Source organism: Cryptomeria japonica, chromosome 5, assembly GCF_030272615.1.
Source record: "Cryptomeria japonica chromosome 5, Sugi_1.0, whole genome shotgun sequence".
Lineage (NCBI taxonomy): Eukaryota > Viridiplantae > Streptophyta > Pinopsida > Cupressales > Cupressaceae > Cryptomeria > Cryptomeria japonica.
Window position 1 is genome coordinate 90,598,810 of NC_081409.1, and position 144,179 is coordinate 90,742,988.

Consider the following 144,179-nt stretch of genomic DNA (forward strand, 5'->3'; position numbering starts at 1 on the left):
AAAATTTACATTAAGACCTTGATCAAAGAGTTGTCCAACGGATATCAAATTCTGCTTCAATTTTGGGACATGGTGAACATCTTTGAGCAGCCATGTTTTACCACCTTCTAATGGAAGAAATACATCCCCTTTGCCTGTAATTTCACAAGCTTTGTTATCTCCTAAGAAAACATTTCCAAAATGACCTTCATGGTAGTTAATGAACGCTTCAAGACATGAGGTAGCATGATGGGAGGCACCAGAATCAAGCACCCATGAATTCGGAGTAGTGTCGGTTGTTGAGAGGATTAGTACACTATCATCTTTATTGTAGACTGTATTTGCTTCGCTGTCCCGCACCCTCTCTTGTGCCCTTTTGAAGTTTCTACAATCCTTCTTCACATGACTAGCTTTGCCACAAAACCAACATTCACCATTTTTGTTTCTAGAATTTGATCTCCTTGTTGATTTCGAACGTCTATGGTAATTATTTCTTCCTTTATTATGACTTCTACCTCTATTTTTGGTGTTGACCACCGTTAAGGCTTCACCGGATGAAGGTTCATCATTCTTTCTTCTCAAATCCTTGCTGAGAAGAGTAGCTGCTACATCATTAAAAACTAACTTATTTTTACTGGATATAGATGTGCTAACTGTTGTTACAACACCATCCCAACTGCTTGGCAAAAAACATAATAAGAGAACAGCCTTTCTCTCATCATCTTGTGTCATCCCCACTGAAGTCGGTTGACTAAGGGCAAGTGCAAGCTAATGAGTCACAAATTCGTGGAAGTCTACGCTTTGGAAAATGCGCTCCTCAAAACGGGCCCCCGTTTTTTAAAAATGGGGGCCCGTCTTTGCCTCAAGCTCCCGAGCCAAAAGGTGACGAGCGCCCGAAGCTCAAAAAAATGAACCCCCGTTTTGTTTAAAAACGGAGGCCCGGTTTTAAACAAAATGAGGGCCCGTTTGTAAATTGTATTTTTACCCTTTTTTGGGCGAATTTTTTCATTTTGACCATGACAGTAAATTGAGAAGAGGAGATAAAAAATGGGCCCCCATGTTGTGGATTCCATTTCAAGCCTACACTACTATCCCAGGTACACATTCAATCATCTATTTTTATATTTCATAATTTTCTTGTATATTTATCCTGTTTTTTGTGTATTATTTAGTTTTTTTTGGTATAATTTTAGTTTTTTTTAAAGTAGCTTATAAATAAATTATTTTTTATATTTGTAAATTGTTGCTTTTGACCTGAAATATTCTTCAACAGTTAACCCTAAACCCTAATCAACAAAATTACAAAATCAAAACCAAACCTAGATAGTTAACAAAACAAAATATCAAATTAGATATCTTAGAAACATCAAAACGTAAACAAAATTGAAACAAAAACAAAAACGAAAACCAAATCGAAACAAAATAAAAAAACGAATACGAAATCGAAACAAAAACAAAAACGAAAAATGAAAACGAAATCGAAACAAAAAGAAAAATGAAAATGAAATCAAAACAAAAACAAAAACGAAATCGAAATCGAAACAAAACCAAAAACGAAAAGGAAATCGAAACAAAACCAAACATATGTACCAAAATTGTTCTTAATCCTCATTAGGCAATACAAAAGTTACCACTATTAGTATAACCTTAAAAGTAATTAATATTACTCTTCAAATTTTAGATATCAAAGTTTAGGCTTAGGTTTATACCATGTCATGGCATAAAGGTCCTATTATGTCATGTGATGGTATAAAAGGACCAATTATGGACACATTATGTCATGTCATGGCATCTATTATGCCATGACATTGCATAATGGGTCCATAGTTGGTCCTATTATATCATGTCATGGCATAATAGGACCTATTATGGCATCATAATAGGTACTATTATGCCATGACATTGCATAATAGCCCACCTATTATGCCATCATGGCATAATAGGTCCATAATAGGACCTATTAAGCCACAACATGACATGATTTTCTCAAAAATTGCCAACTTCATCATCTAATTCATATCCAACACTGAAACTATGCTAATTCAACATGTTTACTTAGTATGATAGGACCAATTATGGACCTATTATGCCACAACATTGCATAATAGGTCCATAGCTGGTCCTATTATACTATTATGGCATAATAGTCCACCTATTATGCCATCATGGCATAACAGATCCATAATAGGACCTATTATGTCATGTGATGGTATAAAAGGACCAATTATGGACACATTATGTCATGGCGTGGCATAATAGGACACATTATGCCATGATGGCATAATATGTCCTATTATGTCATGACATTGCATAATAGTCTACCTATTATGCCACCATGGCATAACAAGTCCATAATAGGACCTATTAAGCCACAACATGACATGATTTTCTCAAAAATTGCCAACTTCATCATCTAGTTCATCTCCAACACTTAAACTATGCTAATTCAACATGTTTACTTAGTATGATAGGACCAATTATGGACCTGTTATGCTATGATGGCATAATATGTTCTATTATGCCATGACATTGCATAATAGGTCCATATTTGGTCCTATTATATCATGTCATGGCATAAAAGGACCTATTATGCCATCATGGCATAACAGGTCCATAATAGGACCTATTATGTCATGTGATGGTATAAAAGGACCAATTATGGACACATTATGTCATGTCATGGCATAATATGTCCTATTATGCCATGATAGTGCATAATGGGTCAAGTGTATCATTTAACATATCCACACCTAAAGGATTTGGTCTTGCATAAAAATTAAAAAAGAGAGAAAAGTAAACATAATTTTTTTATTCATGGGTGAAAACCATTCTTATGACACCTTGGACAAGTACCTTGGCATCATGTATAATTTTTTTTTAAAAAAGTACCCTACACTTAGGAGTATACCATAATCCATTCAAATTCTCTTTATTCTCAACCATCCTTGTCATCATCCATATTATGTATCTCACATTCCTAGTTTTTTACCTTGATTTGAGTAATCTACCCAAGTAATCTTATCCTATCCTCTTGGTGCAATATGCAATACAATAGTTAGCTAAATGCAAGAAAATAATGATGCACCAACAAAGTGAATGTACACATTGAGGTGACACGTAACATAAAAGAGAAACCACTAGATATCACATAATTTAATCTTTTATGTTTACTTCATATTCTATTACCGCACTTGTAGGACATGTTTAATATTTTCTCACTTGATTTCCTTTTTTAATCCTACTTTTACTTCATATGTTTTATCTCCTATTTTTACATTATCTAGTCTTTATTAGTAACTACTAATTTCCCATAATGATTTATGTCTTATACTTTAATCTTTGTTCTATCTTATGATCTTCAAGACTATTTGCTTCACATGTATGTTCATATACTGTTTTTTTTATCTTATTAAAGCATTATCTTATGTTCATGTACATTGGCCTATTATTAAAGCATTATCTTATTAAAGCATTTTTATCTTATTAAAGCATTATCTTATGTTCATGTACATTGGCCTATTATTTTAGAGAAAATAATAGATTATCACTATTTGATCACGCATTTTTGCATCTTAGTATCATATGATTGTGCCTCACATGATGATATTGTATTGCTATTAAATTTTGCATGATCTCATGATCATATCTTGGTTTATAGATCGTAATGATCTTAAACATTTCAATATATTATTTTAAGCACTTATCATCAATCCTTATATATTCTTTTTTTTTATCGATAAAAGTTTGAGGCCAAAGAATTTTATTAATTTTAAAAATAGAGAATTACATTTACACCTCCATTCGGTGTGGGCACCGGTAGGAAAGAATGGAGAGAAGAAAACCTCTAGTCTAGCCTAGATCCCACAAGGATCAGAAAAAATTAATAATGCGATACAAAATGGAGATACAAGATCACAAAGGGAACTTGTCCACAATAATGAAGATTGCATGTAGAAATCCTCTGTGTAAAGTTGAGCAGCAAATTGCCCCTTTCTTGGGGTGATGTTGCCATTTATGAGCGACAGTTCATGCTATTCCTGAAACACAGGGTTAAGCATGCTCTACTTCATATGCTGGACAAAATTTTGAGAAAAACTCTCACCAGAATGTTAGGAAAAACAAAACTGAACAGGTCAACTTATACAATATATCATACCTACCTAGATGGTCACCCTGTTAGGATACACAACTCAAAATATTAGTCTCAAATGCGAGAGTGATTACCCATCGGAGAGAATAAAGTCAATAAATATTAACAAGGAGAATTCCATAAGTATTCCTGCAAAGAGATCGTGGGGAGCTACCATCTTAAAGAATATACACAGCTTAACAAGATTACGAAGCTAAGTTAAAGCAACCTAGAGACATTAAAGCCTGAAAGCTTCTAAAGAATAGAACAAGAGACAAAACATCAAGAATATAGGGGAACGAAAAAGGTAAAATAGAGATGAGGATAGCTAGGTAAGTGTTAGTCCTAAAAGAAGGCAATATCTACATAAATAATAATACCTATACATCCATGATCACATATATCCAGGAGCGAGATATGCCAATACGTTTATATACATATGCCCATTAATGTAAGGTATTGCCTCCTTCTAGTCTTAAAGCTTATTCTCGCAGAGCGGCGATGAACTTCAAAAAAGACTCATCGAAGACAGTAATTCCATCGACAAAAGATAACGAGGAAAGCGGAGATGGTTTTCATTGACGGGAAAAGGTCTTCGAGGAGATAGTACCATCGGTGTAACATAAAAAGGACTCACCGAAAGGAAAGTTCTCATCAAAAGAATAATGTCGATCAGACAAAAGGAAGCTACATCGATAAAAGATATTGATGAGGAAATAGGTTTCGAGGATGCTAAAAAGCATGCCTCCGATATGCATGGTTTCATCGATGTGCCTTTATCAGTGGAAGATGATAAGGGATGATAAAGAAAGGCTTCGGTGAGACAACAGATCCATTCATCGCTAGGGCATGATGATTTCGAGGGAAGAAGTGTTTCGGTGGAAAAAATAAAGGAGGTCACCGAAGCTCGAGGTTTCTTCGACATAAAAACCCAATGGATATCAGATAGGTATCAGTGAGGAAACAGCCATAGTGACCGAATACAGTATTTCGATGAAAGAAGGATTATTTGTGAAGTTAAATTATAAAAGCCCCCTGTTGTTAAAAGAAATCATCATTTTTATTAATATCCTGGTACCCCACAAGTCATCAAGCGAGTGTAATAGTAAGCTATTAAGATATCCGGGTTCAAATAATATCGATGAGACCCAACAATGTCTTCATCGATATAAAAGGGCCATTGAAGAAAGGAAGAGCCAATGAACTTCAGAAAAGACTCATCGAAGATAGAAATTCCATCAACAAAAGATATCGAGGAAAGCAGAGATGGTTTTCATCAACGGGAAAAGGTCTACGAGGAGATAATACCATTGGTGTAACATAAAAAGACTCACCGAAAGGAGTGTTCTCATCGAAAGAATAATGTCGATCGGACAAAAGGAGGCTACATCGATAAAAGATATCGATGAGGAAATAGGTTTCGAGGAGGCTAAAAGGCATGCCTCCGATACGCATGGTTTCACCGATGTGACTTTATCGATGGAAGATGATAAGGGAGGGTAAAGAGAGGCTTCGGTGAGACACTAGATCCATTCACCGATAGGGCATGATGATTGTGATGGAAGAAGTGTTTCGGTGGAAAAAATAAAGGAGGTCACTGCAGCCCGCAGTTTCTTCAACATAAAAACCCAATGGATATCAGATACGTATCGGTGAGGAAACAACCATAGTGACCGAATACAGTATTTTGATGAAAGAAGGATTATTTGTGGAGTTTAGATTATAAAATCCTCCTATTGTTAAAAGAAATTATCATTTTCATTAATACCATGGCAGCCCACAAGTCATCAAGTGGGTGTAATAGCATCCTATTTAAGATATCTAGGTTCAAATAATATCGATGAGACCCAACGATGTCTCATCGGTATAGAAGGGTCATCGAAGAAAGGAAGCTCTGAAGAACTTTAGAAAAGACTCATCGAAGACAGTAATTCCATCGACAAAAGATATCGAGGAAAGCGGAGATGGTTTTTATCGACGGGAAAAGGTCTTCGAGAAGATAGTACCATCGGTGTAACATAAAAAGGACTCACCAAAAGGAATGTTCTCATCGAAAGAATAAAGTCAATCAGACAAAAGGAAGCTACATCGATAAAAGATATCGATGAGGAAATAGGTTTTGAGGAAGCTAAAAGGCATGCCTCTGGTACTCATGGTTTCACTGATGCGACTTTATCTGTGGAAGATGATAAGGGAGGATAAAGAAAGGCTTCGGTGAGACAATAGATCCATTCACCGATAGGGCATGATGATTTCGATAGAAGAAGTGTTTCGGTGGAAAAAAATAAAGGAGGTCACCAAAGCCCGCGGTTTCTTCGACATAAAAACCCAATGGATATCAGATAGGTATCAGTGAGGAAACAACCATAGTGATCGAATACAGTATTTCGATGAAAGAAGGATACATGTGTTGAGAGTGCTTATATGTCCCAGATAATTCATGAAAGGGTCCTGGGCTGCAAGAATGTGAGATAAAACCTGCATATATATATATATATATATATATATATATATATATATATATATATATATATATATATATATATATATATATATATATATATATATATATATATATATATATATCTGTGTGTGTGTGTGTGCCGATGAGAGGCTGAATATGAGAATGAATGACTAAATCAAGGTGAGGGTCCGATAATGAAAGTTCCCAGATAAGTATATACAAAAATATTAGACGAGGGGCCTCTCCTTGGGCTAAAGGATGGAAGACTAAATGGGTATGAAGGAGAGGAATAAAATCTATGATTGAGATTTGTGTTTTAATGATTATATCCAACCATGGATTGAGCCTAACTACCTGAATTAAAGTCTCGGAGAACAGATATATGGGCATATTTAAACTGAGTGTTTGTTTGAGTATCTATACATAAATACAGGGGGCAGGAAGAGGAATAAATAAGGGGGTTAAAACAAAGTCTGGGCAAGAGAAATATAAGGGGATGAAAGGAGAAACATTCTAACAACCACCTAGGACACAAAAACAAAGGAGGGGGTTGCCTTAAGGTGGCACAGACAGGAGATTGATGCCATCAGTGCCCAAGTTGGCCAACTCATCCGCTCTTTTATTGCCCTCCCTCTAAATATGATTGACTGTGAACCTATCAAAATCTCTACATAAGTCAATAGCTTTTGAAAATAAAGTATTTAGTCTCCAATTACGTATACTACCTTTCCTTAGAGCATTGACAATTATAGCCGAATCTCCTTCAATTTCCAAGTTCTTAACTCCTAGTTTCCTACATAAATGCAGACCCTCCACAAGGGCCATAAGTTCCGCCCAATTGTTGGTGTTGATGCCAACCGGAGAGGCAAGGGTTGCTAGTTCCTTGCCTTCCCAATTATGAACAACACATCCTATCCCTGCTTGCCCTGGGTTGCCACGGGATGCCCCATCAAAGTTAAGCTTCACCCAACCATCGCCTAGGGGTTGCCACCTGGATGCATCCCTTGATCAAAGACTAGCAATAGGACTATCTTCTACAAAGGGAGGAAAGGATAATCCTTCCCAATTTTTTATCATCTTTTCATCCCAATAAGTGATAGAGGAATTCTTTAAAGTGCCTGATGACAGTCGATTGTTCATGAGTTTAGTGATAGCTAACTCTATCTTGTTAATGATTCTGGGAACCTCTAGTTTTTCATTCTTAAAGAGACGTCTATTTCTCTCCTTCCATAGTTCCCACATAGTGGAAGAAGGAAGAGTTGTCCATAAACCTTCAAAGAGACAGCCACGCCTGTGGAGAGGCAATGCCTTGAGCATTCCAAAGATAGTGTGGGGGAAGGCTGCAGACCATTCAATTTTTTTGGTGAACTAGATCCAACATTTGTGAGCAAAGGGGTAGTTAAGGAGGATATGATTGGTGTCTTCCTCATTTGCCTCGCAAAGAGGACATCTACTAGGGCCCTCATACCCCATTCTTCTAAATTTGTCCATAGTTAGGAGCTTGTTCTGAACCGCAAGCCAGGAGAAGATACCTGCCTTAGGCAAACAGTATTTATCCCAGCAAAGTTTCAAGGGAAGCTCAGTCATAGGTCTTAAAAATGATTTGGAGATGAGAGAGTACCCATCCTTGGAGTTGTATTCTCCTCTTAGGGAGCCATCCTAGATGATCTTGTCCTCATGCTGACCTAAGGCAATGTTCCTTGATTTAAGAATTCTCATAAGTTTTTGTTTATCCCTTACCGGGATATCCTCATCTTCCTTCTCGATCCACTGCCAACCAACCCCATCCTCTGAAGGGGAGATATAGTTGTTTAATAGGGGTCCTCTATGAGATTCAAGAAGGATACGAGTAGCACCAAAGTCATGGATATTATCAATAGCCTTATATCCACCGCATGAATCTGACCAAAAAAGAGCTTTATCCCCAAACCCCAGGTTCCAAGTAAGTCTGTCTGAGATAATCCTCCTGTAGTCTAACATAAAATTCCATAGGCAGGACCCTCTGGGAGGGTTGGTTTCTCTAAAGATTTGGATAAGATTCCCTCCATTAAGGTATTTGTCGTGCAACAAGTGAGCCCATTTGAGGTGGGGGGTTCTGAACATCCTCCAAACCAACTTGGCACCCAAGCCTTTGCCCTGATCACGAAGGTTTTTAATGCCAATTCCCCCTTCTTCTTTAGGTTTGCATATCTTGTCCCAGGATATGAGTGATATTTTACGACTGTCATTAGCACCTTGCCAAAAGAAAGTCCTGAGATGCTTGTTGAGCTCTGCAAGTTTAGAAGAAGAGAAATATTGATAGGAGAGCTAGTAAATGGGCATAGCTGACAAGACCGATCTAACCAAGGTTTCTCTACCTGCAGATGTGAGTCATTTTCCTTTCCAAGTGTTAATCCTAGACTTGATTTTATCCACCAAGTTGTCCCATAATTTTGAGGGTCTTCGACCCTTGTCAAGGGGAATGCCTAGGTATTTGCAAGGAAGAGTTCCTTCACTAATCTCTAGGACATTGTTGATCACTTTTCCTAAGGGGGGGTCTATATTGAACATAAAAATTGCAGACTTGGCTAGATTCACCTCTTGACCCGAGGATAGCATATAGGAATTAAGGATTCCTTTGAAGGCGCTCGCTTCTCTTACACTTCCCTGCCCAAAAAACAACATGTCGTCGACAAATTGTTGGTGGGTAAAGGGAGGGAGGCCGCTGGTAATGGGGATTCCTTGGATCCCACCTTCCTCTTTGACCTTAGAGATGGATCTACCTAGGGCTTCAGCCATGATGATGAAGAGGAAGGTGGACATAGAATCTCCTTGCCTGAGCCTTCTTGAGCTGCTAAAGAAACCTTCTGGGGAACCATTAACCAAGATCGAGAATTTGGGGGTGGATATACATTCAAAGATTAGGTTGATCTAGGATTTGGAAAATCCAAAGGCCTCCAAGCATTTGCATAGGAAGTGCCAATCAACTTTGTCGTAAGCTTTACTTATGTCTAATTTGACTAGCATACTTGGGGCCTTGTTGAGCTGGACCAAATGAATGGCCTCTTGAGCTATAATAGCCCCATCATAGATTGATCTATCTGCAACGAAGCCATTTTTTTCTTCACTAATGATAATGGGGAGAAGATTTTAGAGTCTAGCTGCTAGGGTTTTGGTCAAGAGTTTGTACAGAGTGTTGCAAAGGGCTATTGGTCTAAAGGCATTAAAGCTTTCAGGATTCTCTTTTTTGGGGATGAGAGCTAAGAAGGTATTGTTGATTTCTTTGAGAATCTTACCATAGTTCCTAATACCTTCTAAGACGTCCGTGATCTCTGTCCCCATTAAACCCCAACATTTTTGGAAAAAGCTAGTGGGGAAGCCATCCGGGCATGGGGCCTTGTCGAGATTCATCTTCATAAGGACAGATTTAACCTCCTCCTTAGAGAATTTCTTTGACAGGATTTTTTCGTGGTCATTGTTAATGAGTTTTGTAAGATTCTTGATAATATTGAGTTGACCTCTGAGGTTGGAGCCTTCAATATTGTTTAAGATTTTATCAAAAAACCTTGCTGCCTTGGAGGCAACATCATCTAGTTCAGACAGGATGGAACCCTAGAAATTCTTAATTTTAGAAATTTGATTGACCCATCGCCTCTGCTTAGTACTATTGTGGAAAAACTTAGTATTTTGGTCCCCATCACTCAACCAAGTCTCCCTCGATTTTTGTTTCCAAAAGATCTCTTCATTTGAGAGTGTCTTTTCATACTCAGAGAGTAGAGCCTTTTCTTTGAGGAAGATATGTTCATCCATCCCCTTCTCAAGAACCTAAATGTTAACATTCTTAAGATCATTTTCTATTAGGATTTTTTTATCGAAAATATTTCCAAAATTAGTCATGTTCCATTCTAAGAGCTTCCTTTTGATAAGCTTTAACTTGCTTGTGATAATAAACATCTTCGAACCATAAAAAACAGAGCTTCTCCACCAGTTCTTAATTAAGTTTAAAAAGTTATCATGTCTGAACCACATGTTCTCAAATTTGAAGGGACATTTTTTAGGGGAGTGGTCAGATAATAAGATTAGTTGGAGTGGAAAATGGTCAGATCCTGCTAAAGGGAGGGGTTCTACATTCAGGGTAAAGTTAAGCTCCGAGAGCCCTCCATGGATAAAGAACCTATCTAGTTTCTCAGCAATGTTACAGAAACCAAGCCTTCTATTGTTCCAGGTGAGGGCATTATCTGTCGTCTGGATTTCCAACTGGGAGTTCCTATTGATCCAATGATTGAAATCTACAGCCGTTGGAGGAAGTTTGTTGCTACCTCCTTTTTTGTCTGCTACCTTAGTGATAGCATTGAAATCTCCCCTAATGATGCATACATCATTTGGGAAACTTCTGAGGAAAGACTCCAGTTCCACCCACACCCTAGCCTTATCCCTATTTTGGATAGGACCGTAAACGTTAATCAATTTGAATCTTAGGTTATTTTTATAACTTACTACTTCTCCTCCCATCCAATTTTTCTTAATCTCTAAAGGTGTAAACGAGATGAATCTAGAGTCCCAAATGATGGCTAAGCCCCCTGAGGCCCCTGTTGCAGGGGAGTGCTTTAGCTGTCTAATGCCTAGTTTTTTCCCAAAAAGGGCTATCTCAGAGGAGTTCATTTTGGTTTATTGGATTAACATTATATCTGATTTAGAATCAGAGATGCAACACTTTAAGATGTGTTGTTTGTTAGGGGCATTCAGACCCCTAACATTCCAAGTTATGATTTTTATGGCTCTGTGGGGAGGAACTTCCCCTCCCCTGCATTAAAAAGAGTAGATATTTTAGACTAACCCTTGGCTTCTCCATCCTTTGATCTTAGTTCAGCAAGGGATCTCCTACCTCTTCTCTTACTATGTTTAGCACAATCAGGAGAGTCTTTGCTTCTATCAGAGCTGAGAATGCCTAGAAAATTAGGGTTATCATTTTCTAAGTTATCTAATGCTACAAAGAGTTCATCTACTTCTAAGTCGACTCTAGTAACATCCACTAGATTTTTGACAAAGAGATCCCTTTTTCTTTCCAACTCCTCATCATCACAGATTTCATCAACCAATAGGTCCATGAGGTCGTTTACTACTTCCCCTACAAAATTGGTAATGATTTTAACTTCCCTAGCCACTCGATCATTCTCAGATTCTACAATTGGATCAAAAACAACCTTTAGAGATGGAGGGCAAACCTCTACCTCCTTCAAAGCCCTCCATACTTGAGACTAGAGAGATTGGTTGACCCTATAAGGATGTCAATCCTAGATCCGGGGAAATCCTATCCAGCTCTGATGATTGCTCAGAGGCAATTAGTTCCATTAAAGGGGGAGACCCCAAGGGACTCAGCCTCTCTGGTGGAATGAGAGAGCTAGATGATGACATATTTGTTAGGCCAAGCTGCTCTTTTTGGGAGATAACCTCATTGATTTCACCATCTTCCAGATCTTGATCCCCCAGAAGAGAGTCAGCTATAGGTGAATTTATAGTTAGTAGTGAAGGAAGAGGGGAGCGAGAGGGCTTAATAGGGGAGCTATGAGGATATAGGTTCGAGGAAAGATGATTAGGGTTAATATCAATCTTATAGCCCTCTAGGGTAAAACTCCCTCCTTCCACGAATCTGAATGGAGTGTCATTAGACTTGAGCAACGATACAGGGAAAGGTTTCTCAGAGGGGATCTTCCTTGACATAGAATCTTCTAAAGGGTCATTATAAAAGGGTAATTCTAGGGTTAAACAAGATTTATCACATTTCAGAGTTATACACTCTAAAGATTTAATGTTAATATTCATATTAACGATTAAGCGCTAGTTAAAGAAGCTTAGGGCTAATTTTTGACTTCTACAAATTTACCTATTTTGTTGCCTATTATTATTAAAAATTCATTATTGCGCAATTCTATAGGGAATTTATTGAGTGAAATTGCTCTATTAACCATACAGGAATTGAATTGAGATGGGAGAAAGAGAGGTTGCCATCCCCAGCAATCAAACCCTAGACCTTTAAATTTTAATATATCCTCATTAAGTAATGAATTTCTAAGATTCTGATTACCACATTCAATAGCTAAGAAATTATCAAGAAGGATGTCAATTTTTACCTGGTTATTGAAGGAAGATGACACCCAGTTAGCAATTTGTTCTGACGGGATCCCCCAGCCTTTCCACTGAGCAAAGATCATTCTATCGCTGCAATGCATTTGATACCTAGCCTGGGTCTAATTATCAATTTTAATGGCCATCTTGTTAGGAGTAGCTAGAGAATTTGAAGGTAGATCTGACATAGGGTGCTTAATTTCCTTAGAATTATGATGGCCAGAGGTTTCCATATCCTCTGATAATTTGCTCGGGGATTTTCGCAGAGGAATGTAGCAAGCAAAGGAACTCTTTTGTTGGTTAGGTTTTACAAAACCCTCCTCCCGACAATGATTGGAAATCCTTTTGAGGTTGTTTGGTTGCCCTAATGCCCTTCGGCGGCTAACCAAATGCCAATCCTAATCCCAGCCCTTGTAAAGAGGAGGGGGAGCCCTAGCTGCATTAACCAGAGAGTATTTTGTTTTTACAAAGAAGGCCTCTTGTTTGTGGGTCAGTGAAATGACCCTACCAAGATCCTCAATCCCGGAGTTATTAGCCAAAATAGTGAATCGATTAGCAGAACCTCTGTAATTTCCCCGCGGCAGATAAGAGCACTCAAAAGAGGATGTCGATGCATTGCATCTCTTTTTTGCATGCAGAGACATATTTTTTCACATCTCTTCAAAAAAACATAAAACTTGTAAATAAAAAATCAATCCTTATATATTCTTACACTAAGGAGGATCATCTTATTTCCCACTTCTTTATTGATCTTATGTATGAAATATTTTATATTGATTTTAATAGTTGATGCATTTTACAAGAAATGAATGCATTAATTAGATTGAATATATAATAGATTTATGAAGTTTTATTGAAATTTTTTATTAAGTTTTGTGCGCAAATTTTATATTTAAAGATTCAATAGTATGTACATGTATATTTTTTTAAGTTCAATATTATATTATATTTCATGTGTATCTCATTCAATAACATAAAAATGTTACTATTTATAAATGTTTTTTTTAAACTAAAATAGATTTTTCTTTGACATAGAGTTGTATATAATTCATATATATCTTTATATATGCAGGAGCTCTTTGTTATCATGGATGTCTTTGACATAGATGAACTATTAGGTGAAAATCCCCCACCGCAACCCCCTCCTCCTCCTCCACCTCCACCTCCACCCCCTAGATTGGATGAAATTTGTTTAAGAGAACGAATTAATGAAAACCTACAAGTGATTGAACAAAATATTACTGCTATCCAAAATGAGCCAATCATGCCACCCCATCTTCTAGAGTTTGCAAAATCAATGCAAATTTTTATCGAGTCAGTTAGATCTGCTGATTCTCAATTAGATCAATTTCATAGATGATGACAAGAGTTGCATGATTTTTATGCTAATGGTTTAACTTATAGGCAAATCATTGATATGAAAATAACCAAAGCTCATTTGTGTCCATATTTTACTAACCCAAAAACAAGAGAACCAATACAACCTAACCAGAAAAGAATTTCAATTAGGTGGTGTGTGCATCTAGAAATGGTTAGACACTTTTGGGATAGATGGTGGATGGTTTTTTATTATCCACCACATCATAATTATAAGGTTCCTTTTTTATTTTTTGAAGAAATTATACTATGAGTTTGTAATGAATCAAAAACCAAATTATTTTGACATTAAGTAATTCCAGGGTGTTGGTCGTGGAATGCCACAGCATAGATTAGGGGCACAAAGTAATAATCCCCTACCAGATCCACCCATAGTTCCACTTGTTGCTCCATCCATTCCTGCAAATGTCCAAAATACATCATTCATTTCGACATTAGATGCTTGACTTCCCTCACAGGAAACCTGAGTGAGCAAACTGCTCACATTGCATCCGCTCCTAGATGGATGTCACATATGTGTTCGAGTTGTCATGAGACGTGTGTAGGTCCTAATGCTGATGCAGGATCTGCTTCAATTCCAGCTGAGCATGATGCAGTAGATGATAGTATGATGACATCATATATGGATTTTCTTTACTCGGATGATCATCTTGACCAGGTATAGATATATATACATGTCAATCTTTAAATACTTCATTAAATATAGGTATAAATTAAGTGCATGCCTTTTATTTATACAATCTAATACTTCATTAAATAAATTTTGTTTATGTAGATAAGGACTACACCTAATATTAGAGTCAATATTGCATCTACTGGAACACAACTCGACACACCTTATGGGGTACAGTATAAATTTCTATCTAGACATTGTACCATCTTTTTAAGTTAATATTTTATCATCGTATACTATATAAATTTTCATGTTGATACATTGAATGCTTCTTTCTTCAGGATTCAGGTCATGAGGGACCCTCTACATCACATCGAGAAAAGGGTCTGATTATTGTGACACCATCTATGGTATGTATCTTAGAATTCATAAATTAAATATGAACTCTTACAACATTGTAACTTAACTTGAAATTATTTAGTACACATGTATATGTTCACTAAATATTATTTCATTAAATGCGTGTATGCAGGTGGACACTACCATTAGGATAGGTTATCCTCATAATTTTGATCAGAGCCAATTTAAATGCACATCGACATCGTTTGAGGTATTAATATGTAATACTTAATTTGATCTTATTTTGACTCTTAATTTAAGATTTAATTGGACACTTTGAATTTGACCTTGTACAAGAGTTAGCTAGCACTACATTTGGTGTTGATACTGCACAAGATACTGCTAGAGGAGATACTGCTAGAGGATCTGATGAGCATATGGTAAGTTTGTAACTCAATTTATGAATTCTAACTATATTTGATAAATGATTCTTTTAATAGTTAATTTCCAGTATTTTAATATTATTTTTTCCTTGTACAGCATGAGACGGGTGGATTTGGACCACGTCCCGGGGATAAGAGGCCACGAGATGTTGTTGATGATAGCACTTAGATTTTACTATTTATTTGGCTTTGATATGTACTTTTTATGGACTTTACACATTTGTTTACACATGCACATACTTTATGTATATGGATAGTTGCATTATAATAGGATTAGATCATATATATTTTGTGCATACTTTATATATTTTGTGCACATTAGATATTATGTGGAGTTCATCATGTTACCATCCATATATATATATATATGGATTAGATATTATATGGATTATGTGGACTTGAAATTTTATTGTTTATTTGGCTCTGATATGGACTTTTTTATAGACTTTACACATTTGTTTACACATGCACATACTTTATATATATGGATAGTTGCATAATAGGATTAGATCATATATATTATGTGCATACTTAATGTGCATTGTGCCCATTAGATATTTTGTGGACTTGAAATTATGTGAAATTATATTTTGTGCACATTAGATCATATATATTTTGTGCATACTTTATATATTATGTGGACTTGAAATTATGTGAAATTATATTTTGTGCACATTACATCATATATTTTGTGCATACTTTACATATTATGTGGACTTGAAATTATGTGAAATTATATTTTGTGCATATTAGATCATATATATTTTGTGCATACTTTATATATTATGTGAACTTGAAATTATGCGAAATTATATTTTGTGCACATTAGATCATATATATTTTGTGCATACTTTATATATTATGTGGACTTGAAATTTTTATTTATGGAAGTTGTGCTTAAATAACTTTATATAGATTATGTGGACTTGAAATTTTATTTTTGAATTTTTATTTAAATAGTTCTTGTGATTAGATAAACTAAAGGTGTACATCATGAACTAAGTATCGAAACATATCTTATAATTATAACATGTTCTAAATTAAAAAGTATTAATCATCATAGATAAGCAAGATATATAATCAAATATATAATTACCATTACAATAATAATGATGATATAATCTAGAAAAGTATCAAAACAAATATATTGAATAGAAATTGATTAAAACATAATTATCTCATTCTTAAATTTGACCAATAGTCTCTCATTTATGTATATTACACAAAATGTAATCAAGAAGACATATCTCAAATAAAATAAACAGTCTATTTAAATTATAATAATAAGGATTTATATCTCTCAAAATACAACATAAAGTATGCACAAACAATAGTAGTCATTGAAGCTGGAAGTCTACTCTGAGAGACCTGGAAAAAAAAATACATATGATTAGTTTCTATAATCAGGTTGCATTGAATTTAAAATACAACATAAAGCATACATCATGACTCTTCAAAGGGATTTGCCTTAAGGGTACAAAAATTTAACTTACTTGTAATTATTCAAAATGAAACATAAAGTATGCACAAATAACTTTGTTTTCATTGATGCCTTCTACTTGTGGTAGACCTGAAACAAAATTTTACTAGATTAGATTTTATAATTATGATGCATGATTTAAAATGTTATATATAATATGCATCTCGACTTTTAAAAGGGAGGTGGATTAAGGGTTCAAATTATAACTTAATTGATATTCATTTTGTTATCCCATCTGCATCCTCTCTCTTTTGCAAAGCAACTATAATTGTCTCGTGCTCTTCCATAGAGAGAGTCCATAATTGTTTATTAGCAAGCCTGCCACAATATCTATCCAATTTTATATTAGTTGCCACTACCAAATGCGAGTAATGTATAATCTTCTTCCCTAATTCATTTTTTCTTGTTAGATATTTGCATAGCCAAGTGCCAACAACAACCACAGATCCTGTTGGATAGTCATAACCATCATCATCTACTTGAGGAGTGGTTAGCTTATGTTTTGGCTCTACACATCGAGCCAACCAATACTTTGTCTCCTCTTCATTGTCCTCTGGTGCAACAATAGCATAGATATGTCTTGTGCACAAAACAATTTTATTTTAATATTTAATGAGAAATAAAAACAAAAATATACACTGTAAGATTTCATAAATATGTACTATTTAATAAATCAAAACAAATTTCAAAAATAATTTTACCTTGTTGTATAAGATCTGAAATGCGATCATAGTCATTTGATGCAAGCATCTGATCCATTTCTTCATCAGTTCTTTCATGCAGATCATTTGCATCTATGGGTGTCAATGATCTTTGTTGCCATTCTTCAACCCATTCTTTATTCTCACAAAATTCTCAATCTTCGGAAACACAAAACTGACAAAAGCAAGCAAGTTGCCTTGTGAATATAGTCCATGTGTTTGAATTAGAACTCTTAAACGAATACCATTTAGCTAATCCAATGATGGTATTACAATCATGTCGAATAGGAATACTATCTTCCTCTATCAACCAGAAGAAGTGTCAAATTGCAAAGTTTTCAGTTGATCCTTTTGACAACTTTGAATTGCACCAATCTACAACTGCACGAGCATCTCTGAATTTCGTTGCATCCTCGAATTTCAATTGTTCTCTAGTAAGAGCTCTTTTTATACAAGCACCAGCTCCATCGTGTTCCCCCTTACCATGTCCCGCTTCAAAAAAACTCCATAAATGTTGGACATTGGTTATCTTATGAACTTTGCATAGCCAATAAAATATTCTCGCATTTTTGAATTGTCCAGTATAGTTATCTGACCATATCATATGTTGTTTCATGTCAATTTCTCTTTCCTTAAGATTATCATGAAATACCTCGAAGCAATGCTGAACAAACTCTCAAGAGTGTAATCGATTATCACTAACATAGAAATGATACTCCTTCAAAAAAAAATTGTTATCTTCTGTACTGTCATGGTCATGTCTATATATAATGTGCACAAATATGGCCACTTGCACTGAGTTGTAGTATTGTGATTGAGTTTCCTCTTGTGGTTTTAGAGTATAATTTTCTGCAAAATCCATAACTGATACTATTGTTCCAACTGGAAATGTGTTCTTGCATATGCGAAACTGTCCATCAAGCCATCAGGCATGTTGGGAATGTTTCACATATTTTGGAACAATAGGACTTTTAAACTCACTAATAAATGCATTCACACTATTATGTTATGTAATCAATTCTAAACGTTTCCTCATCTTTCTATCATTTAGAGGGTATTCTATATTTTTAAATCTCCTAACATCAACCATTTTTTGTCCAAACTTGGATGAAACATGTTCATGCAAACATTCACCTATCAAAGAATAGTTCCCATATAAATTGCAAAGGTCATAAATGCATGAACTGGAAAGAAATAATTGTTCATTAGGTGGTTTACAAAATAAACTTCCAATAAAATCTTTTATAGTTTTAGGTGGAACATAAAGACCACAATCCTGCACAAGATCATTACCATGCAACATACAACGTATATATTGAAAAACATCATAATAGTAAAGAAACTGAACATGAGTTTTACAACAACAAGATATTCTTTGTTTATTGATTTTAACATACAAGAGTTTGCATTTTTCAAATGATCTTTAACTGATTCGTAAATTCATTAACACAGATTCATCACTAATTTTTTTAAAGAATTTAGTTTGACTCATGTCAAGAAGATGTTTTGGATGAGGATCACGAATTTTTGATCCCACCCTTAACTTTAAAACATCTCTAGCATTTGATGAAACTCTAGTGTTATCATGCCAAAATTTTGCAATTAATTGTTTAGTTTCATCATTTAATTTCATGTCCAACCTTTGAAGTCTACCACTAAAACTCCAACAATGGTTTAGTGGATCAATTTCAATTGTGTCTCTTCTTTTGGCCGCTCTTGACAAGGTTCTACAATGTAAGTTCAAATAGCCACTTATATCACTTAACATTCTTTTATTAACAATCATTTTGTCAACAATAGCAGTCGTTATAACTCTACGTGCTGCATTCTTATCTTTAAATCGATTTGTTTTTCCGATAGAATCGATGGCACTAGCAACCGTAGATACAACTTGCTTATATGAATCATCTTTTCTTTTTGGTTTTGCATAAATACCTATTTTTTTCATGACTTTACGCATTTTTAACATCTTTATTAATTGTAGCATTAATTGACATTGGAATCCTAACTTTTTATTATAGAAAAATTGTTTATATAATCTGTTTGCATGTGTTCTGATTTGTCTCCAAGAAACTAACCCATTAAGATTATCTAGCACATTGCTATCAATAGTAAACAAATTACATTCATTTTCTTTTAGAGAGGGTGGTGTAATATTTTCATTTTTTATTTCTTTTCGTATTGGTTTATGAAATTTATATCCAGCTTCATTTAAATCAGCGATTTGATTGGCATCATAGTCATGGGGATTTAAAAACATACCAGGATTCGCATCCACATGAACGTTTGTATCAACAGTCATACCCGTGTTTGGTTCTACATTTCTTGCATCCATCATGATGTCTTCAATGGTCTCATCTACAACGGGCACTGAACTAGATGCTTCAGAAATGTTATTCAATTGTTGTTGTTGTGATCTTCGATCTCTTTGGTGTTTTGCCTCCTTCTCTCTTTGTGCTTGAATTTTGTCTGCTGTCATTGTCCTCTTTTTTTTCTTTTGACATTGCTTATAACCCATCTTTACAAACTCCTCTTCAAAAAATAATACATTTTTACTGAGTTCTTCAAAAAAATCTGTAAAAAAAATAAAAAGTACTGTCAAACAATGTAAAAAATCTTTGTCAGTATGGATTTCAATGATTGTGTGGTAAATTGATCCAATCTGTCTTTTTTTTTTATAGTAACGGTTATTTAGAAATGGGGGGCCGTTATTTAAACAACGGGCCCCCGTTTCCAAAACGGGGGCCCGTTATTAAATCCAACGAACAAAAAAATGGAACGGACCCCCGTTCAGTAGAATTTGAATCCACAACCCGCCATTTGGCTCAGCCCGGGATAGGCCTGGGATGGCCACACCTGAGACATGGACCTACAAATTCAAATCTCCATGAATGAAAGCACAAATATGAACTTCTGAAATAGTTTACGTGCCTCTAATCTTAGAATTTTTATATGAAATTAAAACCCATTTCAGATTATACTGTCTAGATTCTAAATATGTAAATTATTTAAAAATTTATTATTTTAACTATTTTTCATTTAATTTATACTAAATCGGACCCATAAATTTGAAATATTAACTAATTTTGTTAATTTAATAACTTTTTTATTTTAATGAATTTTGAAAAAAAAATTATGTCATCAATCTACACAAAATTATTTTATATTTAAAAATAAATTTAAAAAAATGTTAAGTTTATGTCAAATTATGTGGGTCATACACGTCAAATTTTTAAAAAGATAATTACAGCCATTAAAAAATTAATTAAAAAAAATGTTAAAAAAAAAAATAGAAAAATATGCTCATCAATCTTCAGTGTGTTACAAACCATTCCCCAAAACGGTTTGAGAAAATAATTTTAATTGTGTCAAAAAGTGTGGATCGTACACATGCATGGTATAGTCCTGAAACAGGCATTTTTAAAACATAGTTTTTAGAACTCCATTCAAAAAGTTGTTTTTTATTATGTGGGTATTAAAATAAATTATATATTTGGAAAGTACACTCAAAGGGCTATCTTTTATATTACTGACTTTTTTCAAGATTCAATCTCTAATTGTTTCAAAATTTAAGCTCAAATGAGACAAAATCAGAAAATCAGGGAAAACACTTTCACTTTTTGGCCAAAAAGTGGACTCAGCTTCTTGCACTGACACCTAATCAATGTATTAAATTCATTGATGTGGTTTGTCATAGCACAACCTTCCTTCATTTTCAGTTTGTACAAGTGCTTCATGATAAACACTTTATTTGCAGTCGATGTCATTTCATACATGGTTGTGAGTCTATCCCATACATCTTTTGTTGTTGCATCACCCGTGACATTGAAGAGAACATTGTTGGAAAAGGAGAGAAAAATTGTCGCTCTTGCCTTCTTGTCTAATTTTTCCCATTCTTCATCAGCCATCGTAGTTGGCTTCTTCGCTTTCCCTTCAAGCGCGAGTGAAAGGTTTTGCTTTATCATCAAAGACTCCATCTCCACCTTCCATAACCCGAAGCTCTGACCGGAGAACTTCTCTATCTTCACTTCTTCCATGATTCTGGAATTTCAACCACCAAAATCTTAACATCGATCTAACCTTGCTTCGATACCAATTGTTAGGATGAAGAAACGAATTTAAAAACAACAGAGAAAATAGATTTATAAACACACAACATAGACAAATGAGACACACAGATTTATCGTGGTTCGACAATTGCCTACGTCCACACTTGAAGCAGGGGAATCAATAGATTAATAACCAATCTGGTTTACACACATACATAGCTACAAGCAGCTCCAGAAAATCACTCTACAAATGAAATACAATCAGCTCTTAAAGAGCTTGCAAGGAGAAGTTGAAGAGTGAAGAGTTTTGGCAGCAAGATGAAGGAGTTTGTTGGACTTCACTTCCAACAATAATTACATACATACTTACATTTTTAGCATCCAAGCTATGTTATATCTTAAATAAGAAAAAAGTAATATCTAATGCACCTTTTTATATTGTAGACTCACAAATCTCAACGAACAATTTCAATATCTTATCAAAATTTCATAATTCAAGAGGTTGTCACTTTGTTGTTTATAAATTTAATTGCTGAATTTTTTTAGCATAAATATTTCAAATCACATTCTGTAGTCCATCATCAAGATGTTAAAAACCTTCTTGATTCTGAAATTTTTCACACAATCAAATCCAAAAACAACAGCATAACAAATATAAATATTTCCAATAGATAATCAAATATTCAAAATGCATCAACATACACATACATAAACTATCAACTACTCTCTACACTTCCAAACATCCTTAGATGTTACTAAAATGCCATGAATATATATTATATAATGCCACTATTGTCCATGCAGAGCAGAATGCTTCTACTCAATCAAAATCATATTATATAATGAAATCGTTAGTCCATGCAGAGGAGGATTCTGCTACTTAATCAGAATCAGTTTGACCTTCTGTGCAGTTTCATTTATTTTCTTTTCACTAGTCGAGATCAAATTGGTCAACCTAGCTGATCAACCTCTTTTTTTTTTTTCTTTTTTTTTTGATAAAAGTGGATAGAACCACTGAACTATATTATATTTTAAAAGTTTTTTACAGTGTCTGGTTCAAAAAGCACTGAAGGGAAAGAACCAGTAAGAAAACCCTTCAGTATTGCTTAAATAACACAAGCCTATTCTACCCAATACCAAATGCCCATTGGCATAGTACATCAAAAAACCCATCCCAATTACATAAGCCACATTAGATATAAAGGAAGCTGCCAACAGAAACATACAAAAGGAAGATTAAAGTATGATCACCGAAGGATGCATATCCATTGTTGCCAAAAAATATCAGTCTGAACCACCCTTGTCTATGAAACACAATTCTCCAAACCACTGGTTAGAATGATACCACATAGCAAAAATGAAACCATAATCAGAGACCCTGTCAAAATAAACATTGTGACCAAGCATAGCAGAACCGACACCAAAGAAAAACTACACCAAATAAGGAGGTTGATGAAGAATACAAACTATGCCCTTCTTTACTTCAAATATTCCAAAACCGAGGAAGGGATCTCATCCACACTTACCTCCCGCATATTAGCTTCACTGTCAATGGCTAAGTTAGCCAAGAAATCTGCAATCTTATTCACTTCCCTATAATAGTGGGAAATCAAAAAAATCTAATTTTTGCAAAATATGATCAAGTATATATTGTAATTGCCAACAATTCGACTTCTTTTTCATGACACTTTGAATAATAACCATAGAATCACCCTCAATTATCAAGTCCTTAATTCCCAAAGATATAGCCATATCCAAACCAAAGAACAAAGCAAAGAATTATGCACAATTGTTAGACTTGAAACCAATCGCATGACAACGAGTCTGAACAAATCTTACCTTATGATCATAAATTACCATACCTGCCCTTGCCAGGCTAGGGTTCCCACGAGAAGCACCATCAAAATTCAATTTAAAGTGCCCTTGTGGAGGAGGTTTCCAGCAAGCAAAATTTCTTTTACTTATAGCATTAGTCTTATTTAAAATAGATCCATGAGAAGGTAAGACTGATAACATTCTCCAAACTCAAGTTACCCTACCATCCCAATGAGAAAAAGAGGTAAGAGTTTCCAAATTCTTATAGATAAAAGACAAAGCAACTTCAGAGATGGAAGATTCAATCCTCAATAAAACCTCATCCAAGGAAGAACTTGTTTGTTTAAAAATCCTATTATTACGCTCTAACCAAATATTCCAAATCACAATAGATGGAGAAATAATCCAAAGACATGCATAGAAAGATGAGGCAAACAGGAGAGGTCAGGGTCTAAAGTGGGAAAGGAGATCCTCACCAATAACAAATGATAGATTAAGCTTTTCAAACAACCACTGCCAGCAAGCATAGGGAAAATCACAGTGAAGAAACAAGTGTGTAGAGGATTCTAAATTTCTATTACAAAAGACACAAGAAAATACTGTAGTAATACCCAACCTGTCCAACCTCATTCCTGTAAGGACCCTATCATGCACTGCTAACCAAGCAAAAGCACTAGCCTTTGGGAGGCAAGTCATATGCCAAAACAGTTTGTATGGCCAAGTAGATAAATCTTTAGCAACCAAGAGAGAATTATAACCATCCTTAACTATGTACTTACCAGAGATATTCCTTGTCTAGATAAGCTCATCGTCGGCATCAGAAAGAATTATTACTCTCTCCCCCAACATCTTTTCATATTTCAATTTCACATTTTGATCAATATCTAAAAACTCAATTGATTTCCATTTTGCCACCTTAAGATTCCCACTATACTCAATTTCAAAATAATCAACCACAAAGACACCCCAAAGGGAAGAAAGAGTGGAAATTAAAGGAGACCAATCCCTCGAGTTCACCAAAGGGGGATGTCCATTCCAAACTTCCTCCCAAAACCTAACCTTTCTACCATTATGAACAATCCATGAGAGATGAGGCAAAATCACTAATCTACATTTACATAGAAAATTCCAAATAGCTGAACTAGACGGTAAATTAGAAACTTGAAAAACATACTCTCTTGGTCCGTTATTTAAATATTTAGCAAACATAATTTGTGCCCAAAAGGAGAATGGTCTCTCATACAATTTCCAAACCAACTTAGCACCTAAGGCTAAATTCTAACTTTCGAGACTCCTAATGCATGTGCCCCCAAGGTTTTTAGGCAAACAAACTTTATCCCATGCTACCAGAGGGAGTTTCTTCTTATGTTCTTTATTATTACTCCAAAGGAAGGACCTAAGAGTATCTTGCAAACTAACAAGAACTGCTTTCGGAGACTGCAAAACAAACATGAGATAAATAGGAACAGCATTTAGGACAGACTTAATAAGAACAATCTTACCAACCAAAGATAACCATCTATGATTCCAGGATAGGATCCTTCTAGAGATAACTGAAATGATCTTATCCCAAAACTCAATTCTATCCTTCTTAATGAAGAAAGGTATACCAAGATAAGAACAAGGAAGATTTCCAGATGCAAATCCCAAAAAAATCTTCAATCTATCCTGAACCAATTGTGAAGCATGAAGGAAAAAAATGTTTGACTTATCAACATTGACTCTCTGACCAGAAAATGATGCATAATTCTGTATTATCCCCTTTATCACTCTTGCCTCACCTAAAGAGGCCTGACCAAATAACAAGGTATCATCTGCAAATAAGCAATGCGAAATGCTTTGTGGAACATTATGAATCCTAATTCCCTTCCAAAGCCCTCCCAACTTAGCGGCTCTAATAGCCCAATTGAACGTTTCAGCTAAAAGAATGAACAAGAAAGGAGACAGGGGATCACCCTGCCTCAAACCCCTAGAAGAGGAGGAAAAACCACAAGGGGATCCATTGATTAGAACCGAGAACCTTGCAGAAGAAATACAAGCATGAATCCATTTGACCCATGCCTTGGAAAAACCCAATTTAAGTAGAACAACACACAACGCCCCCCATTCTACTCTATCATATGCTTTCATCATATCTAATTTGAGGATCATGGCTGGGATTCTCTGAGTAGAAATAGAATGCAGAACCTCATGCGCCACTATAGCTCCCTCTGTTGTCTCCCTTCCTGGAACAAAACCACCTTGTTCTAAAGAAATGATCCTAGGTAGAATTTTAGCCAACCTTAAAGAAATAGCCTTGGTAAAAATCTTGTACAAAGTATTACATAAAGCAATAGGGTGAAAATCAGCAAATGTCTTGATAACCTCTTTTTTATGAATAATTGCAATCATTGTAGTATTAAGCTCTTTCAAAACAGACCTATTCCTTCTAGCTTCCTCAAGGGCCAATAAAACATCATTCCCCACAAAATCCCAGCATTTCTGAAAAAATAAAGGAGTAAATCCATCCGGTCCTAGAGCCTTATCAGGGTTCATTGCAAAAATAGCATTCTTAACTTCATCCAAAGAAAAAGGAGACATCAACATTTTATTATCTTCCAAAGATACCAAAGAAGGAATATTAGAAGAAATATTATTATGAAGATCTCCATGCTCCAAAGACAATAGTGACTTAAAAAACCTAACTGCCTCTAAAGCAATATCCTCATGTTCTGTTAAAAGTCTGCCATTTGGACACTCAATACAAGATATCCTATTTCTACTTCTCTTAATTTTTGTTGAAAAGTGAAAAAATTTTGTATTTCTATCACCATCTGAAAGCCAGATCTCCCTCGATTTCTGTCTCCAATAGATTTCTTTTCTGGACAAAACTTCTTCAAGCTTTGCTTTTAGCAATTTTAGTTCATCAAAAACAAGAGGCACCATACCATGTTGAATCACATGTGAATTAAGACATTCAATCATATCTTGAATCCTCTATTTTTCCTGGAAGATGTTCTTAAAATGCAATATATTCCATTCTCTAATATTAAATTTCAAAAATCTCAACTTCTTAGCAATCTGAAACATTCGGGATCCAGAGCAATAAGGAGCAGAAATCCACCATTTTTTGAGCAAAGGCAAAAAGGAAGAATCTCTAAACCACATAGGTTCAAATTTAAAAGGTGACTTAAAAGGAGCTTTATCTTCCAGAATTGATAGAGAAAATGGAAAATGATCTGACCCCGAAACTAGAAGAATAGAGGAAAAAAATTCAAACTCTGAATCAATCCAAACATCTGATAACAAAAATTGGTCTAACCTTTCCGCAATCTGAGAAAAATCTCTTCGCATATTTGTCCATGTGAAAATCTCATTCTGAAACTGACAATCAAAAAGACGCATGTCCTTAATGAACATCCCAAAGTCTTCCATAATTTTTTTATTAGGAAGAATACCTCCTTTCTTTTCTCCCAAGTCAGTGATAGCATTAAAATCCCCCCAAAAGATTTTAAAGGGACCATGCCTTAAAGGGGAGGAAATCCTCTTAAGTTCTCCCCATAATTTAGTCTTCCTTTGAATACCAGAAGGAGCATAAATATTAAAAAGCCAAAACTTAACCTTCGAAAGCTTGCTTTTAACTAAGGCCAACATCCAGTTTACAATTGAAGCAACTAGCTCAACCTCAATGTTATAGTTATTCCAAAGCAATGCCAAACCCCCTGACGCACCACAAGCTGGAGAGGAGAGGAATTCCCACTTTCTCCAAGAAGAAAAAACCAAATCAGCAGACTCCTTTGACAATTTTGTCTCTTGCAACATGAAAATATCACACTTAACTAAGTCCATCTGGGACTTAATTAAGCGCCTTTTGTTAGGGGCATTTAAGCCCCTAACATTCCAAGATATAATTCTCATTGCTCTCGAGGGGAGACCGAGGCTCCCCTCTTTCTTTTAGACGGAGAAGACTTTCCTTCTCCAAAACTACTTTGAAGATTACGCTTCACAGCCCCCGACCTAGTCACAGGAGGACTGATAATAGACCTCTTACTCCTCTTGCCCTTAGGAGTACCAGTTCCTTTCATAGTGTCACCAAGAGAAACCAAATGCTTCCCTTTCCCAACACCAGGAGAAGAGATAAAGTCTGCTGAATCCCAGCATCAATTTCCAATTGAGTCTTCTGATTCTTTGGAGGCCTACCCCTACTAGGAGAAACCATAGATGAAGCCCTAATTAGAGTAGTTTGAACAATTGGTAAACTCTTACTTGACTTAGGAGAAGCCGTGGCTGAATTATCTATGGTGCCCACTTCTGATGATGCCAAAATCTCAAAAGGGTTAGCAGATGCAGAAATAGGAAGGGTTGATTTAATTTCCCCCAAGTCATTATCAATGGAACAGATAACCCTATTCGTAATGTCCTCATCCATCTGATGCTCATGATCTTTAAAAAGATCATTTACTTGGTGAACCAGATTTTCATCTGGCACAATAACAGGAATGTCCCCCAACTGAAAATTATTTCCTAAGGTGGCATTATTATCCACATCCACATCAACATGCTGTGAAGAATTAGACACCAATTCTTTGACTTGTTGGGCAAGGATAGCATCATCAGGACACCCTAGAGAAGAAACCCCAACATTAGACTCTGAAACAACCCCATCATTCTTCGCAAAAATCTGACCAATCCCTTGACAACTTTCTAAGTATTCTTTTGACTTCACAGGACAAACAAGATTCCCATCACCATCATTTAGTGACTTATCCAAGGAATTTGAGGTAGTGAGATTTGGAAGTAGATCATCCACATTGTTGTCTCCCGAAACCACAATATTCTGGTGAGCTACTGTCTTATCCTTACTTGTAAAAAACCCTACAGACTCCAGATCATGAGACACAACATAAACCTCTTGCTTCCTAACATCCCTCATAGCCTGGTTAACCTCAAAAGTAGCGGGAGGTTTCCCAGTGGAACCATTAACTAATAGTTTATCTAGAAATAGATTATCGTTACTACCCAAGCAATACTCTGCCTTATCCAGAACATAGGATTTTGAAAAATCCATAAGCAAAGGAGCATCCAATTGCAAGGAAGTTTTACCAAAGTCTTTCTCCAACTTATTAATTGGTTGTTTCCAGATACCCTCATGAGATTTAATGATACAGGTTTGAGGGCAAACATTATTAGGGTTAGTCAAGACACAAATTTTTACCAAAACCTCCCCCTCCACAAAATCAAATCTTGATGATAAGAAAGAACCACAAGTATTACCAATTTGTTCCACAACCTCTGGGTCCATAAATTCAAACGGTAATTTGGGCAAGCCAAACCAGAAAGGAACTAATTTAAAGCTTGACCAAGCAAGGACATAAAATGGTTCCCAAGCCGAAACAAACACTAAATTTTTACCAAACCAGTAATGTGAAGATTTTAAAACTTCATCCCTAACAAAAGAAGAGTTGAAAACAATAATAAATGCATTTGCAGAGAGTAATTGAAAATAATGCATATCAAACCACTTTTTGTGCAATTTATGATGAAATTTAGATAAACTAGTTGCATCCCCCCATATTTCTCCAGAAATAGCATGTGTATGCAAACAACAAGCTTTCAAATCCACAACAGAATCAAGTAAATCAATGCATGGAACAGGAGCCCATACGTATGAAGACCCACCTCCTAAATCAGAGCCGGTTTGATTTTCACTTACCTTATCGTCTTTTCCTGATGTCAAAGATTCCCTTACCTTATCCCCCCTTTGATGTGACGAAGATAACTCAAGCGGGTTACTTTTAGATTGTTTGTCCATCATCTTTGCACCAGTGTTCAACCGAGAAGCCCTAATTGCCTCATTTACAGATGAAAACTTCACAACTTTCGCATAGGACAGTTTTCCTCCCAGCTTTGTAGATCGTTTACCCGAAAGCCCCTTTAAATGATTTGGGATAAACTTTTGCCACGGGCCCTGACCAAAATGCCTACGATCCAAAAATCGTTGATGCCCTTCACCAGATTTGTCCATACTCCGCCACTTTCCACTGCTTGGACCTCTGAAAAACCCCGAAAATACTTGGAGACCGGTTTGAAATTTCATAAGTCTGCCTTCAACCAATTCTGCGCTGCCATATCTACCCATTTGCCCTTCGTGAAGACCAGTTGTGGGACATGCAGCTGATCTTCCCAACCCACATCAGCCCACGCGCCAATAACCTTAGATTCGTCCATGCAGAACACTTTTAAAACCTAAAAGATCTGGATTGCGCAAAACCAAATTTACTGCAATGAAATCTACAATGAAATCTGCCCTTCCCGGAATCTGTAGCAGCAGGAGAATATTGATCGCAAGACAGTTCTATACAACTTCCGTAATATAATTTGACCTTCTGAATACTGTTATCAACTGTCAAATGAATTTCCTTTACGGCGCTGCTGCTTTCGCCTTTTGTGTTTGAAGCGAAAATGATACAGAGGGAAATGTATGTTCTATTTTTTCAATTGATCTGTCCGGCAATGACTATTTGATAACCCTGAATGTTTTACTTACGCAGCGTCTCTCACACTCTTCGCTCTTCCTTGTTCCTCTTTTCTGCCCGATACTCCTCTCTATTCTCTACGCAACCCTAATCTAGCTGATCAATCTCTTTGTTTCACATATTTTACTTCATTTATTTAAAAGATTATCTGAATTTTTCACACACTGTACCTATCTACAGCTTCCAGGCTATGATAAATCCAATGAAAAAATGACTCATGACATCTTCCAATAATTGATGGCATCAAAGAAAAAGAACAATTTGTTTAATCGATAGTATCATGTTGGAACAAAAAATTGTTAACCACCAACATCCTTATGGTGCTCAAGGAGTGCTGACGGGATTAGCACTGGTCATACCAAATCTATCCAAAATAATATCTCATAATCAGAGAATTTTGCAGGAGGTCGCCTCTGCCTGGTAGATCTTCTCAGTTGATTTTCAGATTGGGAATCCCCTTCCTGCAAGCTTTCCTGGGACTCGATGGTACTCCCCTGTTCATTTTGAGCCTTAAACGACAGAGAAGGATGTGCGAAGGGTTGTGTGCAATTGGCATCCTGAATCTTGTCCATCGAGGATAAAGATATGTGTTGGGAGAGAGACAGCAAGGAGGCATGATCCTCCCACTGTAGCAGAAAACGTGGAAGGCTTGCATCCTTGGTGGGACTCATTAGACCTGTTTAAAGCCTCAGCTCGTGAGTCCCCTTTATTTCCAACTCGTGGAACAGACTGATGAAAGAGAGGCCCGTGGAGATGTGAATCCACAACAGGCGCACGAGAAAGAGACAGTCGAGTCTCCAACCCGTGAAGTGTCGACATGCTATGTTCCTGTTGTATCAAACCGTGACTAGTCCTTGACACCAAGCTAAGAAGGATGTAGGGGGCGTGAAACAATTACTTCCCCTTGACTGCCAAAACGAGATGAGAAAACAACCGCTTCCACCGTATGACCAAGCGAGTCTCTTGCAGGGCGTGGTGGCATAAAAGCCACTCCCGTTGAAGGAACAGAAGAGAACCATGAAGCTGCCACGCCTTCAAGATTGCGTGGCAAGTGTGAATCATCCTGCAGAAAATTCGGAGACTCTGTAAGGTGTTGGTCATTACCAATAGGAAGCCGTGAAGACTCTAAACTACATGGAGGCTCTGTGAAGAGCCGGGAGTCTGCAGCATGAAGTCGTGAGCCCTCTGTGAAGGCCACCCTTAAATCTCACACATTAAGCTTTGACATAATGGATCAAAGAGGTCATCTAATGGAATAGCATTAAGTCAAAATAAATTGACAATGTTAGATCCAAATTCCATAACCTTTTCCAGCATCCTCCCTGCCTATGCCAAAATGGCAGCTTTGGAGCAGGGCATGGACATCCTTAATCCTTAAAAGCATAATAGGAGGAGAATTACTTTTCGTTAAATATTATTGCAAAAAACATTTTGGTAAATATGTATGCAAAATATAGAAGAGTAGAACATGTTTTGGTAGACATGTATGCAAAATATGGAACAATAGACCAAGCATATGAACTGTTTGATAGAATGCCTCAAAGAGATGTTTTCCTGGAATTCCATGGTTGAAGGAAATGCACAACAAAATAAATTATTAAAAAGGTTGTCTGAAACTATCAAGCAAATGCAATTGGCAGGTGGAAAGCCACATTTCATAGCTTTTTCTAGCATCCTCACTACCTTTTCCATGATTACAAGATATGCACAAAATTGATTTATCAAAACAGCTATTCAAACTTCCAAGGAAATGCAACTGGCAGGTGGAACAGGGTGCGGACATCCATCAAAGCATTGTTGAAGAGAGATTTTTGTCACATATTACAGATCAGTGATGGAAGATTTCTATCAAATGTTGTCTTTGTAATTACCTAAGTAGACATGCTTCCAAAAATATGGAAGGATATGCAATGTATGTGAAGCATAAAAATATTTTTTATAAAAAGATGGTAATGTAAATTATAATCATCATGTATTATTGTCCACAATATATATTTAGATATCAAGATTAGATTTCCATATTTGCTTTTAAGACATCTATGTATACATGCAGCCAACTTTGTATTCAACACTGCTATTTTCCAAATCATGTATGTTCACAAAGGGCTGCACATACTGAGCCAGGCATCTAGAAGCTTAGAACAACATTCCAATTATGTTCTTACATCCAAAATCACATTATAGCATTCAATGTCTTAAAACTGCTTGTAGTACCAAAAAAATGTGATGACACTCTCCTATATTTTATCATGTAGTACCAAATCATGTATGTTCACAAGGGGCTGCACATACTGAGCCAGGCATCTAGAAGCTTAGAACAACATTCCAATTATGTTCTTACATCCAAAATCACATTATAGCATTCAATGTCTTAAAACTGCTTATAGTACCAAAAAAATGTGATGACACTCTCTTATTTTTTATCAAGTAAACTTCGTGTGATTGCAATAGCATCTTGGACAATTTCAAACTGTGTTATCAGCCATCTCAAAATTATCTTCATCGTACAAAATTTGGTCCTTTTCGCATTCATCTTCCTTATCAAGTTCATCAAACCAATTTTGACGCTTGCGATTTCATGGCATTGGTGGAAACATAAGTGTTCTATTGGAGATACTTGGCCTTCTCCTCATATTCATGCACTCAATCAAGTCTCTTTGCCGACGAACAGTATGACCAAATCCATCTTGTACAGGGTGAAATGGATGTGCACTTGGATGGTCTAATCCAAGTTGGGATGAGATGTGTTTGCTCTTGACCTTGTTTGACAAGTCCTCTAAATGCTTATCAATGAAAGTAAATGTTGCCAAATCAGTTGCATGAGTCAAAATTCCCTGCAAGTTGTGCAACTTGTGTGTTACGTGCAATTTCATTTCCTTCATTGCATGTTCATCTCTATTGTCAATGGTCTACAAAAAAAAGAAGACATATTTCAGAAATTGTACAATCAAATTAACAAGAATTGGAATAATATAAATGTGATTATAAATTCACCTGTGCATGCATAGAATAATCCTCCAAGAGTTGACTATTTTCATTATCTATAATCCCATCAGAATAATTGATTACCTACATTGACATTGCAGCACATTCAAACCATTTAAACACATAGTTTGCAAAGAATGGTATAGCAATAAAATTAAAAAATAATGTTTGTCAAGTACCAAATGATCAGAGACATTGTTGGGGAATCCTTCTTCTATAGAATCAATTGTAGTAGCAAGATTATCAAGGTCTACATTCAAGTTGTTGGATAGATGTTGTCTTTGTCTCTCCCTCATCAAGTTCACCTTCATCACATGCTTGCGCATGTATCCTTGTATTGAAAAGTTGCACGAACACATAGATAGATCAGGTGAGGAGCTATACACCTCATATCAAAAATTAGGATTGTTTTCACTTGTCACCCATGCTATGTGATCATTAGTGTCATTGAATGTAACATGGTCATCTGGAATTTTCAAGGCCCGAACCCAATATCAAAGTTCCTATAAAAATCATGTTTCTTGCTAACTTGCACCCACCAATAATAGACATAAACATGTGTTGTTAGCTGATGTATCAACCAATCAACATGACGATTTGTCGCACGCTCGAAAGAATCGTCTCTTTAGGAGTGAATGGTAGGACTCTATGGCACCATTTGTCTCCTATCTTGCATGCTTTAGTGTATGGAAACATCTAGCCCACATACTCAATCTATTAGATCATCGTCCCTTAAAATATTCAATGAATGAGGGTTGTGTATCTTTAAAGTCTTCAATAAACATGTGAATTGCATTCCTTGCAAAATCCTCATCTACTGAATGATGCATAATAAATCCAAGTCTGTCAAACATCTCTCATCTAATTGCATTATCTTTGACCTTTGCAACCAAGTTCTTCAGCCATGCTCGTCTAACATGACAAGAGCATAGATATACATCACACTGAAACACTTCTTTGCATCATGAATAATTTTACTTAGTATTTTATTTTAGGGGATGTGTTAAAATATTTACAAAACTTAAAAGGGTTGAATGACAAATAAAAAGTACCCGATAGCTTTGATTTCAACACCTACATCATCCACCATGAATGCATTTAGTTTCCAATCAATATTCTTCATGTGAAGCCATTGGAGAAGAATGCACATCCAATATGCAATATCATGTGCACAAGACCTAGACATAATGACCCATGCCACTGGCGCCCCCATATGCTTCGAGTCGAATGCAATCATTGCATACAATTGAAACTATCATAAGACATAGGGTATGATGTATCAATACTATATATTATTTTAAGTAAAAATATTTTTAATTGAACTCTACCAACGAATACACAACATACCTTCATGGCATTCGTACCAAATGTAGAATCCATGGCCAATATGTTGTGGTGGCTGCTCTGGCAATTGAATCCCTAGTACAAATGGGACTTCTCCATCTCCATCAACAATGGCACTATACTCCTGATATGCAAACCACTTGTCAGTGTTTGCTGGAACCCATTGTTGCACTGAAAGAGAATCACTACTATGGAACATGCATCTTAATGTCTTAATTTTGCGATCAATGTTTGCAATATCATCCATTGTAAGAAAATCGTCCCTAGAAGATTGACCCTCAAATATAGGCATCTTCTCATGCACCATTTGCTTATATTTTTTATGCACTACATATGCGGGCATGCCGAGCAATAACAATGACTCCACCCATTGATGCAATTGCTTACTTATATATGGTGCAAAGAAGGACCTCATTCCCCAAAACTCATTGTTCATTTGATCATGACAAGGTATGCCTTCCTTGTTAACATGTTGAAACTAGTGGTACCATATCAACACATGGTTTGGCTTATGAACCATGATTCATGTGCTAAAATGACAAGTACAACCACATTATGTATGTTTGTGACCAGGTCTACTACCTTTCCCTGATTTGGGAACTGATGAAGGATCAAAAGGTGTTGCATCTTTTTCCTTGTAGTCCTTTGGTCCATATGTGCATCAATACTTGTGGAAATCATAAACAACTTCATATTGTTAATACTTATAGTTAAAAAATGATTATGGACACTCTTTCACTTCACAATTGCAAGTATAAAATTTTTTAGTTAGCATATTACTCTTACATGTATTCCAAATAACTATTAATCCTATTTTTTGTATCAGAACAAAGAGGGAGTTTCCTCGAATGACTTATGTGAAAGCAAGTTGGGCATGAGTCCCTTGAACTTTCTCCCTCGATAAAATCTTCTAGTCTATGAGCCTCAATCCAAGCTGAAAATAATGTTGAGCCTTTAAGGACGTACTTCTTCCATGAAAGATCTTTGTAGGAACATTTTCCACTACATGGGTGTTGAACTGCTTCGTCCATGATGCAAAACCAATCAACATCCATCTAGTAGACAATAAAAATGTTAGAATTTGGTTAGAAAATGTCCACACATGGTATAACACACTTGGTAGATATTGTAGACACATTTGATAGCCATTCAAAGCATGCTATATTTATTTATTGCAATTGCGCATATTGTCAAAATTATAAGTAAAAATCTCAAGGATATCAAATGTAGATGCATGAATAATTTAAACTTTAGTAACAACATAAAATTATTTTTCTTTCATTTGAATGAAAATTTTGACATATGAATAATAATTAGACTTTTAGTTAATTCTTTTGGTTTTGATGCAAAAAAATTATACACAATCAAAACTAGAAGCATTAACTTGCAGCTATCATGGATTGAGAAAAAAATATAGACTTGTTCAAAATAATCTTTTAAGGATTCTTAAAATAGTGTAAGCACAACTACTTGAAGGGGTGGGCACAAGAAACTAGGGGTTAGGATATGGGTTGATAGAGATCACACTTGAAACTTATTTAATTTTTGCATGTATTTTGTGAAACATACATTTGTTGAACCTAAATTAAATGACCAAATTTTAGGGTTGGTAAATTCAAATTTGTTCTAAGCTTATGTGTAGAAATTGATTGGTTAAAACTAAAACATATATGTGTTATAATGTGATCACATTATGGAAAATGTGTATATGAGCTATAACATGAGCCTTAGGATATGCACACATTATGGATAATGTGTTTGAACATAGCATGTGTATTATGATATGCACACATTACATTTTCAAGAATGGAAACATGTTTTGAAGAATTTTGAATGTTTGACGATTTGTTGGTCCCCGATTGTGCACACATACCCTTTAAATTTTTGACTTGCAATAACCCTTGTTGAAAGGTGCTATATTTTGGAGGAGTTATAATTTGAATCATTGGCTTGATTTATTAACAACTGAGGAATAATAACTATTGAATAGAAGCTAGGTGTTATAATTTGACCTTGTAAAATGAGGAATACAAAATGAATTTGGGTTGACTTTGTAATGGATTTTCTATAGTTTAAAGGCAGGGTATTGATGCGTTTGTAGAGATTTTTTGTAGGTTGGTAGCTCAAGGATAGAGTTTTGAGGATGTTGGTTGAAGATTATCTAATTGTATTATGTAATGTCAATGTTTCATAGGTTGAGGTTTATATTTTGAGTATTGTTATAAGTGTTGTAATCTATTAGAGATCAAATATGTAAATAAAAATATTGTCCAATTTTTTTCATAAATAATGATATAATCTTATGAGTTTTGCAAAAGCTAGTTTCATTATCTAATTGCAAATTGTGTAATGTCAATGTTCCATAAGACTGTTTATATTTTGAGTATTTTTGCGAGTGTTGCAATCTATTAGTGATCAATTTTGTAAGTGAAAATATTACCCAAATTTCTCTATAAAGAATGATGTAATCTTGTGATCTAGTTGTAATGAAATTGACACTTTATATTCTATGATTTGAATCTATAAATTATATTCCAAAATGAACAAATTTGAACATTATTATAAACATTTTATTTTTAATATTTTGAATCCATAAATTATAATCTTCAAAAAGATTTCATAACACATAAAAATTTAATAAATAAGAATATCTAGATTAATACAAAATCATGATATAAAGATCTCATTTCAATGCCCACATTTTATGTAGAATCTCCTTAAAAGAGTATTCAAATTTGACCTTATTAGATTATTAGAAATGCGATTAAAACTTGATAAAAGAGAAATGCCACCACTGAGTTGGCTTCCTAGCCTTGACTTCATCAACTGATATTAGATTGATTAGGGATTGGGTTGTGGGTGTATGAGAATGAGTGTGATAACATTGAAAAACATGAATTGAACTTGTAAAACAAAGCTGGTTTACAAAAATATTTTTTTGGCTGGGATCTTGTTTAAGTTAAAAGTTTGTACGTGTTGTCTTCTTCTCTTTACAGATTTTGACATGGGTATCAATTGAGAGGAAGAAAAACATGAGTCCTCCCTTAATACTCACTTGACTTTAAATGATTGCCCTTGAAATACAAACAAGGCTTAACTCAGAAAAACAGAAATAGTTTGCAGTTCAATTGTCAATTTTCATTCCATTTACTAGCTTTCCTTAGACACAAAATTAATGGCAACTTGTTCTTTAATAATCTAATTGATTATCTTGCCCATCATTTTCTATGAGCGTAAATACACAACACTAATGGATCTGCAAACATGTCAGCAAGCCAAGAACACTCTGAACTACATTTTATTGCTAAAAATGATAGATCATTACAATCCAGTTGTAGGTGGTGGTGGTGACATTGATGGTGCTCTTCAAGAGCCAATAGTGCCCCTGCTCAAATATTTAAGAGTTTCCAAGTTTTCTGAAGGGTATGCCAATCTGTGGGGAGTTTACCAAAATGTTTCAGAAGATACTTACTTGGTTACAATCAGATAGATAGGTCATCCGTTAAGGCAACATTAGTATTGCAATTCTTTCCTCTTTTGGGGGTTGGCAGCTTTAATTTGAATTGAGTTGAATGGAATGAAAGCTTTAATTTGAATTGAGTTGAATGGAATGAAATAATGGGGATTGCATGTAGTGAATTCAAATCAAAAGAGGCTTACATGTATGGCTTCTTCAATGCTATTGTTAAACTCCAGCGTGGGTATGCTGCGGGGATCATTGCTTCATTCTATGTATGTATTGTAAAATCCATACATGCAATAAGGGTTAAACTGGACTATTTAGTGTCATTAGAGATAGATTTTTAGGACCCCTTACACAAGGCATGATGGAAGAATGTGATAAAAATGTGTAGTAAATTATAAGAAGAAACAAATGACTTGGTGTCACATTGGTGTGTAGATAAAAACAAAAATATTTAAAGAGCGGGATTGGTAAATTAATGAACAATTTGAATGTCCTTTCAATTGGAAGTACATGAACAGAGTAAGAGAAGGAAGAAGGTATAGATGAGCTGGGCAAGAAAACCAGTGTATGGCAGCACTAAAGGATAAATCAGATTTCAACCATAAATAGAGGAGAATTGCATGAAATGGAGAGAATGATTTGAAATTCAAAATGTTTTGAGGGCTTGTTCTATGAACAGAGAATTAGTCTCTGGCCTCATCAACTCAATAAAAAATACCATTTTCAGCTCAGTGTTCCTCTTTTAGTGTTGCCTCCTTTATACCTGTAATTCGATCATGAGTCAATGAATTCACTGCAGCTTATATGATCACATATACTCCATCATGAACAATTTTGAGGCAATGGTAGCTTGGAAAGGTATATTAATTATAAATAAAGCAATCAACCAAATTTACAAGATGTTGTGGAACAGAGGAGAGGTGAAGTTAAAGAAATTGCCATGCTAAATTACACTTGCTTTGTTTTATTTCAGTAGTTTGATAGGTTGTTCATGCTTTTTGAACAGGCATTGCAGATTAGGAACATGAAATGGGTTTGCCAACAGAGAATAAAGATTAATTATGGACAAGAAGAAGGGCTAAAACAGAGGCAGTACAAATTATAAATTTATTTGTTTTGTGTTATGAATAATAAATTTAATGTGGACATTAAGTTTGCCTAATGAGTTCTCATAGATTACTGTTCAATTAATTATATTAACAGTGTGTATGTTTTTATAGTTGCTGGAGGATCCCACATTATCGAAATCATTATGGACCAATGAAAAAAACAACTTGCATATTAACTCCATTGAGGAAGGCTTTGTCTCAGGTATTTATCAGCAAAGAGATTGTACATAGCCCTCTGAAAAATGGCAAGCATATAGAGGAGAAATAGCGTCTACCTTTGTTTTGCTAGTTTAAAAGTGAAACCATAATGAAACAATCAATAATAATGCAACAAACAATTTATAAAATTGAAAACATGGACATTTTTTAAATTGTCAAAAGAATTACACACCTTTTACAACGAGACTCTAGCTGATATACAGAAGAATTGAACTGCAGGCACAGACAGAGGAAAGGGTTTTTATCGATGATACCCCAAATTGTTTGCAGAATTTGGATACAGCGTGGGAATGGGAGCTAATTAAAACTTTCCAAGGGTAGTTGATAGTTAAAGCTTACAAATGGTAGCTGGAAAAAAAACGGGAACAGAAACAAGGGTGGTAACGGAGAACGAAAAAGAACAAATACGAAAGAAGTATGGGGACGGAGGGAGGTGAGTTGGGTGGACCCCATGTGACGACACAATAAGCGGTCAAAGCTTAGTGTGTGGGGTTTAAGTCGTGCCCTTTGTGAAAAGCCCAACGCTAACCTGCGAGACCTCAGATTTATGTGTTGCGTTTTCAAAACCAATATTATTTTGGTTTCAATCAGAAGACAGAGAGCTTCAAATTGGAGAAGAAATTGAAATGACTGAAGAAGGTCCCACTGGATTTAGATGCTGTAGTGACTGAGATGTTGGCATTGACAAAACCAGTTAATCCAGAGAACCGGTATACTTGTTGAGATTTGTCATTGATGTCTAACATTAACCGGTGGAGTGGTACCGGTGGAGTGGTGTATCTCAGTAGCAAAGGTGATGACTTGTAAACAACATGGAAATAGCATAAGAGATAGCTAATCAAGGTTCAATTAGCTCAAGGGAAGACAGACTAAGCTAACCAGTCTCTCACTCAAGAAGATCGGTGTTGAGGTCAGATCTTCAGGTTGGTCATTCTGATGATGATGAAGTCACAGAAGGTGACTTAGGCAAGAAGGCTTGAGGTTGTATGAAAACCGGAACCTCATTAGAAAATAGGAGAAAAGGCTTGATGGAAGCTCTGTAAACTGGCATCAAAGGATGAACCGATAATGAAGAGCGTAGTGGTATACCGGTACATCGGTAAAGCAGAAGGAAGATAGGTGGACACTGTAAATCTCGAAGCAGTGATCAGTTACACAATTGTGATGGCAAAAGGTGAGTTGGTGAGCTTGTAGCAACGTCCAACTAAAGGTTGGTGAATTCAACTTCAGTTATCATGCAGTTAAGCCATGATTATTTGTGGATTTTTTGGTTCACATTTAAAAGACTAAACATGACCCAGAAGTCACTATTTTTGGGGGATGCGGTGGCAGAATTGGTTGAGTAGTTGGCAGAATTGTTGCAGGGTGTACAGAGCAAGAGCGGGAAGATTAGAATTCTAAATCTACCAAAATCTATGATTGCATTAATTAAGGAAACACCTAAAGGTGACGACAAAGAATGTATAAAGTATTTTGAGTTCATTCAAAATATTCTTGATCGTAAAATTTGCAAAGAGGAAATCTTGTGAGAGGCGATCTGAAGTGCAAAGTGAAGAGTGAGGAAGTGCTAAATGATTTAGCAGAGCAGAGTGTGTGTGAAGTAGACCGGTAGAGTGTAGAGCCGAGGGTATGAGCAGAGGACCGGTGGAGTGCAGAGCAAACACAACCGGTGGAAACAAAGTATGATTTTCATTGTGATCTGATCAAGCTATCAGTAGCTATTCTAGCAAATCAACTTCTTGTTGCTTTCTAACCATTGTAACTCAAAATCCCTTAACCAAGTGGACTTTAACAGGTCCCATTGTAAAATCCCTTACGTGGTTGTCATCTTAATTGATGATCCTAAGTCTTTAACAAGGCTATCTCTAACAGGGTAAAGGCACTAATAGGCCTTAAACAAAATCCCTTAACCGGGTGTCACTTAACAGTGTCTTTGTAATCTCCTAATAGGGATGTCTCCTCACCGAGCATACTCTAGAAGAGTGCAAATTTTGTGAGTTTCTACTCACACCGTGGTTTTCTCCCATTTGGGTTTCCACGAGATAAATCTTGGTGTTACTATGTATCTTTTCATGTATGCATGTTCTTCTGCAATAACTATTTATATTGATGAATATTAAGTTAGTGCAGTCTTGAGTTAAAAGGTTTTAATTTTGTAAAACTGGTAAAGTGTTGATTCACCCCTCTCCTCTCAGCACCGGTTGGGACTAACAATTGGTATCAGAGTTTTGGTCCTTAGATTCAGAAGAGCCTAGCAGCTTAAGGAAAGATCCAAGATGATGCGAAAGGAGGGTCCTAAGTTCTCTAAGGAGAATTACACCTTATGGTGTGGTAGAATGAAGCTCTACCTAAGAACCCTAGGAGATCAATACTGGAATCATGTAATTATAGAGTACAATGAACCTACATGGGTTCTCACTGCAGATCAGATCAAAGAAAGGCAAGACAACACTGCTACTATGGATCTAATTGCTAGCAGTCTATCTGATAATGAGTATGCTGAGGTTCAAGATCTGAAAACAGCCTATCAGATGTGAAATAAGTTGAAGATTGTCTATGGAGGAGATCCTCATGTTTAAAAGGCTAAAGTGGATAGCTTGAGAGGAAAATATGATGAGATGAGGATGCAAGAAGGAGAAAATATAGAACAATATAGTAAAAGAATAAAGGATGTAGTAAACTCCATCAGAAGTGCTGGAGGAAACCTTGAAGAAGATGACGTGGTTAGTAAAATCTTGAGAACCTTGCTACCACAATATGCCATAAGGGTTTCTACAATTCAGGAACTCAAATCCTTGGGAACAGCTAGTGTTTCACTTGACTCACTAATCGGTAAGTTGGTTGCCTTTAAACTGAGCAACTATGATAATAGTGTACCAAAGATTGATGTTGCCTTCAAAGCTTCCATGATATATGCACCAACAAGAAGAAGAAAAGAAACTGGAAACAATTCTACTACAAGAACCGGTCATTCTCATGAAAGTGACAACCTGTTATCTGAAGAATAAGAACAAGATGAGATTGAAGCTCTATTGGCAAGAAGATTACCAAGAGGAAAAGGAAAGTATAAAGGTAAACTTCCCTTGAAGTGCTTCTCTTGTAATAAGATAGGTCATATTGCATCTAGATGTCCTAACAATGATAGAGATAGGAAGGATAATTTTAGAAGCTACAAGGACAAGAGCAAGAAGGAGTGCTATCTTGCAGAAGGAGTTACCGATGAAGAATCAGAAGGATCTGATGGAGATGGAATTGCATTTGTAGTGGTAAAGGAAGATAACACAGAGGAAAGTGACATGGCACTAATCTCTAGTTCAAGCCGGTGTGGAGACTGGGTAATTGATAGTGGTCGCACTCACCATATGACCGGTGACAGAAACAAATTCCTCGGCATGGAGGACTGCAATGGAGGAACGGTGAGATTCGGAAATGATGCTCCTTGTGCAATAAAAGGTAAGGGATCTATAGCCCTAAATGATAAAACAAATTGTGAGGATGTTTATTGGGTAGAAGGGCTAAAATATAGTCTGTTAAGTGTTGCACAACTTAACAATAAGGGTTACTAGTTACAATTCAATGAAGGAATATGCAAAATAAATGACAAATCAGGAAATCTAATTGCTACCGGTAAACAATCTAGAGGTAATCTGTTTCACCTAGACACCACCGTAGGTAGTTGTCTAATGGCAAAGGTAGAAGACAGTTGGTTGTGACACAAAAGATTGTGTCACGTTAACTTTGATAGCATAGCAAAAGTCAGTAAAATGAAGTCTGTCAGAAGTATACCTGATATTATGAAACCTGAAAATACTATGTGTAAAGAATGCCAACTAGGAAAGTTAGTCGGGTCAAGTTTCAGCAGCAAAGCTTATTCATCTGAGAATGTGCTGGACTTAATTCATACAATTTTGTGTGGTCCTATGAGGACCAAGAGTTTCTATGGAGACCGGTATTTCATGTTGTTTGTAGATGACTTCTCAAGAATGATGTGGGTTGTATTCTTGAAAGAAAAATCTCAAGCCTTTCACATGTTTAAAGTCTTCAAGGGTCGAGTAGAGAGAGGAACCAGTAAGAATCTGAAATGTCTGAGATCAAATAGAGGAGGAGAGTTCACCTCTCAAGAGTTCATGAACTACTGTGAAGAACAGGGGATTATGAGACAGATGTCTGCACCCAAAACACCTCAGCAAAATGGGTTTGCTGAAAGAAGGAATAGAACTTTGATTGATTGTGCGAGGACTCTGATGATACAGAAGGATATTCCACATATCTTCTGGAGAGAAGCAGTAAGCACTACTATGTATACCTTGAACTGGATACAGCTGAAGAAAGGGGCAAATAAAACTCCCTATGAATTATGGTGTGGATATTAACCCAATGTGAGTTATTTCAAGGTATTTGGAAGCAGGTGCTATATAAAGAGAGATGAGTACTCTGGAAAGTTTGATCCCAAGAGTGATGAAGGAACCTTCTTAGGTTACTCCACAAAGAGTAAAGCATATTGGTGTTTGAACAAAAGGATCGGTAAGATTGTGGAGAGTGTCAATGTTAGAGTAGATGAATTCTCTGAGAAAAATGAACATGATAGCAAGAGTGAACCAGAGGATTATTAAGGATCTGAGTACACTGTACCAGTCAAACCTGCTGAACAAAATCTCGTTGTAGTGGCAAATGAGGAAGCATGTGAAGTAGAAACTGCACAACCAGTAGAAGAAGCTCCAAGAAATGAACCGGTATTAGCAAGGTATGTCAGAAACAATCACTATGTTGAAAATATCATTGGTGACAAAAATGCAGGAGTATTGACTAGAAGAAGAGCAAGAGAGAATGCATGTCTTCTCTCCAAAATTGAGCCCGAAACAACAAAGGAGGCTCTAAAAAATGAAGACTGGATCAAAGCCATGGAGGAGGAACTGGAGCAAATTGAGAAAAATGAAACTTGGACTCTAGTGCCCAGACCGAAAAACAAAAATGTGATAGGCACCAAATGGGTGTTTAGAAACAAAATGGATGAAACCGGTCAAATAGTAAGAAACAAAGCAAGGCTAGTCTGCAAAGGCTATGCTCAGGAAGAAGGTTTGGATTATGGAGAAACCTTTGCACTGGTGGCCAGGCTGGAAGGGGTAAGAATTTTTCTTGCCTATGCTGCTTACAAGAAATTCAAAGTTTATCAAATGGATGTCAAATCGGCATTCTTGAACGGTGTTTTAGAGGAAGAAGTATACATAGAGCAACTGAAAGGGTTTGCATCAGAAAATGGAAGAGATATGGTATGCAGGCTGAAGAAGGCTCTATATGGGTTAAAAAAACCACCAAGAGCTTGGTATGAGAGGTTGCACTCATATCTATTAAGCATAGGGTTCAAGAGAACCAGTGATAGCAGTAACCTATATCTAAAGACCAGAGAACAAAGAAAACATCCGATTGCTGAAATCTTTGTAGATGATATCATCTTTGGAGGAGATGATGAGATGAGCAGAGGTTTTGCAGAACAAATGAAGCAAGAATTTGAAATGTCCATGATCGGTGAGATAATTCTTCATTGGCTTGCAATTATCTCAACTAAAGAATGGCATATTCATTAGCCAAACCAAGTACATAAGGGAAATTTTGAATACTTTTGGAATGGAAGATTGCAAACCTGTTGGAACTCCAATGGTTACAGGTTGCAAGCTCTCCAAAAATGATGAGGCTCATGAACTGAATGAGACACTTTATCGATCCATGATCAGTAAGTTGCAATATGCAGTACACAGTAGACCGGATATAGCACAAGTTGTTGGCTTGGTTGCTGTATTTTCTGCAAATCCGAAAGAGACTCATATGGTGGCAGTGAAGAGAATATTTAGATACCTTAAGGGGACTTATGAGTATGGTCTTTGGTATCCACATAAGGGAGATTTCAGCTTAAGTGTCTTCATTGATTCAGATTGGGCAGGGAACATTGATGACAAAAAAAGCACTAGTGGAGGTGCATTCTTTCTTGGAGACAGGATTGTGTCACGAAAAAGCAAGAAAAAAAATTGCATCTCTCAATCCACAGCTGAGGCTGAGTATGTGGCTGTTGCAATCAACTGTACATAGATAGTATGGATCAAGCAATTATTGGAAGGTATCCAAGAAAAGGTGACTGAACTGATGGTGATTCACTGTGACAACACCAGTGCTATCGACATATCCAAGAATCCAGTGATGCATTCCAAGACAAAGCATATAGCTATCAAATACCACTACCTCAGGGAACAAGTTCAAGACAAGGAAGTGAGGTTGGAGTATATACCAACAAAAGAACAGGTGGTTGATAACTTCACCAAGCCACTATAGAAGGACACCTTTGAATACCTCAGAGGTAAGCTAGGGGTGATACCCCTACCTGCATTAAAGTAAGTAAAAAGGGCTCTATATCAATCTGGTATGATTTCTTTATGAAAAAACTCTAAGACTAGATTGATAAGTGTGGACTACTCTGGTTAGGGAGAGCAGTCTTGTAAGTGTACTGAAATACATCTTTAGCATTGTTGTCAAAGGGGGAGATATGTTCATAGTGTTTGAGCATTGGTAAGTAGTGATTGAGCCGAAGTTGTTGAAACACAGTATTGCCAGTGTTAGGGGGAGATATTCATTACTCAGAGCAGAAGTAATGACCGGTGCAGAAATAAAGAAAGAAATGAAGAAAGTATATGCAGGAGCAACTGATAAGACAGATTCTGAAGTGTTTCCATCAATGCCAAAGGGGGAGATTGTTGGCATTGACAAAACCGGTTAATCCAGAGAACCGGTATTCTTGCTGAGATTTGTCATTGATGTCTAACATTGACCAGTGGAGTGGTGTGTCTCAGTAGCAAAGGTGATGACTTGTAAACAAAATGGAAACAACATAAGAGATAGATAATCAAGGTTCAATCAGCTCAAGGGAAGACAAACTAAGCTAACCGGTCTGTCACTCAAGAAGATCGGTGTTGAGGTCAGATCTTCAAGTTGGTCATTTTGATGATGATGAAGTCATAGAAGGTGACTTAGGCAAGAAGGCTTGAGGTTGTATGCAAACTGAAACCTCATTAGCAAACTGGAGAAGAGGTTTGATGGAAGCTCTGTAAACTGGCATCAAAGGATGAACTAGTAATGCGCAGTGGTATATCGATACATCGATGAAGCAGAAGGAAGATAGGTGGACACCGTAAATCTCAGAGCGGTGATCGGTTACACAATTGCGATGGCAAAAGGTGAGTTGGTGATCTTGTAGCAACATCCAACTAAAGGTTGGTGAAGTCAACTTCAGTTATCATGCAGTTAAGCCATGATTATTTGCGGATTTTCTTGTTCACATTTAAAAGACTAAACGTGACCCAAAAGTCACTATTTTGGGGGGATGCGGTGGTAGAATTGGTTGAGTAGTTGGTAGAATTGTTGTAGGGCGTGCAGAGCAAGAGCAAGAAGATTTAAGTTCTAAATCTACCGAAATCTGTGATTGCATTAATTAAGGAAACACCTAAAGGTGACGACAAAGAATGTATAAAGTATTTTGAATTCATTCAAAATATTCTTGATCGTAAAATTTGCAAAGTGCAAATCCTGTGAGAGGCGATCCAAAGTGCAGAGTGAAGAGTGATGAAGTGATAAATGATTTAGCATAGTAGAGTGTGTGTGAAGTAGACCGACGGAGTGCAGAGCTGAGGGTATGAGCAAAGGACCAGTGGAATGCAAAGCAGACACAACCGGTGGAGATAGAGTATGATTTTCATTGTGATATGATCAAGCTATTAGTAGCTATTCCAGCAGATCAACTTTCTGTTGCTTTTTAACCATCGTAACTCAAAATACCTTAACTGGGTGGACTTTAACAGGTCCCATTGTAAAATCTAACAGGGTAAAGGCACTAACAAGCCTTAAACAAAATCCCTTAACCAGGTGGCACTTAACAGTGTCTTTGTAATCTCTTAACAGGGATGGCTCCTCACCGGGCATAGTCCAAAAGAGTGCAAATTTTATGAGTTTCTACTCACACCGTGGTTTCTCCCATTTGGGTTTCCATGAGATAAATCTTGGTGTTACTATGTATCTTTTCATGCATGCATGTTCTTCTGCAATAACTGTTTATATTGATGAATATTAAGTTAGTGTAGTCTTGAGTTAAAAGGTTTTAATTTTGTAAAACTGGTAAAGTGTTGATTCACCCCTCCCCTCTCAGCACCGGTTGGGACTAACATGGGAAACTCCTAGTGAGGAAGAATTCTGAAAAAAAAAAGTAGAGTTGTTGGCAAGAGACATTGTTCCGGTGAAGATTGATGAATGTAAGATGCTTAGGGATTGTCATTGATGGCAACTTAGTTTGAAAATCACATCCGGTGTACATAGATTTGGTTTACCGGAAGTCATATTGTTCATGAGGCATAAGTCTGGAAGGTGAAACATAGTAACCAATGGAATGTGCATATCTTGATTTTGATTGGATAATTTTGGTTGCGGTGATAAAGGCAGTTGATTCAAGGTTCGAGGCAGATTGTTTCGTGATCCTGATATATCCGGTATTGATTTGTGAGCAAGATCGAAGGTCCAGTATCCAATAATTCAATTAGAGCATAGCCAATTTGGTGTAACGTGTGATGCAGAATTGTTGGGTTGATTTTGGTGATCAGTTTCGTGTTTGAGGTGATTGGGCCGACTTATGGGAAGCTTATTATCTTCGTGTTTTGGTCCGCATTAAAATTTGTGAACGGATTGAGCCAACTTTGTGATACATGTTTCAGGTTGTGTGTTATGCAGTTTTTGGAAGCCAACATGGTAAATGATTCTTTGTGTTGGTGCGGAAATATAAGATCGATATGGGTGAACATTTTGGTGTGTTTGATAAGTGAAGGAAGTTTGTATGAGAAAATTTTCGAATTTTGGTGAATGTGATTGAAGATTTAGGTGCCTCGGTGTATGTTAGTATAAGAAAACAAAGCAACGAGATAGATCAGTTGCAAACGATAATCTGAGCTTAACCGGAACTACTTTTTTGCATATGTGGATGCTCTACCTCAGTTCAATCATTATTGTAATTAATTGTATTAACATGTAAGGCAGTGAGCCTTCCTCCGGGTTGTAGCCCTTTTGTATTTGACCAGTGAGCTCTAAGCAGTGTGCCTGAATGCAAGTGCATTCCCCTTAAGTAATATTATCATACTTCTGGCCATAGTATAATAATATTGTGGGTTAAAATCCCACTGTGTTTTTTCCCTTTCCGGGTTTCCACTTAAAAATATTGGTGTTATGGTTGTGTGGTTGATTCCTTTATGTTTCTGCATTTCACTTTCACTCTTATGCATCCAGTGGTTTAAGAGTCAAGTTAATAACTTTGAAAATTACAAAACATTGATCCCCCCTCTTAGTGTTCATTGATTCCAACAATTGGTATCAGAGCTTAGTTCTTCGGAAGAATCCTAACAACTTGAGGAAGATTCAGAAGATTGAATCAATGGACTCCTATTTGCGGAAGCATCTTATTATGGCACTTGAAGATCTTGATGCAGCAATGAAAGAAAAGAGTAGCCCGAGGAAAAGTTTGGAAGTAGTTGAAAATTTCATTGAAACTCTAAAAGAAAAAGTGAGTACATCTAGAGAGAAGAGAAAGGAATTGATGGACAAACTAAAGGAGGAAGAAGAACAAAGTGTTTACAATTAACCTATACAAGACAAGACAGATGGATGTGTGAAGCTTGCTAGAGATAATGTAGCTCTGAAGAATGAGATGCAATCTATTGTGATGAAGTTGATAAAGGAGATTGAAGATTGTAAGAAGAGTGAAGAAAATATGACTCAGTTATTGAAGGACAGATTTGATGAATGTTGCAGATTGAACTATGAGAATGATCAATTGAAACTTGAATTGGTGCAATGCAAGAATGATGGACAAGAACTTAAAAGATAGATCATAATTCTGAGAGATGAGCTTTCTACTGCTAATGAGTACAAAGAAAAATTCAAAGCTAGCTTAGCTCGGTTAGATGAGATGCTGGAAAGTCAGAGACATGGGAAAGACATGCGAGGACTTGGATTTAAGAAAGGAGAATCCTCCGGTTCTGGACAAAGCAATCATTAGAAGAACAAGAAACCTTTGATAAGATAGCCTAATGCCTATAAATTCAGTGGTAAATGTTTTGTTTGTGGAAAATTTGGTCGTATGGCAAGTCAATGCAGAAATAAGATGAATAATGGAATGATGAATAATGGTCCTACCTTTACCGGTCAATGTTTCATATGCAACAACTTTGGTCATAAGTCAAACATGTGCAGAACAATGATGAATAATTTCCAGAGTAAGAGATGCTATTCTTGTGGAATGTTTGGGCATATTTCTAACCAATGCAGGATGAGACCAAATTAGATGAACTTTAGGCCTGTGTAGAGAAATGTTGTTTGTCATGCATGCAACAATTTTGGTCACATTGAAAAATATTGCAGAAGCAAGAATGCTCTGATAGACAAGAATAGATCAGATGAGAAAGGTAAGGCAAAGGTTGAAGAGATCAAAGAGCAGCATAAGAAGATATGGGTTAAGAAGAGAGATTCAAATGTTCAAAATGGCTCCACACCTGATTCGGGTGTTGGAACTTCATTCAGTAACTAAGGCATTCGACCTTAGGGGGAAGCTTTTAATGTAGATCCTTAAAACCCCCTCTTGGAGATCTGTAACCGGTAGAGGATGGTTGCAGATGATGGAGATTAGTTGTGCAGTTGATATCTGGAAGATTACATTCCTATCTAATTATACAATGATGAATTCTTGAAGATGCAGGGTATCCAGAAGCTTTTAGGGTTGTGCATTTATTACAACTTAAAGTTAGGTTTTCAGTGGATAAAAAGGCATTTCTATCATTCATTCTTCACATTGCAAATGAAGAGAAAAGAGCAGAAGAGCAAGGGGAACAAGATTGTGTAGCAATAACCTAGATTGATGCAATCAATCAGAGATTCCTAGCATCCAATTGAAATTGAGAAGGTATTTATTCATGCTTGAAGTGTTTTTCATACCCTAATTTGGAAATGGCATTTGCATCTGGTGTTGCGACCCCGTTGGTAGTGGAAATTATTGAGAGAGCAAGGCCCATATACAAAAGACATCCATTCAAATTCGTTGAAGATGATATAGAAGGTTCTTTTTCCTCTATCCTGTATGATGTGCTACATAATGAAGATATAAGGGCATACATTCACTGTAACATCAAAGAGCTTGGGAATGCAGATATGTTATCTCTCTACAGTAAACACATGATGGATGGAATGGGGAATCTGAATCTCAAATTCAAGACAATGCAAGACAATGGTTTTATTCAATTTATTCATCTTCTGGTGTTCAATGAACCCGAATGGGTCCGATATATCCTGAATCGAATCCACGATGAGTTTGTATGGTTGGACAGACCTCATAAGATCATGAAGCAAGTCATTCAATCTGTAACCTGTTTGAATGCAACCGGTGGGATCCTCGGTCTAAGGAAAGTATAGAACACAACAATGACAGTCATTACCAGATCCCAATATGACAATTGGTCAATGAGAATTAGTAATATTATAGAGCATGATGTAAGATTTTCTTCGATGGTGACAAGATACAAGGTGTACCAATCTAGCAGACAGAATTCAGTATCCAGCACTGCTATATTTGCCACTTATCAAATACTTAAGGAGGACAAAAGGTATGATCTATGTGGAGTGCTTCTTAGTGAGCTAATGAGCAACCTGAAGAAGATAAAACAAGACAAGGAACAAGGAACATGTTTTCAAATTTGGTTCTTTGATTTTCTGTATAGCACTTTATTTCTTGACTGAGATCTCAGAATATGAAAGGTTCAATGGGCTTATGACAAACCGGTGGCAGTCCAAATCAAGGAAGGTTTGCAGGGTTTGGATGATATTGTAGCACATAAATCTGCTTTATGGGGTTACTTTAAATCATTCCAAGAAATGTTGCAGAGAAGAGAAAGGATTCCAAAAGATATTGTTGAAAAATATGAGAATACCATCTGCTTTATGGTTGATAAAGATCAATTTCATATGGGGGTAGTTGAGCCTAGAACTATTTAGATCATTCCCATGGGGTATGAGGTGGATGCAAATACACTTGAAACATATGCTCAACACTTGTTGATTAAACCGGTTGATGAGAAAGAAGAAAGGTTTGGTACATTCAAAGAGAAAGATCTTGGCTTGCACAAGAAATTCACTGAACCGGCAAGGAAGAGGAAAGTCAGGAAGGAAGTCGAGGAGCTTGCTAAACAAATGGGACTATCTAAAGAAGTTGTGCAGAAGGCTAGGGAGAAGAATATACTGAAGGAGGAGGACATGGAAAAGCCTAAGAAGACAAAACTGGTCTCCACTCCTCCCATGCAATCAAAGCCAAGGCAATCCCAGTCTGCACCTATCTCCGGTGTCCAAAAGCCTATCCCTCCACCCAAGCCTCAATCCAAGTCATTCGATGGAGTTGAGAAAAGGAAGAAAGAGAAGTCACAAAGAGATTATGCTACAACCACTGCTAAAGATATAGAGACTAAATCTGATGAAGCAGTGAAAGAGGTAAAGAAGACAACCACATATGCAAGAGTTGTAAGGAAGCCTCAATCCGGTGGAGCCCAGACATCTAGGAAGCTAAGAGTTGAAGCTGAGCCATCCGGTAGAGCCAGAGCGAGCAAGAAACAGAAGTCGGAATTGGATGCAACTCTGAAATCCAACAAAATTGAAGGTAATTATGAAGTTGTGCCCCCAATGACTGAGAAAGAAATAATTGATGAAATACTTAAGGATGGAAACTTGAAGAATGTGCCTGTATATTATGAGAATTTTGATGATAAAGATCAAAGAGCTATAGAAGAAGCAGTTGTTGATTACATGGATGTTTATAGTAAAGCCTTAATAGAATTATCATCCATAATACCCAAGAGCCTATATGACATTTTGGATGCAAGGAGGCATACAACAAATTTAGAGGATGAAAAAATAAGGAATATGTATTAGTGAATTTGAGTTCTGTAATTTCTCAAACTGAAGTTGTCAGATTGTTGAAGCTTGCTAAGGAAAGATTTTGAAGCAACAAGAGAGTCAATAAACTTATGCTCGGCAAAATAGATGAGGTGACCAAAGAGACAAAAACAATTTTGAGACAATTTTTGATTGATCAGAGGCATGATGTGAATTTGGTACATGATGACACCCAATCAAAAGAGCAGTCACAGGATACATCCATTCCAAATGTGTATGCAACAGTTGATGATGTTAATGCTAATGTTGATAACTCCGGTGAAGTTGTGCAGGATCCTCTGGTTATAGATGTTGTTTCAGAAAAAACAGCTGAGGAGATAGTGGATGAAGAGAAGGGAGAAGATGATACAGAGAAGGGTGAAAAGGATGCGAGTGCAGAGGTAGAAGGAAAGGAGAAAGGAGAGAAGAAGGATCATCAGGCTCCGGTGAGTGGCAAGATACACTGTTGCTGATAAAGGGAAACAAATTGCTATTGATCCAGATGATTTTGGTCAAGGACCTATTGACCTAAATTCCTTATCTCTGATTCCAGCATTAGAGTTGGCAACTCTCGCACAACCCAAAGCCAGTGAGGACTTACTTAAGTCCCATACAATAGATAAAGAGTTGATAACATTGTCAGGAGACGTGTTGGAGAAAATTTTGCCATCTTTCAAACCAGACACATCTGATCCCTCTGGTAAGCTTCTTAAGTATGTTGAGTGTTGTAGAATCTCATTTTGAGTCTTTAGAGAAGGCAGTAGATATTAAAGTTTTAAATCAGTTTAATGCTAGATGAGATTGAAGACATTTTTGAAGATGATTGAGGATGATAGAGTGACCTTAGTAACTACCATGAAGGGTATTCAAGATGCATTAGATGAAGGTGGTCGGATATACAAGTCATGTCTGATTTTGCCTAAGTTTACTATGGACATTGACAAGAAAATAAAAGAATGTGAAGTCCATCTAGCTAGCATATATCAATCATATGCACTCCAATCAATCCCGGCTAGAAATTTTGAACCACAAGTTTTAGGTATATTAGATAAGATTAAGAGTCTAAATCAAGAAAAGGACACAATTTTGGGTAGAGTGGCATAAGCGAGGAGTCTTATCACTCCCCAGGTAGATTCACTAATGAGTAGTATGCAAGATGCTAAGGATTCTCTGGATTCAAATCAACTGACGGATAGAAGAGGAGCAGAGACACTTTCTTGTCTTTTTAGTGGGATGATTAGTATTTTGGAGAGCCTGAAGAAGACATGGGATAAACACTTGTTGAGTTTAAGGACAATTTTTGCAGATAAATTCAATTTTTTGTGACCAACTGTACATATCCTTATATATAAGTTTTGGTAGATTCCTATCTTTAGCATTGTTGTCAAAGGGGGAGAGAGAAGACTAAAAAATGGTACTAATTCTCAAGGGGAGCTTGTAGAGTTTTCGAGAATTTTGGGTGAGTTTGAAATTTTAAAGTTTTGCAGCTTTGAGTGTACAATTCATTTTCACAGTGTTGCCATCAATGCCAAAGGGGGAGATTGTTGGCAAGAGACACTGTCCTGGTGAAGATTGATGCATGGAAGATGCTTAGGGGTTGTTATTGATGGCAACTCAGTTTGGATATCACATCCGGCGTACATAGATTTGGTTTACCATAAGTCATATTGTTCATGAGGCATAAGTCTAGAAGGTGGAACACAGTAACCGGTGGAATGTGCATATCTTGATTTTGATTGGATAATTTTGTTTGCGGTGATAAAGGAAGTTGATTCAAGGTTCAAGGTAGATTATTTCATGATCCCGATATCCGGTGTTGATTCATGAGCAAGATTGAAGGTCCAGTATCCGGTAATTCAGTTAGAGCATAGATAATTTGGTGTAATGTGTGATGCAGAATTGTTGGGTTGATTTTGGTGATCAGTTTCGTGTTCGAGATGATTGGGCCGACTTATGGGAAGCTTATTATCTTTGTGTTTTGGTCCGCATTAGGATTTTTGGACAAACTGAGTCGACTTTGTAATACACATTTCATGTTGAGTGTTATGCAGTTTTTGGAAGACGACATGGTAAATGACTCTTTTTGTTGGTGTAGATATATAAGATCGATATGGGTGAATATTTTGGTGTGAGTGATAAGCGAAGGAAGTCTATATGAGCGAATTTGCAAAGTTTGGTGAATGTGATTGAAGATTTAGGTGCTCCGGTGTATGTTAGTATAGGAAAATAGAGCAGAGAGGCAGATTAGTTGTAGAAGATAATATGAGCTTAACCGGAACTGCTTTTTGCATATGTAGATGCTATACCTCAGTTCATTCATTATTGTAATCAATTGTATTAACCTGTAAGGCAATGAGCCTTCCTCCGGGTTGTAGCCCTTTTGTATTTGAGCGGTTAGCTCTAGGTAGTGTGCCTGAATGCAAGTGCATTCCCCTTATGTAATATTATCATACTTTTGGCCATAGTATAATAATATTGTGGGTTCTAATCCCATTGTGGTTTTTCCCTTTCTGGGTTTCCACGTAAAAATCTTGGTGTTATGGTTGTGTGGTTGATTGCTTTATGTTTATGCATTTCACTTTCACTCTTATGCATCTGGTGGTTTAAGAATTGGGTTAATAACTTTGAAAATTGTAAAACACTGATTCAACCCCCATCTCAGTGTTCATTGATTCCAACAAGAGGAATGTACTATGTAGTTGGCTTATCTTGAATTTGGAATACTGGAAATGATTTCTCATTGAACAACACATCATGGCTACGAATAATCCTTTTGGCAATAGGATCCCACAACCGAAAACATAATCATCTTTGCCATACCCAACAAAGATACAATGCCTCGATTTAGAATCTAATTTGGTTCGCTTCTCATTGGGAACAAGAGCAGACGCTTCGCAACCAAAGACACATAGATGGTTGTAAGAAATATGCTTGCCCATCCACATCTCCTCTGGAATATCAAAATTCAATCTAGATTAAGGTGTATGATTAATCAAATACACAACAATATTACACGCCTCCACCCAAAATTCTTTACCCATACTAGCGTTCGAGAGCATACACCTAGCTCGCTACAAAATTGTTCTATTTAACCTCTTAGCTGCACCATTTTCTTGACCTGCATAAAAGGAATAATTTTTATTTTATGGATACCATTATCTACATAAAAAATATCAAATTCTAATGAATAGAATTCGCCACCATTATCTGTTTGTAAACATTTAATGCTATGCCCAAACTGATTCTCGACTAAAGCTTTAAAAACTTTAAATTTTCTAAACACCTCAGATTTCTGATTCAACATATAAATCAAAACTTTCCTAGTGCAATGATCAAGGAATGTGACAAAATAATTAGCCCCTCTAATATAAGTTACCTCAATAGGGCTGAAGACATCTAAGTGAACCAGCTCCAATGGTGTGGTCTTATTGTCACGACCGGTCTTCAAGAAGTTGACCCACTCATGTTTGTCATAAAGGCAATGTTCGCAAAACTCCAAGTCAATGAATTTCAGACTCGAAAGTTGTTGTCTTTTGAGCATGACCTCAAGATCTCTCTTGCTCATGTGACCGAGTCTTTTATGCCAAAGCTTCGTCCCATTGTCCTCAACCGTCAAGGCAGCTCCCACTTTAATGTGACTTTAAAAAACATAGAGACTACTGACTTTATTTCCCTTTGCAATCACCAAAGCTCCCTTAGTCACTTTCCAAGTATCCGAAGAGAAATTAATATTGCATCCTTATGCATAGAGCTGGCTAACGGATATCAGATTCCTTTTTAATTTTGGAACTGACACACATCTTTTAGCAGCCACTTATGTCCGCCTCTTTGCTGAAACAAAACATCACCTTTGCGAATTATATCACACACTTTATTGTCTCCTAAGTAGACTTTTCCAAACTGACCTTCTTGATAGTTTGTGAGCAGCTTTGTGCATGAAGTGGCATGGAAAGACGCGCTGGAATCCAACACTCACGAATTTGAAGTGGTGTCACTAGTGGAGAATTAAAACACTGTCCTCTTTTTCATAATAAGTATTGAATTCGTTGTCCTTAACCTTTTATTGTGCTTTCTTATAAGAGTGACAATTCTTCCTAGTGTGGCCTACCTTACCACAGAACCAACAATCACTAGTTCTACCACTTGATTTTGATCTTTTTGCAGATTTCGATTGTCTTTTATTAGTATCTTTGACTCTATCTTGAGGCTTGCCTCTACTCACCATGGTCAAGGCATCACCGGTAGAAGGCTCTTGATTTTTCCTTCTCATGTCTTTGCTAAGAAGAGTGCCTGCAACATCATCAAAATTTAACTTTCTCTTGGCAGCCACCGAAGTGCTCACTACCATTACTACACCTTCCGAATTGTTAGGTAAAGAGAATAACAATAGAATAGCTTTCATTTCACTAGCCAAATTAATGGCCACCGAAATCAATTGGGTAACTAATGTATTAAATTCATTAAGGTGATTTGAAATAATTCCACCTTCCTTCATTTTCAAATTATATAACCTCTTCATAATAAATACCGTGTTTGAGGCAGAAACCATCTCATACAATTAAGAAAATTTGTCCCACAGCTCCTTCGAATTTTTCTCAGCTAACACATTGAACAACACGTTGCTGGACAATGAGAGGAAGATTGTAGCTCTTGCTTTTTTGTCTAGCTTCTCCCACTCTTCATCTTGCATTGTAGTGTTGATGTGTCTTTTGTACACATGCGACCATAGAATAAAATACCTAAAGGTACCTTATCCTCTCTTGAATAAAGCTCCCGAATGCTGAAGATATCTCAGAAGGATCAATCGAAGAAACTTCAAGGTTCTGTTATGTAGGGTCTCTACATGTGGATAAGCTCTTCGTGGTATGATGTGATTTTGTTGGAATCACAAGGGGACTTGCATTTAACGACCTAAACGTCTGATTTGCTTTGGATATTGTTGGAACGTGAGATATTACTGGCCATTGATTTTGAAAAAAAAGGAAAAAGGAGAAAGGTTGAAACGGGATCTATTTCTAATACTAAGAATGTAAGAGCAATGAATGACCTTTGATAAAATTCTAACTAAATCTTGCTTTGACATCCCATGACCATCTCCACAAGGTTAGTGCGATCTTCTGAGGAAAGAATTATTTTGTTCAGATCACCGCTACAAGCATGGACACCATCAGACTAATGCATATCAATGAAGAAGCGCCAATTGAAGTTAAGCTTAAGCTGAATGATTCTAGTTGACTACACAAGGCAAGTCTGCAATCAACAAACTGCTAGTAGTATGGATATACATATTTCACCATCAATCATACACATTTCTTCCACTCATCTGATACCATGAAATTAAATTTGAGAAGTATAGAGACCATGCAAATTGTTGAATTGACCCATAGAATTCACCATTTCTTCAATGAAGTTTACAAGTCCTTTACAACAACATCTTGGCAACAATCTTTGCCTTCTCTTTCTACTCTACTCTAACTATTTCCTATTCTCTGACTATTCACTATTATCTATTCTCTATCAACCAACTATTAACCCACTATCAACTATTAACCTTTACAAATGAGGAGCCAGAGCTTATATAGAGAAACCCTTTACAAATAGATGGCTCTGATTGATTTAGAATCAATGGCTAGGATTACAAGATAGAAACCCTAATTAGGGTTTGTTACAACAAACTTCCTTATCCAATTAGAAAATTACATTCCAAGGGCAAGGACCAATAGGAAGCAGGGGTAGGTGCCTTGAAGTTTGTGTCATCCCCAATGAGTCGAGTACATTGAATTTGGTCATGCTGAGGTGTACCAATCTGACTGGAGGAGTGATGATTGGGATGCCACCTTGTCTGACACTTGTAACTTGGTTGATGTTGAATTTGATGATGTTGAGAAGCTAACTTTGATTAACTCTTCTGAGACTATTTGCTTCTTCAACGGACCCTTGCACTGACCTTATTTGATTCTCCTCTATCTTTGACGTGATGGATGGGTGGTTTACCTTTCCTTGAAATGTTGGCAATGCCTTTCATTGTCATCATGTGGTTCCTTAGTGTGGCAAAGTGAAGGTTCTGGAAAAGTGAAGGTTCTAGAGGTGGCTGGCAATTCCTTGAACATCTTGAGTCTTCCCTTTTGCCTGTGGAACGTCCTTGACAATGATGGATCAGAATTGGTCGTCCTTGATGATGTTGGACTGGAAGTGGTCGTCCTTGATGATGTTGGACTGGAAGAGGTCGTCCTTGCCCTAGTTTTCTCCATCTGAAAAATAAACCAAAAGGTGATTAAGTATATATGACATGTTCATTTCAACAAAGCACTTTCACCTTAAATCATCAACAAGAAGACTTTAAAATAAAGTTTGCTCAAAATCCTTCCCAGGGATAGGCCCTATAAGAATTTCGCCCTGGACCCTTTGGAAGGGTCAGGAGCGAAATTTGCATTCCTAGCCAATTTAGACCTCATTTCATCATAATCGCACAACTAGCCCTTCGCCTGGCCCAAACAAGGTAAAAATAGGAGTTTCCAAGGATTTCGCCCTGGACCCTTTGGAAGGGTCAGGAGCGATTTCCTTGATTTTGTCTTAATTGCCTCATTTTTTCACTCCAAAATCCTCTTAAAGGTGAGCATATGCTATTTTTAGTTCAACAAATCCTAGGGATTCAATTCTTTAGCTTCTAACATGGGCAAATTTGGTGATGATGAGAATTTTGCTCTGGACCCTTTGGAAGGGTCAGGAGTGAAATTCCTTCTTTAGGTCAAAACTCACCTTTGTTTCTTTGACAATCTCTTCTAAGGCAATCTCTAAGGCAAATCCACCTTGATCACTGACTTGGCTCAACACCATCCTGGAGGAAAACATGACATTTTGTGAATTTCGCTCTGGACCCTTTGGAAGGGTCAGGAGCAAAATTCACCTTTTAGGCTTAATTTTCAATCTCCTTCACTTCAACTCATCTTGCAAGGCTTAAATAACCTTACTCCAATCTCAGCCACACTCTAGTAATCAAGATCCTGACTTGACACAAGGAGGAAATAGTGGATTTGAAGAATTTCGCTTTGGACCCTTTGGAAGGGTCAGGAGCGAAATTCACCTTTTGCTTGCTTATCCACATTCAATCTCATTTTCTTCACTTCAAATCATCTATACTCTCTCATTTTGAATCCACTTCTCAACTTAACAACATTTACTTGATCCTCACAAGGCCTAAAAAGGAAAATTCACTCAAAAAACCTAGCCAAGGACAGGACCTATCCAGAATTTTGCTCTGGACCCTTTGGAAGGGTCAGGAGTGAATTTCTTCCTCTAGCCCAAAATCATCATTTTTGGAGACAACAATCCATTCAAGGGAAATCTCAAGGGCTTCTATCATCTTTGTCTAGGCCTGGCTTGGCACAAATATGAAAGGAATAGGTGGATTTTATAATTTCGCTCTGGACCCTCTGGAAGGGTCAGGAGCGAAATTCATGATTTGAGATTATTTTCTCATTCTCTCAACTCTAATCCACCTCCAAGACTAAGGATACATCGCCTCACTCCTATCTAGGCCATAAAAAACAAAAACTTAACTTGTCTTGCAAAGAAAATAGGTGATCCTAGGATTTTTGCTCTGGACCCTCTGGAAGGGTCAGGAGCGAAATCCTTGGTTTAGGCTAATTTCCATCATTTTGATAATCACTAGCAAGTCAAGGTCACACCTAAGGACACTCCCGATCCTAATTCACCTTGAACCACCCTAGACTTGGCATAAAATTGAGGAAAAAAGTGGTTTTGGGGAATTTCGCTCTAGACCCTTTGGAAGGGTCAAGAGCGAAATTCACACTCTAGGCTTGATATTTCATTTCTTGAACTCCAATCTACATTGCCAAGAAAAAATACATCACTCCACTTCCATATATGCCATAGGAACCAAAGTTTTGACCTCATCCAAGGAGAAAATAAGTGCTTTGAAGAATTTCGCTTTGGACCCTTTGGAAGGGTTAGGAGCAAAATTCATGATTTGAGCTTATCCCTCCATCTTTCAACCTCAATCAACTTCAAAAGGGCAAGAACACCTGTCCTCACATTCATCCAAGCTATAAAAACTCAATGTTTGACTTGACCTGTAGGGAAAATAAGTGATTTTAGAAATTTCACTTTGGACCCTTTGGAAGGGTCAGGAGCGAAATTCACTATTTTGCTCAATTCCTTCAAATTCCTGGATCACTAGCAACTCAAATTCATTCTTAGGGACATCTCCTTCTTGAATTTACCTTAGCACACACTTGATCTAGCATAAAGTTGAGAGAAAAGAGAGGTTTTGAGAAAATTCGCTCTAGACCCTTTGGAAGGGTCATGAGCGAATTTCTTATTCTTGACTTGGTTCTTCATCCTTTCAATCTCATTCTTCATTACAAGACAAAAATTCATCGTTTTCACCCAAGGAAAAAAGTTTTTAAGCCCAAGCAAGGTTAAAAAATAGGTTTGTAAGGAATTTCGCTCTGGACCCTTTGGAAGGGTCAGGAGCAAAAGTCATGTTCTAGGCTAAAATCCTTCGCATTCTTACATCTCATCACTTCAAAACTAGAATGTATGTCCAAACAAGGAAGGAAATGAGGTTTATGGGAAATTTCGCTATGGACCCTTTGGAAGGGTCAAGCGAAATTTCCATTCTTGGACAAAATCTTCACTTTTCAATGCTTTCAATCATCCCCCAAGGCAAGAACACATCAATCTACCTTCCAACATGCCTTAGAGACCAACACTTTAGCCAAAATTAGGAAGGAAATGAGGGTTATGAGGATTTTCACTCTGGACCCTTTGGAAGGGCCAAGAGCGAAAATCTTGATTTATCCAATTCTCTCTCAAACTTGATCAATTTCAAGGTCCTTTCAAACTCTATTCATCATTTTAGGCAAGATAGAAGGTCAAATGGGAGATTTCGCTCTGGACCCTTTGGAAGGGTCAAGAGCGAAATTTCCATTCTAGGTTGATTTTCACCATTTTGTAGTCTTAAACCTCCTCTCTAAGGCAAACATGCATCCAATTCTCCTCAACTATGCCTCAAAAATCCAAAACTTGGCCATATGAAAGAGCAAAATAGAGGAAAATGTGAATTTTGCTCTAGACCCTTTGGAAGGGTCAGGAGCGAAATTCATGCTTTAGACAAAATCCACACTTTCAAACACCTCAAATCACTTCCTAAGGCAAGAATATGTCAATTTGCCTTTACCATGCCCAAGGAATCAAGGTTTCCAATGCAAACAAAGAGAAAAAAGGAGTCTAGGGAGAATTTCGCTCTGGACCCTTTGGAAGGGTCAGGAGCGAAATTCACATTTAGGCTCAGATCTTGACTTCATTCCTCACATTTCTCCATCCAAACAAGTGCTTTGCCCTCAATAATGCCTGGGAATGAGTTAGTTCTAAGTTTGGGTCAAACTAGAATGTCTTATGGAGAATTTCGCTCTGGACCCTTTGGAAGGGTCAAGAGTGAAATTTGACATTTTGGTCTCTCTGTCAGGATTCATGTATGGAATATAACATTTAAGTATAAGAAAGAAGAAAGATATAAGTTATATTCCATATATACTGTCAAGATGTTTGAGAGTGGTTTTGGACCTCCAGGAGTTATAATGCAAAATCTAGTTTTTGGAGGATTCTTCAGTTTTCCAGATAGTCAAATTTTTGGATCAGGAAGACATTCAAGACTTAGCCAAATTTCAGGGTATTTGAAGATCAGGATGACATTCCAGACTTCATCACTCACCAATTTGACCTAGCTCAGACCTTCAAGGATGATACTCACTCACCAAGAAAGACACAATTAGCAACAAGAGCAAAACCAGGCCCTTAGGAAGACTCTCAAAGAAACCCTAATTCTGGGGCCCTGTGGACTCACCCTAGCTCAAGCAGAGCCTGCCATCCTAGTGATTCCCCTGACAGCACTCATCATGCAAAGGCTAACAAAAAAACCCTAAAAGACCTAGAAAACAAACCCTAGAAGGCAAAAAGTAGGGGTCCCCATTTGCAATGGGACGATGTGTGAATACGTCACAACATCTAGCGCCACCTTGAATAAATGTTCCTGAATATTTCAAAGATAAAGACTCAATTGACACTTAGAACCCCCGGAAAATTCAACCCAACTTATCAAGAGATTAGAAAATGTACTCAAAGTGGAGGGAAAATCCTTAACCAGATCCAGACACTTAGTCTTTGATTACCCAAGTGTGTGCAAGTGTATTCATTCCTCTCGACAAGACAATTATGACCTTCAGGTTCTCCTGTGATCGGCTACGTAGTATATCTAAACTTCATAAGCATCCTGGATAAAGCGTCACTGCCAGTCAGATGTCTATAGCCCCGACGAGGTTGTCGCCGCAATCTCACGAACTTTGCTCCATGGCCAGTCGAGCGTCCATAGCCCTGATGGAGTTACTCGCATATTCCCATTAGCCAATTTTGATATTTCATTTCATTTCATTTTTTCTTGATTTTTCTCTTTCATTTTCTCATTTTTTCCTTTTGATATTGCTTTTTCATTCCGTCATTTCCTTTGGCTCGTAAGCAGTGAAGCTTACTAGGGTTTGAGGATTGCGGTGGCGCTAAAGTTAGATTTTAGATTTTTCACCAATTACAGCTTTGCCTGAAAAATCATAATGACTCGGAGTCTATTAATGTGTGAAGATGTAGTAATCAACAGATGTCGGCATCAAGATACAAAAAATGATTCCCTTCCAAGTCAAATACAGGTCCTGATAAGATGATAAAGATGGAGAGGAACAACCTCGGATTCTGAGTGCTTCATGAATAGATATCTAAGAAACGAGTCTAACATAAGATCTAGGATATTGCCAGTGTGAGCAACAACATAGACGCCTCTCTCACAAATGGAGGCTCCCAATCAAGACACCTAAACTAAACAGACGACCAACAGACCGAACCCAAAAGCAAACAAAGCTAAGACAAACCAAAAGCTAACTAAAGAAAGCAAACAAATAATCCTGAGCCACGCAAGAATCATGACTCAAATGACTCGGGGCAAATTAAGAACAAGGCTCAAAAGACCTCCAAGCTAAAACATACGAAAGGAGAACGTACTCTAAAATCTATATACAAGACTCCTAGACTCAACACGACTCAAAGAAGCAAAATATGTACATGACTTTACATGATTTCTCTGGTTGTGCAACAAGAGCATGGCAAACGTGATGGTTCTCAGTCAAGCAAATTCATCCTTAAACATAGAAAAGCAAGCTGTCACCATGCATTTCTCATATTCAGACAAGTTTTCACTTAAAATGATCAACTGGGGTAATTCGTTAGGACCATGATCAATCCAGATGCAAGTTCTTTTCCCAAAATCCCCATAATCAAAATCATAATAACTTTCAAGGCTAGGATTAAGGAAAGAGACAACCTGGCATATTTTAGGCTCAGATGGCACTACATTGTCGGAAGCGAGGTCACTAGCTGCTTTGGGAGGTCGCCATTGATGATGAACTATTGCACTAGCATTCACAGTGTGTTGATCTTGATTAGGAAGTTGCTCTTAAAACAAGCTCAATGCCCCTTCGAATAGCTCAACACTCTCTATTTTCATTGAGACGTCTTGCATAAACCAAGCATCTTCATGAAATTTTGTTAGCATATCCTAAAAAATGAGAGCCTCCTTGAGGGATTGATTTTCAAAGATCTCCTCTAGTTGATCAAATATAATCTCTGGTGGCGTTTCATCTTCAAACATAGTCTTGGGAGGTCGGAGTTGATGATGGATCATATCACTCATAATAACTTGCTTATCTTGAAAAAAATTTGGCAGTGATTCCATTTGTGTTTCCTCTATAAGATCTTTCAACGCCCCTTCAAATATCATGAGAGTGAGGACATCCTTGAGTGCCTCCTCGAATTGTTCTTCATATCTAAGCTCACTTATGATGATTTGTAGCTCTTTGTCCAATATGTCAACTTGATTATCCTCTTCAAGGATACTACTTGAAACCTCTTGTATTTCACTCTCAAGGATCTCCTTTTGTAGTATAAATGAGAATTCTTCAAGGAATGAGTCTTCTTCTTGGATTGCTTGTTCAACTCCTGGATCTTCCTTTATCATTGTTCAAGTATTCTCAACTGATTCTTCAACTTTTGTTTCATGGTATTCTTTTTCAGGTGCAAGGCATGGCGAGCTATCCACTATAATACATTGTTCCTCAGGTGCATTTGTATCGTCAACGTACAACTGATCCTTCTCACAATCAGATGCCAAAACGATGTCTTGTTCATAGGTCCTCCCGAATTCAGCTGCGAGATGTGCACCCCAAGATCTGTTCACAATACACTCTTCCTCAGACAAAGTTGGCATCCCAAACTGATTTCTGACTTGATTGATGGCCATTTCGCATACTGAGCAAGTAAACTCAGAATGAGGTGCACTGTGAATTCTACACCACAATAGTAGCAATATGTTTTCTAAACACATTTCACCATTCAAAATAAGATGACTCTCGATCATCCACAAGAAGCTTAGAAGAGGACCTTTGGTTTCTGGGACACTAAAATTGTTTTCTTCTGGCTCTGGTCTGGGGACATCCCAAAAGAAGATCTTTCCTTGCATTGTCGATTCTATCCTTGATAAGTATTTTAAGCAATGCATTTCATCATGTTCCTCTGTCTCATGGACTCGACACTGCCCTAGCCTTGCAAACTTGGACAATCTACATGGATAAAGTTGTGTATCTAATCTCCACCAAAGTTGATGGAAATCAACTTGTTGATCATCGTGAAACTGTTGCCACTCCATGAGAAGTCTTTTCTTTTTTGATTTTTTGATTTTTTTTTTTTTAATTTTTTTTTTAATTTTGGTTTTTTACTTTTTTGGATTTTCTGGAATAAGGGAGATCTTGAATATCTCAGATTCAACTTGAAAGCTCAATCGGTTCTAGCTGTGCAAAGCTCTTCCTTTCTTTGCAAGTCCAATTGATGACTCGATGATCACCTTCCTTCTTTGTACCACCTTCGTCGAGTATCAAAGATGGCTTTCCACTGATCTTCCTTGGATTCAAGAGTTCGCGTTCGCCTTCATGCCATCCTAGCTATTCAGATGTTTATCACGATCATGCCCTCCTTCTAGCACCAATTTTGTTGAGCGCGGGAGGAGGGTAAAAAGCCTTAAGATGATTTCTTCAAATGCGATGTGGCTTGTCAAGATCCGACGTTCAAATGCTCAGCCCTCCTTCTAGCACCAATTTTGTTGATGTGTCTTTTGTACACATGCGAACACAGAATAAAATACCTTAAGGTACATTATCCTCTCTTGAATAAAGCTCCCGAATGTTGAAGATATCGCAGAAGGATCAATCGGAGAAACTTCAAGGTTCTGTTATGTAGGGTCTCTAAGTGTGGATAAGCTCTTCGTGGTATGATGTGATTTTGCTAGAATCACAAGGGGACTTACATTTGACAACCTGAACGTCTGATTTACTTTGGGTATTGCTGGAACGTGAGATTTTACTGGCCGTTGATTTTGAAAAAAAAAGAAAAAGGAGAAAGGTTGAAACGGGATCTATTTCTAATACTAAGAATGTAAGAGCAATGAATGACCTTTGATGAAATTCTAACAAAGTCTTGCCTTGACATCCCAGGACCATCTCCACAAGGTTAGTGCGATCTTCTGACGAAAGTTTGATGGTGTCCATGCTTGTAGCGGTGATCTGAACATCATAAAGCTTTCCTCAGAAGATCGCACTAACCTTGTGGAGATGGTCCTAGGATGTCCAAGCAAGACTTAGTTAGAATTTCATCAAAGGTCATTCATTGCTCTTACATTCTTAGTATTAGAAATAGATCACGTTTCAACCTTTCTCCTTTTTCCTTTTTTTTCAAAATCAATGGCCAGTAAAATCTCAAGTTCTAGCAATATCCAAAGCAAATCAAACGTTCAAGTCGTCAAATGTAAGTCCCCTTGTGATTCCAGCAAAATCACATCATACCATGAAGAGCTTATCCACACGTAGAGACCCTACATAACAGAACCTTGAAGTTTCTTCGATTGATCCTTCTGTGATATCTTTAGCATTCGGGAGCTTTATTCAAGAGAGGATAAGGTACCTTTAGGTATTTTATTCTGTGTTTGCATGTGTACAAAAGACACATCAACATGTAGATAATTTATTAGCTTTCCCTTCAAGCGCGAGTGAGAGATCCTTCTTAGTCAGCAGTGACTCCATCTGTACTTTCCACAGATCGAAAGTCCAACCCCCGAATTTCTTTATCTTCGCTTCCTCCATGTCTCAGGAAATACTTCACTGAATTCCCAAACAGCTACAACTACACCACCGAGCTCTGATACCGATTGTAAACGAAGATACACAGAACAATGTAGAAAATAGAGCAATAAAAAACATAAACAAATTAGAGACAAAGTTTTATAGTGGTTCACCAAAAATGGCTACGTCCACTATCCAAGTAGGGAAAATCTTATTCGAACAAAGTTTTACACAATACAACATTCATCAAGCTACAAAAGCAGCAATAAAGACTTTAACAAGAAAAGAAAATGAACAACCAAAAGGCAACGTCTGTTGGGCTTTAGTTCTTTAACACAATGTTCATTATTTTAATTATTTTTGTTCTCCCTCATAATCAATAGTTTGTCATTCTTTCCATAATGAATAATTGGAAGAACATGAAGCAAGGGCTGCATTGAGATATCAACCATCTAGGTCACTATAAGATAGTAAACAATTTCAATTAAATATTTTTCAACAAATATATTGATGTATTTGTGTTGGATGTCAATATATTTAATCTTATAGAAAAACATTACATCCTCAATTATGTTGATAAAAAAACATGCTTTGATTCAAATTGTTAATTATCAATGCTCTATTCAAGTTATGATACCAATATGTGAGATAAGGCCTACACTAACAAAATATGAAAATTTAAAAATTGTATGCAAATATATAGTTAAGTTGCCTTGAAATTGGCATGTAGAGATTGAACATCTTTATGGTGCTAAAACCATCCAATTTAACCTTCTTATAGCCACCTTAGATGAATTTAAAACATCAATTAAAAAGAAAGATAATATTATGTTATAAGTTAATAGAAACAAAGAGATACAAATCAACAATATAAGAATTTAAGAAACTCCAGAATATGATCTCACAACAAAAGGTTTATGCATGAAGAAACCCTTTCAAAAATAAAAATCCACCAAGAAGAGAGACCAAGCATGTATTATCTTCAAATGTAAAATTACAATACATTCACTTCTAGCACTCCTATATCTTCATTTTGACAACACCTATGCATTGAGATTTTCCTCACATCTCACACACTCCCTCAAGAACTTGCAAATATAGGTTTCTTACTTGCTAATTTCCTCTCATCACTATCACCTTAAGCACCTCTTATATATAATTTCATCCCCTAAATGGGATGTTTGAAAGTTAAATTAACACCCCAACAACCCTTTTGGAAATTTCCAAACTTGTCTAACCTACTCCATTTGGGCACCTATTTTGGTGTTAGTTACAACGTGATTAAAGACATTTAATAAGCATCTTGAAATTGATTTCAAGTAGAAAACCACTATAACAACCAAGATTCTTTAGCCCAATGAATAGTAACTAGATTTTGATAAATAATTTTACTACTAATCAATAAATAAAAGTTAACACTTGAGTAACCTTAATGGTAAAAAAACATTACCTCTATTAGTGAAATCTTCATCCCTTATGAGTGATTTAAATAAATATTAGGTGTAATTAGATACATAGGATTTACAATGTTTTTAACAACTTATTCTTAACATTCTCGCATTTGACATTATACATTGTAAATACATCTGTAGTGTCATAAAATTGCGACCCTAGCAATTTTCGACTACAATAGGGTCTTCACGCACACGAGTTCGAATCATCTAGCCTGATCGGAGACCGAAGATTGCTCAACTTTCAGAAACAACTTCTTCCTTGGCCTCTACATTACCCCATCTGCACTCTACCCTAAAGAAAGGGGTAGGACAGGGGCGTGGCGTCACTGTCCCCCCTTGGACAAGGGCGTGGCGCCCTTGTCCTCCCAGGACTGGGGAATGGCACCCCTGTCCGTGCCCTATTTTGGGGCAAGACCCTTCCTAGGGTTGCATTGTTGCTTGTGCATCGAGCGGGAAACTCCCCCGATGTTGGCCCGTGACGAAAATCAGATCCACTAACATGTATTTAAGGGGGCATTCATCGTCTCATTTGGCATAAATTCAATAAATCAAAGTTGGATAGATTCAAGATGCATAAGTGATCAAGCATTATTTTCCAGCATTGAGCATTCTCAAGTCTCCATTTAAGGCTAGGTGTTGTATTCAAGTCAAGGATTCAACCATTGAAGAGGAGATTGATTCTAATATTCAATTCCACACAAGCATTTCTGTCAACATTTCTACTACAACCTCCCTTGAGGTGATTTACAATTCAGTCTTTCATTTACATCTACTTGCAAGTACTTTCTTTCATTACTTGCTTAATTCCAAAACTGGGCTTTGATCTAAAGGCAAACCCCCAATCCCAACCCATTTTCCTCTCTTTTCTCTTTGTAGGTTGCAGGTGCGCAGCTGTACTTTCGGATTCGAGCTTCATTTGCAGAGGCAGAAAAACCCTTTTCGTTTAGCTGATTTTTCGGAGGACCGTGTATGTTCCCGCCACGGTCCAGACAACTTTTCCTCAAATTCGCAGGATGACTTCGTCTCAACATATAATTGCTAGATCCAGGTGCACAACTTCATCCCATATTCTGATCTCAAGTTAAAATCAATTCTTTGGCACTTTTGCACTACATAATTCAATCAATTCCTTTCCATTTCAAACAAGGAAGAGGGGATCAACTCAACATTCCCAATTCATTCAGAATTCAATCTACCATCTTCATGTGGAGAGATTGAATCTAGTGAATTATCCTCTCCTCTTTCTAATGTAACATGGTGAAAAGTGCTTGAAAGATAATCAATAGTGAAACTCTCATCTCTCTTTGAGGGAAAGGGTAGTTTCCTTCTTGATCTATCATTCACCATTTTTCCACCATTACATTTTGGTGAACCCGACATCTCGCATGCTTTCCTTTTAACAAAATTGCATATTTTTCATTTACAAGTTTCAACTTTCTGCAAACTTAATGGTTAAATCATTAAAAACCCTAGTTTTTAAAATTAAAATTGAACTTGTGATTTGTAAAAATTGCTTGTGGGAGCTCTGCTAGGGTTTGAGGTTGTGTATTACTATTGACATATGTGCAAAATATGTTGACATGATGATATTGTGTTGTCATTGATGTCAATATGCTGAAAGAGAACCGGTAATATGTTGAAGAGTAAACTGGTAACATGATGAAGAGTGAACGGGATTATTGAAGTTAAGCAACTGACAAAGAGAATCGGTATGATGTTGTGAACCGGAACCGGTATGTCAGAACGAGAACCGGTATAAGGAATGTTTTGTATCTAGGGTTCATATGGCATAACTACTGGTTGGTAGTCTCAGCTTCAGGGTTTCTGGTTGAAGTGTTTCGAGCCTGTGTGTTTCAACCGATGGCATTGTGTGATGAGTTAGCATTGTAATAGAGATCAAATCGTGTTGCCACGTCAGCCTCGTGCACGTGAAGGATCTTGCATGAAGGAGATTGATCCTATCTACCTCGGGAATGTGCAAAGTCTCTACAAACGGTGGAGAACGTGTGATGGGTTATCACCTCCAAGGAGCGGCGAAGAACGAACGATGGAGAATGTCTTGAGATCTGTTCAAGACCATTGTATTCAAATGCATAGTGTTCAATGGTCAGGATTGAACCGACTAAATTTCTCAACCTAAGTGTTTAGGGTTTAGGGTTTATGCTACCGACCTTTCTGTTTCCTATAAGGTCGATGTGATGCTTCATGTTGAGGTTGTTGGCAAATGTTGTGTGTGTATCTATGTGTAGAGATATGTGATTCTTGCTAGACCAGTTGAGAGGATTGATACCTGCATAGTGTGTGTGCAGAAGGAAGGAACTAAAGTGGATCTACATTGACATTGAGTGCTATTACCAGATCATTGTAATACCTGTTGATCTCTAATCACTTCAACAGTTGGAAAATCCCTTAACAGGGTAGCTTTAACCAGCTTGCTGTAAATCCTTTAATAGGTTGACTCAAAGCCATTGAGTTCATAAAATCCTTTAACAAGGTAACCTCTAACAGGGTTTAACCCTTAACTAGGTATTCTAGCCATCCCTTAACCGAGTGATCCCTAACAAGATCGGTTCCTAACAGAACCCATTGTAACAATCTTTAACCGGACTAGGCTTCTAATAGAGCGGACTTCTAAAGAGTTCAAAACAACTTGTGGGTATTCATCCCCACCATGGTTTTTCCCAATTGGGTTTCCACATGAAAAATATGTGTGTCATGTGTGATGTCCTTTTCATGCGATGCTTTGTTGTTTTCTGTTAAGTGGTGAATCATGTTGATCTAGCAAGTTATTATATCTCTAATGATAGATTATCTGTTTATGCATAAGGACAAAGTGGAAAATGAGGGAGTAGGTTGTATGAAAAGTTAAGAAGATTGACCGGTTCATGTCTTTCACAATTGCACTGTGTTTAACCGGTAGTAGTCTGGTTTGGACCGGTGTTAGGGATTGCCAGTAGTTTACAGTCTACAATCAAACCGGTTTAGGAAAAGTTTTTGTGCCTGTACTAATTCACCCCCCCTCTTAGTACCGGTTTGGTACTCACTATTCATCATTGAGTTATCAATTACATCTTGCTTGTTTCAGACCGCATTTACTGCAGGATTTTTATGTTTATTATGGCTCTGGCCAACTTTAGCCTAGCAGTTGATGCTCGTGCTGGAGTTGCTGCAACGGACCCTCATGGCACCCCCGAACAAACGCCCTCGCAAATTTGTTCCGAAAGTGTTTCACGAGGTATGTCCTCGCCTAATGTTGTACTTCTTGTTCAGGATTTTGATAATGCTTGTGATTGGATTCAAAAATGTACTTTGATAGGATATTTTGTGGGTAGGATCCCTCCTGAAAGCATGCTTCGTGATTGGGTCGCCAAAGCCTGGTCTCCTCATGGAGTTCGACTTGATGGCCTCCAAAGCCTCACGAAAGGTTTTTTTTTGTTCCGCTTTTCAAACCCTTCCCATGTAGAGGCTATTCTCTCCCATGGGCCTTGGACTGTTAGGTCTTCCCTCCTACTTTTTCAGCGATGGTCTTGCGACTTTTCCGTCTCAGATGACAAAAAATTACGAGTTCCAGTCTGGGTTGAGTTCCCTAGTCTTCCTTTGCCTTGTTGTCCTTTCATGCAAACCATTGTGCAGTATGTTGGCAAAGTTGTTTGCCTTGAGCCAGAGCATTTTTTCAATGCTCGTCCTCAAAAGAGGGTGTGTGTTGAGGTCAACCTTTCTCGCGACCTGAAAGAAACTGTTGATATCCAAGTGGGAGGCAACACCTTCACCCAGAAGGTGCTTTATTTGAACCTACCCAACACTTGTTATCAGTGCCAGTTGACAGAACACAAGATCAGGGATTGTCCCTTGGCTACTCTGAAAATAAAACCCCCTGTTAAGGAGTTTGGCTCTCGACCTGTGGAGGGAGCTAATAAGGATGATTGGACCACTGTTGTTCGTAAAGGTAAAAAATCTACGGATTCGGCCCAAAAGACTCTCGTTGGTTCCAGTTCTCAACCGATGGTGGATCCTCCTTCGCAGTCTCCGTCTTCCCAAGCAAATTCTACTTCAGTTTCAAACCCTGACCAGTAGGGGAAGGCCTCTTCTGAGGGTGTTGCTCGCCCTCCTTGGGTGCGCACTCCTTAGGCTGTGTCTGCGATTTTTGCTCCACACTCTCTATGTTGCTCTCGCAGCCCTTCTGGGCGTGCTGAGATTGTAGATGGTGGTTCAAAAAAATGACGAGTTATCTCTAGTGGGGACCCAAATTTTTTGCACAATAGCTTTTCCTCTCTTGGGGACGAGGAAGATATGTTGGTTTTATCATGAATTACATTTCTTGGAATGTTCGAGGTCTCACAAACCTCTCCAGAAAATATTTTGTTTGAAATGTTCGTCAACATGTTGTAGGCTTGGATGTTCTTTGCCTCCAGGAAGTCAAAATTGCAGTTTTTATGCTCAATGATGCATGTCGTGTTATTTGGCCAGATAGCCTTGTTTTTGCCTCCCAGCATGAAGTTGGTCAAGGTGGAATTGTTACTCTCATTTCACCTCGATGGTGCTCTACAGTCATCTCTCATGGCTTTGATCCCATGCAGCACGCTGTCTAGGTTTTTCTGTCAATTGATAATCATTTCGTTGGGATCATTAATGTTTATGCTCCCAATGATTCAGTTGATAGATCATACCTCTAGTAGTGGATTGAAAATAATCTGCCACCTGCCACTTGGGTCATGTGTGGGGATTTCAATATGGTTGAGGTGGCATTCGATAAGGATGAATTTTTGCCTTTTCGTTGGACAGCTAGTGAGCAGGAAGCCTGGTACTATATGCGCAATAAATTGGGGTTTTTCAACACAACCACCAACTGTCGCCGCCCTGGTGGGGTCTGGCATACTTGGTCTAATTTCAAAGCTGGCTCTGACATAATTCTTAAAAGGCTTGATCTTGTTATGATATTTGTGCAATCTTTTTTCTCCTTTTCTGAAGATCATGATCTGCCCGTCACTCCTCTTGTTGATGTGACGTTGTCCGACCACTTCCCCGTAAAGTTTAGCATTGAATGGCAGACAGCTAGGTAGCGTCCTTCTAAAACGCAGTTCTACCTCAACACGGCTCTCCTACACCATCAAACCACGATGGCCCACATTCAAAGGGTTTGGAATTTAGGAGCCAAGGCCCCATCATCAAACTAGTTGGATTGTGTGGTGGCATGACGCCATCACCTGCTCTGCGAGGTTTATGCGCATTTATGGTAGACAACTCGCCATATACCGCAGGAGATCGTATGATGTGACCACCAAAGCTCTATATGCTGCCATAGAAGCTTTGGCCTTGAATCCTTTTGATTCTACCCTGCAACTTCATTTAGCCCAACTCTGCCATCAAAAACAAGTTGTTGATAGCCACTCAGCCAGAGGAGTTCAAATCAAAGCTAGGTTACACTGGCTCAAGGTGGGCGATAGGGCCTCTAAGGAATTCTTTTTGGCTCTACGTGCCCGTCATACCTCTGTAGAGATCAAGAAAATCAAAGAGGGGCATGCTCTTCTCACTGAATTGCCAAACATATTGCAAGCCTTTATCCGTCATTATGAGAAGGTGTTCACAACATAGGGAGACTCTTTGGCCAGAACCCAAGCTTTGCAAGACTGCTTAGCCGTTGTTCCCAAACGGCTTTCCAATTCTCAACAAGCCTTTTGTGATCTCTTACTGACCATTAATGATCTCAAGGAAGCCGCTTTTTCTATGGCAGATGACAAAGCCCCGGGCTGTGATGGCTTCCCCAGTGAATTCTACAAAGCTCTTTGGCCTTGTATTGGTCCTGACCTCCATAAAGTTTATCTGGAAGCTTTTCATTCCCAATCCCTGGGAAAAATGATTAACCGAGGCAACATCAAATTTATCCCTAAGGCTGGGGATCCAGAGGACATTTGCAATTGGCGGCGTATTACCTTGCTCAATGTCTCTTATAAGATCATTGCCAAAGCCTTGGCTCTCAAGATTCGCCATCTCTTTCCTCTTGTTATTCGTCTGAAACAGACTGGTTTCATTAAATTCAGGTTTATTTTGGACAATATTATTGTCGTTTGGGAAGGGATGGACTGGGCCAGACGCTCTCAACAGCGGGCAATCTTTCTTAAGATTGACTTCACAAAAGCGTATAATCGCATTGAGTGGCCTTTTATCTTGGCTATGCTCAAAGCCCTTGGCTTTGGTCCCTGATTCATCCAGTCTGTCCAGATGTTATTCAGAGATGCCTCGACTTGCATTACCATTAATGACTGACAGTCTGAGGCTTTTGGCCTTTTCAGATCCATTCGCCAGGGATGTCCTCTAGCTCCTACTTTATATGTTCTTGCAATGGAAGGGTTTGGTTACTTACTTGCTAATGCTATCTCTGTTGGGCGTGTCCATGGTATCTCCCTGCCTGAGTCACCTTCTCAACTTGTCAATGGTCACTTTATGGATGATTCCTTTCTCACTCTCATTGAGGACGAAGATAATGTTCAGGCTGCTCTTCAGTGTCTGAACGCTTTTTTCTTGGCTTTTGGTTCGGCCATTAAATGGCACAAGACGCAATGTTATAGGAAGTCTTTTCTTCCCGCTCCGCCTTGGATCCTCCAGTATAACTGGAAATGGCTTCAACATGGCAAAAATTTTCACTTTCTGGGTATTCCTTTTGCCTTCCAAGCTTCGCCTTCAGATCTCTGGAATGCGGTTTTAGCCAGGATTGAGAAAAAGATTACCTACTGGATCACCAAGCCTCTCTCTTTGGCTGGTAAATTCCAAGTTTGCTCCAAAGTGTTGGCCGCCACCCATGTCTACTACTCCTCATGTTGGGCTCCTTCTAAGGCCTCTTACATGAAGTTGGAAAGACTTTTGTGGGCCTTTCTTTGGGCCTCTAGGTTTGACCATCATGGTTTCCATAGGGTTGCTTGGTAATATTGTTGTCTTCCCAAGGAATCTGGAGGGCTCGGCCTTATTTCTACCTAGAACCAAGGGCTCGCCTTATGTGCTAAATGGATTATTAGAGCCTTATCTAGCGATGAGGCCTAGAAAATTCTTCTTTGGCATTGCATTTCTTCAGGCTTTCCTACCAAAAGGCCAACTTGGAAGGGGATTGGCTTGCAAACCTTGCTCACTATAAAAGACCCTGTTCAGATCCAGGGTACTTTTGTGGTTAAAAGTATCTGGTATGCTTGGAAAGCTATCAAGCATTGGCTTCGATGGGCCGGCGATGGCTTTCGGGATGGGTTATCCATGAATCAACACAACCTTTGGTGGTCACCTCTTTTTTAGGTGCAAGGGTTACCACTGGCCAAAATCCAAGGTGTCACTGCTCTGTGTTTTCACAAACATGGCATTAGAACACCTAAGGATCTGTTTTCCAGAGCTTCTATGAGCCTTTGATCATGGGAAGACCTCCAGGTCTAGTTTCGCCTGTCTCGACCAGATCGACAGACTTATGACCTTCTGGTCTCAGCCTTTCCCTCAAATTTACTCCATAAGCTTGGCATTTGGTTTGTCAGACCTTGGTGGAAAGATTGGAAATGGTATCCTTGGACTCCTTTCACCAACTACAAACCCAAAAATGGGTTATCTCTGGTTGGTTCCTCATTTGCCTATGGTCCATATTCTCAATCAACAGCGGCACTTGTAGTCTTCTCATACTTCCTAGAGATTCAGGTTTCTTGTTGTCTGGACCGCCACCACTGAACCCAAGATTGCACACTTTTCTCGATGTGTACTCTTCCAAGGGTTGCCTTTAGGTTCCAGACTTAAGCATTGGGGGGTTCTTGATCCCCAATGCCCTTCTTGTGGTCACCCAGAAACAACAGTATTGGAGCTGGATTCATGATTTCTTTCGGCCTTTTCGGTCTGAGCCATTTTCCTGGCATATGGCTCTTCTAGGTGATTCACCTAGAATCCCCTTTAAATTTTCCTAGATTTGGCATGCTTTCAGAATGGAGATCCTATTCACTCTTTGGAAGGATAGGAATGTAGTTATTTTTTCTCACTGCTGTTTGGATATTAATGTCTTGCTTTATGCTAAAGCTTGCATTTGTAACAATGTATTTATGCAGATTCAGGTTCAAGCTAACAAGGTGGGCCACCTTCAGGAACTTCTCCAACACTGGGGAAATGCCCCTTGTGCAGTTGCCCGAATGTCATTGGATTCTATCTCTACCAACCGTACTCCACCCCATGGCCGCCGTCACGGTCGCAACTCCTTTGCTCGCCACTCTCAGACCCTACGGTCCCAGCCTCCCCACTGCCCCTCGGGTGGGAGAGATGATGCTTGGCGACGTCACTCAGCTTCTCCGCCGCGTCGTGGCTCTACCTCAGAGTGGCCCTCTACTACTCCTGTGACTTTTGCTCCTTCCGCTGGTGATGATTTTGGGTGGCCCTCTGCCACCACTTCCAAATTTCCTCGCCTGACCCTAGTGATCTCACCTCCCAGGCAGGAGGAAGGAGAAATTGATAAAGATCCTGAAGATGGGTGGTCCATGCCGGACCCGACTCCTGGCCCTGCTGATGTATGGGGCAAGAAAGATGATCCTGATCCTCCTCCCTCGGCTGCCACTGCTTTGGCTGCTTGAGGAAGTTTTTTGTTGAATAGCTTGTTTTTTTGTTTCCATTCGCTTGGTCGTGTGACTCTCGCGGGGTGATCTTGTATCCCCTGGCCTTTTTTTGTGAATATGTACTTTAATATTTTTAATTAATAGAGAAGGTCTATTCATCAAAAAAATTGCTTGTGATTATCTTAGATCTGAAAAATTACTTTGTTTGTCAAATTCAATTTCCTCTTTGTCTTGTTCAATTTGCAATTAAAATTTACAAAATTAAGAGGTTACTTGTTAAAACCCTAATTTTCAAAAATCATCTTGAACTTATGCAAAAATTGGATCTCCATTTAATTTTCAGATTTCTGATTGTTCTCAGATTAGTCTTCAATTCTACAATTCAAATTTTCAATTTCCCCCCTTTTTCCCAAAATTCAAGTTTTAAAATTAAGTGGTTAAGTCATCAAACCCTAATTTTTAAAATTAGTTGGATTTTGCGTGAATTTCAAATCAATTTCATTTAAATTTAGATTTCTAAACATTTTCCAAGGTGTCCCTATCCATTAGGTTTGACCCTTTTTCAAACTTGCAATTCAATTCCTCTTTTTCTTCAAAACCCTGATAGGGTCCTATTTTCACATTTTCGCCTTCATTTCGCCCATCTAGAGAATGTAAAATTCGCCAATTTTTTGGGGTTAGCTTTAAAATCATCGTAATATCCATCCTTGAAAATTTCAAAAAAAGTTGGTCAGACCATGTGTGTTCCCGCCACAGTCCTCGACTTTTTTCCCGAAATTTTGGGAGACTGTTATGATTGTATTTACTAGCCTAAATCCAGAAGATTCACTGATTTTCTCGATTTTTTATCCCTCTAGAATCGAAAATACCTTCAAAATTCAACATTTCAAATTTCAAGAAACTTTTTAAAATTAAGAGGTTAATTATTGTCTGCCCTGATTTTAAAAATTCTAATTTTAAAATTAAGTGGTATTCCCTTGGCCCTAATTTTAAATTCCAATTTCCTTTCATTTTTGGAAATTGTGTCATCCTCTTCCTCCAACAAAGTTCAAATTGTGTAATAATTATTTTCTTAAATTTGCATTAACCAATTTTGTAAGCTTTGTTCCACAATTCAAAATTCAAATTTTCCCTCTAGTGCATGAGTTTTACCACTATTAGTCCTACCTATCCTATCCCTGTTAAATGAAGCATTATAATTAAGACTTCCCAAGGAGATGGAGCCTAATTTGGGTGACTTCTTTAATGAGGATCATGCTAATGCTTCCCATCCTAATCATGTGCCTATTCACCCTATTGATGGATCCCATGATGAAGAAGAAGCTTTAACTAGGGTTTCTTTAGATCAACTTTCTACATTGGACAATCAATTTGATAGTTGTCAACAATGGATGTCCCAAGAATACCCTAATAGTGAAGCTCTTCTATTAATTGAAGGACTTAAGCGCATGATTCAAAGTGATAAGAATGGAATTGATATATTTGTGGCATTGCACATATTGTTGATTCTAATGTCATGCCTATCAAGAGTTGTGCCGAAACCCTATGTTACTCACAACCTTCAACACAAGTCAATTCTTCTATTCCTCTGAATACTCCTATGGCTAGTATTCCTACTTTCACATTTAACATCATGGCTGCTTCAACTCAAAATATCATTCCTACAACCATAGGTCATGGGGGCAATCCTTCTTCTTCATTTAATCCTCCATCGTTACCTATGTCTTCCATGAATATTCCTACTATTCCTCAACCAATCAGTGTGACACAAGGGGGCAATTCCTTCAACAACTTTATTCCTCCTTTAAGTGTCCCTTTTCCTACCCAATCATCACCTATGCCTACTTATCATAATGTCCCACCACCTTATTCTCAATCCATCCCTTCTTTCAATAACATCACACCACCTTCTCAATTACCTATGTCTAACATCAATTCTTCTACCGAAATGATAATCAACAATCTTGCCCAAACAGTGTCTTCCTTACAACAAAAAATTGCTTCTATGAGTCAATCCAAGTTTAGTGTGCCTACCTTTGATGTTGTGATCCCACTTTCTCTTGATATTGTTAAAGTCGTGCCACCTAAACATGTTGAGATCCCTCAATTGGAACTCTATAATGGAAAAGGTGATCCTCTTACGCATGTCAAAATATTTCAAACCTTGTGTACTGATTTTTCTTATGATCAAAGATTGCTTGCAAAATTGTTTAGAAGAACACTAAGAGATAAGGCTTTACAATGGTATTTCTCTTTGCCTTCTTATTCTATCACTTCCTTTCAACAACTAGCAAATGCTTTCATCCAACAATTTCAAAACAACATTAGTCCTAAAATCACTTTGACTGATTTAATGCATTGTAAACAAGGTGTTAAAGAAAAAGTGATTGATTTCATTGGTAGATATAAGCATTTGTGTGCTCAAATTTCTTTTCATGTACCTAATAATGATATTCAAATAATTTTCATTTCTAATTTACAAAAAGATATATCAGGGAAAAGCTTCTTTTGTCTGAGTTTACTTCCTTTCCGTAGTTGTGTGCAACACTCCACAATTATCAACTGGTTGTGAGTCAAATGAAGCAATCCACTCCTATGGCTCCAAGTGATAAGGGGGAGAGTGTTGAAAAACTGTTTGCGAAGTTCAAACCGACAAAAAGCCTCATCAAGTTCAATGATCCAATCAACAACAACCATGTGAATGCTACAACAGGTGTGTCTTCTATTTCTAAATTTTTCCAAAGAGAAAGACAATTTACTCCTTTGAATGAATCTTTAAATAATATTATGTCTCAGTTGTTGCACATAAATGTTATCAAACTTCCTCCTATAAAACAAATTGATCCTTCCAAACTTGCATCTCCTTATTTTGATAACAATTCCTTTTGCCAATTTCATCATCAACCTTGTCATGATACTGAAAAATGTTTGGCATTGAAGAATAAGATTCAAGACTTGATTGATAATAATACTATATCTGTGGCAGGTGTGAATGATAAAGGGAATAAATCAGTTGTTCTTGCTAATCAAAATCTTAATATTTTCACTGATCCCTTGCCATCTCATACCTATTGAGATTGTGCCTAATTCTCTCTCTTCTGAAGAATTCACCTCTATGGCTCCAAACTTGGTTAATATGGTAGAAACACAAGATACACCTAAGGATCCTTGATTTAAATTTGACCCTAGTGAGACCATTAGAGCACCCGATGGCCCTTTATACATAGTTGCAAAGGTTAAAGATATCCCTTTCCATGGTGCCCTGATTGATCCCACTTGCATGGTTAATGTCATAACTGAAGAGTATCTTTTTACTTTACGATTGCATAAACTACTATATGATGCTTCTAATGTGGTTGTGAAGTTATTTGATGGCTTCTCTTGTCCTACCATTGGCTCTATCACCCTTCCTCTATTGAAGTTCATACTAAATCCATAGATGTTGACTTTGTTATTACCTTCTTTCGAGTAATTTTGTGTGCAGTTGGGTTATCCTTGTCTATCTTCCATGAAGGCTATTGCTTCTCCAATCCACAAGTGTCTTAAATTTCCTCACAATGGAGAAATCATAACCATGAACCATAGCTTATTTCGTCCATTTGAAAGAGGCCCCGGTGTTCCTATTGATCTCTTTTGGCCTAAACAATTTCAATCTCTTCCATCAAGGAGCAATGCTCTTTTTCAATCTTATCAAAAATGGAAGAATGGTATGATCTTATCCTTAAGTCAACCTAGATCACCAACAATTGACATTCCTATTATTCTTCAAGTTGATGTTCTTCCCCTCACGGATAGACCTAATCTCCCTCCTAAGGAAGATCGTCAACCTATACCTATGGATGTGACTTTACCTTCTCTTAAGGAGAACAACAATATTCCTCCCAAGGTTAGACCTATACCTCCTCCTAATGATGGACCTGGTCTCCTTCCTACACCTAATATTCCTCCTTTCTATGGTGCAGTTCCACCTCCTTCCTCTTATCGAGAGAAGAGGCCTACTTCTCCTCTTGTTCAACCAAAAAGACCTCAACCTAAACCTTCCACTATCAAGGAGAGAAACACTCCTACTTTTTTAAGTTTTCTTCCTCCTTCTCAGCCTTCCACTAAGACTTGACGGAATCGTTGTGCGAGAGAACGTCGATGAAGACGCCATGTTCGAGCTCATGAAGATATCCCTCAAAATACTCAATCTCCTCAGACTCCAACAGTTGACATGATGCCCTTTTCTCCTAAGCAAGATGTTCAACCAACATCTCCAAATCATAAGTTGCATAAAACATGTGATCGTTTTACTCCTATTCGTGTTCTTTCTCCTCTTTCTCTAAACTTTGATGAAGAAATGGGTGAAAATGTTATTCATAATTGAAATACATCTCCTAATGCTTCTGACAGTGAGTATGAGTATGTTGATGTGGACAAGCATTTATCAGATGAGTTTTCACAAACCCTGATCCTAGCTCCTAGAATCAAACAAAGTGACTTACAACATGAGCATAGTCCTTGTTTGGATCTTGTGATAGCTCCATCTGTTGTGCTTGATGTTGCTCCACTGGCATGTTGCTCGCCTTCTCGAAATAGTGATTAGCAAGATCGGGAGGCGGATGTCATGCTAGATTAGCAATATTAGCACTGCAGATATTTCTCTCTCTCCTTTCTTTCTCTCTTGTGACCATTCTTCTATGTGTATCCATGTTCTTCTATTGTTCCCTTAATGTCTACTTGGAGACGATGCAAAGCATTGAGATCTGTTCTTGGTCTCTTTCATGTTAACTCAAAAGACATCCTCTCTTCCCTTTTCTTCTAAGCTAGTGTCCTTCTTTGGGGAATGAAGATTATTATATGCATATACATACATGATATACATGAGTTATCATACAACATACTGACCCCGAGGGAAGTGACACTATCTCATGTTTTTTGTTCATTATCCTTGGGTTTATACCTTGATTGGGGGCTAAATCATTGCGATAACGTGCTCCCTTCCTTCTCTCTCTTGAGTGTATCCTACCTTAAAGAAATCTCTCCCGATAAGGCATGTGTGATCTCTTTAACGTGGGTGCATACACTTTGCTCATACTTTCCTTCTTGTGATACTTAGAATTACTTAGTGAACTTTGTTTTGCTTTGTAATCTTTGGTATCCTTGCTTTCATGACTCATAGTGAAGGGAACTTTTCTACTTGTAGTCATGGTTCTCCCCTTCTCGATCTTCCCTTTTACTTTGTCAATAGAAGTCATAAGATCCTAAGTCCACTAGTTGCTTGACACATCTTGCCTCCTTGACGTGGTAAAAGTCTTTCAATCTTGTTTCCTTGTACTTTACCGACAGTATTGGCATACGCTTATACTCCTGCTAAAGCGGGGACTAAATGTAGTGTCATAAAATTGCGACCCTAGCAATTTTCGACTGCATCAGGGTCTTCATGCACGCGAGTTCGAGTCCTCTAGCCTGATCGGAGACCGAAGATTGCTCATCTTTTAGAAATAGCTTGTTCCTTGGCCTCTGCATCACCCCGTCCACACTCTGCCCTAGAGAAAGGGGTAGGACGGGGGCATGGCACCACTGTCCCCCCTTGGACAGGGGTGCGGCGCCCTTGTCCTCCCAGGATAGGGGCATGGCGCCCCTGTCCCTGCCCTATTTTGGGGCAGGACGCTTCCTAGGGTTGCATTGTTGGTTGTGCATCGGGCAGGAAACTCCCCCGATCTCATCTCGTGATGAAAATCAGATCCACTAACATGTATTTAAGGGGGCATTCTGTTATAATAACCAGTGGACAACTAAGAGGGAGGGGGGGTGAATTAGTTGTCAACAAATTAAATTAATCAAACCATTTTATAACCTTTAATCGAAGCACATAAACATTAAATACCGAAATAGCGGAAACAGATACCGGTAATCAATAAAACTTAAGAATGAAACAGAGAATCAACACAATGCAACCATACCACATAACACCATGATTTGTACGTGGAAAACCCGGTAAGGGGAAAAACCACGATGGAAAGCCTACCCACAGTCAGATGATACTTTTGCAAAAATTATGTGATACAATAAGGGGCCTACACATGCAAGGAGGCACACTTCCTAGAGCGTACTACTCATTACAAAGGAGTGTCTATGACTACATAGAGGTTATAACCACCTCAATATAATTGGACAACAATCTAGAAGAATGAACTGCCAATGATAGCATCTACCATGCCTGATTATAGTCCCGGTTAAGCTCAATACCGGAGGCCTTTGACCTCTTACATAAACCCAATTCAATCACCTATGATCGACCAAATCTCCTTCGCATATGATATTTCATTCCATGACCACGACCATGATCTACAATGAGATCTTACATCAATCTATACAAATCCTAAGGCCTAAACCAATTAGGTCAGCCACCTAAAAGATATTACAATATGATCATTACATACATCCATATTACAATGATATACCATGTCGGCTTTAGACCAAAACAACATTAACCAATCCATAAATCATCCCAGTAACGTGTAGAGAACACGTAACATGATATCGGTCCATAACCTAGACCCAAATAGATTCACCACACCAAAGCGATGTCTTCAATCAATTGAGGCACGAACAAAGATCACCTTCTGCATCTTGAATTCCATCTAGAAGCCGCACAAACACCACTTATGCATCCTGTCAAAGATTCTCAGTAAAAGCTCTGTCGGTAAAACCTTAAACCCTTACCTGTATAGGCTTACTAGAGTGTATGATAGCATCCAATCATCAAGTCAATACCAACTGACCAAAACATACTCTAGAAACATCAAACCAAACATATTCCATTAATCCAAACATGTCGGTAGTATCCAACTGATAGTCCCTTCTGTGGATAACACTAGTTCTTCTACCGGTAACCAAAATTTGTCTGTCGGTAACCAATCATAATAGCTAGTGTTGGCATCAATGACAAAACATCAATGCAACACATAATCAATTCCTTCATATTGCCAACACATTCGTCCTCTCATTTGGCATAAGTTCAATAAATCAAAGTTGGATAGATTCAAGTTGCATAAGCGATCCAGCATTCTTTTCCAGCATTGAGCATTCTCAAGTCTCCCTTCAAGGCTAGGTGTTGTATTCAAGTCAAGGATTCAACCATTGAAGAGGAGATTGATTCCAACATTCAATTCCACAAAAGCATTTTTATCAACAGTGCTACTACAACCTCCCTTGAGGTGATTTACAATTCAGTCTTTCATTTACATCTATTTGCAAGTACTTTCTTTCATTACTTGGTTAATTCCAAAACTGGGGTTTGACCTAAAGGCAAACCCCCAATCCCAACCCATTTTCCTCTCTTTTCTGTGTGTAGGTTGTAGGTGTGCAACTATACTTTCATATTTGGGCTTCATTTGCAGAGGTGGAAAAACCCTTTTCGTTTCGCGGATTTTTCGAAGGATCATGTACGTTCCCGCCACGGTCCGGGCAACGTTTCCTCAAATTCACAGGGCGACTTCATCTCGACATATTACTATCAGATCCAGGTGCACAACTTCATCCCATATTTCGATCTCAAGTTATAATAAATTCTTTTTCACTTTTGCACTACATAATTCAATCGATTCCTTTCCATTTCAAACAAGGAAGAGGGGATCAACTCACCATTCTCAATTCATTCAGAATTCAATCTATCATCTTCATGTGGAGAGATTGAATCTAGTGAATTATCCTCTCCTCTTTCTAATGTAACATGGTGAAAAGTGCTTGAATGGTAATCAATAGTGAAACTCTCATCTCTCTTTGAGGGAAAGGGTAGTTTCCTTCTTGATCTATCATTCACCATTTTTCCACCATTACAACATCCATAGTAAAATCAACAAGAGAAAAAAATCCCTTAGGTAACCTTATACCACTTGATTCTTCAACTTCCTCTCACACTACAAAAATACCAATAATAACAACCAAAGTGATCGCCATCTCAAGCAAGAAATTTCATCCTCCATCATGTCTACCCATAATAGGATATGGATCATGCCAAGGTGAAACTAACCAACTTTCACTAAATCATAAATCAATCTATACATGAGAATAAAATATTAAATTTAAATGATAAAAAAAATATTTGAGTAGCTACCGTACTTATACCAATATGAATAAGAGTCACACCAAGTCACTAGCTCATCCAATCTAATCATACCTCAAAAATAAGGTTACAAGAAAAACTAATGTAGGTAGAACTCTATGACATTAGCATATAATACAAAGATACAATCAAGTCCTTATATATGCACCACCCTAATTATCCATCATCTCATTTCAATGCAACATAAAGGGAATATGCCCAAAGCCACACATCACTTCCTATACCTCTCTAAAGAATAGCTAGAAACTAGTTCCACAACTCAAGAGAAAAGGAGAATAATAGAAATCATTAAAATCATGCATCTAGTTTTCAACAAGTCCTTAGGATTTCAACATACAATACTAATTCACATGAGTAGAAAGTCCAAAAAAATTCTTTAATATACGATAAGGTTTAAAAAAATATGAGCCAACATTTATCTTTCAAACCCTATTGAATTAACCTCAATCAATTTGAAATTAGGAATAGCAAAAATGACAAAAAATGACTCATATAGTAGAAAAATAAATAACCTCAAATTGAAACCATAAATTATATCCACTTAAAAAGCCACACCCTTACTTGGGAAGGAAAATGAATTCAAATTTTCCAACTCAACCAACTCCATACCTACTAGCCAAAAATAGTAATTTAATTGCTACCAAAGACATTAACAGTGAAAAGGTGCCTAATGCTTTTGGAAATTTTATAGTGCCCCTCATAGCTAGTATTATTATACAGACGCAGCTAAACTGGCTCCAAAACGGGGTTATTAAACTCATGCTATTGACTTTTTCAAAAAAATTCAAAAAATCAAAGTCGTAGCTAATTCTATTGATCACGATCAAAGATCTATAATTTTTGACAAAGTCAATAACATGAGTTTTATAACCTCGTTTTGGAGCTAGTTTAGTTGCGGCCTTATTTTACCAGAGGATATGATTAATCATGAAAAAATCATATATTAAATATATTATTTCCCCATAATCTCTCTTATTAACCCACAAGAAGTAGGATGGGTTAGTGAATAATTCTTGGACTTGTATTTTAGAAATGGTACATGAAAATTCCTCCCTCCCCAAGATTTATTGTCCTCAAGCAATGTAAATTAGGATGCTCAAGTATCTCAAGCCCCTCCCAAGTGGCATCCTCAACTATCAATTTTTCACTTGATCAATTATTCTAAAATGTACACATGTATTTATAAACCTTCTTTCCTTTGTATACCAAAATTTTTCAAGAAGCAAAATCGATTTCATTTCATCATCCAAGAGTGGTAGATCTATTGTAGGTACAATTTTTTGTTCAAGACCTTTCTTCAAGCATGAGACATGATAAATATTATAAATTTCATTATCTTGTGGAAGCTTCAACTCATAGGTTACCTCACTAATCCTCCTAATGATTCTATAAGATCCAAAGTACTTAGACTTGATCTTTTTAGCCCCATTATTCTTTAGAGAACTTTGCCTATAAAGTTGCAATCAAAAATAAAAGAAATAATCTACCTTAAATGTTCTCTCTATTCTCTTCCTGTTAGAATATGCATTTTTACCCTTGAGAAGAAAAAATGTGAAAAAATGTAATGGTGAATGTAGAAGAAATTCCCACTCCAATAACAAAGATGAGAGAAGAATTTTCATGATATGCCTTTGAAAACTACTTAAATTTCCACATATTAGAATAAAAGGAGATCACAATCAAATAAGGTGGAGTCTATCTAAAAACTATTCAATAATTCATGGAAAACAATCTCCTAAATAAATATGGTGACATAATAGTTTTGTCATAATTGTTAGGAAAGAAATAATGATATCCTCAAGTATGTCCTCTTAATCTACAAGATGACACTCAAAAATAAATTAAAAATACTTATCAAAAATTCATCCCACAAAGTTGAATATGGAAGATAACAAACATCTTGCTGAACTAAATCGCTAAATGATGAAGCATCACTAAACTCTAAATAATTAGGAATAAGAGAAATCTCCATCAATTATTCTACACTGGAATCAATGAAGGTGAATGATAAACATCTAGGAGGAGATAAATAATTGGATGAAAAATAATCATCATTATTATTCAAACATACAAAGCTTTTTAAAGAAGCAAAATATTTATTTGTATCATAGTCTTATAGTATATTATTTGAGTCGCCAAGAGGTACAAGATAGTTTAAAATATGATATCTAGGAATGGCTAAGTACTAAGATCTCCATGTATCTGCCAAAATTTAGTCCAAAAGATATGAGGACAATCAATGTGTGTAATGACACTTTAACTTTTATCATCAACATGTAGACCAAGCAATCCTATATGACAGCCCATTTTTGGAATTTCAAACAATTTTTTTAAAGAAAAGTATGTAGTTGAGGAACAAGACCATAGAGATGTGGCGAAAGATAAAGTCAACGCGAATGCTTCAAGATATCATCTCTCTATTGTTTATAGTTTGCCCTTTGCAAGATGATCACAGAAGGATGGAATAAAAAATCCTCATTAAATTAAGATAGTCTCCTAATTATATAGACATGAAAAGCTAAACAAAAATTATAATCCGTAGATTATAAATTAATAGCGAAATTGAAACCCCCAAGTAAAAATCAACAACCAATTTCAACAATTTGTAAAAAATAAGCTAGAGTACTGAAAATCAATTCAATTTCCTTTTTTTTTTTTTTTATTATCTAAGAAAGAATCTAGAAAAATGATACGAATAGAGATGTAATGCTCAAAAATACCTATCCAACTCCTATAAAGACTCTAAAATCATATGATATGGATGCACAATATGATTTGTGAAAAAATACAAGCAAATTTGAGCTTCAAATTGAAATATCATGTACATATAGTAAACTAGGTAACATAGATACATACATGCATGCATACATACATACATTCATGCATCCATTCATGCATGCCTCCATTCCTTCATGCATGCATGCATCCATTCATGCGTACATATATGCATGCAACCATTCATACACATGCATAAACGTACATGCATCCATGCATGCATCCATACATCCATGCATGCACACACACATGAAACGCTTTTAGTAATAAAGTGCAATTAAGAAATGCAAAGATATACGATTTCAAAGTAATAATATAGATATTCTTTTTTCACTGTTTTCTGAGTTTGCGTTGATTGCTCAATTCTGGTAACTTGTGGTTGTAAGTTGGTGTTTTATAATTATGATTTTCCTTTTTTGTATCTGTCCGCTACCATTTCCAGATGAATCTGGACATATAGCTACGTGTACACTGTATATACGTGTAGAAGCAACTTTTTCAACGTTTTTCTTCTATTAGGTACAAAATTCAAAGCATCTTTAAGACTTACAGTACATTGACGATTAATTAATGGCAGAAGATCTGCGCATGTCCATACCTAGGGTAGCTACTAATGTGAGCGGCCTAGAATAATACTAGATGTCTCTTTCTATGCATATCTAGTGTTCTGTAGACATGTAGAAGCAACAAATTTCTGGGTAGAATCATAACTTAAATTTATCAGTACCATTGTGCATACTGACTCAATTCTATATTTTCGTCAATGCTCTTCATTTCATCTTGCAGACTTAGAGGAAAACCATATCAACATGTATGCAAGCATGAAATTGTAAGGAACAACATATGTACAGAATCAATTCTTTCTGTGGGAAATAAGCTACTTCGGAACGAAAGATGGCTGGACCTATAAGGAACCAGTAGTTAGAACACTACAGCAGCAAAAGGAAGATTGGGTATTAAAGTTGGAGCATTAAACAAGTCAGACAATTTTTTTTCCCAAATATTTGTAATCAAAACAAGATAAGATTTTAGTCTAAGCTATAAACTACTTTTGCAAAATTGAATGAATACTTACTCTTTTGTCGATCTTTAGTGGATCGTGAATATTCGAACACGAGAATAAGGAGCCGAGAGATTTGAACGTGCTATACTCTGAATGAGCAATTCTGATCCCGTAATGTCCAATGTCTGCAGATTCTTCATATACTCAATCTCTTGTGGCAAGCGCTCTACGTTCTTACAGTCCTGCAGAGTCATATGCGTGAGCTTGGGCATTCCCCCTTTACCGATTCGAAGGGACCTTATCTTCAAACCCCTCAGCGTAAACCAGTGCAATGCAGGAAACGCACCGTCTCTTCCAAATTCAGAAGGCAATTCACTAACGTCTCAGAATATGCAATTTCCAGAACCCGCAACAATGGTAGTGTTTCTAGACAAGGTAGGTTCCTCAAGCTGTAACAGCGGTTCAACCAAAGAAACCGTAGCTCCAGGAAATCACAAACCCAACTCGGAAGTTCCTGCAATTTCATGCACTTCCATAGCTGAAGTTCACTCAACTCTGTCATCGCCGTCATGTCTTCAGGGAGACGCTCTAGTTTTGTCATTCTTAACCAGAGAGTCTGCACGTTACTCATATTGACCATAACCCCATCTGAAATCAATGAATCTTCTTCACTGTCAAGATGCAGGCGATTCAAGTTTATCAATGCTTTAAGGTCGCTCAGAATTGCGAATGTTTTTTGCCCTGCTAAAACGAAGTCTGCCATGCCTTGCAGAAACCCAGATTGGGAATGCCATACTTACGTACCGTTGGCTTTCAAAACCTGCACAATAGAATGGATTGATGAACTTTGCAAGAATATGTGCTACTCCTTCGATCAGATACGATTTGGCCGCAATAGGTCGAAATATGGCTCGCGAGATATCTTCCATGTCATTTCTGTGCAGAAGCAAATCCCCCTGGTGGTGACTGTTTTTGAAGACATGGAATTGGAAAACCTCCCATCGCTCTTGCTCAGACAATGCCTCAATTTCCAGAACGCGATCAACATTGGTGGTGATTAATATTTGCTGTTCACAACATTTTATGGTCATTTCTTGTGCATTACCCACATTGTTTGTAAGAGCCAGAGGATTGCCCTCATCCTCGCTACAGTTCACAATCACTGAAATGGGAGGATTGCAAGAACCCATTGTCAGGGCAAAGTCAGGGGAATGAGTATCAATTTCTCCGCACAATAACTGACCATTAAACTCAGTACTTATGGTTACAGTGGAAGCAGTATCTTGCAGTCTCTTTAAAACATTAGGCATTGGATGGGTCACTGCCATTTGGGTTATAAATTGGGGGGCTCCATTTCTTGCATCTTGGAACCCAATCTGGCTCTGACTTTGAGTGAGTATATGGAGAAAGAAAGTCATGATAAATGTTGGGGTTTCATTATGCATCTCTTTGATGTTCTTCATAGCCTGTTTGATTCTCCTCATGTTATTCCGTCTGGGCATGCAACAGGTAGAACCCTGATCATCGTCATTGCATTCTGCAATGGTGGTTTCTGCATCTTCGATCACATCATTCCATCTTTCTAACCATAGTTTGGCGGGCTCTAGAAGGGTTTCTGAGATTCGACCTGTTGAACTGTTGAACTGTTGAGGCGAGCTGAACAGGGTTGATTTAAGCTGCCAATAGAATGGATTGTTGAACTTTGCAAGAATATGTGCTACTCCTTCGATCAGATACGATTTGGCCGCAATAGTTCGAAATATGGCTCGCGAGATATCTTCCATTTCATTTCTGTGCAGAAGCAAATCCCCCTGGTGGTGACTGTTTTTGAAGACAGGGAATTGGAAAACCTCCCATCGCTCTTGCTCAGACAATGCCTCGATTTCCAGAACGCGCTCAACATTGGTGGTGATTAATATTTGCTCTTGACAACATTGTATGGTCATTTCTTGTGCATTACCCTCATTGTGTGTAAGACCCAGAGGATTGCTCTCATCCTGGCTACAATTTACGATGACCGAAATGGCTGAATTGCAAGAACCAATCATCAGAGCAAAGTCAGGGGAATGAATATCAATTTCTCCGCACCCAAGCTGACCATTAAACCTAGTGCTTAAGATTACAGTGGAAGCAGTATCTTACACTATCCTTAAAACGCTAGGCATTAGATGGGTTCTGAACGGAGGGCAGCCATTTCGGGCATCTTGGAGTTGGAACCCAATCTGGCTTTGAATGAGCATATGGAGAAACAAAGTCATAATAAAAGTAGGAGGCTCATCATGCATCTTTTTGATGTTCTTCGTAGCCTGTTTGATTCTCAAATGTTATTACGTCTGGGCATCCAACAAGTAGAGGCCTGATCGTCGACATTGCATTCTGCAATGGTGGACTCTGCTTCTTCAATCACATCATTCCATCTTTCTAACCATACTTTTACGGGCTCTACAAGGCTTTCTGGGAGTTGTCTTGTTGAACTGTTGAGGCGATCTAATAGTTGGGTTACAAGACACTTGAGAAGGGTCACTTTAGAGGGCAGGGATCTCAAATCATCTTTGTAGGCTTCAATACTATTTGACGCATTCGAGATTTTTCGCAACAATTTACTTATTGTTGGTTCCAAAACCACTGGTAGAATGGCTGTTAGAATCTCCATTGACTAATATACAATTGCTCTTTTGCCACTGTTATTGTGAATTCTCCTTTAACACTTTTATTGTAATTGTGATATTTAATTGCTGCAGGTACTGACTGAAACAACTACTCACATACCTGGTTTGCTTTTTCTCCACAGTGAACGTTGAGTAGAAACTGGAGCAGAGTATTCATCTCCAGATCGGCCATTATTTTTGGAAACTACAATAAATAGGACTGCAAAAACAAAAGACTAAGTAAGAGCAAACAGAAGGAGAGAAAATTCCTTGCAAGTCTTTGGATGGGAAGTGAGGAGGAATGATCCTTCGCAACGCTGTATAAGGAAACAACATAGGGTCATAGACGGAACTTAAAGTTGAAAAATTAAAAATTAAAAAAAAAGATCTTTATGGCCTGGCGACTATACGTACATTATTGATGATGATTGTAAGAGATTATTTGTAGTGAATAGTCACTTCCCGGTTCCCACATACAATGTGGCGTGGAAAACTTCAGTTGACCAGAAAAGTCCAGGAATAAAAGCAGTCAATAAAAATTAGGTACACAAACAATCCAGAATCAAAGAAACAGGATATTGCGGCAATCAATTTTTCAACGATGCAAGGGTTTTCTTGGAAGGGGGTTATTCATCCTTGTAGGATGCATAAATGTATAAGTTATGACGTGTGAGGGTAATTTACTATCACTTGCATCTCAACAAGATGCAAGGACTACATCAATAGTGAGATATATTTTAGTATAATGTTATGAATATATCGTTTTTCTTTTTTGTTTCTATGATGATGCAATGATGTGCCTTCAAGACTTATAGAAGAAAAGTAATAAGATGGTTAGATGTGTAGATTGGGTGTTACATTTTGGAAGAGAATTTGTAGCTTAAGCAAATAGCTAAAATGTATAAATATGTAAGAGGGTAATTAGGGGAAGAGCACCAATAGAAAACATAGTTTTGATAACCATCACTTTATTGTCATGTTGACCCCCCAATAGCCGTCATAGTGAAAACACCATTAATAAATTTGTTTTGTACCAATAGCCAATCATTTTTTGTAGCTTTTTGTTCATAATTGGCCCATTTGTGCAACACTATTGGAACATTTGTGCACCACTATTGGGACATTTTTCAACAAGTACTAGCGATTTTGAGTTGACGGATAGTGGAACATCTTTAGTTAGGTATCACGCAACACTTTGTGTTGGATTTTGCCAAGATCAAGAGGTCAATGAAATATACAAGATAGAGACATAATATGGGACAAGAATAAACTGTATTCTCATCAATAGAAAATGATCAACAATCAACTGGATTATCTCTGTTACATACAATGTAGATGAGCCTGCTTATTTAGGCAAGGCTAGGGATATGTATGAGCACACAAATATGACATGTGGCTCAATAAGAAACAAGGGTAGGTAGGAAATAGGTGTGGGTAGGTAGGAGAAATAATACAATATTCCACATGAGGTGGATCACCCACCGAAGGTGGAATTATCACTCCACAATAAGTGGATATGATAGTGTAATAACAAGATCAACACCATAAGAGGTGGAATTTCTCCTACACACACTATCCCAATGTGACACAAACACCCAAGTGTCTCATATCCAAACTACTATGAAATGCATTATCCTAAGTAAACTTAAGTAAGTGTAATAATATCCATGATGAATAATTATTTACACCAACACTTTGAAATGTGTACTTTTTGACCTTTGTGCGCATTACTAATTCCACAACGTGCATCGTTACTACCCAGAAGCCAGAGCAATAGCTATAAGCAATTAAGTCGCATACGAAGACAACTAAAAAGAAAAAAGAAAAATTTGATGTATCGTTTAGGCTCTGTGGGTGTGCGAAGTTAGCTATGACGACTATTGGTGCTCTTCCCCTAGACAGATTTCTAAGAACTACCTTTTTTTTTTTTTTAAAGTTTGACTTGTGTAATGATTTGTGGGTGTTTAGAAGAGAGTTCTTTAAAAGATAAATTTGTAACAGTGAAACTAATGATATGTGGGAAATCAAAAGAGATTTGAGGTAAACGACTAAGTATTGTGTACCTTCAATTCTTATAGACAGAGATGTTACAATTGAGTTTCCTCTTTTCTCCTTATAATTGTGTATGGATTGTTTTGCATTTTGGAGTATCTCTCGAAGGAGAACGTTGGATAAATGTGAAGGTCATTTAATGACTTAACTCTGGATATGGTTGTACATGCTAGTCCTTGCCTTTCTACTTTTCCAATGTTAATCGTTGTTTTTTGTAACGTTAGGCTTTGGGATTTATTTAAGATTATACCCAAGCCATCGTGAGCAGTATTTGCCTTCAGTTTCCTAGTGTTATACGTATTATTGGTACACTTTTGGGGTCATGTTCATTCCATGGTGGCTCATTGTAATTAGATCGATCTTTGCTACAACATACATTGGAACATCTGGCATTTTGGATCTAGGGGTATAAACGATTTCAACAACTTTTCCAAGAGCTCCATTTATCGATCCTACTTGTGTCCATATTGTTGTCCTCGTTTTCGTTTTGCGTGAAAATGGGACAACCCCTATGATTTTTTCATAATTCATCTTTCCTTTCAAAGTCAAGAAACAAGACATTTTGGTCATCTCATTCGTCCTCGAATATGCATTATTCGACGTTGAAATTCCCTCATTAAGTTAAAATTTCAAAATTTTAACTTAAAAGTGAACTTCCCTATTTTGGTGCAAAATTCGACTTTACCTCCAATTTTGCATCATCTTTGGTCATTAAGTGTAAAATTGGGTTTAAACCCCCATTATAAATGGTAATTGATTCAAGTGCAAATCAGACCTATAGGTTCGATTTACACCTTTATTATGCACAATTTGTAATTAATGCTTTGAGGAGTTTGTTTCAAATTGAGTTTCTTTACCCACTTATTCTTTGATTATAGCCCTAATTTTTCATAATCATTTTCATGGAGGTTTGAAAAGCTTGATTTTTCCTCAAGCTTCATTCATAGAAAAAAATGTATATATCCATTTCTCAAATCTTTATCTTTGTAAGCTTCTGATTTGTATTTTACCGTGTCCTAGTTTTTAACATTGTTTGAGTCGGATTTGAAACTCGACACATACCAAGAATTACCTTCATATGTATTGGATTGCAAATCCAATCCGATCCATATCATCCAAATTTTATGTTACATGGTGATGACGGGACTGTATGTCTGTTACACACCATGACATGCATCATGGTGTGTAGCGGGCACACACCCTCGCCATTGTCACCTCTTATTATTGTCCATGGTGATAATGCTTGGGTGGGGGTATTACCCTAATCCTCACCATAGTCCATAACTATGGTGGTGATTGGAGTCGTATCCCCGTCTCACCCTTTGTTCTTCTTTTCGTTGCAAGAGTTGGTGGTGGTCGGGTTTGTATCCTCGACACTCACCACTTTCTCTGCAGTGATGGTGGTCGAGGTTACAAAACCGACCACAACGAGATTTTGGTCTACACGCTTTTTGCAAAGTGTTGGTCGGGGTTATAACCCTACCCGACACTGTTTAGTTTGGCTTTCCTTTTGAAAGTGTTGGTCGGGTTTAGAACCCCCCCCGACAATCATCCATAGCTTTTCCTATACAAAGTGTAGATCGGACTTTTAAATCCAATATACATTTAACTCATTTTAGTTGCATTATAACTAGTGTATATTGGAGGTTTATCTTTGATTTACACTACTTTGTGAGTTTTTCCATAATGTAAATCAGAGCTATAACTCTGATATACATTACCTTTTGGTTTTGCTTTATATGAAGTGCAAGTCACACTTTTAAGTTCAATATGCAGTTGGTTTTTATTTCACTTATGATTAAGTGTAAATCGAACTTATAAGTCCGATTTGCACCTAATGCACACATATACAAATTCATAGTTTTTGATTAATTTGTGATCGATTGATGGACTTTTCCTATCAGATGAAGATTTTTATGAAGGCTAATCATTTCAAATGACATATTTTCATGATGCAGTGCATCCATTGCAAATGTTAGGACCCTTGCCAAGAAAAAAATCAATGAAGTTCAAGAAGCAAGAAATGCATCTAGTGTTTCCTTCTTCTTCTATGATATCAAATATTGACAATATCAGAGACACCGAGATCGGTCAAGTGGATCTAGATGAGTTCTTGAAAAGGGTGAAATCGCCACTAGTGTCCTACAAGTTGGAGCCCACCATAAAAACTAAAATTCACCTGGTGGCCGGTTTTCCCATGTTAGCTCAAAATCCAAAATTTGTGTTGGCTCTTGCCAATAGATATGATTCTACCACCAAATCAGTGAAGGATATGGATGGGAACAAAACACTTATTAAGATTGATGAGGATTTCTTGGATACGATTTTCAAATGTTCTCCTATAGATAAATATGCAGATGTTGATATGCAATCAATAGTGGCTTATTTTTTTAAGAATTCGGAGAAATGTAGGAGGAATATGAATGGGAATTGACTAAAAACACCTAGGCCTACAATTTCAAGGTGGCCAGAGACTCTTCCCCGCAATGACTTTATTGAGGAGGTCAATGACCTTATTACTCTTCTCAGCAGAGTAAAAGGCCTCCAAACTTCCAATACTTACCACAAATGGATGTATCAATACATTTATGTCATCGGGCATAATAAGAAGAAGATCTTTTGGGGCAAGCAAATTGCAGATGCTCTATGTGAATAGTTGACCAAGGTGCCTACCACCTTGAAATTCTACATGACTTCTTATCTTGTCTATGCAGCCACCTCGATGAGGCATTTTCCAAGTCTATCAAATAGAGGTGACAAGAGTCAAGTTCTTGTTTACAAGTACTCTCAGTTAACTCTCTCATAGAGTTTTATGAGGATAAATGATGTCTTCTTCGCTCACTACATGTGTTTATTTGACAAGGAGCTTTAGAACAAAAGAATATCAGATGAAGCACGGAAGGTAGCGAGTGAATATGGTTGCATTTTCCTCCAATTTCCTACCTTCACATATATCAAAATTGGATATTTTGATAGAGAACCCTTCATGCTCCCAAGGTATCCATATAATAAGATCATCCTTAAGGAGATGTCTTGCCAAATTATTTCTATTCATGAGTGTCAATTTGGAGCTCATAAGACAGGTCTCAAGTTCTCCATCACTATAGGGAGATATTCCATCAGTTCCATCTACAAGGCTTGTGCCATGGTGGTGCCATGGAGGAGGAGATGAGAAGGTTGACTATAAAATATTTCAAAGCCAAAAATTTCTTCGACTATAGGGGCATGATGAATAAGATTAAGAAGAACAACACACATATTCATCGAACAGAAGATGTGTGGGTAGATTGCAAGACTAAAGACGATGTCTGAAGAATGGATTATTGTCAATTGAAAGTAGAACAAATTGGAAATTTTGAACTTGCTAATGTTCCTGAAGATATTGAAGAAGATGGTGACATCCTTGATCCTGGATATGAAAGAAACAAAGTTGTTGGATTACCTCTATCTCTCATTCAATGGTCCCAAAAGTAGAACACTTCTATAAGGGCCGGGTTTCAGAAAATTCTTGATAATACCACTATTTAGTTGAACCTACATGGTGTACAGATGAAGCCTTTCCAAAATGCCATTTCAAGATGACGTTGTGGCCCCCAAGGGAAAGACTTCTAAATTAAGGACCAAGAATAGACAAGATCATATGACTACTAAGGGCCCTAAATTTAAATTCATTGTTGGAAAGGGTAAAGTTCAAGGTGAGTCGTTAACTCAAGAGACTCAGGTCCATGATGAAGTTGAAGAAGAAGAAGAAGAAAATGAAGATGAACAACTTTAAGAAGAAGATGAACCAAAGAATAGACATGAACAAGAGGAAGGATAATTTTATGAGGAGAGATTACCCGAAATCCCAAGTACTTCCTTGTCTCAAGAGAGACACTAAGGTATTCCTCATGCATCGTGTGAAATCACAGGTACTACCTTAGTCTTTGTTACTGGTGTTATTTCTTTGAGTTGGGTAAGTGCACCAAGATGGTGAACATAAAAGTGGCCACACGCAAAAAAAAATGAAATTTTTCATAACCCATGCGTGTTCTGGAAATTCAAAAACGTGTTAGGCTTGGTAACACCAAGCCTAGCCAAAAATAATTTAATAAAAAAAGTTCCTCAAAACCTGAACGGGTTTTGAGGAATATTATATTTTATAATAAAAAATCCAAAGTTCCTCAAAACCTGCCCGCAGGTTGTGCGAAACTAGAAGTTTTGGCCTTAGTTCTGCATAACTCGTACGTGTTATGTAGAACTAGGAACTAAATAGGAAGTGGGGAGAGAGATAGAGGGAGAGAGAGAGGGAGAGGGAAAGAAAGAGAAGGGAGAGAGGGTGAGAATAGGATAGAGAGAGAGAGGGGAGATGAGGAGGGAGGGAGGGAAATTGGGAAAAGGAGAGGGGGAGAGGGAGAGAGAGGAAGATTGGAGAAAGGAGAGAGAGAGAGAGAGAGAGAGAGAGAGAGAGAGAGAGAGAGAGAGAGAGAGTAGGGGGAGAGGGGGTAAGAGAGAGAATAGGAGATAGGAAGAGAGGGAGAGAATAGGATAAGGAGAGGGGGAGAGAGAGGAGATTGGGAGAGAGGGAGATGGAGGGAGGAGATGGGGAGAATAGGAGAGAGAGAGAGAGAGGGGTAGGGGGAGAGAGATAATAGGATAAGATAACGAGAGGGGAGGGAGAGGGGGGAGAGGGAGGGGGAGAGAAAGAGAGAGAAGGGGGAGAGGGTGAGAATAGGATAGAGAGAATGGGATAGGGAGAGAGAGAACGAGAAGGAGGAGAGGGTGAGAGATATGAGGTAGAGAGAGAACGAGAAGGAGAAAAGGGTGAGAGACTCGACAGAGAGGGAAGTGTGAGGAGGAGAGAGATGAGATAGAACTGAAGGAGGATAATTAGGGCTCTGGATAGACAAAGACAGTGATGGGGGAAGGAAGACGAGAGAGAGAGGAAAATAAGAGAGACATGCATGTATACAAACATATATACATACATTTATATAAATATATGTATATATAACTATAGGTATGCATATATACATACATAAACACATATTATATATGTATGTCTATACATATGTGTAATAAATGCTAAGTTTACAAGCATACATTATTATGTCTTCATAACACGTACGGGTTTTGTGAAACACAAAATAATGGTTTTAGTTCTGTACAGGTTATGTAGAATTGTGAATAGTACTTTTTGTTTTTTAAAACCCATGCGGGTTTTGGCTTGGTAAGAGGGTTGGAAAATGACCCTAAGGCTTGCAAGCCCATTTCCCCCCCATTTTTGTCCCTTTACACATTTTTTCATCTTCCAACATGATTTCTCGACTTTATCGTCATCAAGTTTACAAATGATCAAGTGGGTATCTCTAAAATTACCACCATAATATCACACGTCTTCTTATTTTTCTAACCATATAATTTTTTCTATTTTTGGACAACATTAGCATAGTAAACTTTAATTTTCTTTACGAGTGCCTTGAAAGTCCTCACAGACATATGTCTACCATTTTTTTAATAACTTTTGATATAATTGACTAAATTCAAAATAAATTACACATTATTATTCTACACTAAATTTTATACATGTTTTAAAAAAGAAGTTTGCATTTTCAATTATTTTGATGCAAGTTATGCCCAGCGCACGAACAAGCACCAAATTTTCAGGATGCGGTCACTTCAAAAACTCATAAAAAAAAATACTCAATGGAAAATTACAAAAAAATACACAAATTCTAGATCTCACTCTTACCTATCATCTACCAAAGGGTTTTGCAAAATACTAAATTAAACTATATATTTTGTGCAGCGCACGAAAACAACTATGTTATATTTTTCTAAAAAATTCAGGAATAGTTTTTTGTGCGTGAGAAGTTTGACCCTCTTAATCTTATCCAATTTTAAAAAACTTTAGTAGTTTAGAAACTAGATTCAGAGCACTACAATTCTTATTATTTTCTCAACTCCTAGTTTTTAGTGCATGAGTTTCAAATATCTCTTTGAAGTTTAGGTTTACCTATTTTCAGAAGAAGAAAAAAAAGTAGCCACTTATACCCCCCTTTTTGTTTACCATCTTGGTGCACTTACCCAGTTCCATTGTGTCAATTCCTTCACAAGATCCAGAAATACATGTTATTCCCTCCACTTCAACAAGTGAGTCTGCCCTAGATACACCTCATGAAAATCTTGACACTATTTTCCTTGCTAATTTGTCTAAGGTCACATCTTCCATGTTGGCAGATTATGATAAATTTATGTCAAAAACCCAAGTTCCTCCTCGGGTTTCTAATGTTTCAAATCCACTTGCCATTGTCACCTCAACTCCACTTATTGTTACTATCAATTTTTCAATCTCAAGACTTGGCAACACAAGTTTTGACTTTTGGAGTGGATGAAGACACTTCGTTGCCACCCTGGCTAGTATGTAATAACTCCAAAGAGGAAGAAGCAAGCCAACTCACTTGATGATTTTGACTGCAGTCAATTGGTACCAGTTAATTCCAAGGTCACAAAGAAGGCAAAAACTTTGTCCAGGTTGAGGATAGATCAATCCAAGAATAAGTATGTAGAAATGACAATTCCTCATTCGAACACAGATCTGGATAATGTACAGGATATAGATTATGTCATAAAAAAAAATGATATGGGCAAACAAACACATGAGGGTATAGTTGAAGACACTCAAACTTCTTTCTAGCATCTTGTGACAATGTTTAATGAGGAGAAAGTAAAGAAAGATAAGTTGAAGAGACAAGTTGATCAACTCACCGCTAATAAAGATTACCAAATCTTTAGAGGTAGTTGAGTTGGTCACTTATTCGGTGGATGAACAAATTGTCAGGCAAGTTGAACAGGTGAATTCTCATGGGAGGATAGTTGGCGAATTGATGGATAGACTGCTAAGTCAAGGAACACATCTCCTATGTTCAACAATTACCCTTGTTAATGACTTGGAGGCTTGGTAAAAGTTGAAATTGATAAAAATTTGAATTTGTTTTCTAATGAATTAGAAGTACATGAGAAGGACTTCGACTCTTGGTTGAATTTGGAAGATTTCCAGTTAGATGTTCTAGTTAATAATGGATTAATCCCTTTAAGGGATATGTACATTGAGAAAAGAGAGATTTTGGAACATCAAATGAACACTATAGAGGTACTTATCAAAGATTTAAGGAAAGAACATAAAGGATGTGAGTTCAGTCTATTGATTGGTGAAAGAGATCAATAGGCAAGCCTTCTCATTATCCTCTATTTATAAGTTGGTGGATATCCAAGTGAATCTGCGTAATCTAGTCTCACTTCTAAAGAAACACAAGAAATGCTACATGAACCTCAGAGATTCTATTACCCAGGTCAAGGTCATCACAATTCACACAAAAGGACCTGACCAAGAACAAATGAAAGTAGTTATGCAAAAGTTTGAGAAATTCATGAAGCGGGATCACAATGGAGTGTCTGGTGACACTTAGTAATTTTTTTAGCAGATGCATTTTTGAATAAGACATTGATACTTCAAGTGCCAATTTTGTATTTAGGTTTTTGTACTTAAGCAATGCACGAGTTCAAACTCAATTACGACTCTTCTTTGAATCAGTCTTAGTTTTTTCCTAGTTTCATGTTGCACCTCTCTCCTATATACATGGGGGTTCTCATTGTATTTTGCATCTAAATTACTATTATCTTTAATCTATATGCTGAAACTTTGCTGAAGTGAAGAGCAAAAGTGAAACTTTGTATTCCTCTTGCGATTTTGCAAATTTGATGAAATAAGAAGAAAGCTTTGGCATCCACACTTTGTGTTGGATTCATTTGTGTTTATGGTGAGAGTGTTCTTATATCATTTTCATTATAAATTATTATTTCTCAAGTAAAGGTGTGTGGATAGAGTATCACTAAAGTGTAGAGGCAATTGTTAACTTGTGAACTTTGTGTCATATCTTGACTAATATTGTTAGAATTAGGAAATGGTAATCATATTATCATTTTGAAGACTTTGTGCTTAGGTTTGGTATATATATATATATATATATATATATATATATATATATATATATATATATATATATATATATATATATATATATATATATATATATATATATATATATATATATATATATACATACATATACATATACATATACATATACATATACATATATATATATATAGTATATGTATATATATATATATGTATATATATACATATACACACATGTGTATATATATATGTATATTGTATATATATGTGTGTGTGTGTATGTATATATGTATGTATGTATGTATGTATGTATGTATATGTGTGTGTGTATGTATTTTTCAAGGTGTTCATCGTCAGTTGCATTATCTGCCCCGACCTGGTGCTTGTCGCAGTAATGATTGCAATTGGACGGTTCAAATTTTTTAAAATTTTTCTATTGTGCAGCCTAACTAAATTATTGGTAGAAAACATGTGTATTGAGTTGTAAAATTGTTCTCTTCAACTTGATGTAAGATGCTTGTTTGTTCATGTCATTAAATGTTGCCAATCTTCTTGTGTCGCTTCTACATCTTGTATGTTTTCTAATATTTGATGAAACCGTCTCTATTCTGGAGTCTCACCTTATTGTTGAAATATTGTTTGTAAGGTGACAACATTTGTAAATTGGTCATAGGCGTGAGTTGTGCAAGGTCACCAATTTGTATTATAGACACAATACCAAAGTATAGATGTTGTCTGTGTGGGAAGGCCTAACATAGTCTTGTGTCTATTTTAGTAGTAATTTTGGCCTTATGAATCTCATCACATCAATCAGTATGTGTAGTGTAAAATTTGTGTCAATGCATAATAATCAAATACACAACATCTAATGAAGCATTACATGAAAGAGTAAAAATAAACAAGTAAATTAAATCACTCCCTCAAATCACCTCATTTCTATCTATTCTTAAGGACCTCGTGTGTTTATATGATGGCTCTCAGATGCATGATTTTCAAGATGACAACTCAAGAAACAAGAATGATAAAATATAGTTTTAAGATCTATGATGATAAGCAATGCAATTCTAAACTATGACGAGAAATATAATGAAAGCCATTATGCTAAATGCAAGGATACTATGATAAGCTAATTGTGATGCAAAGAAAGCTAATTATGTTGCTAGAGATGAAACTAAGATTGTTGATAATGCTAAGAATGCTCAAGATGTTGGGGGTGGGGGTCTCATGGCTGAAAACAAGGCCATTTATAGATTTTTTCAGGAGCAAAGATGAGGTGGCATGAATCAATGATCAAGATTCAATTTGTAGATATTGACGATGGAAAGTGAAGACGTTAAGGAAGAGGTTGAAGGAGAGGACACATGTCATTGTTGGAGAGAAAAGTGTCAAGGAATCTCCACCAAGTGCCAACAAGGAGGCAAGTGGCAAGGAGAGAAGGGACACATGGGAAAAATGTCATGTGTCCTCAAGGGAGAGTGAACAACCCAAAATAGGTAAGGATAAGGAGGTTAGAGAGGATATGTTGGTTAACCCATAGTTAGGCTAAGGGGTTAGTTAGAAGAAGGCCAGGTTAGGAGGTGGTTAAAAGTTAGGACACATGTGTCCAAATTTGAATTAAAAATTCAAATTTAATGGTGGGGAATAATTTGTAAGGATGTTAAGTAGCAGAACAACTTCCTACACTAATCTTGAGAGGAGGGTAATGCAAAATTTTTTATAGATCATCACAATGGTCACAAAAAATATAAATAGATATAATAACATTCAAACCATATCACAATGATTTATGTGGGAAAAAACCCTTTCGAGAGAAAAACCCCACACTCCAAAAGCCACCCAATATATTATTCAAGAATCAAAATATATTACAATATACTTACAGAGAAATCTCTTCATAGGAGTAACACTAATCAGAAATTCAAAGGTAATTCAATAGCCATAAGACTCTTACACACAACCTCTATGTCACACATCTCATATATAGGAGATACAATACAAGAAACCGTCAAACGATATTACAAAACCATGGGCTAAAACCACTCAATAAGGTGTAGTCGATCTTATCTTTCTTCTAGATGCCCTATGACGTGTTAAAATACACATCAACATGTTTACCTCCCTTTTACAACTCATTTATGTGTCTGATACAAATTATATTTCCTATTTTAGGAGTACAAACTTTCGGAGGCCATAACTTGATAATCGTGTGTCCTATTGACGAACCATTTGAAGCTCCAAAAAGATCGCAAAGTTCTCTATTGCCTCATAAATTACTACGCCTTTTGCGACCACTTTTTAGGGTGTTTCGGGGCTTATAAAGTCCTCAAAATCAAATTTAAACCTTTCATTGGACCTCTCCAAAACAGAAAATTTAATATCTTCAAAACTAACTGTGATCTTGTGATTTAACTTTATCAGAATGCTTATCTAGCCAACCAAAAGCTTTAGGGATAATTTTGCACCATTTCATGCTCAAATAAAAAATTACTATAAATAGTAACCTTATATAAATGCAAGGTTGAGATACCATTTTCCCATCAAATCTCCCACTTGTCGAACACCTTGCAAGAGCAAAGGGAGTATGAACACAATAAATCAATTGCTAGGGGCCATGAGGCCCATAGAATCCGAACACCATCTGAACTTCTTTGTGCTCACAACCTTAGTTAAAGCATCTGCAACATTCGTCAAAGTTTCTACCTTAACCATCTTCACCTTGCCATCTTCGACCATAGCTATGACAAAATAATACTGAACATAAGTGTGCTTGGTCTGGGCATGAAATGTCAAGTTCTTAGCTAGGCAAATCGCACTCCGACTATAACAATAAATTGTCACGGCTCCTTATTTTATTCAAATGTCTGAAAATAGTCTCTTAAGCCAAATGACCTCTTTACAAGAATGAGTAGTTGCCATATACTCTGCTTCGGTAGTGGACAAAGAAACCACAACTTGTCGCTTACTCATCCAACTAATTGCACCACCAAATAAAGTAAACACATAAGCACTGGTGGATCTTCTGCTATCAATATCTCCTGCCCAATCTGAATCCACATAACCATGAATATCAAGGGAAATCATGTCTCCAACTGAATTACCATGATAACACAAAGAATACTTTGAGGTACTCTTCAAATATCTAAAGACTCTTTTGATTGCATCCCAATGAACTCTACCAGGATTAGACATATATCTAGACATAACTCCCACTGCTTGGGCAATTTCTGGTCTAGTATATACCATAGCATACATCAAACTTCCAACTGTACTTTGGTAAGGCACTATGCTCATGTCTTCCATCTTCAATGGGGATGTAGGAAAATCTACAACAAATAATTTCACTCCAACTGTAAAAGGAACACACAATGGTCTACAATCCTGCATGCTGAACCTATGTAACACTGAATTCACATACTTACTTTGGCCTAGCCATAGCTTTATGTTCACTCTATCTCTTTTAATTTCCATCCCAAGAATGTGTTTCACTGCACCAAGATCTTTCATTTCAAATTTAGCAGCCAGCTGAGACTTAAGTTATGAAATCACACCTTTCCCTTTTCCAATGAATAACATATCATCAACATACAATGCAATGTACAGGAAATGATCACCATCAGATTTATAATAAACACAATGATCTAATTTAGAATGCTCAAATCCCAAACTCAACACATATGTATCAAATTTTTGGTACCACATCCTAGGACTCTGTTTGAGGCCATACAAGGATTTCTTTAATTTACAAACCAAATTACTTTTACCTTTCACCACATAGTGCTCCGATTGTGTCATTTAAATATCCTCCTCCAAATCACCATGAAAGAAAATAGTTTTCACATCCATTTGCTCAACCTCTAAATTATAAGTAGCAGCAATAGAAAGCAAAAATATAATGGATGTCATTTTGACAACAGGAGAAAATATCTCACCATAATCAACACCCTCAACTTGAGAGTAGCCTTTTGCAACCAACCTTGATTTATACTTCTCAATGCTTCCATCTAAACCAATATTTTTCTTGAACACCCATTTGCAACCAATAGGCTTCCATTCTTTAGGCAATGGTACAAGATGCCATGTATCATTCTTTTTCAAAACTGTCATTTCTTCTTCCATAGCAATCTTCCAGGATTCTGCATCATTCGTACCTAATGCCTCTTTTATAGATTTTAGTTCATCCACATTAGTATTCAAAGAAAAAATACATCTCCAATCATCAGGTGAATACCTTTCAGGTGGTTGTCTATGTCTTATATACCTTTGAACAAGTTGAGTTGGAGGTTCCTCCTCCTCTTCTGAAGATTCAGAGCTAGATGAGCTCTCCTCAACTTCTTGCCTATCTAGGGGTCTCAATTCAACTCTTTTAGGTGTAGAAGAAAATTGAATGACATCTTCCTTTTTAGTTTGTTATGGCTGCAATGTAACAAAAGGGGACTTAATTTCTCTAAAAATAACACTTCTACTATGAATTACCTTTTCACACCAATGTAACAAAAGGGGACTTAATGTGCAATAGGGTCCCAAAGCTTGTATCTTTTCACACCATAACTGTATCCGATGAAGTTACATTTCACAACCTTGTTCTCCAACTTTGTCTACTTCTCCTTTGACACGTGCATATGCCTTGCAACCAAAAAATCCAAGATGTCCCATTGAAGGCTTGTGACCCGACCATGCTTACATAAGCGTTTTATCAACAAGGGTTGATGTAGGAGGTCTATTAATCAGGTAGCAAGCAGTGGCAACAACTTCAGCCCAAAAATTTTGTCCTAGACCAGCACCACTCAACATACTCGTAGCCTTCTCCATCAATGTCTTGTTCATTCTTTTTGCAACTCCATTCTACCGTGGAGAATATGGAGTTGCCTTTTGTCTGTTAATGCCACAATATTTACAGAATCTATCAAAATCATTAGAGCAAAACTCACCGCCATTACCAGTCCTCAAACTTTTAACTTTCTTTCTAGTCTACAACTCAACCATTTCTTTAAATTCTTTAAATCAACTAAAAACTTCAGATTTACTCTTTAGAAAATATATCCATGTCCTTCTACTAAAATCATCAATAAATGAAACATAATATTTGGTTTTTCCAATTGAAGGAACATATACAGGACCAAACACATTATAATGAATAAGATCCAAAATACCACAAGTTTAATGAGAACTCGAGTAAAACTGAACGCGGTTTTGTTTTCCATAAATGCATTGCTCACATAAATAAAAGTCAAAATTACAATCATTCAAACCTTCGACAAGGTTTTGATTTTTCAAGATCCTTAGACCCTTTTCTTCAATGTGGCCAAGCCTTTGTTGCCATAACATAGTCTTCTATGTATGTAACTTTGCTTCAGAAGAAAGAGCACCCTTAGGTACCCAAAAGCCATTTTCATCTGCTGAAGGTAAAACCCTTAAATCTTCCACAAATTTACTTTTTACAGAAGTGTTATTACACTCAACATTGTATGTGTCTATCTTATACAAAGTGTCAAACCTGACACCTCTAGCAATTACCATAGCACCCTTAATTATCTTACATCGTGCTTCAGAAAAGACTATCTGTACACCCGCATCTATCAGTTTGCTCACAGATAACATATTTTGTTTTAAACTAGGGATATGCAACACACCAATAATCCTTTTTATTATACCATCATAAAACTTGATTCTAACTTTACCTCAACGAACAATGTCTAAATGTGAATCATCACCCAAGGACACCTTACCTCCATTAAATTCTTCATATTCAAAAAACCAATCTCTATTGATAGTCATATGAAAAGATGCACCTGAGTCAATTAACCAAGCATCATTACCTATGTGAGTCACCAAAGTTGCAATAAATGCATCACCATCTTCCTTCTCAGACTCAGAATCATAATCAATCTTCTTCACTTTCTTCTTCTTTTCTTTTTTGCAGTCCTTACGGATGTGACTTGGTTTACCACAATTCCAGCAAATGAATTTGGACTTTCTAGGAGATTTTGATCTCCCTCTCAATTTGGACTTATCCCGCTTCTCATTCTTCTTGCCTTTCTCCTTAGGTCTCCCACAAACAATTAAGGCTTCCTTAGAACTATGGGATACCTTCTTTCTCATCTCTTCTCCAAGTAGGGCACCCACATCTTCAGACTTCGAAAAAATAGAAGTACTACCGATAACCATATCAAGAGAATCCCACGAATTGGGCAAAGAATGAAGTAAGATCTGACATTTCTCCTCTTCGTTCATCTTAACACTGACAGATACTAATTGAACCAACAACATATTGAATTCTTTTAGGTGGTCTGTAACTCGTCCACCCTCTTCCATCTTCAAGAAATACAATTTCTTCCTCAAGAAAATTTGATTTAATAAAGATTTTGCTTGATACATTTCACCAAGCTTATTCCATGGCTTCTTTGCAATGTTTCCTTCATGGACATTGATCATAATAGAGTATGCTAGGCACAGTTTGATTAGACCCTTGGTTTTTTGGTCCATAACATCATACTGAGTCGCCGCAATAGGATCTGAGGGCCTTTGGGCATTCACATCAACATCATCCCATAGATCTCAATCTATTAGAAGATCTTCCACATCTCAAAATTAATTCCATTAAATATCTCCACCTCTATTTTCCCTTATGAACTTGCCATCTGAAAATTCCCGCAATAAGATCAAAAAGTGTTATGCAAAAGTTCCCACTCAAATATGGATTAGTTCAAAATACCCAACAACCCACAACTGAAACCAAAGGTGATCAAGCTTTGATACCACTTGTAAGGAAGTTAAGTAGTGGAACAACTTCCTACACTAACCTTGAGAGGAGGGTAATGCAAAAAATTTCATAGATCATCACAACAGTTATAAAAATTAGAAATAGATATAATAACATTCAAACAATAACACAATGATTTACGTGGGGAAAACCCTTTTAGGAGAAAAACCCCACACCCCAAAAGCCGCCCAATATATTATTCAGCAATCAAAATAGATTACAATATACTTGCAGAGAAATCTCTTCGCAAGAGTACCACTAATCAGAGATTTAGAGGTAACTCAATAGCCATAAGACTCTTACACAACCTCTATCTCACACACCAAATATATAGGAGATACAATACAAGAAATTATCAAATGGTATTACAAAACCATGGGCTAAAACCACCCACTAAGGTGTAGCTGACCTTATCTCCCTTCTAGATGCCCTATGATGTGTTAAAACACACATCAGCATGTGTCCCTCCCTTTTACAACTCATTTATGTGTCCGATACAATTATATTTCCAATTTCAGGAGTACAAACTTCTAGAGACCATAACTTGATAACCATGTGTCTTATTGACAAATTCTCTAAAGCTTCGAAAAGCTCATGAAGTGCTCTATTGTCTCATAAATTTCTACGCCATTTACACCTACTTTTCAGGTCATTTTGGGGCCTCTAAAGTCCTCAAAATCAAATTTAAGTCTTTCATTGGATCCCTCCAAACTAGCTGTGATCTTGCAATGTAATTTTATCAAAATGCTTATCTAGCCAACCTGAAGCTTCGGGGAGAATTTTGCACCATTTCGTGTTCAAATAAAAACTTACTATAAATAGTAACCTTATGTAAATGAAAGGTTGAGACACCATTTTCCCAACATAATTAAATAAACATAATAATTAAAATAATTTATTTAATGAGGAAAGTAGAAGAAATGAATTAGAGGGTGGGATGAATCAGGAAAAAATGAACTATATAAATAAATTATTAAATTCATTTATATAGTAGAAGAATAAAGACTTTAATTAATTAAATAATTTTGTATTTAATTAATTTATCTCCAGACCAAATTTTAGTGTATATAGTATGTATCTTATGTGGCTCATCTCTCTTGAAATATTGTTAATGCGTGTCCCTGTAGTGGGTGCATTTCTTTGATAGGAATCTAAAGTGTTGAATGTATAGTTGATGCATGTATGTTAAATATAGGTTTTCTAGAAAAAAGAATATCGCTCTACATATTCTTTATAGTTCAACTTATCATGTCTCACAACTAAAAGGAAAACTTATATTTTCTATTTTAGTGACTTAATTTAGCTTCACAAAAAAAAATTGATGTCTATCATGTTTGTAATCTTGTTTTACATCACAAAATAGGCAACTAACTTTGAAGAAGCTAATTGAACTTTTTGCACTATATATCACTCAGTAAGGTCTAGAAGGTACGTGTCAAATCACCTGTGTTCTTCACTCCATGATATTCACAGTACTTTAATTCATGAATGAAATCATAATATAACTCAAGTGCTTCACACATTGCATGTAATTTTTGTACCATCTCTTGCACCAATGCAACCTCATATTCTTGCACATTGCATACATCATGGCTTGTTTCCATAGAGATTCTTCAAAAGTCTCATGACAATTTGTTAAGATTTTTGTTTAGAAGACTTCAATATTGCTCTGGTAAAAACGTGTCCAATTCATAGATGATGAGTTAGTTACTAATTGAGGTGTTTCATTTATTTGTGGTAGAGCTATGTTGTTCTTGGAGTCATTGCTAGAAATAGTAATAATGTCTTGTGGAACTTGTTGATTTGTCATAGCCTGAAATTATAATTCAAGAGAGCAATACTAATACTAAAATAAGTTGTCATTATTAGGTGTAAATTCATTGAGGCATAACAAGAAGCATGTTTCTCAAAACATAACTTTGCTATCATTTAACATCATCATTACCATAGTTATAATTCTAATCACCATCATTATAAAATTACTAACAATGGATATTTAGCTCCTGCATTAAACTAATTATTTACACTACATTTATCACAACTATCTAAACATTGCACAACTAGCTCTATATTTTAATTTTTTTTGTTTATATGAATTTTATAAATGTTCAATTATATTATATTTTCTATTAATTCAAATTCTTTATTACAAGAAATATTCATTGTGGATAATTTATATTTTATCTTGAATATATTGAGAAAGGTAAATTGAATTAATACATTATTTTTTACATATATAAAAATTTATATATGTTGAATTATACTATATTTTCTATTTAATTAAATTCTATTTTTTTTGGGTCTTTATAATTATACTCATTATAGATATTGTATATTTTTTGGAATATTTTGAACAAGGTAACTTGAATGATTATAATAAATATTTGTAACTATACATTGGTAAAAATAGTTTGATTGAAATTGTTGGTGCAAATTATGTTTCATAATTAAACTTTACTTAAGTTGACTTAGGGTAATGAATTTCATTGTTGTTTGGATATGAGAAACAGTGAAGTGTGCACATAGGGAAGTTACTTGTAGGATAGATTCCACCTTTTGTGGTTTTATCTTGTTGTTACACTCCATCTTCGGTGGTGTGGTCCCCAAACCCTAAATATTTAGCCACTTTCTCATCAATGGGTTCAAGGTTGGATTTGGCCAACGAACAAATCTTAGCCACAAGAATGAAGTCTCCTGCACTTTTGACTCTGCAGGACCAAGGCTGGGGTAACTCACAATGTCCTAATGGCCTATGACAACTTTATGCTCAGACATTGCCTACTAAAGCAGATTATCTCAATAAAAATATACCAAGGAAAGATAGATATAAACTTTTGGTTCCGACTTCAACCTTAGTTTATATCTTTATGCATGCATTGAGATTGGTTAGACTCTATTCTAACAACTACTCCTGCTTGTAGAAATGTAAAATGTAAAAAAAGAATGATTCTAAAATGTTAATATGACCAGTGTCTAATTTGGGTGAATAGAGTCCAATCTACAAACAATCAACACTTGCTATGACACATACTTAATAACCATATTTAAACATCTTATGACTTTCATAATCTATTCAGAAAATAATCATAGAATGACTACCACTACGATGATACACACCTTGCAGCAACTTTGAAAATAGGCTTTAACCCTTTCAATAAAAGAGACCCATATTCAAAATCACACATTCCTTCTTCAGGAAGACAAATTCACATGTCATTAACACAAGAATTCATGCAACATGTGGACACAAAGAATAGACAATCTGGAAATGATTCCCTTTCATTAATATTCAGAAGCATACATATATCATAACAATGGACATCTATAGAAAGGAAATGTTCAATTTCTATGTTCCTTGGCTCCTATTACATGTTATTTGGAAAAAAATTAGAATGCTTATGTTGGAATCCAAGAACACCGAGAGGGGGGTTGAATCAGTGTTCTGCCGGTAATATAAGATTTTACCTTATTATAACATACACATATAAACCGGTAAATGAAGAAACATATAACATGAAGTAAATAAACCAACCACATGAATGAACACCATAACACACATAATTTTATACGTGGAAAACCTCAAAGAGGAAAAACCATGGTGGGATTTGTGACCCACAATATCAATTCACTGGCCATATGAAAGATATTACATAGCATGGGGGAATGCACATGTAGGAAGGCACACTACCTAGAGAACACTGGTCAACACAAAAGAGTCTCATTGACTACAAGCTTCTGCTAAGATAAAACAGTAATGGTGAACTCACAAAATGCATATATAATACCAAAAAGAGTTTTGGTTAAATCTCTATTATGTATCGGTTCATAAACCCTGAACCCTTTTACCAGTATCTTCTTTCCTCCAAGAATTCTTTACAAACCATCTACTGATCATTGCATGATATAACTTTCGCATACAAATAACCTACATACATATCCTTCGCATCACTTTATTCTTCTACCTTGTTATATATCAAAATGACCTAAAAGTCTAACTTGTGTACCCTTTACAAACAATATGCCTTATGTCGGCTTATAATACAAAATATATTCAATGTCAGCCCTATACAATAATTACAAAATGATTTTACAAATAAAACCTTTTGGATCCAAACTGATGCCTGCTTCACTGAAGTGTTGGATGTCGGTGTCAGTGTCGGTGATGACCTTGATTATTCCAATGTTTGTATCTATCGGTGTATACCTCCAATGCCACCGGTATCTACCAGTATATGCCTTCAATAGAATCTTGTTGCCATCAATGACAACATATGAATCCAATAAGTTTCAATTGCCAACAATCTCCCCCTTTGGCATTGATGGCAACACTCATGTGAAAAATGGATTCTCTGCCGGTTCAACTGAAACATGCTCCCCCTGAGCTGATTGACTATGTTTGCAATATACTCTCTATTTGATATACTCCTCCTAGGATTATATATATATATTCATATTTTTTACATAATATACACTCCCCCTTTGGCATCAATGCCAAAGACCAGTGAAAGAATTGAAAGAATAATTGCAAATTACTTTACCGGAGCTTGACCAATTTCAATATTTTCAGGTAAGCTTTCTATAGTAACTGTATATAGGTATCCCAGCCAGTTTTGAGTGTTCCAAATATGGATACAAGTCCACTCATTAGATGTGCTACTATTTCTTTCTCAGTGACTTCTGTCGGTGTGGGCTTTGCAAGCATATCCATGCATTCCCTCTTATGTACACCAAGTGAATCCAATCTTGGACTCACCAAACCTCTAAGACTTCTTGCTCTCCGAATAATATTGTCTCTTTTGTTTTCAAAAGAAAAATTTGGTTCTCCAAAGTCAAGATTTGTCCATCAATGGATGTTGTAAGTGAAGTTAGTCCATCAAAAGAATTTGCAATATTAGCAATCTATTCTTGTAACTCCTTTATCCTCTTATCTACATTTGTTGTAAGTATCTCTATATTACATCAGACCCTGTAGATGTTAGTACATTTTTTCAAAGAATTTTCAATAAGTATAAGTTTATCTTCAACCTTCCTCTTTTCTGTCTCAATAATCTGGTCAAAAACGGCTTTCTTAGCCAAGGTAAATCTTTCAAGTGCTTGCCAGTTGGAAATATGTTGTAATGATTGAAAGTTTTTAGATATGTGCTCTATCAATGCCTTAAGCTTTCCGGAAAGGCTTGCTTCATTTTCAATCATACAATCAGGAATCAATTTATGCAAAACTATTATTGACTGATCTATTATTCCTTTGTCTGCAGATCCTTCCTTCATTAGCTTTTGAGTAGCCATCATCATTAGCATTGTGGGACTCATCTCTATGATTGATTTCTTCTCAACTTGAGAAGTGTTAATTGATAAAACTATCAGTACAGTCTCCTTTTCCTTTTCCTTTTATATCTTCTCCTTATCCCATCCCTGTGTATCTCTTTTCTCATCCTCTTTTGCACTAGTGGCTTCACCACTTGGTGCAGTATCTGTTACTACCGGTGAAGTATTATCCATAACATTATCAGTATCGTGTACAATACCTATATCACCTTGCTTAGATTGTACAAATGTTGTCTCTAACTATTTAGTCTATACACTCTCATCGGTTTTAGGATTAACTAGTGGTTCATTCAAAATTTGATCTAAACTTCCCAAAATTCCTTTCCCTTTAGATTTGTCTGGAATGGTGGGAGTTGCTGCCTTAGAAAATTATTCTTGAGAAGTAAGGAAATCAGGATTCTTTTGGAAGAATTTAGCCCAACCATCTCTGGTCTCATTTATTATTTCATTGACTCTACCCATCATCAAGCTTATTTGTCAGGGTTTTCTGCTAAAGATTGTTCTATTTGCAACTTCTATAAATCTTTTCATTTCCTCATTATTTATAGAACCACACATACTCAAAAGTTCAACTTCTTTAATCTCTCTGTCCCTCCTGATTTCATCTAATCTCCTTGCATCTAACTTATTATACAATGATAAAGGAATTTATTTCAAAATCTCTACCAAAGCCTTCTTATATATGTCTAAATATAATAAAATTGCTTCTTCTATTTCATTTTGTTCATTGTCATCTAAATGCTCATATAAATTTGATACATTCTTCAAAATTCCATCTTTTGTTACTTCATCAATTAATTCTGCACAAGTCATATTACCAGATTTAGTTGCTTCATCACTCTTACTCTTCTTCTTGTTGGGGGTTGCAGGAGTGAATGAAGCAGGTTTCCTTTTCTAAGTAGGTTTCCTTGCGGGAGGTGTGGATGCAGTTGTTACCTTTCTTACTAGCTTCCTCCTTAGTTCCACCTTCTTCTCTTCTACCGGAGACTTGTCAGCTTTCTTCCTCTATGCCCTTTTGAATGCAAGAGGTTGATTATCCTCTGGATCAGAATCAAAAGTGATAGGAGATATGAAAGTTGCTAGCCTCTTTACCTCAAGAGAACTTTTCACTATAGTTGTTGCAGCTGTCATTGTCAGTTGAAAGATTTTGATTACTTCTCAGATAGCTGTTGGAAATATTTTAGAATGCCTTTGCTCACTCTTGATTGCCTATGATTCGCCTTTGCTTCGCTTTGGTTTGCTTGAGTGTTGGGTGAGTGAAAATGAGTCCATTTTCCCTTTTATCAGTGAGTAAACCCTAATTTATCACTGCCATAAATGATTAGTGGTGCGCCCTACCGGATGTCAGTTTCACAGTTTTATGTTAAATAAACCTCTATAAATGATCAATACCACTCTCCAGATCTCTTTCCAAATCTCTTCCAAGGAATATGCAATATTTTTCAATGAATTTTCCAACCCCTAAGGAATATGCCTCAGTAATCAGTTGAATTTCTTATCGATGTAGGAATTCTTTGTTCTACTGGTGGAGTTAATGGTGTAGTTACCAATGTAGTTGTATCTCCACTTGGTTCTTTAGACTTTCTTGTAGACACCCAAAAATGGTCAACGCTTGCGAAGTCATACTTTAACAATTGCTCATTGCCTCATTTTAGGTTTTTGCGTCGCATTAACATTTCTCCTATGTCACGCACTTGGTCTTTATCATTTGCGAGCATCGAGTCTTTCTTCTACATTCTTCAGTTGTCTCGCTTTCAAATTTGGTCTTGTCAACAATCTTTAATCATGATTTTGGTCGATCTTTGTCCTTTTGTCAATCTTGTCATATTGTGATCGATTCGTCATCGATCCTTGTCCTTTTCAATCATGTCAATTTGGTCAATTTGTCATTGACTTTTGTCAACCAATCTCAATCAAATCATTTATCAATCGAATCATTTTATCACATTGGTCATTTATCAATCCAAAATCAAATCGAATCGAATCAATTATCTTTCATCAAGACCTAATTTGCCTTCTAGGGTTTCATGATTTATTCATTTAACCTAATTTGTCATTTCTTCCTTTAGGATTAATAAATTACTTATTTATCCTAAGTTTTCTCATTACAATTAAATATTCATTTAATTGGCTAATTATTCCTCTTTGTGAATGAATTAATTAATAAATGAAAAATTATTGATTAATTCACTAATTTCTAATTTCATTATTTCCTAATTCCTATTTTCATTATTTCCTAATTCCTAATTTCCACCTATTTTCTAATTTTCTAATTCAAATTCCACCTAATTAACTTGTCTCTAGTTCTCCCTATTTTTGTGCTTCATGCGTCATACTCTTGACATAGAAATTTGTCATAGAACTTGTCTTGACATGGAAATTTGTCATAAAATCTGTCATAAAATCTGTCATAAGCCTCTTTGCATAGCAATATGTCATAACTTTGCTATTATTGATTTGAATTTCTATTCGAATCTATTCCATGCTAATTTGTCCATTTCTCCAATTTCTCTATAAATTGGATGATTTTCTTCAATCAAAGGCCTTAATAATCTGAATTTTTATCAAACTATCGAATTTATGATTCTAGTACTCTTGAGCTTTTCATGAATCTTGCTTTCAATTGTATGTGCACTTGTAAGTGAGATCCACAAACCCATTGAAGAGGAAAGAACAACAATGGAGCCGCATGGAAGGAGTGTTCAATTCTACATCTGGTTTGCATAATATTTCATCTTTGAATGCTTTGTTTCCATACCTCTATTGAGTGTGCTTAGAATTAGGTTCATTTCAATGAGTGTTCTTTTGATTGAGTTATTCATGTCTTGTGTTTTGATTGATCTACTTATCTTGTGATGATTCCTAATTTCTACGCTACATTAACTGGTGAACCCGACGTGAATACTAACCTTCTAACCATCTTACTGTGTTTTGGAGTGCTTTCAAGTTGATTTTGCAGGTCAAAAACCCAAAAATAGGGTTGTGCAGTGCATTCTGGAGACTTTTGCGCTTGTGTGAAGCATCTTGCGCTTGTGTCATCTAATTCTGCGCTTGTGTTAGACATCTTGCGCCTGTGTCATCACTTCTGCGCCTGTGTAAAGTCCAGAACAGAGGTAAAAAATGCAGTTTTTACTTGAAAAATTTTCTATGTTTTAGTAAATTGCAATTTTGAGGGTCTTCGGTGCATTTTTGGACAAATGTTGTGTCCGGAAACACGAAGAGACATCTTTGATGTTTTTGAAATTTGGTTCTAGATTATTTGAATACCTTTCTAACGCATTAAACGGTTTGTAATTCGGAGTTAGGATGAGAAAGTTATGCCTTCTCGAAGTGGACTGAAATTTTGATAGTTTTCATAAATCAGATCATCTGTGTTTTGGATTTTGGTACTAATTGTTGGTGCAGGATCTTGGCATACGCATGGCAAAGACTACAAATCAAACTACTAACATGTTTTATGCAGATTCGATGGTCAAAGACAACAAATCAAACTTCTGACATGTGTTTTGCAGGTTGCCTTGGAGAAACAACCAAATTGTGTGTTTGAGTTTTCTAATTAGGCACTTAGTGATTTATAAATAGGTGGAAATGAACCTTTGTTTTCTTTGTTTGTTAAGTATGACATTGGAGTAGGAGAGTATGCTCTCATCCTTCAAAGGGTGATCAGAAATCCAGATCTTCGATACCATGCTTGTGTTGTTGATTGTTTGTCTCCATTAGAGGGCCTGCCTTCCCGACCACTTTGCTTTAGCAAGCAAGTGATAATCGTGAGAAGGGGACGACCCAAAGTGAGTACGGCTAGAATTCCTTGGCATTCTAACTCACTATAAAAAAATACCCGATGAGCGAAAGCTTTGAAGGAAGTGTTACGTGGGAATTGCAGTTACTTGGGAAGTGATGCCCCTTGAAACTCTTTCTCATATCAACATCTAAGTAGGGCCTCTTGGTCTAAATCGCGCTTGCGTGACTACATTTGTTTGGTATCTTGATGGGCTTAATGTCTCAATCATGCTTGCATGACATCAAGGAGTAATGCTTAACAGAAATCCTTACTACATACCTTGTTTTTAGAGGCCAAAAACCCTTCTAGTTGCTTGAGAAGGACAAATTCGGATACTTGGAAGAGATACTAGGTTCGCCATGGGGACTGATGCTTGGCTGCCCTGAGAAGTGAGTGCCGTGGAGGGGAGCCCGTGGGGTCAAGCATCTATGTATTCTCCTTGAATCCCATAATGAGTCTACCTCTCAAGTACCTAATGTCTTTGCCTACCCTAAGGAATGTGGAAATGAGCATGATTGTCTTGAGTCTAAGTTGTAACATCTTGTATTCTTTGATTGTCAAAAGTTGAATCCTATTTCAAAAACAAAACAAATTGATATAACATAAGATTAAACACAAGAGACATTCATCCAACAAACATTCAACAAGATTCAAAGATCATCCTTCAAGCATGGTTGTCAAACATTTGTCAAAATCTTGTCTCAACATTCATGTCACTTACATTTAGGTTCATCCTAGGTTTGCATTTTGTAAGATCATTGCCAAGGTTAGGTTTCACCTAAGTCATACTCCTTTGCATATCAATAAGGGTCATCCATTTGCATGTGTCCTCTTACATTAAAGTCATACCATTGTCATACATTCATATTTGCATATCCCAAGTCTCTTCATTAAGCCTAAGTCATTGTCATTTCATATTAAGATCATTTGCATATTAGTTATCCTTTTGCATATAGTATCAAACCTAGGTCTTGTCATACTTGAGCAATCCAAATCTTTGGTAAACCCTAAGTCATTGTTGGGAAGTCTAGACATTATCAAACTTTTGTCCTTTTGTCATCAATATCATTTCGTCAAACCTAGCTTAGTATCCAAGCATATAGGGGAGACATTGTCATCTTGTCCTTTGCCATTTAAGTCCTTTTGTCCTTTGAGGTCTAGTCATCATTTCAATTTCCTAAGGGTCTCTTTTAGATTTTTCATTTCAAAAGTTTGTCAAAATCTCGAAAAACAACCAAAAACATAGGTTGCATTCTTTCCATAGATTGCATTTTCATCTATTTTAGGTTGCATTTAGTTGCATATCATACATTATCCTTTTAAAATCAAAAATTCCAAATATAGTTGCATTGCATAGTGACATGTCTATTGAAACAAGGTTCCAAGCACCAATGATGCAACAAAGTTTGACATATCCACCGACAAGGCAAACACAATTATATCCAACCCAACAACAAGGCAATATCGATCAAACTTTTTATGATGAAACAAGTCTCCAAATACAAAAACTAGAGGAGAAACTAGCTCAAGAAAATGAGATTTTGGAACAAAGAGTGAAAAACATTCAGAAAATTAGATCACAAATGTCTAAAGTGTTTCGAAAATTTCCAGGTCAAAATCCAAAGATTGAGCCAATTGATGTAAGATCTCTTCTTGAACGATCAGACATACCAGCTCTCCTCTCTCAAATAGAGATGATGAAACAATTACAAGAAAGGAGACAACATCAATTTCAACATTATGTGCCTCCACAACAAGAACAAGGTGTTTATTATCAATCAGATTTGCAACCATCGCAACCAATGGTCCAACATATGCAACCAACACAACCAATGGTCCAATTTCAACAATATGTCCAACCAACTATACAATGTCAACAAATAGTTCAACCAATGGTGGAATATCAACATATCAATGTCAACAACCGCCACCAAACATTCAAAAACAAAGGTTGCAACATACACCCACCCAAGTTTCAAACATGTCAGAACAATTAAACCAAGTCCAATATCAAAACATGACATCAAATCAAAAACAAGTTCAAATTCCAAGTCCAATCATGTCAAAACCTCGAAAGAAAGGTGGCTTTATTGCAATGTTCTTAAGGAACCTACCAAGTGAGTTCTTTGAGGAAGATCAAAATAATACATTTATGTCTAGCAACGCCTCATCCCTCCACAAACAAATTGACTCTCCAGTGGCATCTATCCCTACACCTTTAGAAGTTTCACAAGAACCTTCTATATTGTCCTCATCAAACAATACACCCAAGGAGGCAATTATCCAAGAGCTATCCATAATTGATTGCCATGATAATCCAATTCATGATGCACATCCTTGTCATGTTTCAAAAATACAAGATCCAATGCCACCATCCACTTTATTGTCATTACCTATTTTAGAGGACCCCATTCGAAGTCCTTCTTCCTCATGTTCAAGCATTGATTCCTTGCCAGAATCCACAAATGTTCAAAGTGCATTTCCTTCATCCCAAAACATTGATTCCTTGTCAGAATCCCCCATGCATATCCAAAGTCCAACCTCATGTCAAGAGGATAGTTTAGAGCATGAAGAAACGTGTCCTAAGGAAAATCAAGATCAAGATCCTGAAACCTTATCATCCCATCCAATTGTTGACCAGGACCCCATCTTCCTAGAAACTCAGGATGATTCTCCTATTCTTGTCCATCCTATCCAAAGTCCTATTGACATTCCACTCCTCGAGCAAGATCGAGATATCCCAGTCCATCCAATCCCAAACGATCCCCTTCCATTTCATGAACACAATGTCCTTTCAAATCCCATTGACATTCTAGATATCCCTTCCATCCTTTATGATGATCCCATTAAAAGTCAAGAGCAAAGCACCTTTAAAGAGGAATCCAATGATCTTCCTCCTTGTCAAGATAAAAGTATCCTTCCAAATTCATTTCCAACACAAGACCCTATCATTCCTTCAGATCCTCCACAAGATCCACTTGTTCCTCCATCTCCACATCCTAATCCTCCATATACGCTCCAAGATCGCATTTCTTTTGAGGATCCCATTATTTCTCCCATTCCATCTCTTGAAGAGCCTATCATTGAGCCATGTCCACTACATGATCCTAATCCCCCTCATGATCCTGATACCCCTCATGATTCTAACATGGCAGTGCAAGATGTTCATGAACCCCTGACATTAACAATGGGTTCTTCCACTTTGGTGCAATCCGATCCATTTCAAGATCTCATTATTTCTCGCATATCATATCCACCTCATAATGAACTCGCGTCTTCTTCCCAAAGAAAAGAGTATCCTACAAGTCAAGATATTGATAAAGGCAAAGGAGTAGACCTTCATAAGCAAGAATCCCTTCATGTTAAAGAGTATACTAATGGTCATGGCTACAGAGCTCACACTCAAGGCATTGGTATCCCTTCAAAGTCAAAATCCAAATGTCCACCTTCCCCATCATCGCTTCCATCCATTCTAGGTCCTTATATCCCTTCATCCCCTATGCAACATCAACAAAGGCACACATCCTGGAGAACCTTCCATCCATCCCACATGCCTCCATATCATTCCCATCCACACCGACATTCATTCCCTCCTCCAAGCAATTTGGATGCCAAGTATAAGCATCATAAGTCTAGCAATTTGTAGATCAACTCGAGCCACAAAAAAATCTACAATAGGATCCCTATTAATGCATTCTCCATCCTCTGTCGAACTTCTGTGATTGTATAGGAAAACTATGACATTGAAGATCCACCATCTTCAGGCATAAACTTCTTCATACCAGATTTTATATTTGACCACCTGGAAGCCACTTGTCTTCATTTTCCTTGTCCAAATTACCTAGTCAAGCCTAGTTATTAACCACGTGGACAATCGAGTCTATCAACAAACATTTGTGGCATCAAAAGCTTCATATATTTCCTCTAGTCAACCTCAGTCAACCTCCCATGTGGACAATCTGACCATCGAGCTGCATGCTGGTATGTTCAGCTGATCAGATAACACACGTGTTATGCACCCTCTCAACAATAATCCTTCTGTGGACAGATGGGCTACCTTGTTGGCCCGACATAAGTTAAATCACACCAAAAGGATCACTCTCAATGTGACTCCCATGGGCTGACACAAGGCAATTTGAGCTATACCAAAACCCCAAGATACACTGAAAAGGTTACCCATGTCACTAAGACTCCATCGTTGTCATGTCGAAGAAAAACCACTGTCGACCAGACCTCCCAAAGTCATAGTGAAACAAGATCATGTCGGTGTAGCATAAAGGGCCAAAGAGAGGGAGATTTAGTCTCACCGAAGTCAAAAGTCATGCTGAAAAGAAAACACTTCACCAAAATGGGATGGTTGTCACATCGACACGAAGCATATATCGCTCAGATGAAAAAACTATCACACTGAATTTAAAGGATATTTTGGTGAAATACAAAAGGGGTGGCCAAGAGGAGAGAAGGTCTCGTAGTAAGGCAAGGTCTTGCGAGAAAGGAACTTGCCACCATTCTACAAAGGGGCCCACATAGATTGGGAGAACCAACCAATGGTTGCCACATGGATACATGCGAACACATAGATGAAGTGGGCTAGACAAAGGCCCCATGGGAAGAATATTTTGTTGTAGCTCAAAAGGCCACTAGGTCAAGAAGTGAGCCTTGTCGAAAGGGCGTATCATAAAAAAATACACCGTGTCACCTAAACATGAAGCCCATCACATTGAAACCAACAATGTGGGTCAGATACATCACATGACACACCAAAGAGAGAGTTTTCGCCCAGACATACACGATATTACACCAAAAGGGATTTTTGTCGGTGTAGCACCACAAGGCCGATGAGAGACAAAAACATCCTGGTGAAAGCACTTATCACACCAAAAAGACACCCTTATCGTCAAGTTGATAACCCAGTCACACCAAATAAAGGGATTTTAGTGTAGTTACAAAGGGGCGGTGAGAAGGAAGAGACGTCTTGCTGAAAGGCAAGGTCATGGTGAAAATCCTTTTGCCGCCACTCCACCAGGCCCATAGATGAAAGGACACACAAACCTATTTCAACCTGAATGAACTAGCACACACTTACCACCTAGACACCTGCAATCGTCTACATGAAGTGGGCCTAAGACCAAGAGAGAACACCACCAAATGGTAAACACATTTCAGCAAGATACAAAGATGTCACACTAAAAGAAGGAATATTTTCAACATAACATGAAAGGGCTCATAAGAGAGAAAGGTGATCTTTCCAATAGACCTTGTCACATCAAAATCCAAACCTTATGTCTAAGAAAAGACCTCCTTCACACCAAAAAAATGGACATATCAACATAACATGTTAAGGAGGATAGGAAATTAAAACAGTCTTAGAAAAAGATGATGTCTCATCAACAAGGAACATGTCGATGAGATAAAAATGTGATCTCATTGAAAACCACCATTCACATGGATTTTCAATATTTTCTAGCCTACAACACTTGTGTAGCTAACATGACATGTTATGCACAACTGCAACCAATATTCCCTATAGCTGCATAGTGACTAACATGGTGTGTTATTGACAACTGCAGCCAAGTGTGACTGACACGATGTGTTGGTCAAACAATAACCATACATTGTTTGAATCAATGCATCCTGCCCAATGCAAATTCAACTCAATGGCATGTGTCATCCTTGTCTAGTTACCTATCCTAGTAGCATATCCCATGCTTTCCCTCTTCACCTTCATGAGTGAATAACACACTTTTTGTAAATCAGTTACCTGTTGAAGTTGCAATATAACACAGTGTGTTATCCTGTAAAGGGGATTGTGAGTGTCCTTAGCAAAATTTTGAACCTGGGCCTTCATAATTTGACAAAACTTTTGAAGTCCCAATAGTGGCTCTATCTTGGGGATGCATACCCCTCGTGAGCATGGAAAGATCCAAGATCTCTATAAAAGGAGACCAACACAAAAAACACTAGGAATATTTACAAAATATGTACAAATCCTAATCTACTGTACATGGAAAAAACATCAGGCAAATAAATGATTTAGGAAATGTCCATGCACTGGCAGTTCTTGCACTTCATCATTGATTTTTGTGAGAAAATAAGATTCCTCGTCATTCTTTTCTGTCACAATGTAAGGGCCTATCCACCGAGCTTCAAACTTTCCATGTTTTCCCTTTTCTTGGGCTCTAGCATTCCACAATAGCACAATATCATCAATGTTAAAATTTCTTTCAGATGCCTTCTTGTTAAATAGATATTTACTCTTTTGCTGCAACTTCATATTTCTCTTGTGAGCATCATTCCTAACTTCCTCAAGTTTCATAAGTTGTTATATTCTCTCTTCCATTAGATCAGGCGTCTCCAAGTCATTCTCATGGATAAATTTATATACAGGCAACAAATTGTTTATAGGTAACCTAACTTGTGCCCCATATACCAATTCAAAAGGTGACTTCCCAACCACCTTCTTGACTATGATCTAATCTACCCATACCACCATCTTCAACTTGAAATTCTACACTTTTTTATTCGTTTCTAGTGTTCTCTTTGTGATCTTCATAAGGCTCTTGTTACTAGATTCTACTTGTCCATTCCCCTAAGATGATATGGTGAAGAATATGATGTGCCGATCCCATATGACTATAAAATTTTGTGAACTCCTCAGATCTAAAACACACTGCATTGTCCATAATCAGCCTTACTGGAACCCCAAATCTGATTATGACATTGGTCACCAAGAAGTCTATGATAATTTTTCTTGTGGACTGTCTCATTGGGATGGCTTCTACCCACTTTGTGAAGTATTTTGTGGCTACTAGTATCCACCTATGTCCACCACTTGATTGCTTAGCTATTTCTCCAATAAAATCAATGCCCCATTGGTAGAATGGAGCTTCCACATGAATATGACAAAGAAGAAGTGCTTCTGAATACTTAAGTTTACCTGAGAACTTCTGGCAAGGTTCACATTTCCTCACATAAGCATGTGCATCCTTAAATAAGGTGGTCTAGAAGAAACTAGACCTTAACACTTTATGGGCTATAGTACTAGTTGTGAAGTGACCTCCACATATTCGAGAATGCATATCCCTACGTACAACTTGAGCCTGGTGTTCATCTAAACAAAGTAACAAAATACCATCTTTGTCCCTATAGTAAAGGTCTCCATTAATGAAGACATACCTCTGACATTGCAACTTCAGGGTTCTCTTTTGACTCTCTGTCATGTCATCTGGGCATCTCATATACTATAGGAAATGGATAATGTTGCTATACCAAGGTGTTTGTTGAAGACTGCACACATTATCCTCTGGAGTGGATACATTATTTCACGAGGGCTTCACTAAATTCACAATATCATATCATGTGTGTTCATATTGGGGGGTTTAATATTCCAAAAATGAGGGTGCAATATATTGCCCATCGGTGAAAATAGGGGGTTTTTAATTCGGGCTATGAAAAAATGCAATATTTTGTGCAAATAGAGGGGCTTTTAATTCAGGTTGTTTATTGGGAGGGGGTGGAAAAATGGGAATTTAGGGAAATATTTTTTGAAAATAGGGGGATTCTTTAGTATGCCACGAACACAGGTGATATAACCCAAGCTCACTAAGTGAAGCCCCCATGCATTATTTATTTGAACAACAACCAAATTTTCCTCTACCATAAGCTTTGCTAAACCCATTCCTCTAACCAATTTAGAGATCTGGATGTCAATATTAAACTCCAGAATCTTCTTTATCTATTTGTACCTTCAGTCAGTCACCTCAAATTAAACAAACATATCTTTGATTACAGAATTAGGGACATAAGAAATGACCTTAGCACCCACTAAGTCATATTTGAGTTCAACTGCTTGGAGAGATTTGCTATAAAAAGCAATAGTTTGTTCATATCCCTCATCATTTTTGTAAAGCATGACTACAACAATAGTATGAAATGAAGCAAAGGAAATTTTTTGGATAAGCTTATAAAATCTGGGGCCTTTAGAATAGGGGCTTCCTTAATTGATCTCTTGATTGCTACAAAAGCATCTAAAGCTTCACCTGTCCAATAAATTTTGGCTCCTTTCTTGAGCATTCTTGAGATGGGTTTTATAATTTCAACAAAATTTGAGATGAACCTATGGACAAAGTTAATTTGGCCAAAAAATGATTGTATGGCTTTGATAGTTTTTGGAATTAGTATCTTATCAATTGCCTCTACCCTCTTAGGATCTATTCTCACTCCTTCCTTTTGACATAGTGTGATCTAACAATTTACCTTCAGTTATATAAAAATGACACTTTTTAGGATTGATTGAAATACCATACTCTAGGGCCTTGGTAAATACCATTTCAAGGTGAAATCAATGATCCTCGGTCTTCTTGGAGAACTGATGCAACCATAACCGGTGAATCCTCAAAAGAGAACTGACCAACCTATGCAACAAGAGTAACATAAGTAAAGAAACAATAAAACATAGAAAGATTATAGAAACAGATCATATTATTGTCTTAGAACCTTCGAAAACCAAACAGTTATCATCATACAGTCATCATAGAACATTTGGTAGTTAATCGATTACATGCAGGTGTAAAGCGGAAAAATCGCGATCGAACCCTAGTTGCTCTCCCCTCTTCCAACTCCAAGGAGAGAGAAGGGAGGTTCGCTAGGATTCGATGGTTTTCACTTAGGGGAGAGACTTTACATTCAAAAGAGGGGTTGAAACCCACAAGATCCAATCCCACGCAATGCAAGATTGGATGCTAAATGAGTTTCAAGGGTTAAGACAGCAAGGCTACCCTCTTTTGTAAAGAATGTGCATAGGAGAATTAAGCTAGGAATGCATAGAAAATGACAAAGATTCACTTATAAACTGAGATAGGAATACAGTATGAAGCTGCGGACCTAGAATTAGCAGTAAAATGTCGATACGGCGCTGTCCTGCAAATTTGAGCAAAAGTTGTCAGGACGATGGCGCCTGGCGCCACGGTCCTCCGAAAAATCCGCGAAACGAAGGGGGATCTGTTCGTCTCTGCACAAGGATTCCAGATCTTCAATTTCAGCCGTGTACCTGCAACCTACACACAGAAAAGCGAAGACGTTTGGGGGGTTAGGGATTAGGGGTTTGCCTTTAGGTCAAACCCCGGTTTTGGAATTAACCAAGAAATGAGCAAGAGCTGTAAATGTAAATGACTGTAAAACAAGTACTAATACCTTGTTCTAAGGATGTTGGTATCCTTATGTGTGAAGGTTTAGATGTTGTATGTTGTATGTTGTAGTAGTATGTGATAAGTGATCTCCTCTTCAATGGTTGAATCCTTGTCTTGAATGCAACACTTAGCCTTGAATGGAGACTTAGAAGGAATGCTTGAATGCTTGAATGCTTGAGTATAGTTTCCATGCTTTGTACACATATCTTTTTTCCTCATCCCAAATGAGAGAGGAAAATGTAGTTTATATACTTGTCAATTAGGGCTGATAGACTGATTTTCCCGACCTTAGGCCGACCAGGAAAGTTAATTTCCAAATTGCAAACAAAAAGACCCGAGACCCCTTAGGAGACCGGGCCCAAAATAGGACCCAGGGACCAGGGCGCTGGGCGCCATGGTCCTGAGGGACCAGGGCGCTGGGCGCTCTGGTCCCACCTCCCGGGGCATCAGGGTGCAAGGAGGTTCAGGCCAGGGTACTTGAAAAATGCAGTTTTTGGTGTCGTGAGTAAGTTTCGGGGTCTCCATTCAGGTTGCATGTTGCGTCGCCATCGTGAAGACCGAAATGCAGTCGAAATTGCAAGTGTCGCAATTTTAGGATGCTACAGCAGGCTACATGCCAGATACAATCCATCTGAAACTCTCAAAGTCAACGGGATCTCTAATCACGAATCTAAATCCTTATTATGATCTCTATAGCCTTCCTCTTACAAATGATTACATAATACCCTATATATACCCTTTGAAACATATTCGGGTCAGCCACAAAAGATTACATTTACCAATGCAGGAAAATTAAACGTGTAAATCGGTCGGCCCTAAGAATGAAATAAATTCCTCTGGAAAATAACAACCAAGAAGTGTAGATCAACAGGAAGGTCTGTCACATGCCAAAGAATATCGAACAAGACCCCAAATAGATGCACATACCAAGAAACCACTCTGGAAATGAAGGAAAACCAATCGGTAAGCTCAATAACTGTCCCAGAACCTAGAAACAGTCAAATCAGGAGCGATAACTAACCGAAAAAAAATCCAAATGGACTAAAAAATCTTGAATTAAGCACATGAACCAACTAGGAAACTGAAAAATAGGATCTACAATAAAAATCAAGCAACTACAGGCATCTACCGATAGGAACATAGAAAACTGCACATTGAACTGAACAAGAACTAAACTGAAAGGAAATAGTTTTAGTTGATGCAAGATTTCTCATAGACCGGGGATGCTTCTGCATTAGACATTCTAGGTAGAAAGAGATTTTCCATGAGAGGCAACTCATGAACATCAAAAAATATTCGGGATAAAGACTCCATGCTCATTTTTTATCCAAACATCTTCATTATCTACAAACCTCTTCTTTAACTCAACTGGAGCCTCAACTGGATTCTCTAACTCCTGACTCTCTTTGTTACTCTTCCTTTGCTTCAGATCTGTACATTGTCTCTTCTTACTGCTCTCTTTCTTTTGCAACTTTGATTTTTTTCTACCACAAGACTTCATCCGGTTTGTCACCATAAGCTTTATGTTATCTAGTCATGTCTATCTATCAGGATTATCTATCAGGTCCTTCTGCAAACTCATGCCACCTTCCGGTATAACCTCTCCAACCGGTTTCTCAGTGCCGCAACTTCTCTCAAGACTCAGATTCTTCACCTCATTCTCTTTCTCCTTCAAATAAGTCAATTTGAACCTTTGCCCATCCTTCTCAATAGTAATTAGGTTTCTTCTACAATCATAAATATCTCCTCTATGAAACTGCCAAGTTATTTTCAATAAGACATGACAAACACTCATAGATACAACATCACACAAGACCTCATCCCTAAAAGGCCCAATATTAAAACTCACCAAACACTGCTCCTTTACTTCTAACTTTTGATCATGCTCAAGCCTCTTCCATCCAAGCTTCACTACCATCTCTTCAGATACCAAATTATTAGTACTTCCACTATCCACAATAACCTTGTAGCACTTACCACCTGATTTGCACATAGTTCGGAAAAGATTCTTTCTCTAAGTAGGTGTGGTATCTTTACTACTCTGATCCATCATGACTCTTTTGAACATAAGGGATTCTCCTTGCTCTGGTGTATAGTTAGTTTCGGTAACTTCTCCTTCTGGTTCCTCATTTGCCACACAACTTCTTGCCATTCCCCATTTACATTCATAAAATCTATGTCCGGTTTCTCCACACTTGAAATATTTGCCATGAAATTCTCTATTGGTACCGCCACTGCCTTTTCTCCGTGTTTTCTATTTTGGTTCTTTACTCCACTTAGGTTTTGATTCTTCTTCAACTTTCTGCTTCTTTGTACTCATCTGCCCCTTGAATCTCTCCTTCCCTCTAGGGTTATTCGACTGTCTTCTTCTCACCTTCTCCTCAACCTTCAAAACATACTGGTAAGCTTCTTCAACCATAGAAATCCTTAACATATTCATCTCATCCTAAATGTTAAATGCAAGTCCATTTATTTACCTCACCACCTTTTCTCTATCCATCTCTCTATGTCCATATCTAATCATCACCTTGTAGAATTCCTCGGTATACTCTTTCACAGTCACGTTTCTCTATTTCAGGTTCTACAACTTCTTCAACAATTCCAACTCATAGTCTCCCGGTATGAACTTGGCCTTCAATCTTGCACCTTGTTGATATGTGGCGATTGATCAACAAAGTACTGTACACTTAGCACGTATTTTTTGCCATCTTTTTGTTGATGAAAACCGACATTGTAATAAAACCCTAAAAAGGCCAACTTTGTTTGTTGCCCTACAACGCATGTTATAAGTAGCTGGGATGCTTAATGCATTGTAAGGTTGATGTACTATTTTTGCTGGATAATAAGAAAGATTGGACGGCTGTGTATGGTGGACGTAACCCATTCTAGGTGAACCATGTTAAATCTCTGTGTTATCTATGTCCTATTTTATTCCTTTATCTTTTGTATTTAAATCTGCATATAATTGTTAGTTCATATTCGCTTCAGATTTGCTTGAAACCCTAACAATTGGTATCAGAGCAAGGTTTTCTATAAATTGGCAAGACTTTTCAGATTTGAGTGGGAGCAATGGAGGATTCCAAATTCAAGGTCGAAAAGTTTAACGACCAGAATTATCAGTTATGGAAAATGCAGATGGAGGATTACCTATATCAAAAGGATTTGTGGCGGCCATTAGAAGGAAAGGCAAAGAAAGCGACCACAATGTCAGATGAAGAATGGGACATTTTAGATAGAAAGGCACTGTGATCCATTCGATTGTGCCTTGCATCGTCTATAGCTTTCAATATAACAGAAGCAAAAATGACCATAGATTTGATGGCGACATTGGCTAAGCTGTATGAGAAACCCTCAGCTTCGAATAAGGTATTTCTTATGAAGCATTTGTTTAATTTGAAAATGAGTGAGGGAGGATTTGTAGTGGAGCACTTAAATGAATTTAATACAATTACCAGTCAATTGTCTTTGGTAAAAATTACTTTTGCAGAAGAGGTTAGGGCTCTCTTGATTTTATGTTCTTTGCTAGAAAGCTGGAATAGCTTGGTTATGGCTGTAAGTAACTCTGTCTCTGGAAAAAATACTTTGGTATTTGATGATATTGTTGGTCTTATCCTAAGCGAGGAAATGTGAAGGAAAAGCATGGGTGAGACTCCAACATCATCAAGTAGTGTTTTGAATGTGGAGAATAGAGGAAGGTCAAAGGAAAGAGGAAAAGGCCCTTGGAATGGGAAGTCATGAGGGAAGTCAAAGAAAGGATGGTCTCAATCTAGAGGAAAGAAAGATTGCTGGTACTGCGGAAAGCCTGGTCATCTAAAGAAAGACTGTTGGTCTCGAAAAAACAAATAAGGAGACAAAAATGAAAATGACAGTAAGGAAGCTAATATTGCGAGTAATACTTTACAAGATGCTTTAATCTTATGTTTGGATAATGTTAATGATTCCTGGGTAATAGATTCTGGGGCTTCATTTCATGCTACACCCCATAGAAAATATTTTTTAGATTATGTTCAAGGTGATTTTGGACAGGTATATTTGGGTGATGATGAGCCCTGTCAAATTGTTGGAAAAAGAAAGATAAAGATCAAGTTGCAGAATGGAAATGACTGGTTTTTGCAGGAGGTAAGACATGTTCCTAATTTAAGAAGAAATTTAATTTCTGCAGGGCAACTAGGTAGTGAAGGTTGCATAGTTACCTTCTCAGACAGTATCTGGAAGGTCACTAAAGGATCATTAGTAGTAGATAAAGGTTCGAAGGTAGGCACATCATATCTGTGTACTGGTAACACTTACTCTATCTTAGCTGCTACAGATAAAGTTACTGTAGGGACAACAACAATAGATGTTACAAGAATAGATTCGATAATGTGGCACCATAGGCTTGGGCACATGAGTGAGAAAGGGATGAAAATCCTTCACTCCAAAAATATATTGCTAGGACTAAAGAAGATTGATTTAGAGTTCAGTGAAAACTGTGTTTATGGTAAACAGAAAAGAGTCATATTTCTCAAGGTTGGGAAAGAGAAGAAGAGTGCAAAGTTAGAGCTTGTACATTCAGATGTATGGGGACCAGCTTAGGTATCATCTCTTGGTGGCTCTTATTATTATGCTATTTTTATTGATGACTCAACTAGAAAAACATGGGTATATTTTCTAAAACAAAAATCAGATGTTTTTGAAACTCTTAAGAAATGGAAAGCTTTGGTTGAGAATGAGACAGGAAAAAAGTAGAAGTGTCTCAGATCGGATAATGGAGGTGAGTATTGCAGCAAAACATTTGAAGATTACTGCTCCTTAAATGGGATTCGAAAGCAGAAGACAGTTCGAGGAACTCCACAGGAAAATGGTGTGTCAAAGAGAATGAATAGGACTATCATGGAACGTGCGAGGAGCATGAGATTCGATATTGGATTGCCCTTACATTTTTGGGCAAAAGTTGTACATACTGTTGTCTATTTGATAACTAGAGGACCTTCAACCCCTTTGGATGGTGGTATTCCAGAGGAGGCATGGACTGGTAAAAAGGTAAATTATTCTTTTTTGAAAACCTTTGGTTGTGAAGCTTTTGTCCATGTTGATAAAGAAAAGAGAACCAAGCTTGATGCTAAATCTCAGAAATGTACCTTCATTGGATATGGGATAGATGAATATGGCTATCGGTTATGGGATTTTGAGAACAAGAAAATAATTAGAAGTAGAGATCTTATATTCAATGAGAAGGTTATGTATAAAGAATAGATGTAGGAAAATAATCATGAACAGGACAAACAAGAATATGTGGTGTTGGATGAGATTCCTGAAAATCAAATGCCACAGGTACTTGATGCTTAGCAACAATAGATTGTCCCACAAACTCTTATAAGTGTTAGACGTTCTACGAGGTCAAGTAGACCCCCTAAAAGATTTTCTCCTTCTTTGTATTCTATTTTATTAACTGATTCTGGTGAATCAGAAGAATATGAAGAAGCAATGCAGGTGGATACCGAACAACAGTGGGAGCTAGGCATGAAAGAGGAGATGGACTCCTTGATGAAAAATAAGACTTGGGACTTAGTCCCTTTACCTGTAGAAAAAAGAGCCTTGCCTAACAAATGGGTTTATCGGCTAAAGAAGGAGGAAGGAGGTCAGAAAAGATATAAGGCCAGCCTTGTGGTAAAAGATTTTGCACAAAAAAAAGGTATAGATTATGATGAAATATTTTCTCCAGTTGTAAAAATGATTTCAATCAGAACTGTACTTAGTCTTGTGGCTATGGATGATTTACATCTTGAAAAATTAGATGTGAAAACAAATTTTCTCCATGGAGATTTGGAGGAGGAAATTTACATTTTGCAACCACAGGGATATGAGGTCAAAGGTAAGGAGAACTTGGTGTGCAGGTTGAAGAAAAGTCTGTATGGCCTAAAGCAAGCACCCCGACAATGGTATTTAAAATTTGATAGTTTCATGGCTGAACACGGTTATCATAGATGTCATTCTGATTATTGTGTATATTTTAAGAGATTTGATAATGGCAGTTATATTATCCTATTGCTTTATGTTGATGACATGCTTGTTGTTGGGTCTAACATGCAACACATAAATGATCTTAAACAAAATTAGCTAGGTCATTTGCTATGAAGGATTTGGGTGCAGCTAAGCAAATTCTTGATATGAGGATTACACAGGACAGGAAAAACAAAACCTTGAATTTGTCCCAAAGTGAGTATATAAAGAAGGTGTTGAAAAGATTTAACATGCAGGATGCAAAAGCAGTTGGTACACCTTTGGCTAGTCATTTCAAATTGACTAAGGAGATGTGTCCAAAGGCACAGGAAGAGGCAAATAAATGTCTAACATCCCGTATTCATTAGCTATTGGCAGTCTGATGTATGCAATGGTATGCACAAGGCCAGATATTGCAAATGCAGTGGGAGTTGTGAGCAGGTTTATGAGTAATCCGAGTATGGAACATTGGAATGTTGTGAAATGGATTCTTCGGTATCTGAAAGGAACTACTACGAAGGCATTCTGTTTCAAAGGATCTAATGCTGCTCTGAGTGGCTTTGTTGACTCTGATCTAGAAGACGATATTGATTCATGGAGGAGTACTATAGGGTATGTTTTTACTATAGGAGGAACTGCAGTTAGTTGGATTTCTAGCCTACAAAAGGTTGTTGCACTTTCAACCACTGAAGCTGAGTATGTTGCTGCTATAGAAACTAGCAAGGAGATGATTTGGTTACAATATTTTCTGAAGGAATTGGGTCAAACATAAGAGGATAGCCCATTGTATACTGATAGCTAGAGTGCCATTCATCTTGCAAAGAACTCTGCTTTTCATTCAAGGACAAAGCACATTTAGCTTAGGTACCACTTCATCCAGACTGTTTTGGAGGAGGGTTAGTTACGGCTTGAGAATATTCACACAAGTGAGAATCCCACCGATATGTTCACGAAGGCAGTTCCACAGGAGAAGCTGATTTTTTCATCAGTTTCTGTTGGTATTCTTGATTGATAATTGTGGAATTTATACCAGTCGAGTCCCAGTGTTTTATCCAGTGGATGTTGCAAGTATAGTGGTGTCATCTAGTATCAGTTTCCAAGTGGGAGATTGTTTGATGTGGAGCCTGATCAGTCTCCAAGTGGGAGATTGTTGATATGTGGTGACTGATTAGCAAAGTACTGTACGCTCAACACATATTTTTTGCCATTTTTTTCTTGATGAAAACTGACATTGTAATAAAACCCTAAAAAGGCCGACTTTGTTTGTTGCCGTAAAAATGCATGTTATAAGTGGTTGGGATGCTCAAGGCATTGTAAGGTTGATGTACTATTTTTGCTAGATAATAAAAAAAGATTGGACGACTGTGTATGGTGGACATAACCCATTTTGGGTGAACCACGTTAAATCTTTGTATTATCTATGTCTTGTTTTATTCCTTTATCTTTTGTATTTAAATCTGCATATAATTGTTAGTTCATATTTGCTTCGGATCTGCTTGAAACCCTAACAACAACCATCTATCTCCACCAGGTGATCTTCATTTCACCATTCTCCACTCTATCTCTCTACAATTCTTTCCACCATAAGGCAACATTCCCTTTCAACTTAGTTTGTGCCAACCAGAATCTCTACGAGTCCTTGACATCCTCAAACTCAAAGTAATCCTCCAACTCTCTGATCCAATCAATCAGATCCTTTGGGTTCAACATTGCAGAAAAGTTTGAAACTTCCACTTTATGAACTTTACTCACTCGCGCCATTGCTCTTAGGAATATTTCCTCTCTTCCATCTTTCGACCCTTCAGCCTCTTTTGCCTCAATCTCTTCACCGACTTCTTCATACTCATCCTAAGATTCTGGATTCCTCCGCAAACCAGCCAATGTGTTCCAGATTTCATTCCTTATCTCATTCTTGAAATCCTCCATGATCTACTCTACCCTCCAGAGGTTCATCCATCTAGGCAGAATCTTCTCCTTCGCTCTGGTGAACTACCTCAACTTGGCTATCCGACTATCGATTTTAATTGCCTCTCACTCAACAATCTATTAAACACATGCATAGCCTACCTCCAATCGATGATTTGTCCACCCAAAGGAATGCCTCAAGGTTCACAAACAACTCTTCTACCAACCAGTTCATAACCAGCTCTGATACCAATTGATGCAGCCATAGCCAATGAATCCTCAAAAGAGAACTGATCGGCTTATGCAACAAGAGTAACACAATGAAAGCAATAATAAAACATAGAAAGATTACAGAAATAGATCATATTATTGTCTTAGAACCTTCGACAACCAACCGGTTATAATCATATAATCATCATAGAACATCCAATAGTCAATAGGTTACATTTGATGAATACTAAGAGCAGGGGGGGTGAATTTGTATACCAAAAATTACTGAACTTAAACTCTTAAACAATTTAGTAGTCAATTGATATAACAGATTTACTAACAAACCAGTTAAGACAAATGCAAACCAAACAACAAATAAAGAATTCACCCACAAGAGCACAATCACCATAACACAAGAGGTTTTGATGTGGAAACCCAAATGGGAAAAAAACCACGGTGAGTGGAAACTCACAAGTAACTATCTGCAGAAAAGAAACTAGACCAGTTAAGGTCATACAATGTTCTTCACTAGAACAGATCCTATTAGGAATCTAGATCTCTATTAGGAGATAAGTCATGTTAAAGACTACCTTGTGAGAGGATTTTAGATTCACAGTTGTGAACCACCATGTTAGAGGATTTACAAAGGCTTTGCCAAGCCTACCCGGTTAACAGTTTCAGACTTGTCAAAGATGTGAGTAATCAACAAGTGAGTGATCTAGATACTAGCACAATATGCTTTGTTAGATCCTTGATAGCTCATTGTTAATGCACATTTAGCATTACTTCAGTCTTCGGTGTCTCCACACTCTATTTCTTCACATAGACCTAATCTTCTCTTCTATGATCACACATACAAAAACCCTCATGCACTAAAACCTTTCCATCACTCTCTTAAAACCCTAGACATGATGTCCTTATGAAGAAATTTGATTTCATGTCAGTCCAATAGAATTACATTGCAAGTTCCTAGGTTCAATGCATCTAGACACATTTGGTAACATGACACAAAATCACTGCCAAAGTGTCGGTAGATGATAACTCGTTACATAAATACTGGTTGGTAACACATCACAGAGTAATACCGGTACATTACCGATTACCGGTTCATACATTTTACCAATTACCAGTTTGTCAAAGTGAAGACTGGAAAAATGTTAACTACCACTTTGTTCCTTCATACCACTTTGGGATCCTCGAACCACTTGAGGTCTTCATACCGCTTTGGGTCTTCAGTCAGTTTGTGAGCGGTAAACACCTTCTACAAAACACTGATAGTCTAAAGACTATAATACATAATATTGGTTGGAACAATTACCAGTTGAGCATAACTCATACATAGGGAAGTGATCATAAAACAAGTGTGTGTCCATCAATGACAATCACAACATAATCAAAATGCCAACAATCTCCCCCTTTGGCATTGATGGCAACACTTAGGAAAATTTTGACATCTAAGTGTTTTACAAAGAAAATATGCCATAATCAAAATTACTCCCCCTAAGCATATACACTATCCCTTTTTGCAGAAAATACAATGTATACTACTCTAAAAGTATACATAAAATTCACCAAAATTTCAGATACTACTCCCCCTTTGCCAACAATGACAAACTACTGCAGAATAACCCCCGTTTCTCATTATCATTAAAATCAATAAGTGTTTATGACAATAATGAGTGAAACTTATCAAAAACTGATTTAAAATCCTACATAAAAGTCTTCATGGATAATGACCATGACTCAAGTAATGAGGTAGCCACCTCACTTTCCGTCTGCATTTGTGATACCTATTCTTCCATGGCATCAATTGTGCTCATCTCTTGGGTTGTTGTTAAAGCTTCTAGATTTAGAAAGCACTTCTGAAGAATTTGCGGTCTGGGTAATAAAACCAGTTGAAGTTCCTGCAAATCTCTTGTCCTATTGCTAATCTCCAACTCTATTCTGGTAGACTGAAGCTGATACCGGTGAATAGTTTTCCCATATGTGGTGAAAGAATCATACATGGTCTTAAAGTTGCATATGTATGTTTGCAAATCTGATTGTAGTTTATCCTTTTGTGCAAGTACATCATCACATAATAGATGGGGTTGGCTTATTTTTCTCATCAGTAGTTTTCCCTCATCCATAGCATCTCTAATATCCTTCTGCTCTTTCTGAAGTTGAGACCAGAGCTCATTCAATTTTGTTACCAAGGTAGTGTTAAGTTCCTTTTGATGCTTCTTCTATGCATTAGCTTCAGCAACTTCCTCCAGGCATTGTACCTGATCCTCGACAACTGTACATAGAAGTTTTAGTTTGGCCAGAGAGGAATCGGTACAGGGGAGGTTGGTACCTAGGATCAAACTAGTAAGGGTGTCAATAGCAGTGTGAATAACATCCCACTCATTTTTCCTTCTCAATGATTCCAGTCTTTCTTGAGCTAGCTTTATGCCTTGCAGCAACTCCGATTCATCTGTCAATTGGAGGTCAAGAGGACTGGTGATGTTGGCCAGTTTGGCTTGACCACCGGTTGCCTTTGGAGTCTCCGCTTGCTTGTTCTTTTCTACTTCCTTCTCCTCTTCCGCTCTTTTCTTTTCCTCTTCTTTCTCCCTTTGTTTTACTTCATGATTTTTCTTCTCTTCCTCCTTCTTTCTTTCTTCTTCTTTTCTCTTATACTCTTCTTATTTCTTCTTCTCCTCATTTTTCCGCTTCTCCTCTTCTTTCTTTTCTTCCTCTGCTTTTCTCTTCTCCTCTTCTTTCATCTTCTCTTCTTATTTTATCTTCTCTTCTTCTTTTCTCTTCTCCTCTTCTTTTCTTTTTTCTTCTTCTTGTTTATTCTTCTCCTCTACTTTCCTTTTCTCTTCCTCTTTCTTCGCTTTCTCTTTGTTTGCCTTTTCCTTTTCTAGCTTTTGCTTGTCTTCTTTTTCTTTGTCCTGTTTCTCCTTGTCTGCTTTTTCTTTATCAGCCTTTTCCTTTTTAGCATCTGTAGTGACATCTTCAACATCCAAAGCATCAACATCAATGGTGTCCACCTGTTTTGTAGCCAGTTCTCCTTCATCATTAATTTCCTCATCCAATTTTCTGATTTTCAATTCCTATTCGGCCTTCTTGTTGGCCTAAGACACTTGATGCAACCAGACAACATCTTTGGCATGCAAATAAGTATCCTTCTCTACTGTTGAGGTGTTGCCTTCAAGTAGCCCAATTCTTCTTCTTCTCATGAAGAAGAGACCTTTATGTGTGTCCATAATCTGAAATAATTTGGAATTGGAGGCTTCAGGAAAGTATTGAGCAAATACGTTCTCCCTGATTTCCCGTTCTTTCTCTTTGGCAATGCGCCATTTGTTGTCCAAAGAATTATATAAAGAATCAGGTGCCTCAGATCTAATTTTTGATGGCGACCAGTCATTCTTGCACAAATAATTAATGACTTCCTACTCTGTTTCCTCTTTCTCACTATCGGTAAAGTCATCAAAACACTCCTTCAGATCACTAAGAAATTTCCTTCTTATATTATTGATAGTCCTTTGACAATGTGTCATTGGCTTATAAAACGAGACATCAATAGTTACCGATGTAGATGATGCAGGTGTCTTGCTGGTAGCTTTTGTCTTTTTCCTTGTTTGCCTTGTCTTCTTAGGCTGCACATCTAATTCTATGTCTTCAGATTCCAGTGAGTTGCTCTTGGCCTTCCGCTTCCTTTCAAATACTGTGGTGGGTGCAACTTCCAGTTTCTTCTTCGTAGGTGACCGCTTGGTCACTTTAGGGCTGATCGAGGTAACCAGTGCCGATGTCACTGGTACTGCCTTTCCCTTTTTCATAGAAGGCTCTTCAACTGGTGTTACCCTTTCCAAGTAGGTGTCGGTTCTCTTTTTCTTTGCATTTAAAGGAGAGGCAATCAGGGTAGAGGCATACCCATCCAACATGTCGTACATTACCTCATAACCCATAGGCTCTACTTCTTCCTGTCTAGGCTCTATCACTTCCATTACACACTCATCTACTCTTATGGTAAAACATATGTCCTCTTCATAATTCTTAACAATATCACCAGATATCCTCATCCTCTGGCTCATCTTCCGCTTGAATTCATCAAAGTATTTATTCAAGACTTCAGGATATCCAGTTCCCACTGCTTGGAGAATTTCCCTGATTTGTTTGCTGACTGGTTGGTCAGTAGACCATTGAATATCACCTACTCCTGAGAAATAGCCTTGGAAGTAGAAAAATAGACCCACCAAAAGTTGTCCAAATTTGAATCTTAGGGCACTGTCCTGTTTGATGGACTTCAAGTTTACTAGGAGTTGCTTTTGTAAATAGGTGCATAGATCAAATGAGGCATCCTCCATGATCATTTTGTAAGCAACATTAATCATAGTAGTAGAGACAAAGTTTAATCTGCTAGCATAAAATTTCTGGTATCCTATCACCATGCAAGCATACTTGACCAACTCATCTTTGATGGTGTTAATGGTCATTCCCCGTTGATCGCTCACATAACCGGTGAGCTTAGTCATTTCTGTCTTGATGACTTTCCTTAGGGATGGCACCTCACCTATGTTGTAGAAACCGGTGATGAGATGAATTGCTTCAGGAGTAATATCATGCGTCCTTTTGAGATACATCTTGTCTCCATGCACTCTGCTTAGGATGATGCGAATGTGGTCTTCCGTGAATTATTCAAGGAAGTAAACCACATTGTGAAGTTTCTTCCTCTCCAGAATGTTGTATTCTGGTTTGATCTTCTTGTCATCCCCACAAAAAAACTTAGCTGAGAATGAATTGCTAAGGATCCTAGGTCTTCCAATTTGTAGTCAATGTACCTTGAAATATCTCCTTCGACGATGACTCTGACAGGTATTTGGGATAGGGCATTGTATTTCATTTTTCTTTGAATGAATTCAACTGAGTCCATAGGTGCACTAGAACTGAAGTGCGATGCAGAAGCCATGATTTAACTGATAAACGAAAATTCTGAGAAATACCTTCACAATTTCAAAATTTAGGGTTTGACAAATGTAGCTCACACTACACCACTTCAGTTGCTTGATTACCACTTGGTGTTCTTCACTTTATTGATTGTAAATGACTCCGGATACTTCTGCAAGATTTGAAATCTCTCTGAATCGCAAGTCGAATTGCCTTTTATCACTCTGCTCTTGAAAAAAATTTCGCTTGAAAACTGATAAGTGAAAATGACTTGAAAATCCCTTTTAAATGAATTCTTCACCTACCATAATAAATGCTCCACCTCTAGGGCACAAACCCTAATTTTCCTTTTATCACTCCACAATCTTCTGCTAATTGATAGGTAACGTATACAGATTAAGGTCTTTTACCAATATAAACTGGGGGTTTGAAACATTTCACCGATTTGTTCCCCCTGAGCTTTTTTGAAGCTCAGTTTGTCGGTTCAGTGACTTCCACACTAGGTGCAGAAACCGGTTCATCTTGTGACACTTCTTCAGGTTTCTTTTTCCATTTTTTATTCATTCCTTCTTGAATGGTTTCAACATTAATCTTCCCTTTTGGAGTGATCGGTATGTCATCTGATAGGTTCTTTCTCATTCTGCAGGTTCTGGTAGGGTGTCCCGATTTGTTTCAATGATAGCATACCATTCCAGGTGTTCTCCATGGCCCATTGTTTATTCTACCATTCTTCCTCCTGCATGTTGTATTAGTGTGACCACTACCATGGCAAATCAAACAGGTTGCTCTCCAAGCGGTTGCCGCTTGATAGCTACCACCACTTGACTGATGGTCATAGTCATTATACCGGTTTGGATTCCGATTCACAGATGATTCAGGAAAAACTCCTTGAGTCCTTTGAGGTCTCTCGGTGTTGTGCATAATAGACCTGCATTCAAATGTTCCATGCCCAAACTTGTTGCATGCATAACAGTTACCATTGAATCTATTGGATCTAGGCTTATTGTTTAGAAAGTAAGGAAAATTATTGTAGGCATTATTTCTACACACATTAGCAGTATGTCCTTGCTTAAGACAATTAAAGAAAATAGTTTAAAACTTTTTCTTACCTTTATCCTTTGGTGTCAGTTGCTTCTTTGATGCTCCATCTTTTGTTCCAGAGGTCTCACCTTCCTCATAACCAGAAAAACCAAGTCCAGTGGTATTCTTTACCGGTTTTGCTGATTCAAGCTTTTGTTCTAGCTTAACAATGCTCTTATTGAATTTGACAAGTATTTCCTTTGACTCAGTGAGTTCCTTGGAAATAGCAGCATTGGATTCCCTCAAGATTGCATTCTTAGAAGTAACCATGTTTAGTTCACCTTGCATTTCTTCTTTTTCCACTTTACTCTCTTGGAGATGAGTGGTAAGGGTACTGATTTCTTGCTTCAACTTGGAGATCTCATGATCTTTGTCTTTTACCAGGTCTTCAGCTTTCATCTAGTTCTCCAACTCTTGACACATTCTGATAGTCAATCCTTCCATTTCCCTTCTTTGGTTAGCATTAGATTCATTCAGTTTTTCAACTTCTTCAACTAGGGCTTCCATGTCTGCTTCATCAGAAGAACTATTTTTCAATAAGCTCCACCAGTTTCTCAACATGCTCTCTTCTCTTTTCTAGAGAGGCTTTATACTTGACTCTAAGTTCATCAAAGGCTTTCTCAGTCTGAGTGAGACGATGAGTAAGCTCCCTTATAGTGTATTCCCCCATATCTCCTTCCAAGTGGTTAAACTTATAGAAAGGTTGGCTCTAATACCAACTGATAAATACTAAGAGGGGGGGTGAATTAGTATACCAAAAATTACTGAACTTAAACTCTTAAACAGTTTAGCAGTCAACCAGTATAACGGATTTACTAACAAATCAGTTAAGACAAATGCAAACCAAACAACAAATAAAGCATTCAACCACAAGAGCACAATCACCATAACACAAGAGGTTTTGATGTGGAAACCCAAATGGGAAAAAACCACGGTGAGTGGAAAATCACAAGTAACTATCTGCAGAATAGAAACTAGACCGGTTAAGGTCATACAATGTTCTTCACCAGAATAGATCCTGTTATTAATCTAGATCTTTGTTTGGAGATAAGTCCTGTTAAAGACTACCTTGTGAGAGGATTTTAGATTCACAATTGTGAACCACCTTGTTAGAGGATTTACAAAGGCTTTGTCAGGCCTACCCGGTTAAGGGTTTCAGACTTGTCGAAGATGTGAGTAATCAACAAGTGAGTCATCTAGATACTAGCATAGTATGCTTGGTTAGATCCTTGATAGTTCATTGTTAATGCATATTTAGCATTACTTCAGTCTTCAATGTCTCCACACTCTATTTCTTCACACAGACCTAATCTTCTCTTCTATGATCGCACATACAAAAACCCTCATGCACTAAAACCCTTCCATCACTCTCTTAAAACCCTAGACATGATGTCCTTATAAAGGAATTTGATTTCATGTCGGTCCAAAAGGATTACATTGCAAGTTCCTAGGTTTAGTGCATCTAGACACATTTGGTAACACGACACAAAATTACCACCAAAGTGTCGGTGGATGATAACTCATCACAGAAATACCAGTTGGTAACACATCACAAAGTAATACCAGTTCATTACCGATTACTGGTTCATACATTTTACCAATTATCGGTTTGTCAAAATGAAGACTAGAAAAACATTAACTACCTCTTTGTTCCTTCGTACCACTTTGGGATCCTTGAACCACTTGAGGTCTTCATACCGCTTTGGGTCTTCAATCAGTTTGTGACCAGTAAACACCTTCTGCAAAACACTAATAGTCTAAAGACTATAATACATAATACCGGTTGGAACAATTACCGGTTGAGCATAACTCATACATAGGGAAGTGATCATAAAACAAGTGTGTGTCCATCAATAACAATCACAACATCATCAAAATGCCAACAACATGTAGGCCACATGCCAAATACAATCCATCAGGAACTCTCAGAGTCAACCGGATCTCTAATCACAAATCTAAATCCTTATTCTTATCTCTACTCCCTTCCTCTTACAAATGATTACATAATACCTTATATATACCCTCCGGAACATATTTCAGGTCGGGCACAAAATATTACATTTACCAATACAAGAAAATGAAATTTGTAACTAGGTCAACCCTAAGAATGAAAGAAATTACTCTGGAAAATAGAAACCAAGAAGTGCAGATCAACAAGAAGGTCTGCCACATGCCGAAGAATATTGGACAAGACCCTAAATAGATCCACATGCCAAGAAACTTGATGCAGTTATAACTGGTAAAAACCCTCAAAAGAGTCAATTAGCTTATGCAACAAGAGAGACATAACGAAAGAAACAAGAAAACATAACAAATTCACATAAATAGATCATATTAAAGCCTTATAACTTATGGAAATCATCCAACAATCATCATATTATTATCAAAGATCATTTGGTAATTGACCGATTACATGCAGACTTCAAGCCAGATACAATCCAATTGGGACTTTAAGAATCAACCAGATCACAAAATGCGAATCTCAATCCTTATTCTCATTTCTACTTCCTTTTCCCCTACAAATGATTACATAATATCATATTTATACCCACCAAAACATATCCGGGCCAGCCTCAATACAGGAAAATGAAACGTGTAATTAGGTCGTCCCTAAGAATTAAATAAATCTTTCCAAAAAATAACAACCAAGTGATGCAGTTTAGTAGGAAGGTTGGCCACACGACAAAAAACATTAGACAAAACCCAAGATGGATCCACATGCCAAGAATCACATTGGTAATGAAGTAAAACTAACCGTTAAGCACAAGAACTACCCCGGAACCTAGAAACAGTCAACCAGAAGTGATATTTGACTGAAAAAGAACCCAAATGAACTAAAAATCTAGACTCAAGCACATGAAACCATCTGGAAACTGAAAATAAGATCTTCCATGAAGAACAAGCAACTATTTGTACCAACCGATAAGAACACAAAACACTGCACAAAGAACTAAACAAGAACAAAACTGAAAGGAAATATTTTTGGTTAATGCAAGATTGCTCATCTATCGAGGATGCTCTAGCATTAGATAACCCAAGTAGAAAAATATGTTCCATGAGAGACAACTCATGAACATCTAAGAGGATTCAAAATGAAGATCCCATGCTCATTTTTTATCCAAACATCCTCTTTATCTACCAACCTCTATGTTAGCTCCTCCGGTGCCTCAACCGGCTTCTCTAACCTTTGACTCACTTTGTTTCTCTTTCTTTGCTTCTAATTTTCAGATTGTCTCTATTTCTACAACTCTAATTTGTTTATGACATAAGACTTCATCTGGTTTTTCACCATCATCTCTCTATCGACTGGTTCCATCTATCCATCAGGTTCATTTGACAGATTCTTCTACAAGCTCATGTCACCCTCTGGTATAACCTCTGCAACTGATTTCATTAGATCTTTCTTCAAAACCTATGGTATAACCTTTGCAATCAGTTCTGTTGAACCTTTCGATATAACCTCTTCCACCATTTTCTCAGTATTACTACTTCTCTCAGGACTCAAATTCTTCACGTCCTTCTCTTTCTCCTTCAAAGAAATCAATATGAACTTATGTCCATCCTTTTCAATAGTAACTAGGTTTCTTCTATGGCCATAAATAGCCCCTCTATCATACTGCCAAGGTTTTCCCAACAAGACATGGCAAATACTCATGGACACAACATAACATAAAACTTCATCTCTAAAAGGCCCAATATTGAAACTCACCAAACACTACTCCTTTATCTCTATCTTCTGATCATCTTGTAACCAACTTACCTCATAAGGACAAGGATGCTTAAGCCTTTTCAACCCAAGCTTCACAACCATCTTCTCAGATACTAAATTATCAGTACTTCCACTATCTACAATGACATTGCAGTACTTACCACCTTATTTGCATATAGTCTGGAATATACTCTTCCTTTGAGTAGATCCAGTATCCTCTCTTCTAAACATAAGGGATTCTTCTTGCTCCAGTGCACAGTCAAATCCGATACCATCTAGTTCTTCACTTGCCACACAACTTCTTGACATTCCTTTCTTACATTCATAGAATCTATGTCCAGTTTCTCCACACTTGAAACATTTGCCAGGAAATTCTCTACCGGTACTACTGCTACCTTTCCTC

General features: G+C 37.1%; 1 protein-coding gene across 5 annotated transcripts; it reads right to left on the minus strand.

Moving 5' to 3' along the window:
- Nucleotides 1-32,091: 32,091 nt before the first annotated feature.
- LOC131054721 (uncharacterized) lies at nucleotides 32,092-91,237 on the minus strand. Of its 5 annotated transcripts, XM_059221261.1 has the most exons (4): nucleotides 88,338-91,237; nucleotides 33,174-35,393; nucleotides 33,004-33,078; nucleotides 32,092-32,918 (listed from the first exon to the last, which is right to left on the minus strand). In XM_059221261.1, exon 1 carries the CDS (start codon nucleotides 90,311-90,313, stop codon nucleotides 88,973-88,975), a length of 1,341 nt encoding a protein of 446 aa, XP_059077244.1. In that variant the 5' UTR covers nucleotides 90,314-91,237; the 3' UTR covers nucleotides 32,092-32,918; nucleotides 33,004-33,078; nucleotides 33,174-35,393; nucleotides 88,338-88,972. The 5 variants fall into 5 exon arrangements, with proteins under 5 accessions (XP_059077244.1, XP_059077243.1, XP_057845283.2 ...); XM_059221260.1 differs by having other exon boundaries at nucleotides 33,004-35,393; XM_057989300.2 differs by lacking the exons at nucleotides 33,004-33,078; nucleotides 33,174-35,393.
- Nucleotides 91,238-144,179: the final 52,942 nt, after the last annotated feature.

Coding starts and splice junctions, on each gene's coding strand:
- LOC131054721 (XM_057989300.2), bottom strand. CDS start 90,313: ATGATTGGTTCTTGCAATTCAGCCATTTCGGTCATCGTAAATTGTAGC.